The sequence below is a fragment of the Bos indicus genome, chromosome 16 (assembly GCF_029378745.1).
Source record: "Bos indicus isolate NIAB-ARS_2022 breed Sahiwal x Tharparkar chromosome 16, NIAB-ARS_B.indTharparkar_mat_pri_1.0, whole genome shotgun sequence".
NCBI lineage: Eukaryota > Metazoa > Chordata > Mammalia > Artiodactyla > Bovidae > Bos > Bos indicus.
In genome coordinates, this window is record NC_091775.1 from 39,375,992 (window position 1) to 39,497,887 (window position 121,896).

A 121,896-nucleotide genomic window follows, 5' to 3' on the forward strand; every position below is an offset into this window, starting at 1 on the left:
CCACAAAAGAGAGAGGACAGCTGATTACTTAACTTCTCTAAAGAGGGTGTTGGAATATATATATATAATAGAGTTAAGAGAAAAAAGAAGATAGGACCTCTGAGATAACTGAGCTTTTCTCTAGAAATATTCTTCAGATTGAGTTTATTCATTGTCATTAAACAGACTACTTAATCCAGACTGAAGCATACATACTTCAGTCCTCTGCTACAAGGGTTGCTCCCAGTGAGTTATTGTAGGTGTTCCTGACATCCTTGCCTCAGTCAGATGAGCTGATCTATACATTCTCCTAGGTCTAGAGTCCATCATCGCCTCCAGGACGGTTCTTGCTGTTCTCCCTACTAAACTAATTCTTAGTCACTAAGGGTCACCAGGATATTCCAGTTTCCTTTATTTAGAGCATGAAAAGCACTAAAGCCAATTATCCAGTAGAGTCCTGCTTCCCTCATGAAGGTGCATTCCAATGATTTTTCTAGAGAATGTCACTTCCTCCTTGTGCATGTGCTACCTGGGATAGGCAGCAAAAGGAACTCATTTGTCCAATAAATGGAGTCATGTTTTAAAGGCCCACTGGAAATATTCTTGAAAAACACTGTGATGAGTTAAGAGCAAATGAATCAGAAATATAAGGATTGGATTTCCCTGGAAATACATATGAGCTGAAAAAAATGAAGGGAGGGAAAAATTTCCACCCAACGTCCTTAAGAAAGAACTAGACTGTGCTGCCAAGAAATGACAACCTGTTTTTCCAACATTCGAATGTCATTTGAATTCCCTGCCTTTCCTTTTCAGGAAGTGAGGGAGTGAAAGTCACTCAGTCGTGTCTGGCTCCTCGATCCCATGGCCTGTTGCCTACCAGGCTCCACGCTGTGGAGCTGTGGAATTTTCTAGGCAAGAATACTGGAGTGGGTTGCCATTTCCTTCTTCAGGGGATTTTCCTGACTCAGGGGTCGAACCTGGGTCTCCTGCATTGCAGGCAGATTCTTTACCATGTGAGCCACCAGGGAAGTCCAGTCACCTGACAAAAAATGATAGATGCTTTTCTCCACTCTGAAGTATGACTTTATTAATTCAAATAAGTATGGTCCACACTTTCTTCCCACTACACAGACTAAAGGGACACGTAGAGTCTTACAAGAATAGCTGGTAAAGCAGCGGGAGACAGATAGCTCTCCTGAAGTACCGAAGGTCAGATAAGCCTTTGCTCAGGCTTCTCCTATGGCCCTATGGGATTACAATGCCACTCAAAGTTAACATGGAGAACTTCAACCCGTGATAAAGCTTACATTTCTGGAGGTGAAAGTATGGAGAATGAGGTAAGGGGAGCACAAGATATGTCCCCTTTGCCTGCTGGTTCACTTGTACTATTGGGCTTCCCTGGTAGCTCAGCTGATAAAGAATCCATCTGCAATACAGGAGAACCCAGTTCAATTCCTGAGTCAGGAAGTTACCCTGGAGAAGGGATAGGCTACCCACTCCAGTACTCTTGGGCTTCCCTGGTGACTCAGATGGTAAAGAATCCGCCTGCAATACGGGAGACCTGGGTTCGATCCCTGGGTTGGGAAGATCCCCTGGAGGAGAGCATGGCCGCCCACTCCAGTATTCTTGGCTGGAGAATCCCCATGGACAGAGGAGCATGGTGGGCTACAGTCCATGAGGTTGCAGAGAGTCAGACATGACTGAGCAACTAAGCACAGCACAGCACATAATAATAGAATAGTTGCTCCCTGGGCTTGAGTGACTAAGCATATCAGTTAACTTTGTGATATATTACACAAAATTTAGTAGCTTAACATTTCTCAAAATCCTATGGTTTGCCAAGGAGGTCCTCCAGGTCTGGGGCAATCGTTTTGCTTTTGTTAGTAGTTGCATTATTCTTATGTTTCACAGTATAAACCATACTGAGATGGATATCTTTGTAAACAAACTTTCTATTGAATCTCCTTTCAATCTTTTGAAATGTGACTGTTGTGTCACAGGGCATGAACTATTCTAAGGATTTACATTTCTGAATTATGTGTCAGGAAGATTCAAGTGTGCATTCCCAGAAGAGGATGACAGGATCTGAGTCTAGCCCCACTCGGAGTTCTCCTGCAGGGTGGCTGGGAACAGACATGTTGATAAGCAAAAGATAAAATAAAAATGAGGTGAGAATGCTTTATTTTAATTTTCATCATTTTGATTATTTGTCAGTTTGAATACTTAAAATATATTTACTGACCTTTCCTTTTTCCATAAATTGTATCCTCATGACCTTTCACTTTTTTGTGTGTGCTGAATTTTAGTCTTTTTATCACTGTTTTATAAAACCTCTTTGTATAAGACTACTGAGTCACATTTGTCATATCTATGATATATTTTCCCCTATTCTGTTATTGGACCATAAAGAAGATGGAGCGACAAAGAATTGATGCTTTTGAACTGTGGTGCTGAAGAAGATTTTTGAAAGTCCCTTGAACAGCAAGGAGATCAAATCAGTCAATCCTAAAGGAAATCAATCCTGAATGTTCATTGGAAGGACTGATGCTGAAGCTGAAATTCCAATACCTTGGCCACCTGATGCGAAGAGCAGACTCATTGGGAAAGACCCTGATGCTGGGAAAGATTGAGGGCATGAGGAGAAGGGGGGAACAGAGGATGAGATGACTGGATGGCATCACTGACTAAATAGAGTTTGAGCGAACTCCACAAGATGGTGAAGGATGGGGAAGCCTGGCATGCTGCAGTCCAAGGGGTCACAAAGAGTCGGACATGGCTGAGCAGCTGAACAACAACAAATAAACACTGTTATTCACATTATGTTTTTGATGGTATTTCAAACTTGCAGGTGCATAAAGCTACCAATATTTTCCCTTTTGATTTTTCCTTTATTTTTATACTCAGATCTTTTTTCATTCAGAGGTCAGAAATTTGAGCATTTTTCCTATTATTTTTAAACATTGACTTCTCTAGTCCAACTTAAATTCCTTTTGCTATACAGTGTAAATTTAAACCCCAAACATATTTCTCCTGAATAACTCATTTTCCCTGCACCCTCTGTTGACTAATTCATATGTTCTTCAGAGTCTTATGATGTATCCCGTATCACAGACTAAACTCTCATATCCATATGTCTACATCTCTACTAGAACATCTGCATAATTAGTATACAAAAGTTAAACTCCTTATTTTCTATACCATCCTTGCTCTGCACTGCCCCTCTAGACTTCCTTTGTTACAGAATGGGATGTCCATCCTTCTATTTCCTCATAATTTCTCTTTTTCTCCACATCCAACCCATCACCTAATACAGATACCCTACTTTGAAAATAAAGTCAGAATCTCACCATTGTTCTTACCTGCACTGCATTAACCCTGGCTCAGAAACATCATCTCTTGCTTGAATTATTACAAACACCTCTTAACTGCTCTATATACTTCCCAAAAAAGATCAGAATGATATGTCAGATTATGTCCTTCTTCTACCTAAAGTCTCTAATAGATGCTTTTCTCATGCATAATATCTGCGAGGTGACTATACTAGTCTATGAGGTTTTTCTCTCACCTTCTGTCCTAATAGTTGACCCCTTTCTCACTTATGTCCAACTGTATTGGTACCAACTACAAATTGGCACTTGCCGTCTACCTCTACAAGGATCAAATTATGAGCTACTATAGCTACTGACCTTCAACACCCCCTGAAAGGAACTCAGGAGCAAATCAGGAATGAGTTACTCTGTGCTCTGGGGAAAAACGGCAGGACAGGCCTTCAGATAGTTAGGTATTTTCAGGAGAAGATTTTATGAGCTCAATTCTTGCATCTGCTTATATCTAGAAAAGCATTCAAATCCTTCACAGTGACAGAAATAGCAATAACTTTCACAAGACTAGCAGCAACATTCTGCAAAAATTCTGTGTTTGATTGCATGTACTCCCCTTTCATCAAAATTATATGTGTACTGACTCCCCACCTGCCCCACCCCCTCTTTGGAGTAGTTTCTCAGAGCTATCTGAAATGCTGTCTCTAGGGTAATAGTCCTTATTTTACCCTGAATAAAACTTAACCCAAGACTTTCATATTTTTTTTCAGTCAACAGTGGTCTCTTTGAGGAGTCCAAGAATGCTTTGGTTCCATAGCCTACACTCTTGCTGTTTCCCCTACTGGAATGCCCTCATTCCAGGTAGATGCATGGTTTCTCCATCACTCCTTTTAGTCTTTGCCAAAGTATCACTTTCTCACTGAAGCATTTGCTATCCACATTATTTAAAACTGCAAATTACATCCCCTCCTCTTATGCCCAAAATCAAAATCTCTGCTCCCTCTTCTCTACTTTGTTTTTTCCTGTTTTTTTCAGGATTTATAACCAAATCACACCTTATATTTTGATTTTGTTTATTGTCTTCTTCTCATTCTAGCGGGTGACCTTGAGGGTAGTAGGGTTATCATCAGTCTCTAAATTTTTATACTTTTTAATCTCATCAACATATTCTTTAAAGTTTTCACCTTAATGCTTTGAAAATAAAATAACCCTGAGTGTTGCAAAGGCAGAGGAACCAGTGATCAAATTGCCAACATCTGCTGGATCATCGAAAAAGCAAGAGAGATCCAGAAAAACATCTATTTCTGCTTTATTGACTATGCCAAAGCCTTTGACTGTGTGGATCACAATAAATTGTGGAAAATTCTGGAAGAGATGGAAATACCAGACCACCTGACCTGCCTCTTGAGAAACCTATATGCAGGTCAGGAAGCAACAGTTAGAACTGGACATGGAACAACAGACTGGTTCCAAATAGGAAAAGGAGTACGACAAGGCTGTATACTGTCACCCTGCTTATTTAACTTATATGCAGAGTACATCATGAGAAATGCTGGGCTGGAAGAAGCACAAGCTGGAGTCAAGATTGCCAGGAGAAAAATCAATAAGCTCAGATATGCAGATGACACCACCCTTATGGCAGAAAGTGAAGAGGAAGCCTCTTGATGAAGGTGAAAGAGGAGAGTGAAAAAGTGGGCTTGAAGCTCAACATTCAGAAAACGAAGATCATGGCATCTGGTCCCATCACTTTATGGGAAATAGATGGGGAAACAGTGGCTGACTTTATATTTTGGGGCTCCAAAATCACTGCAGATGGTGATTGCAGCCATGAAATTAAAAGATGCTTACTCCTTGGAAGGAAAGTTATGACCAACCTAGATAGCATAATAAAAAACAGAGATATTACTTTGCCAACAAAGGTCCATCTAGTCAAGGCTATGGTTTTTCCAGTGGTCATGTATGGATGTGAGAGTTGGACGGTGAAGAAGGCTGAGCACCGAAGAATTGATGCTTTTGAACTGTGGTGTTGGAGAAGACTCTTGAGAGTCCCTTGGACTGCAAGGAGATCCGACCAGTCCATCCTAAAGGAGATCAGTCCTGGGTGTTCATTGGAAGGACTGATACTGAAGCTGAAACGCCAATACTTTGGCCACCTGATGCAAAGAGTTGACTCATTGGAAAAGACCCTGATGCTGGGAGGGATTGGGGGCAGGAGGAGAAGGGGACGACAGAGGATGAGATGGCTGGATGGCATCACCGACTCGATGCACATGACTTTGGGTGAACTCCGGTAGTTGGTGATGGACAGGGAGGCCTGGCGTGCTGTGATTCATGGGGTCACAAAGAGTCAGACACGACTGAGCGACTGAACTGATGGGACTAGATCATACTTTTATGAGAGTCTTTTTTGTTTATTTGCTCTTGTTGAATGGAGAAATATGGTGTGAAAGGACAGAAAATTATTACATAATGTCCGGTGCCCTACACATTACATAAGTCTTTTAAATTAAAAAACTTGATGGTGGACTACCAAGAATATTATGGATTTTTCATATTTAAAGTCTTCCATGGGGGAATCTTGAGTCACTTTGTAACAATTCTCAAATTTTACTATGAAACAGATTGCATGCTAAAATTGTTTATGGACTTCCCTCCTTTTTTTCCCATTATAAGAATTTCACTCTAAATTCAATGATACATCCTGAAAATTACCATATCTAAATGAAAATGTGATATATAACTAGGTCCTTCTCCCACACTCCACCTCATCAAATTGCCAGTTTTCCAGAAATTAAACTTAAAAAAATTAAGGCCAACTGTTGGAAGAATTTTCTTTAATGTGAAGGTGGAAAGTTTAATTCTTTTTTTATAAAAATGTGGCATAATTATTCAGCTATAGTTTTAAAGAAATATCCTGATTAATTAAGAGCTTAAAACAACCAAATAAAAAATCAAATACAATGGAACTCTTAAACTACAATGTACATGTTAGTGATGGGGCCAGCATCCTGCCTTCCTGTTGATTTTTCCATTAGGGATTGTTTTCCACTAGGCATTATTTTTAGCTTCATATATTTATCATTCCTATAATTAAATGCTAGGTAGTAAAAAAATCAGAATGGCCTTTGCTCATTTTAACCATGTCCTTTCTATTTTGAAATACAATGTAAAGAGAAGAAAGAGAGGTACCTGGGGAAAAAAACAAGGACATTTCTCTCAGTTCAGTTCAGTCGCTCAGTCGTGTCCGACTCTTTGTGACCCCATGAACTGCAGCATGCCAGGCCTCGCTGTCCATCACCAACTCCCGGAGTTTGCTCAAACTCATGTCCATTGAGTCAGTGATGCCATCCAACCATCTTATCCTCTGTCGTCCCCTTCTCCTCCTGCCCTCAATCTTTCCCAGCATCAGGGGCTTTTCAAATGAGTCAGCTATTCACATCAGGTGGCCAAAGTATTGGAGTTTCAGCTTCAACATCAGTCCTTCCAATGAACACCCAGGACTGACCTCTTTTAGGATCTACTGGTTGGATCTCCTTGCAGTCCAAGGGACTCTCAAGAGTCTTCTCCAACACCACAGTTCAAAAACATCAGTGTTTCGGCACTCAGCTTTCTTTATAGTCCAATTCTCACATCCATATATGACTACTGGAAAAAACATAGCCTTGACTAGATGGACCTTTGTTGACAAAGTAATGCCTCTGCTTTTTAATATGCTGCCTAGGTTGGACATAACTTTCCTTCCAAGGAGTAAGCGTCTTTTAATTTCATGGCTGCAATCACCATCTGCAGTGATTTTGGAGCCCCCAAAAATAAAGTCAGCCACTGTTTCCATTGTTCCCCCATTTATTTGCCATGAAGTGATGGGACCAGATGCTATGATCTTAGTTTCTTGAATGTTGAGCTTTAAGCCAACTTTTCCCCTATCCTCTTTCACTTTCATCAAGAGGCTCTTTAGTTCTTCACTTTCTGCCATAAGGGTGGTGTCATCTGCATATCTGAGGTTATTGACATTTCTTTAGGTCAGTTTATAAACATGGGAAGTAGTGCTTTCATTAATAAGAAAGCAATGTTTCCTCCTCCCTCTTTTCCCTGCTCTCAAGTTCCTCCCCCAGTTGCCTTCCTGCTCTTTCACGCTTCCATCACTCAATCCAAAGAGTGAAGGTTCTCTAGCTCCTCAGTTGTACCTTTAAGATTTACCATGAGATGGGGTTCCCTGTTGACTCAGCTGGTAAAGAACCTGCCTGTCAAAGCAGGAGACACAACAGACAAGAGTTCAATCCCTGGGTCAGGAAGATCTCCTGGAGAAAGAAATGGCAACCCACTCCAGTATTCCTGCTTGGAAAATTCCGTGGACAGGGGAGCCTGGTTGTCTATAGTCCATGGGATTGCAAAGAGTCGGATACGACTGAACATCCATGTACACACACCAAACAAAGACAGTATCAAAATACATTTTATCATAAGACCCACAAATACTTTTCTAACAAATATACAATACCATATATGCATAACATAAAATCACAACCACGGAAACTATTACCTTGGAAAAATAAGCCTAAATCTATAATTGTCTCTTTAAAATTTTTTTCAGTAATAATGCTTGTTACTTGTACATTTATTTTGTCAAACAGAAAATCAGTCATTGATACCAGAGTTTTAAGTAAAATTTATGAGAAAATTACTTCAAACTAAGGAAATGCTCTGCATAAGCCTAACTTCTATCTGAAAATTATGAAAGACTGTTATTATTCAATCAGTGATCAAACTTGTAGACAACATGAAAGGCTCACTGTGACACCCCAGGATGCAGAGGGTGCCGTACTAATACATGTTAATAGATGCCATAGGATGAAAGGGTCCCCTAATGAAATGAGATTGGAAAATTCTAGGGTAAAGAAAATTAAACACATTTCTGAGAGCACCTCAGGAGTACTCTGCCATTTAATATGCTAATGTACAACATGAACTTGCAAAAAAGAGGCAGTAACTATAGAATCTTTTGTTCATGGAGTATGTCCTTGAACTGGAAGTCTCTTGTGGAAATAGTCTCAGAATCTGACAGAGAATTGACCATTTTAGGGAAAAAAAAGTTCTATTTCTTACTATATATTTTTATAACACATTATAATACATAATTTATCTAAGAGAAATATAATTATAGGAAATTAAGCATGAAAACACCATGGCAACATTCTTTCTTTCTTTACTTATTTCCCCGGATGTCAGTAGATATTCTTGGAATTTAATAAGGAAAAAACAAGGCGTGCTACCTCAGAGAACAGAGAAGCAGCCGCTATGGAATGTTGGAGAAGAAATCAGCCTCAGGGTGTTGATTCAGAGTCTGGCAGGGGAAGGATGAGAAGAGGATGAGAGTGACCTCTTGTGGGCAGAACCTCCTTTACTTCACCTTTGCTTACTCTTCTTCCAGAACCTCATATAGTGTCATGAATGTAAAGTGATAAAAGTTAAAGGCCATTTTCTTAATCTTGATTTTCTTCATTAACAAACCTCTTCTAAAATTAAGTCTCATTTACTTGTATGTTCCTCTCATTTCAGTTCAGTCACTTAGTCATGTCTGACTCTTTGTGACCCCATGGACTGCAACACGCTAGGCTTCCCTGTCTATCACCAACTCCTGGTCCATGTCCCAGTCAAACTCATGTCCATCAAGCCGGTGATGCCATCTAACCATCTCATCCTCTGTCATCCCCTTCTCCTCCCACCTTCAATCTTTCCCAGCATCAGGGTCTTTTCCAAATCTATCACTTAGGAGTTTGCTTGCCTGCAAGTGATAAAAACTTAAAGCAGTAGACTAGAAGTTTAACTATCTTCATTAAAAGAAGCCTATGTATACAAAGCTGCCAAGTCAGTTCCATGATTGCCAAGGCCCTCAGCACAGGGCTTCCACCTCACTGTCACAGAGCCTGCAAGACTATGTCCTTGCTCCAGCTGATATGAAAGAGGAAAGGAAAAACAAAGCTAGCCTCTTCATTTAAGGATGCTTCAAGAATTTGTACATAGATCATAATACAGGGAGAAGGCAATGGCACCCCACTCCAGTACTCTTGCCTGGAAAATCCCATGGATGGAGGAGCCTGGAAGGCTGCAGTCCATGGGGTCCCTGAGGGTTGGACACGACTGAGAGACTTCACTTTCATTTTTCACTTTCATGCATTGGAGAAGGAAATGGCAACCCACTCCAGTGTTCTTGCCTGGAGAATCCCAGGGACAGGGGAGCCTGGTGGGCTGCCGTCTATGGGGTGGCACAGAGTCGGACATGACTGAAGCGACTTAGCAACATGATACAGGTGAGTGGGAAATGAAGTCCTTATTGCAAGGGACCATGGGCTCAGCTAAAACTTGGGACTTCTATTATTATAGAAGGAGGGAATACCACAGTATGTAATCAAGAAAGGTATATTAAAGATAAATTTGACATAAATAAAGAAATTTAAAATATATGAAAGACTGAGAGAGAGTGGCCAGCTAGAAGAAAATGCTTAGCTTGAACCTTTGAAAGTGCAATCAAATGTTTCTATCTCAAAAGCACCATTCAAAGAAAGACCATTTACTTCCCTTGTCGTCTCTTCTTCTTTCCAAAGTATGTTAGGGAGTCAGAAAGGAGATGAGTAGAAGTACCATAGGAGCTGAGAAGAGTATGTTAGTCACTTTTGGAAGCTGCCAGACCACCACCAGCCCCAGTTTGGGGAAGGTAAGTTGTGATTTTGAGTAAAATAAGTTGTGTTATTACATAAAATTGTACAGTTTTCATTACCAAATTGTGACAGTTCTACCACTGAAAGTGATCAGAGGATGTTTTAGTATCAATAGGAGATCATATATCCTAGGTGTGCCTGAAGGTTTTATCCAGGAGCAGGGAAAGAATTTTCCTACTGAATAAAGGTTTAAGGGATGATGGCATCTGGTCCCATCACTTCATGGCAAATAGATGGGGAAACTGGAAACAGTGTCAGACTTTATTTTTGGGGCTCCAAAATCACTGCAGATGGTGACTGCAGCCATGAAATTAAAAGACACTTACTCCTTGGAAGGAAAGTTATGACCAACCTAGATAGCATATTCAAAAGCAGAGATATTACTTTGCCAACCAAGGTCCATCTAGTCAAGGCTATGGTTTTTCCTGTGGTCATGTATGGATGTGAGAGTTGGACTGTGAAGAAGGCTGAGGGCCAAAGAATTGATGCTTTTGAACTGTGGTGTTGGAGAAGACTCTTGACAGTCCCTTGGACTGCAAGGAGATCCAACCAGTCCATTCTGAAGGAGATCAGCCCTGGGATTTCTTTGCAAGGAATGATGCTGAAGCTGAAACTCCAGTACTTTGGCCACCTCATGCGAAGAGTTGACTCATTGGAAAAGACTCTGATGCTGGGAGGGATTGGGGGCAGGAGGAGAAGGGGACAACAGAGGGTGAGATGGCTGGATGGCATCACTGACTCGATGGACATGAGTCTCAGTGAACTCCGGGAGTTGGTAATGGACAGGGAGGCCTGGCGGGCTGGGATTCATGGGGTCGCAAAGAGTCCGACACGACTGAGCGACTGAACTGAACTGAACTGAACTGAGAGATAAAAGTAAAGACCATTTGTCTTTATATGCTGTGAGTATTGCTTGTACTCACCCACGATTACAATAACTACCTCACAGGGTTTTTTGTGAAGATTAGGTAAAAGGGGGAATGCAAGAAAGCCAGAAGAGAACAAGGCATAAAGAATAACTAAATAAATACTGGTTTCCTTCCCTTGATTCATAGTATTCATCCAGCAAATATGTACTTAATTTATACTATCTGCCAGTTTTGTTTTTCAGGATAAAGACATAAATGGGGGAAATCATAGAGAAAAGTAAAAATTAATTTGAAAAAAAATCATATCTCAATTTCCTTGTCTAAAGAGAATTTAATTTATCTGACTCACTGCCACCTGGAGGCAGCTGTTGAAATTTTAGACACAATTCCCAAGAGGGACTTCAGAACTTGAGGCTTGAAATTTTAACCCCATTTTATTAACAAAGTCATTCTATAACATACTTCTTGAGTTTTTTGTGAGGTCATTTAGTTATTTTTTTGCTAAATGCTTTTGCCAACCCAAATGGGTCCATGCACAGATATGACTGGGCCTGAAACCATTTCCTAGGGGTATTAAGCTAGGTATTAAGCCATTTTCCATTGTGTCAAATGAAGGTGGAAATTTCAATTCTCTCAATTAACATGATGAATTGCGCTTGCCTTTTCTGTTTTCCTAGTCTCTAATGTATACAAGCTTTATCTTTAGTGACACCTAGTGGTTCCACATGGTAATGACAACTCTTTTTGATGCTTTCTCCGGCTGAGTAACAGGTCAAGAGGGACTACGCTTAGGTTTGTTTTTCATTTTACCTTGTCAAATAGTCTGTGAGAAAAATTATGTATCATGGCAATTCAGATAACCCCACTTACTGCTTGTAAAATAGAACTGATATCTGTGCTCCTATAATGGGATGTCAGGAATCTCTGGAAATGAGGTGATAATTCTTTCAAGTGGTTATAACTGTAAAGTAACTCCTTTTCCCTCCACTGGAAAGCTATGGAGGCATTACAAACCAAGAATTTGGACAGAAGAGAAACTCTGTCGATTGTTTCATTTCCGTCACTGGAGCAGAGACATACTATGGAGATTTTAGGAAGGCTGAAGGGAATGATTCACGTTTTTTCTGTATGGTTTGAGCTTGTGATTTTTTTCAAAGAAGAATGAAAACCAGAATTTGACATTCGAGATTTGAAATCCATTTCAAAATCATTTTATAACAGACCCAATTGTGACTCAGCAGTTATTTATCTTACTCTTGTCTTTTCTTTTCTGTTCACCCATAGATTATAAAAAATTGAACAGAGTCAAGTGAATTACCAGAGAACAGAACCCAAACCATTATGACGTTCTTCTCTTTTCCTGAGTTCAAATAGAGAAAACCACCCAAATAATATAGCAAACATTCATGTGTCCATGTTTTCTTCATAAAAGAATAAATACTATAAATAAACATGGGGAAAGTTGCTCTTATTTTTTTATTCCAAATCTCCATCACTTGTGCATAGGTATTTACCCTCCCAGCCTGTGTTTTGTAAAAATAATTTTTTTTCAATATATACACATATCAAAAATATTAGTGTGTTTTATATGTCTTAATTATATAAATATTTTTACTGTAGGTATAATTCTACAATTTGGTTTTTGTAGCTATCCATGTACAGATTTTATACTTTTAGTCCATATTTTAACTGCTGAGTTCCACTGTACAGAGATCACAATTAACTGTCCATTCTCTTAGTATAACATATTTTTACAATTTTTTTCCTATTAAAAGTAAGGCTGTGTAAGTACTTTCATAATGGTGGAGTCTGTGCATGTGTGCTAAGTTGCTTCAGTCATGTCCGACTCTTTGTGACCCTATGGGCCATAGCTCATTAGGCTCCTCTGTCCAAGGGATTCTCCAGGCAAGAATACTGGAGTGGGTTGCCCTTCCCTCTTCCAGCTGATATTCCAGACCCAGGGATCCAATCCTCTTCTCTATGTCTCTTGCATTGGCAACCAAGTTCTTTACCACTAGTGTTACCTGGTAAGCCCAATGATGGAGTAAAACCTCTAAAAATTTATTCTTCTATAAAAGCAATGAGAACACTAGCAAAATCTAATTTTTTATAACTTGGGGGATTAATTAATGCAATCATGTAAGAAATGTTTATTTTTAAAAATAGCTGAAAACCAAGAACCCCAATACCATGGTAGCTGTGAAAATCAGCAGCCTAGCCACTGCTAGAGAGGGCAGAATATGTTTGTAGATTTCCCAAATCCTTTAGGGAACGATTACTGTTTGAGTTTTTTGTTATCTCCCTGAGAACTTACCGTTCATAGGGCCTGTCACTGTTTTACCTGACTCAGAGATTTTTCAGTGCAAACAGCTTTATTCTCAGAGCAATTGCCCAAACCAATCAGTGGTAACTGTTTAACATGTATCTCCCAGAGGTGGCAATACCAGCTGGAGCAAGTAAGAGGCTGACCAAGAAGAGAAAAATTGGAAAATAAGTGCCCATAGGAGGTTTTGAAAGCTCTGACACATTTCTGGGAATCATGTTCAGGGCTCTGCACATGCCAGGGAAAAGCCTGAGAAGGTTCTAATCTCTTACCTCTGGGCAACCTTAAGGCTCTGCAATCAGGGAGCAAAGGCTAAGGCAGTGTTGTAAACTGCTGGAAGTGTGGAAGGCATTCAACAACAACACATGCACACAGACAGAGCTCCTTGGCAAAGGAAGGAAGACTTAGTGGTTCAAAACCCTTAAGAAAATCTCTGTCTAATCATTAGCTGGTAGCTCAGCTGGTAAAGAATCTGCCTGCAATGAAGGAGACCCTGGTTTGATTCCTCGGTCGGGAATATCTCCTGGAGAAAGGGATAGGCTACCCACTCCAGTGTTCTTGCCTGGAGAATCACATGGACAGAGGAGCCTGGTAGGCTGCAGTCCATGGGGTAGTGAAGAGTTGGACACGATTGAGCAACTAACAGAGCACAATCATTAGCTAACTGAGCAAAGAAAGTGGCCATATGTGACCAAGAATATGAACTTTACAGAATTAGTCCAGGAAAGTCACTACATTCACACACACAAAAAAACACCACCAACAATAACAATAATGAGCATAACAACAAACTCTGAGAGGGGAGCAATATGATCACTAGAGCTGCTATTAAGTTATTTTAAATATCCATATTTTAATGAAAATTATGACATGCAATAAAAAAGGAACTATGGTCCATATGCAGGGGGGAAAAAAGACCAATAGAAATGGTTGCTAAGAAAACCAGATGTTGTACCCACTAGACAAAGACTTTTAATAGACTGTAAAAAATATAGTGAAAGAACTAAAGGAAACTGTGTTTTAAAAAATATATAAAAACAATGTTTCTCTTACCAAATAGGGTGTATCAAAAAGGAAATAGAAATTATACAACACAGTCAAATAGAAATCCTGAAGTAAAAAGTATAACTAAAATGAAAATTTTACTTAGAGGGGCTTAACAGCAGATTTGAATAGCAGATGATAAAATCATCAAACTTGCAACTAGGTCCGTTGGGGTTATCCAGTTTTAAAAGCAGAAATTTGAATGAATGAGGAAAAATAAACAAAGTTTCAGAGACTCATGGTATATCATCAAGTATACTAAAATATGCCTAATATGAGTAACAGAAGGAAAGGAGAGCGAGAATATTTGTAGAAATAATGGCCAAAAGCTTCCCAAATTTGACCCAAAAAGCCATTAACCTCCACACACGGACGTTCAGAGAATGTGAAACAACATGTCTAAAGCCAAAATCAAAGAGAAAATCTTAAAAGCAACAAATGAAAAGCAGTTCACTTATTTTATAAGATACTGTCATAAGATTAACAGCTGGGTTGTCATCAGAAACACAGATGGCAGAATGTAGTAGGGTGATATGTGGAAAGGGCTGGGGGGGAAAAATTGTCAACTAAGGTTTTTATATCTGGCAAAATTATGCTTTAAAAATGAAGAAAAACCTTTCCAAAATTGAAAAGATCATAAGGGAATGCTCTGAATAATTTCCATCAGATTATATAACATATGAAATGGAGAGATTTATAGAGACACACACCGTCAAAACTGACTCAAAAAGTAGGAAAAAATGGAACAGAACTATAACAAAAGATTAAATTAATAGTCAAAAACCTTCCTATAAAAGAATGTCAGAACCAAATTGCTTTAATGGTTCAGTTCAGTTCAGTTCAGTTGCTCAGTCGTGTCCGACTCTTTGCGACCCCATGAATCGCAGCACGCCAGGCCTCCCTGTCCATCACAAACTCTCAGAGTTCACTCAAACTCATGTCCATCGAGTCGGTGATGCCATCCAGCCATCTCATCCTCTGTCGTCCCCTTCTGCTCCTGCCCCCAATCCCTCCCAGCATCAGAGTCTTTTCCAATGAGTCAACTCTTTGCATGAGGTGCCCAAAGTACTGGAGTTTCAGCTTTAGCATCATTCCTTCCAAAGAACACCCAGGGCTGATCTCAAGTTCTACCAAATGTTTAAAGATAATTTTACACCAATTTTATAAACTCTTTTAAAAAAAGTAGAAGAGGATTGAACATGACTGACTAATGCAATGAGGCCCTGATATCAAAATCAGATGAAGACATCTAAAGACAACTTCAGACCAGATTTATATCTCTCATAGTTATAGCTGCATAGGTAGTGCTGATGGTTGTACAGATCTGTAATTATAATTAAAACTACTGAGTTGTACACTTTTAAATGGTAAATTTTATGGAATGTAAAATATATCTTAAATTTGTCATAAAAATAATGCTGCAGTGAATATCCCTCCCCGTGCCTCCAAGTTTGCAGATTCCACGAACATTTCTGTCTATGGACCAACAAATGAAAATTCTGGCATGCAGTTTTTCAATTTTTCTAAAATGTGAAAATCACTCTACAAAGTAGCTATGTCATTTGTACTTCCTCCAGTGGTGTGAGAAAGTTCCAGTTTCTTTGATCTTTGCCAATATTTAAATAATCAGTTTTTAAATTTTACTTGCTTTTAGTTTTTATTTTTACTTATTTGTTGTGAAATGGTACTTTACTGGTTTGCATTTCTGTGACTTTGAGGAAGATTAAGCATCTTGTAATCTATATTGACCATTCACTTTTCCTCTTCTGTGAATTTTCTACTCATATCCTTTGTCCACTGGCTAACAAGCTGTTGGTTTGCAGAGCTACCTTAAGTGCTGATAACATAGGAACCAGAGGCTTCCCTCCCTGGGAGTGACAGTGAGCATTACCAGCCATTTGGGCATATCAGTACTTTCTAGGCAAGAACCATGTCCATTCCAAAATGGAATCTTTGAAATATATTGTTGTCATGACGAGCAACAACATCTCAAAGGATTCCTTTGTCTAAGAGGTAAAACACTGGACTTTCTCTTCACTACCTGCCTGCTATCAATTGCAAAGAAGTTACACATAAGTTAAGTGTTTTTTCTTCTATTGATCCTTCAGTCAAAAGCCTGTCTTCTTTCTAACCTTGATTACTTTTCTTAGTTTTTGTTCTCTTGAAAAAATTATGAATATATTATAATTTAACCTCACAATGAGCCCTCTTCTAAAGTTCTTAACAAATTTGCCATTTGGAAGAGTTTATTTTTGTTAATCTCCTGACTCCATATCTATCTTCTTTCCCACCATCTTGACCACATCTCTCTTGCCTCACAGGCATCTCGAGTACTTATACTAACTTATGGCAGTTTACACCATCAAAATTTAGACTCACCTCAAGCACTCAAGCTCTATAATTGAGTTCCTTTCCATAAAACATTTACTTTTCTCAATGAAGCTGGATTTCAAGGAGTCAGGAAACAGAAAAATTCATCAGGTGGTGAAACGCTCAAGACTAAGTAGTTTAAAGATCAATTTTTTAAATGTCAGTCACAGTTTATTTATTAAAATAAACCTTGCACATGTAAAAACCCAGAATAGCAAAACTTGTATCGCAGGAAAAATTCTAGATCTGTTCTAAAATTCCTTCACATTTGTATTCAATCCTGTGAGAATTTTAAAGGGGAAACTTTTGCTAAAGCTAAGACTTTGATACAGTAAACTGGTAATACACATTTAGTAAATATGGAATGTTTGAAAAAAACAATCAGAGTGAGTGTGAGAAATGGCTTTTAACAAGAAAGAACTCAAGGAATGTGATTCCCTTCTTCAAGAGACTAATAGAAAATAAACTTCAGCTCAAAGAGATGCTAGAGAAGCAGTGCTCACTGAATCTATTTAAAAGAAAATGGGGATTGTTTTTACAGAACTGAATGTAAATATTTAAACCTTGTAAGCATAAAAATTATATAACTAATCACCCATGAAAATTAGGAAATAAGAAAATGTAAGTACCTTGATTTCTTTATTATTTATATTTGAGAATTAATAGGTCATCAAGTAATATATACAAAAAGGCATAAATTTTTCACTAAGTGATTTAATCAACTAAAATCATATAGAGAACGAGGGAAGGGAGGAAATATAAATAAAGAAACTTCATCTTTGTTCACAGCTGGAATCGACAGATTCAGTCTATAAAGTTTTGAGAAATAAATACATTACAAAAAAATTATAGTCATCTTAATGATAATCAAAACAGGAATATAACCTTTCATATTTAAAGAAATACCCCAAAACACACCATATCACACACACACACACACACACACACACAAAGAAAGGGAAAAAATACCAAGCATTAAAGGACTTAAAAGTAGCAAAAGCAACCGAAAAACAGCATAAAATTTTAACAAAATTAAGACCAAAATCTACTCTGTTCAGTTCAGTTCAGTTGCTCAGTGGTGTTCAACTCTTTGCAAGCCCATGAACTGCAGTGCACCACGCCTCCTGTTCATCACCAACTCCCGGAGTTTACTAAGACTCATATCCATTGAGCCAGTGATGCCATCCAAACATCTCATCCTCTGTCGTCCCCTTCTACTTCTGCCTTCTGTCTTTCGCAGCATCAGGGTCTTTTCCAGTTAGTCAGTTCTTTCCATCAGGTGGCCAAAGTATTGGGGTTTCAGCTTCAACATCATTCCTTCCAATGAGTATTCAGGACTAATCTCCTTTAGGATGCACTGGTTGGATCTCCTTGCAGTCCAAGGGACTCTCAAGAGTCTTCTCTAATGCCACAGTTCAAAAGCATCAATTCTTCAGCAGTCAGCTTTATTTATAGTCCAACTCTCACATCTATACATGACTACTGTAAAAACCATAGCTTTGACTAGATGGACTTTTGTTGGCAAAGTAATGTCTTTGCTTTTTAATATGCTGTCTAGGTTGGTCATAAATTTCCTTCCAAGGAGTAAGCATCTTTTATTTCATGGCTGTAGTCACCATCTGCAATGATTTTGGAACACCCCCCCCATCACCACCAAAATAAAGCCTGTCACTGTTTCCACTGTTTCCCCATCTATTTGCCATGAAGTGATGGGACCAGATGTCATGATCTTACTTTTCTGAATGTTGAGCTTTAAGCCAACTTTTTCATTCTCCTCTTTCACTTTCATCAAGACGCTCTTTAGTTCTTCTTCACCTTCTACCATGAGGGTGGTGTCATCTGCATATCTGAGGTTATTGATATTTCTCCCTGCAATCTTGATTCCAGCTTGTATTTCATCCATTCTAGCATTTCTCATGATATACTCTGCATAAATAAGCAGGGTGACAATGTACAGCCTTGATATACTCTTTTCTTGATCTGGAGGTAGTCTGTTGTTCCATGTCCAGTTCTAACTGTTGCTTCCTGACCTGCATACATATTTCTCAGGAGGCAGGTGAGGTGGTCTGGTATTCACTTCTCTTTAAGAATTTTCCACAGTTTGTTGTGATCCAACAGTCAAAAGGCTATGGCATAGTCGATAAAGCAGAAGTAGATGTTTTTCTGCAACTCTCTTGCTATTTCAATGATCTAACAGATGTTGACAATTTGATATCTGGTTCCTTTGCCTTTTCTAAAACCAGCTTGGACATCTGGAAGTTCACAGTTAACATACTGTTGAGGCCTGGCTTAGAGAATTTTGAGCATTACTTTACTAGCGTGTGAAATGAGTGGAATGTGCGGTAGTTTGAGCACTCTTTGACATTGCCTTTCTTTGGGACTGGAATGAAAATTGACCTTTTCCAGTCCTGTGGCCACTGCTGAGCTTTCCAGATTTGCTGGCATATTGAGTGCAGCACTTTCACAGCATCATCGTTCAGGATTTGAAATAGCTCAACTGGAATTCCATCACCTCTACTAGCTTTGTTTGTAGCGATGCTTTCTAAGGCCCACTTGACTCCACATTCCAAGATGTCTGGCTCTAGGTGAGTGATCACACCATCATGATTATCTGGGTCATGAAGATCTTTTTTGTACAGTTCTGTGTATTCTTGCCACTTCTTAATATCTTCTGCTTCTGTTAGATCCATACAATTTCTGTCCTTTATTGTGCCCATCTTTGCATGAAATGTTCCCTTGGTATCTCTGATTTTCTTGACGAGATCTCTAGTCTTTCCCATTCTATTGTTTTCCTCTATTTCTTTGCATTGATCACTGAGGCAGGCTTTCTTATCTCTCCTTGTTATTCTTTCGAACTCTGCATTCAAATGGGTATATCTTTCCTTTTCTCCTTTGACTTTCACTTTTCTTGTTTTCACAGCTATTTGTAAGGCCTCCTCAGACAAACATTTTACCTTTTTGCATGTCTTTTTCTTCAGAATGGTCTTGATCATTGCCTCCTGTACAGTGTCACAAACCTCCGTCCATAGTTCTTCAGGTACTCTGTCTATCAGATCTAATCTCTTGAATCTATTTGTCACTTCCACTATATAGTCATAAGGGATTTGATTTAGGTCATACCTGAATGGTCTAGTGGTTTTCCTACTTTCTTCAATTTAAGTCTGAATTTGGCAATAAGGAGTTCATGATCTGAGCCACAGTCAGCTCCTGGTCTTGTTTTTGCTGACTGTATAAAGCTTCTCCATCTTTGGCTGCAAATAATATAGTCAATCTGATTTCAGTGTTGACTATCTGGTGATGTCCATGTGTAGAATCTTCTCTTGTGTTGTTGGAAGAGGGTGTTTGCTATGACCAATGCATTCTCTTGGCAAAACTCTATTAGCCTTTGCCATGCTTCATTCTGTACTCCAAGACCAAATTTGCCTGTTATTCCAGGGATCTCTTGACTTCCTACTTTTGCATCACAGAGAAAGGAATCTGGCTAAAGTTACATGAAACCCAGCAATATTCTACCTACTAGAAACATTTAAAAAGCAAAATAACTCAAAAATGGGGCAAAGTACACAAAGTACACAAACTGCAGACAGTTTCTAGAAGCTGAAAAATGCCCTCAGACAGAGCCAGCAAGAGGGAAGGATCTTCAGTTTTTCAGCCTCAAGGAATTGAACTCTGCCAACAACTTAATGACCTTGGAAGAAGATCCTGAATCTCAAGTGAGATGGAAGTTCATACTGACACCTTGATTCTAGCCATGTGAGACCCTAAGCACTGCCTGACCTTGACCAGCAGAAAATGTGAAATAATAAATGGGTGTTTATTATTATTATTACGTTTGTGGTAACTTGTTACACAGCAATTGAAAATTAAAATGATATAAATTGATGGGAGAAATATCAATAACCTCAGATACGCACCCTTATGACACCACCTTTATGGCAGAAAGTGAAGAAGAACTAAAGAGCTTCTTGATGAAAGTCAAAGAGGAGAGGGAAAAAGTTGGCTTAAAGCTCAACATTCAGAAGACTAAGATCATGGCATCCGGTCCCATGACTTCATGGCAAATAGATGGGGAAACAGTGGAAATAGTGGCTGACTATTTTTCTGGGCTCCAAAATCACTGCAGATGGTGATTGCAGCCATGAAATTAAAAGATGCTTACTCCTTGGAAAGTTATGACCAATCTAGACAACATATTCAAAAGCAGAGACATTACTTTGTCAACAAAAGTCTGTCTAGTCAAGGCTATGGTTTTTCCAGTGGTCACGTATGGATGTGAGAGTTGGACTATAAAGAAAGCTGAGCACTGAAGAACTGATGCTTTTGGACTGTGGTGTTGGAGAAGAGTCTTGAGAGTCTCTTGGACTGCAAGGAGATCCAACCAGTCCATCCTAAAGGAGATCAGTCCTGGGTGTTCATTGGGAGGACTGATGTTGAAGCTGAAACTCCAATACTGTGGCCACCTGATGCAAAGAGCTGACTCATTTGAGAAGACCCTGATGCTGGGAAAGATTAAGGGCAGGAAGAGAAAGGGACGACAGAGGATGAGATGGTTGCATTGCATCACTGACTCAATGGACATGGGTTTGGGTGGACTCTGGGAGTTGGTGATGGACAGGGAAGCTTGGCGTGCTGCAGTTCATGGGGTCACAAAGAGTCGGACACAACTGAGCAACTGAACTGAACTGAAATACCATATAACATAGTAGTATCAAAATTTATAAAGCAAAACAAAGCTCTAGGAACACATACTGGTTTATGTACTAATACAAAATACTCTTTTACAGCATTAGTAGCAGAAGGCTTTAAGTCACCTCTGTCGGCATGTCCTCAAGGATTATTAAAGCAAGTAAGAATTTAGGCTATGTTGAAGACAAAGGTAAGTGTGTATATACGTGTGTGGATGAGAGAGAGAAACTTTAATCTCTAGCCCTGAATGCAAAGAATGTATCTTTTTTTCCCTAGTGCCCACAAAAAGGAATACTCATAAAAGATAACCATATGTTAAGCTAGAAATTTCTGTATAAATTCCAAAATGTAGAAACAGCAGAAATATTCTCTGATCACAATGCAAAAAAAAAAAATAAGTTAGTAATAAATTTAGGAAACAAAAAGTTCCTATCATTTGCCATATAAGATATTCTATTTAAACAACTCTTAGGTTAAAGAGAAATTAATACAGAAGTTACAGAATCTTGATAGCCCTACATATTAGAATCTATAACATACGGCTGAAAGAGCATGCAGAGAAAAATCCAAAGCTTTACATACTTAGAATTATAAACTAGGAAGGATGGAAATAATTGAATCAAGAATCCACAAGAAGTTAGAAAAAGAACCTCACAGTAAATCCAAGGAAGATGGAGGAAAGAAGGCATACATAAAGATGAAGCTGCATCCTTGAATTTGATAAAGGAAAAACAGTACAACTAGTGAATAAACTCAAAATCTGATACTTTCTGATAAGAAGAACACTTCACTTCTGTGATATTTTCCAAAAAAAAAAAAAACAAAGAAAAAAAACCTATATCTCCAATGAAATGTTGATAAAATATCAGATAAATGCAAACTTGAGGGGCATTCCAAAACATCTGACCAGGTACCTTCCAAAATAGTCAAATTCATGAACAAGGAAAGATTACAAAATAATCACAAAATAGAGGAAATGAAGGAGAAATAACTATTAAATGCAATGTGGGATCCTGAATTGAATCCTGGAACAGGAAAAGGACTTTAGTAGACAAAGTCTACAGTTTAGTTAATAAAGTTGTACTTTTATTAACTTTTCAGTTTTTACAGATGTGCCATGGTTATGTAAGATGATAACATTAGGGGAAATAAGGTGAGGGGTACATGAAAACTCTATGCTATTTTTTTTTCTTTCCAATATTTATTATTTATTGTCTTCATACACTCGCTAGGGCTCTTAGGTTAATATTGCATAGAAATAGAAAGGGCAGACATCTTGATTTTATTGACCTTAAAAATATATATATTCAGCTTTTTAAGTATAAAGTTTAAATTTAATTAGTTCTTTTCCTATCTTCTTTTTTTTTTTCATTTTTTTAAATTTTATTTTATTTTTAAACTTTACATAATTGTATTAGTTTTGCCAAATATCAAAATGAATCCACCACAGGTATACATGTGTTCCCCATCCTGAACCCTCCTCCCTCCTCCCTCCCCATACCATCCCTCTGGGTCGTCCCAGTGCACTAGCCCCAAGCATCCAGTATCGTGCATAGAACCTGGACTGGCATCTCGTTTCATACATGATATTTTACATGTTTCAATGCCATTCTCCCAAATCATCCCACCCTCTCCTTCTCCCACAGAGTCCATAAGACTGTTCTATACATCAGTGTCTCTTTTGCTGTCTCGTACACCAGGTTATTGTTACCCTCTTTCTAAACTCCATATATATGCGTTAGTATACTGTATTGGTGTTTTTCCTTCTGGCTTACTTCACTCTGTATAATAGGCTCCAGTTTCATCCACCTCATTAGAACTGATTCAAATGTATTCTTTTTAATGGCTGAGTAATACTCCATTGTGTATATGTACCACAGCTTTCTTATCCATTCATCTGCTGATGGACATCTAGGCTGCTTCCATGTCCTGGCTATTACAAACACTGCTGTGATGAACATTGGGGTACACGTGTCTCTTTCCCTTCTGGTTTCCTCAGTGTGTATGCCCAGCAGTGGGATTGCTGGATCATAGGGCAGTTCTATTTCCAGTTTTTTAAGGAATCTCCACACTGTTCTCCATAGTGGCTGTACTAGTTTGCATTCCCACCAACAGTGGAAGAGGGTTCCCTTTTCTCCACACCCTCTCCAGCATTTATTATTTGTAGACTTTTGGATCGCAGCCATTCTGACTGGTGTGAAATGGTACCTCATAGTGGTTTTGATTTGCATTTCTCTGATAATGAGTGATGTTGAGCATCTTTTGATGTGTTTATTAGCCATCTGTATGTCTTCTTTGGAGAAATGTCTATTTAGTTCTTTGGCCCATTTTTTGATTGGGTCATTTATTTTTCTGGAGTTGAGCTGTAGGAGTTGCTTGTATATTTTTGAGATTAGTTGTTTGTCAGTTGCTTCATTTGCTATTATTTTCTCCCATTCTGAAGGCTGTCTTTTCACCTTGCTAATAGTTTCCTTTGATGTGCAGAAGCTTTTAAGGTTAATTAGGTCCCATTTGTTTATTTTTGTTTTTATTTCCAATATTCTGGGAGGTGGGTCATAGAGGATCCTGCTGTGATGTATGTCAGAGAGTGTTTTGCCTATGTTCTCCTTTAGGAGTTTTATAGTTTCTGGTCTTACATTTAGATCTTTAATCCATTTTGAGTTTATTTTTATGCTATTTTTTCAACTTTTCTGTAAATCTAAAATTATTCTAAAATAAAGACATTATTTTTTAAAAAGAAGCACAGAAGACCCAGAACATTTAAATAGAACAATTAGAAGAAATGAAAGTAATGATCAAAGGGCTACCCCCTTAAACAAGCAAACAAAACATACCATGTTCTAAAAGTTTTATTAGAGTATTTACCAAACACTTCAGTCATCCATAACTTCAATGCTAGTTAAATCATTCTGATATAGACACATTTAAAAGGCACTCGTGTACTTTCCCATGAGATAAAGAATTAAAAGATAATACAGTCTTTTTCTTTCCAATTTTAATATACTTATTTCTTTCTATTTTTCAATAATACTGGATGGAATGTCCAGAAATGGCAAATGATAGTAGTAATAATGGTCATCTTTGTCTTGTTCTTTAATTGAGAATGCTTCTAATTATCTCTCTATTACACCTGGCTCTGGCTTTTGTGTTTATATGTCACTTTAAGAGAATGACACACATCTATTTTATTAAGGAATTGTTATCAAGAATTGATTTAAAATTTTATCAGAATTTTGCCTTAATAAAAATTATCGTGTAATTTTTTAATAATTAAAGTCGAGAATTATATTTTATGTTCTCTTTAATATCACCATTCTTGTATGTTTGAAATAAATACCACTTGATTATACTTTTAATATGGCTCTTTGGCTAATCTTTAGTTAAGCGTTCAGTAAAATTTGTGATGAATTTGTCTGAAGTTTTCCTGTGTGTGTGTGTGTGTGTGTCTTCATGCACTATCTTTATTGGGCTTTGCCATTAAGGTTATACAAAGCTTTAGATTTGGGGATATGTTCCAACAGGTGGTAAGAGTTCATTCTCTCTCTCTTTAAAATTAATTTGTTTATTTTAATTGGAGGCTAATTACTTTACATTATTGTAGTGGTTTTTACCATACATTGACAAATACATTTTAATGAGTCTCTCTCTTCTCTTTGACTAGTAAGTAATCTCCACGTTCTACAGTCCAGTGTCAAGTGGCACCGTGTGGTAAGTGATATTTCATGAGTATATTCATGTAACTGAAATCTCTTGAGGGGGAAACAACCAATACAATTGTGTGGGTAGATGGAAGAGAAAAGGGCAGTTTGATTGAAAACTGTTTTTAGCATTTTCTTGGCAGAGTCCTATTCCTGCTTACCCTTGTGTGCCCCCCAAAATGACCTTCAACACTAGTTCAAAAGGATGAAAGTTTTGACTCATCACACTATTTTTCCCATCCACCTTCACCTCCTGACTGGCCCGCTACAATAGCCCATTATTCTTCTTCATTACTGTGGAAATCCTTCCCAGCAAACTAGGTCGGAAGTGAGTGACCACCAGAAAGAGGACAAGAGGTCATGCTGTGGGCAGACAAAAGAGAAAACTATTTTCCCAGTTCACCACCACAACCTCAGAGAAGCCTCCCTGGTGGCTTAGTGGTAAAGAGTCCGCCTGCCAATGCAGGAGACACGGGTTCAATCCCTGGTCTGGGAAGATCCCACATGCAGCGGAAGACTAAGCCCTTGTGCCGCAACTATTGGGCCGGTGCTCTAGAGCCCAGGAGCGTTAACTACCGAGCCCACGCGCCCCAGAGCCTGTTCTCCCCAACAATGGAGCCACTGCAATGGAAGCCTGCACTCCACAACTAGAGAGTCGCCTCTACTTGCCACAACTAGAGAAAGCTCACACAGCGATGAAGACGCAGGGCAGCCAAAAATAAAATAAATACTATTTTAAATATAAAAATAAAGACAGAGGAGACAAGGAGAGCTGTGAGAGAGAGAAACCCCATTATTCACTCCAATAATGGTAAAAATGGCTAACAGATAGCTTTAATAACATCTTAGTTATGCTCCGAGTGCTTCACATGAAAAGCTCATTTAATCCTCACAGCAGTCCTACACAGTAAGTACTTCTATTATCCCTGCTCAGAAAATGAGGACTGAGGCAAGAGGTGTGACCTGCCAGTGGGCCCATAATTTTCAAGTGGCGGAACAGGATACAAATTCATGGAATCTGGTCCCAGAATCACTGGTATCACCACCAAGTTATAATGTGTTGGCCCTAAAACCAAGAATCTTGCCTGCCCTTGGGATCAAGGAAAAAATAATAAGGTTGAAGTTTTTAAATAAACAGGATTCAGTATTAAAAATAATGGTGAATTCATTTTAGTAACCAAAAGAGATGGAAAATTCATGAAATCAGACTTAGAAGTCAATAAGGGAGACAACGAACTAGAAGAGGATCGGATCAGTGAGTAGAGTGGGATAGAGTACAGTAGAAGAATTACAAGAAAAAATAAAAGCATTTCCTGGTCTTCTCAGCTAAAACAGTGTTATTAGCACTTCCATATCGGTGTATTCTATCTCTGCATAGATAGAAGGAAGACGTGGAAATTTTGTCGCTATTTACCCTATCGTGCTGTGCTCTATGTGTGTGCATTACTTTTTAAAATGTTTAAATCAATATAGTGCTTTAAAACTTTACTCAAAAAGATGCTTCTATAGATAATTAAGTTTCATCACTGGCTCAACCTACACATTTATATCTAAATTTGAAATCTATCTCCTGCTCTTGTAAAGATGCTGTTTCCTATGTATGTCCGTAAATGTGCCTCACAGATCATCAATTTTATCCTACTTTTAATCTTTATTTTACTTTTATGTCATTGGGTTTCTTTTCTTTGTCTCTAAGTCACCCTTAATCCCTTTTATTTCTCTGGTGAAGGGGTATCTTAATAAAATAAATTAGTATAGAGCAATCTTACTGTGAGAATTTGAAACTGTTTTGTTGTTAGCTGTTGTTGTTCAGTCAGCTGTTTTACTGATTCCTGCTATGTCTCCAGAGATAAACTGGTGATCTAGTAAGACAGTTGCTAAACTCGTAAAGTAAGAATATGGTCCTAAGAAGGTTAAAATTGCACTGTAATTTCAGTTCTTAATGTTTTTCAGAAGCAGTGTCCATATTTCACTTAGGTCCAAAAACCAAATTATATTTAAGAGAATGACATAGACTTATGTTGGAAATAGATGTATATAGACAGAGAGTTCCAGAAAAACATCTATTTCTGCTTTATTGACTATGCCAAAGCCTTTGACTGTGTGGATCACAATAAACTGTGGAAAATTCTGAAAGAGATGGGAATACCAGACCACCTGACCTGCCTCTTGAGAAACCTGCATGCAGGTCAGGAAGCAACAGTTAGAACTGGACATAGAACAACAGACTGGTTCCAAATAGGAAAAGGAGTATGTCAAAGCTGTATATTGTCACCCTGCTTATTTAACTTATATGCAGAGTACATCATGAGAAATGTTGGACTGGAAGAAGCACAAGCTGGAATGAAGATTACCAGGAGAAATATCAACAACCTCAGATATGCACCCTTATGACACCACCCTTATGGCAGAAAGTGAAGAGGAACTGAAGAGCCTTTTTTTGAAAGTGAAAAAGGAGAGTGAAAAAGTTGGCTTAAAGCTCAACATTCAGGACACTAAGTTCATTGCATCCAGTCCTATCCCTTCATGGAAAATAGATGGGGAAACAGTGGAAACAGTGGCTGACTTTATTTATCTGGGCTCTAAAATCACTGCAGATGGTGATTGCAGCCATAAAATTAAAAGACACTTACTCCTTGTAAGGAAGTTATGACCAACCTAGTTAGCATATTCAAAAGCAGAGATATTACTTTGGCAACAAAGATCTGTCTAGTCAAGGCTATGGTTTTTCCAGTGGTCATGTATGGATGTGAGAGTTGGACTATAAAGAAAGCTGAGTGCCGAAGAATTGATGCTTCTGAACTGTGGTGCTAGAGACGACTCTTGAGAGTCTCTTGGACTTCAAGGAGATCCAACCAGTCCATCCTAAAGGAGATCAGTCCTGGGTGTTCATTGGTAGGACTGATTTTGAAGCTGAAACTCCAATACTTTGGCCACCTCATGCAAAGAGCTGACTCATTTGAAAAGCCCCTGATGCTGGGAAAGATTGAGGGCAGGAGGAGAAGGGGACAACAGAGGATGAGATGGTTGGGTGGCATCACCAACTCAATGGACATGGTTTTGGGTGGACTCCGGGAGTTGGTGATGGACAGGGAGGCTTGGCGTGCTGCGGTTCATGGGGTCGCAAAGAGTCGGACGTGACTGAGCAACTGAACTGAACTGAGACAGGAGATGGTCAAATGATTCATGGGACAAAAATTAAACTTGTTTCATGTAAAGGTCATGGTTTGAGCCTAAACTAAGTTCTTGCTAGAATTCAGGCCCACTTCAGATGGACCACTCCAGATGAGACAGGACTATCAGGATGGAAGAGACTGCAAGAGAAGAACACCTCTTGTGTGAAAATATTATCAAGGTGCATAAGTGTGATTCAAGGACAATGGGCTGGTAGAAGAGTGGGCAGTCTTACTCTAGCAGTCCTAGCTGCCAAGTCCTAGAAAGATGAGGCTGCTGTAAAAGAGAGAGAAACAATGAGTAGATAAAATGGTGAGAGTGAATGCAGTCACCTGTGGCTCTTGCTAGAAAGTGAGAGAATCTTTTGTGCAAGGCCAGTTTTCTTTCTCTCTCTTTTAAATTGAAGTATAGTTGACTTTCAAATTATATTACTTCAAACCAGTAACTCAACTCCTTTGTGTTTATTTGAAGAAAACAAAAACACTAATTTGAAAATATATATGACCCCTATGTTCACTGCAGCATTATTTACAGCAGCCAAGATATGGAAGCAACATAAATTTCCATCAACAAATAAATGGATAAAAAATATGTAGTACATATATACAATGGAATATTACTCGGCCTTAAAAAGAATGAAATCTTGCCATTTGCATCAACATTAATAGACAGAGGATATTATGCTAAGTAAAATAAGTTACGAGTTCTCTTGATTGTGGGTATCATCCGTCATGGAACTCTACCAGCAAGCACTAGCAGCAGTATCAATGCCTTTGACAGATGGCCGCTTCAGCAGCATCATTTGGCTCCAGCAAAACTGCGTGCTTTCTCAGTCACGTCCAACTCTTTGCAACCCCATGGACTGTACCCTGCCAGGCTCCTCTGTCCATGGAGGCAAAAATAATAGAGTGGGTTGCCATTTCCTGCTCCAGGGGATCTTTCCAACCCAGGGATCAAACTCGCATCTCTTGCATTGGCAAGCGGATCCTTTACAATCAGCAAAAATAGTCAATATTATCTTAGCAAATCACAGCAGTAAAGGAGCTATCACACTTTTAATCTATTACAGATGGCTCAGCTATATATTAATAGCATAGAGCTTTTCTATATCTAATTAAGTGAATCTATCCAGTGGTTCCTCTTATTTACTTATTTACTTCTCAAAACAACTTTGATTTTTTATTTATTTTATTGGAGTATAGTTGATTTACAATGTTGCATTAGTTTCAGATGTACAGGAAAGTAATTACTTACACATACACATTTATCCACTCTTTTTTATATATATTTTTTCTATATAGGCCATTACAGATCAACTTTTTTGTTTTTGGTCACACTGTGCTGCATGTGAGATCTTAGTTTCCATACCTAGTATCGTGTCCTCTGCAGTGGAAGTGTGGAGTCAACCCCTGGACCACCAGGGAAGTCCCCACTTTCAGAAAAATTTTTAATTGTACTTGTTAAATTTCTCCTAGAATTTCTTTTGGCATTTGATTAGAATTATACTAAATTGCATACCACCCTAATGGCAGAAAATGAAGAGGAACTCAAGAGCCTCTTGATGAAAGTGAAAGAGGAGAGTGAAAAAGTTGGCTTAAAACTCAACATTCAAAAAACTAAGATCATGGCATCCAGTTCCATCACTTCATGGCAAATAGATGGGGGGAAAGATGAAAACAGTGACAGGCTTTCTTTTCTTGTGCTCCAAATCACTCAGGACAGTGACTGCAGCCATGAAATTAAAAGACACTTGCTCTTTGGAAGAAAAGCTATGACAAACCTAGACAGCATATTAAAAAGCAGAAACATCACTTTGCCAACAAAGGTCCATATAGTCAAAGCTATGGTTTTTCCCGTAATCATGTATGGATGTGAGAGCTGGACCATAAAGAAGGCTGAGCACTGAAGTATTGATGATTTCAAACTACAGTGCTGGAGAAGACTCTTAAGAGTTCCTTAGACAGCAAGGAGATCAAAGCAGTTAATTCTAAAGGAAATCAACCCTGAATATACATTGCAAGGACTGATGCTGAAACTGAAGTTCCAATACTTTGGACACTTGATGCAAAGAAGTGACTCACTGGCAAAGACCCTGATGCTGGGAAAGATGGAGGGCAGGAGGAGAAGAGGGTGACAGAGGATGAGATGATTGGATGGCTTCACCAGCTCAATGGACATGAGTTTGAGCAAACTCTGGGAAATAGTGAAGGACAGGGAAGACTGGTGTGCTGCAGTCCACAGGGTCACAAACAGTCACACACGACTTAGCAACTGAACAACAACAACAATAAATACTAAATTTATAGACTAGTTTATGGAGACATCATTTAAATTCTTATCATCAGGAACATGCTTTATTATCTCATTTACTTGAATCTTCAGTAAAGTTTTTTTCATGTATACCTTAAATATTTCTTAATAATTTATCTAGGTGTATTTTATATACTTATAGTTATTGAGTATACAATATATGATTTGTAAATATTTTCTCCCAGCACATTGACTTTTTTTTCTTTTCCTTAATTGTGTCTTTATGAAAAGCAAAAATGTTTTTAGTATTGATCAAATCTAATTTTTCTTTTCTTTTGTTGACTGTGTTTTGGGGGCTGTATCTAAGAAAATGCTGCTGAAACGAAAAGTGACAAAGATTTTCTCTTACATTTTCTTCTAAAGATTTTACAGTTGTAGCTCTTACACTTAGATCTAGTCTCTATTTTGAGTTATTTTTGTTTAGGTGTGAGGTAGGAATATAAATTCATCTTTTTACATATACATATCCATTGTTTCCTTCTTTTATTTTTAACATATAATCTCATAGCATTGTTGCAGCAAAATGTGACCTGCACAATTTCTGTTCTGGGAACTTAGAGATTTGTGTGTGTGTGTGAAGTAGATATATGATCAATTTTAAATGGCTTTTTTTAGTTTTGTAAAAGTAGTATGCTTCCATCTTTTAAATAATGCAATATAGATGAAAATTTTAAAATATAATAATAAAAACAGCTATCATCAATGATGATTCTAGCCATTTCCCTAGGTTGCAAATAATTTTCTTTAAACAATAAAATTGAAGGCATAACTTACATTTTTCTGGTATACAGTATAATCAATGAAAAATCTGATCATGATCTGATTTTGCAGCCTTAGTCATCTGTTTTATTTCTCTGGAAGCCTTTAAGATTTTTCTTCATCTTGGCTAAACTGAAATTTCATAACAATAGTTTTAGGTGCATTTTTTATTCAAGTATGTTAGGCACTTACTCATATGTCAATCTCCAGATTCCAGCCCATTTATCTTTGAGAAACTATCTTGTATTATTTTTTTAATAATTTATTTATTTATTTCTTGGCTCTGCTGGGTTTTCATTGCTGCACAGGCTTTTCTCTAGTTGCGGCAAGCAGGGGCTACTCTCTAGACGTTGGTGTGCAGGCTTCTCATTGCGGGCTTCTCTTGTTGCGGAGCACAGATTGCAGGGCACATGAGCATTAGAGGTTGCAGCTCCTGGGCTCTAAAATACAAGCTCAGTAGTTGTGGAGCATGTGCTTATTTGCTCTCTGGCATGTAGGATCTTCCCAGACCAGGGATCGAACTCGTGTCTCCTACGCTGGCAGGCAGATCCTTCACCACTGAGCCATCAGGGAAGCCCCTATCTTGTATTATTGTTTGAACAATTTTCTTCCTCAGGTTTTCTTCATTCTTTCCCCTGAGACTCCTATTAGATATTATACTGTAACATCTTAAGAAATCCCAAGATCTCCTGGCTTTGATCTGAGATGTGTGAAAACATACTGAAGAATCAACTCAGGACACAACCAAAGAGGTTCTCCTTGTGGAAAGACTGAGGTGTGTGTGTTAGTGATTTGGCACATCGAATGTTCACTGACAAGACAATTTCAACAATGCTCTAGAAGGACTATGTGAGGAGAGATTAATGCTTTAGGTATTCATATAGTTAGAATGTAGCTTTTCCATTCTAACTGCTATTGCTAAATGTCTGTCCAAGAGTAACAGTAAAAAGAAATACAGAAGTTTTTTTAAATTCCGTGTATTAACATAATCACTGAGCAAATGCCCTCTATCTTGCCTTCAAGAGTCATCAGACTACTTGCTGGAATGTTATGGTTTTCCATGGGTTACACTGGCTAAGTCAGTGTTACTACTTCCAATTATCATATAACATTCACTGATGAGGATAATAATAAAGGATTTTTCTGCCCATTGAAGATTTATTCATTTAAAGAGGAACTTTTCAACACTAAATAGATAAGCAGTTAGGTAGTATGAGTTACCTAGAACTACTAGTGTTCACAGATGACGTGATTTTTGTCAAAGTGGAAAATAAAAGGCATAACAGATGGCAAATTGAAGTACTAGATTGACTAGGTAAATCTAAATTGAAATTGTTCCAAAATAAGTGCCTGTTCTAGAGAAGTCGCTCAGTTGTGTCCGACTCTTTGGGACCCCATGGACTGTAGCCCAACAGGCTCTTCCATTCATGGGATTTTGCATGCAAGAATACTGGAGTGGGTTGCCATTTCCTTCTCCAGGAGATCTTCCTGATCTGTTCTAGAGGCCTTTCTAAAATGTGGGGATTAGGAAACAATGTCTGTATCACCAACTGGCTAAACCTTATTAATCATTTGAGAAAAAAATGTGTTCTGCTTACACAGATACCATAGAAGAGATGTAAAGAATGTTTATATTATTACAATAATCCCTATTTACCTAACTCAGAGGTCTAATCTAGGTCTAAATTGGGGATTTATTAGGGGAATGGGTTATAAGGAGCCGTGGGAAAATAAGTAACTAGTAATCCTCATCCTCTTGAACCACTGAAGTTGATGTGAATATGACGGCTTCATCAACTGTTCTGCTCATGCTTTTTTGTATTTATGTACTGATAATACTGTATTACTAGTTCTGATGGTTTATACAATTATATTTTTGAAAAACGAAGGAGGAAGAAACGATTAAGTTTTATCAGCAGAATTCTCTCAAATATTGAAGTGGATATATGAATATATAGGGCTCCAAAGTGGACAATCACCAAAAAGGTTTGGAATGAAGTCATATTAAGACTTGGACTTAAGTACTGATACTACTGATACTAGGCAGTGATACTGGATATATTAACTGGTTACGATGTCCATGTACACTTGAGCTTGAAAAAGTTCCTCTTTTTGCTGGCCTCAATCAAAGAAAATGGAAATCTTCCCCTTCGGAAGTGAAGGAAGTGAGGGATATTTGGGTCTCTGAAAATGTTGTCTACTTTTAAAGTCATGCTATAACTTCTGAGATGCCTCAAGAAAGTATACTATAGTGGCCGTCAATAATGAGTTCAACAGAAATGTTCACTGCTCTGTTTGGAGTAGAGAAATAAAAGAAAGCACAAGGGACAGAAATCCAGCTGAGAACAATGAGATAGGAAAAGGTACTATTTAAGGTCTCAGGCAATGGCACCCCACTCCAGTACTCTTGCCTGGAAAATCCCATGGATGGAGGAGCCTGGTAGGCTGCAGTCCATGGAGTCACTGAGGGTCGGACTCGACTGAGCGACTTCACTTTCACTTTTCACTTTCCTGCATTGGAGAAGGAAATGGCAACCCACTCCAGTGTTCTTGCCTGGAGAATCCCAGGGATGGGGGAGCCTGGTGGGCTGCCGTCTGTGGGGTCACACAGAGTTGGACACGACTGAAGTGACTTAGCAGCAGCAGCAGCAGCAGGCATAGAATATCAAGTTTCAATGAGTATTACTATGTCACACCAGAATCAATAAGTGACAAGTATTGTCCCCATTATACATGGTTCTGAAATGGGAACAAATAAAATGGTTTTGTTACAATATCACAGCTTGTTTTTGTTTTGAGTGTCTCACTTGTTGATTTTGGTCTTTCTTGTAGAAAGGAAAAGCAATCTTTGACTAGTAGAATTTTTTTCTTTGTTTATTTGTGTATAGCTTCATTTGTGTCTGAAGATAGCTGAGAACCTCAGATCCAAATATAACACTTGAGCTGAATACTCAGCATGATGACCTGCCAGTCTGGGCATCTACAGAAACCCTCCAGGTCTCCAGTAGTTTTCATGTCTCAAATCTAAAGGATAATTTTCTTGTATGACCTTTATGCAGCATTTGATATTACTACCAGTCACTATGCATCTCTCTTTTTCTACTGCCAACATTCTAATCCTAGTATATTACAATCTCTCTTTTATAACATTCTCTTGGCAACAACTTTATCTCATTCAATCAAGTCTCTACAAAGCAGCCCTGTGGTCTTATCCCTCCTTCTATTAAATGGCTCCCATTGGCCTTGTGGGCTTCCCTTATGGCTCAGCTGTAAAGAATCCATCTGCAATGTGGGATACCTGGGTTCGATCCCTGGGTTGGGAAGATGGCCTGGAGAAGGGAAAGGCTACCCACTCCAGTATTCTGGCCTGGAGAATTCCATGGACTGTATAGTCCATGGGGTTGCAAACAGTCAGACACAACTGAGCGACTTTCACTTTTATTGGCCTTAGAGATGAGTACAAGACCTTTTAGAACTAACACCCCAAAAGATGTCCTTTTCATTATAGGGGACTGGAATGCAAAAGTAGGAAGTCAAGGAACACCTGGGGTAACTGGCAAATTTGGCCTTGGAATACGTAATGAAGCAGGGCAAAGGTTAATAGAGCTTTGCCAAGAGAACACACTGGTCATAGCAAACACCCTCTTCCAAAAACACAAGAGAAGACTCTACACATGGACATCACCAGATGGTCAACACCAAAATCAGATTGATTATATTCTTTGCAGCCAAAGATGGATAAGCTCTATACAGTCAGCAAAAACAAGACCGGGAGCTGACTGTGGCTCAGATCATGAACTCCTTATTACCAAATTCAGACTTAAATTGAAGAAAGTAGGGAAAACCACTAAACCATTCAGATCAGATCAGATCAGATCAGTCGCTCAGTCGTGTTCGACTCTTTGCAACCCCATGAATCGCAGCACACCAGGCCTCCCTGTCCATCACCAACTCCCGGAGTTCACTGAGACTCACGTCCATTGAGTCAGTGATGCCATCCAGCCATCTCATCCTCTGTCGTCCCCTTCTCCTCCTGCCCCCAATCCCTCCCAGCATCAGAGTCTTTTCCAATGAGTCAACTCTTCACATGAGGTGGCCAAAGTACTGGAGTTTCAGCTTTAGCATCAGTCCTTCCAAAGAAATCCCAGGGCTGATCTCCTTCAGAATGGACTGGTTGGATCTCCATGCAGTCCAAGGGACTCTCAAGAGTCTTCTCCAACACTGCAGTTCAAAAGCATCAATTCTTCGGTGCTCAGCCTTCTTCACAGTCCAACTCTTACATCCATACATGACCACAGGAAAAACCATAGCCCTGACTAGACGGACCTTTGTTGGCAAAGTAATGTCTCTGCTTTTCAATATGCTATCTAGGTTGGTCATAACTTTCCTTCCAAGGAGTAAGCATCTTTTAATTTCATGGCTGCAGTCACCATCTGCAGTGATTTTGAAGCCCAGAAAAATAAGTCTGACACTGTTTCCACTGTTTCCCCATCTATTTCCCATGAAGTGGTGGGACCGGATGCCATGATTTTCGTTTTCTGAATGTTCAGCTTTAAGCCAACTTTTTCACTCTGCACTTTCACTTTCACCAAGAGGCTTTTTAGTTCCTCTTCACTTTCTGCCATAAGGGTGGTGTCATCTGCATATCTGAGGTTATTGATATTTCTCCCGGCAATCTTGATTCCAGCTTGTGTTTCTTCCAGTCCATTCAGGTATGACCTAAATCAAATCCCTTATGATTATACTGTGGAAGTGAGAAATAGATTTAAGGGACTAGATCTGATAGATAGAGTGCTTGATGAACTATGGATGGAGGTTCATGACATTGTACAGGAGACAGGGATGAAGACCATCCCCATGGAAAAGAAATGCAAAAAAGCAAAATGGCTGTCTGGGGAGGCCTTACAAATAGCTGTGAAAAGAAGAGAAGTGAAAGTCAAAGGAGAAAAGGAAAGATATAAGTATCTGAATGCAGAGTTCCAAAGAATAGCAAGGAGAGATAAGAAAGCCTTCCTCAGTGATCAGTGCAAAGAAATAGAGGAAAACAACAGAATGGAAAAGACTAGAGATCTCTTCAAGAAAATTAGAGATACAAAGGGGACATTTCATGCAAAGATGGGCTCAATAAAGGACAGAAATTGTATGGACCTAACAGAAGCAGATGGAGAAGGCGATGGCACCCACTCCAGTTCTCTTGCCTGGAAAATCCCATGGGCAAAGGAGCCTGGTAGGCTGCAGTCCATGGGGTCGCTGAGGGTCAGACATGACTGAGTGACTTCATTTTCACTTTTCACTTTCATGCATTGGAAAAGGAAATGGCAACCCACTCTAGTGTTCTTGCCTGGAGAATCCCAGGGACGAGGGAGCCTGGTGGGCTGCCGTCTATGGGGTCACACAGAGTCAGACACGACTGAAGCGACTTAGCAGCATCAGTAGCAATAGAAGCAGAAGATATTAACAAGAAGTGGCAAGAATACAGAGATGAACTGTAAAAAAAGATCTTCACGACCCAGATAATCATGATGGTGTGATCACTCCCCTAGACCCAGACATCCTGGAATGTGAAGTCAAGTGGGCCTTAGGAAGCATCACTGCGAACAAAGCTAGTGGAGGTGATGGAATTCCAGTGGAGCTATTTCAAATCCTGAAAGATGATGCTGTGAAAGTGCTGCACTCAATATGCCAGCAAATTTGGAAAACTCAGCAGTGGCCACAGGACTGGAAAAGGTCAGTTTTCATTCCAATCCATAAGAAAGGTAATGCCAAAGAACGCTCAAACTACCACACAATTGCACTCATCTCACACGCTAGTAAAGTAATGCTCAAAATTCTCCAAGCCAGGCCTCAATAGTATGTGAACTGTGAAGTTCCAGATGTTCAAGCTGGTTTTAGAAAAGGCAGAGGAACCAAATATCAAATTGCCAACATCCAATGGATCATGGAAAAAAGAAGAGAGTTCCAGAAAAACATCTATTTCTACTTTATTGACTATGCCAAAGCCTTTGACTGTGTGGATCACAGCAAACTGTGGAAAATTCTGAAAGAGATGGGAATACCAGACCACCTGACTTGCCTCTTGAGAAACCTATATGCAGGTCAGGAAGCAACAGTTAGAACTGGACATGGAACAACAGACTGGTTCCAAATAGGAAAAGGAGTACATCAAGGCTGTATATTGTCACCCTGCTTATTTAACTTATATGCAGTGTACATCATGAGAAACGCTGGGCTAGAAGAAGCACAAGCTGGAATCAAGATTGCCGGGAGAAATATCAATAACCTCAGATATGCAGATGACACCACCCTTATGGCAGAAAGTGAAGAGGAACTAAAAAGCCTCTTGATGAAAGTGAAAGTGCAGGGTGAAAAAGTTGGCTTAAAGCTGAACATTCAGAAAACGAAGATCATGGCATCTGGTCCCATCACTTCATGGGAAATAGATGGGGAAACAATGGAAACAGTGTCAGACTTATTTTTGGGGGCTTCAAAATCACTGCAGATAGTCACTGCAGCCATGAAATTAAAAGATGCTTACTCCTTGGAAGGAAAGTTATGACCAACCTAGATAGCATATTGAAAAGCAGAGACATTACTTTGCCAACCAAGGTCCATCTAGTCAAGGCTATGGTTTTTCCTGTGGTCATGTATGGATGTGAGAGTTGGACTATAAAGAAAGCTGAGTACCAAAGAATTGATGCTTTTGAACTGTGGTGTTGGAGAAGACTCTTGAGAGTCCCTTGGACTGCAAGGAGACCCAACCAGTCCATTCTAAAGGAGATCAGTCCTGGGTGTTCTTTGGAAGGACTGATGCTAAAGCTGAAACTCCAGTACTTTGGCCACCTCTTATGAAGAGTTGACTCCTTGGAAAAGGCCCTGATGCTGGCAGGGATTGAGGGCAGGAGGGGAAGAGGACGACAGAGGATGAGATGGCTGGAAGGCATCACCAGCTCGAGGGACATGAGTTCTCCGAGTGTTGGTGATGGACAGGGAGGCCTGGCATGCTGCAGTTCATGGGGTCGCAAAGAGTCGGACACGACTGAGAGACTGAACTGAACTGAACTGAGAGATGAGTACTAAATCCTTTTACTCACAAAAGGGCTCGCAATAGGACCAGCTGCGATCCACCCTTTCTGGCCCCATGACTTACCATTCTCCTTACTTTCTTTGCTCCATCCATATGGTTTCATTTTATGACCTCAATACAATGGTTCTCAATTCCAGCTTCATATTATTGGGTTGGCCAAAAAGTTCATTTGGGTTTTTGTGCCATCTTATGGAAAAACTCAAACGAACTTTTTGGCCAACCCAATGGAATTGTGTGTGGAGCTTTTTAAATACTGTTGTTAGAGCCACACCTTCGGAGATTTTGATTCACTTTTGTGAGGTGAAGTCTAGGCATTTGTATTTTCAGAAGGGATCCAAGTGATTTTAAGGTTCAGCCAGGGCTGAGAACCACATCTGTAATGCAACAAATACTTTCTCAAGTCATCTTTAGGCCCTAGTGTTTCTCTGTTTGAAAAACTCTTCCTCTGCTCTCCTGACCCCTATAAGTCTCTAAACTTAAGTCTAAAACTTCTTTAGAAAACAAATTTTCCTTGATATCCTCTGCTAGATTAGCTTCCCATAGAAGTCCCTGTAATTCCTCTTTTGATCATGTACCAATTTCCTTTGTTTCAAGTTTACTTACCCACGAGAATATAGGCAAATACTATCTGTCTTGCCCCCTGCTCTAGTCCCACCGCTTAACACAGTGCCTAGTACATGGTAGATACTAAATAACTCTCTGATGGTCAACTGAAAATATCTGCATCCTGGGCATGCAGTCTTACAGTAATATTAAAGAACTATTCAGTTCTCTATTTTTCCATAGCAAGATGCTTGGTTGAAAGGGAAGATTTGTAAGAATGGCAAAGGCTTTTTAATGAGGGGAGTGTGTATTTGGGGTCCTATCACAAGTCAAGCTATTAATATGTTGACACTAAAACCCTAAAATGTCTGGAGAATCGGTGAAGTATGACTTCTAGTAGGGTGCAGAGATGAGAGTCCCACACCTCTCTGGAAAATAGCTTTCTAAGGAAAGACAGTGGAGGCACAAAACTAGTTTAAATAGAATGAGTTTTTAAAAGGAGGGGGGCAGTTCTATGTAATATAACAGCATAGTAAATTTCTCTCAGGAATTTGTCCCACCAATCTCCCCCAGAGTTAAAGTCTGAAGTGAATGTAAGAACAAGTGAAAACTGAAAAAACTACAATACTGAGAGTGCACAGTGTAGTTACACTGGTTCTGGTGCTTTTTGCAGTAGTGAAAAATAATTTAACTGGATTGGGGAGTTGTTGTTTTAGTCACTAAGTCGTATCTGACTCTTTGTGACCCCATGGACTGTAGCCCACCAGGTTCCTCTGTCCAAGGGATTTCCCAGGCAAGAACAATGGAGTGGGTTGCATTTCCTTCTCTCTGCTTTGCAGGTGGATTCTTTACCTCTGAGCCACCTGGGTAGGGGGTGAATTTATTCTGGGTGTAGCCTTGGGCTCTCTTAGTATCTGGTCTTGGCAGGGTTGGTAGGGACACAAGAGCATCAGCAACAGTATCACTACCTTCCGTGTGGCACCAGCACAAAACGAAGAGGTAAGGACATTGAATACTCATACCTCAATTCACATGCCCCATTTCCCTGAACTTTTCACATTTTGCTGTTGTCAGAGAAAGGAGATGTTCTAGTGAGGTAGAGATGAAGGAAAAGGTACAGACTCACATACTATTCTAGAAGACCAGTCCATGGCTCCCTTTGAACATTCCCAGGAGAGTTTGTGAATTACCAGAGGGGAGTTCAAATTCCCTCAGGATAATGATTATTATGATAATACCCTGGTTAAGGTGGCATAAGACACACATGATATGTATGTGATTTGAAACATCTGAGATTCAAGAAACTAGCCAAGTTGGCACAACTCCAATTTTTCTGGCCAAGAATGACAAGTGATACTGAACAAAGATGTCAATGATATAAGATATATATAAAAAGCAGATGGGTAGCTTAGAGAAGAAAACCAAAATAATAAATATGGAAGCTTAAGGCCCATAAGACTAGCCCTAAAATCCAGTGTTATGAAATATATTACGAAGTATACATTTCCAGGATTGTGACCATTTTGTCAATTTTTATGGGTTTCCAATGAAGAGTCATAGTGATTAAGGAGTAATTGAAAATGATATAAAAGAGAACTTATCCATATAATAGAAGTTAAAGCTATAATGATAAATGTATCTCCCCAGAGGAAGCACTGAAGAATTTCTGCGAACACTGGTGAACATGTTATATATTCTGAAAAACAAAAAGCCTAATTGGGAAAAGTAGAAATTCCTAGCTAAATTCTATAACTTCCTATACTGACACCACTGGAGAATCAGTTTGTATATGTTCAGTTCAGTTCAGTTCAGTCGCTCAGTCGTGTCCGACTCTTTGTGACCCCATGAATCCCAGCACGCCAGGCCTCCCTGTTCATCACCAACTCCCAGAGTTCACTCAAACTCACATCCATTGAGTCAGTGATGCCATCCAGCTATCTCATCCTCTGTCGTCCCCTTCTCCTCCTGCCCCCAATCCCTCCCAGCATCAGAGTCTTTTCCAATGAGTCAACTCTTCACATGAGGTGGCCAAAGTACTGGAGTTTCAGCTTTAGCATCATTCCTTCCAAAGAAATCCCAGGGCTGATCTCCTTCAGAATGGACTGGTTGGATAGGTATATGTTAGACAATCCTTATTGCTTATCAGTGTGTACACTGGCTTTTGGAATTAGGTAAGCATTATCAGTATATATAGCCCAGATGAAAGCACACTGATAACAAGGAAGGAGTATTGTGAATCAGTGAATCCACAAATGATATACTAAAATAATATGGGCAGAACAATAAGATGGTGCTAGAGTTGTGGTAACAAATCTGGCTCCATGAAAAAGAGAGATGCTAGTTAACAGGAGAAGCAGAGGTCCACATTATTATAGATCAACTTAACAATGATTATTACTGCACAAGCAAGCAGGAGGATTAAAAAGGGCTTCTCAATTCTGGCTGTACATCAAAACTTCCTTGAAGCTTTTTTTTTTTTTTTTTTTAATGTTGATGCCAGGTCTTGAATACAGACTAATTATAACCAAATTTCTGAAGGTGTGGTCCAGTATTCAAATCAGTATTTTTTAACCCCTTAATGTACTGTGAGAGTTGGCCTGTGAAGAAAGCTGAGCACTGAAGAATTGATGCTTTTGAACTGTGGTGTTGGAGAAGACTCTTGAGAGTCCCTTGGACTTCAAGGAGATCCAACCAGTCCATCCTAAAGGAGATCAGTGCTGGGCGTTCATTGGAAGGACTGATGCTGAAGCTGAAACTCCAATACTTTGGCCACCTGATGCGAAGAGTTGATTCGTTGGAAAAGACCCTGATGCCGGGAGGGATTGGGGGCAGGAGGAGAAAGGGACGACAGAGGATGAGATGGTTGGATGGCATCACCGACTCGATGGACGTGAGTTTGGGTGGACTCTGGGAGTTGATGATGGACAGGGAGGCCTGGCGTGCTGCAATTCATGGGGTCGCAAAGAGTCGGACACAACTGAGTGACTGAACTGAATGTACTGCCAGTGTTGAGATCCAGTGACTGAGATTTAAAGTGTCATATATTAATTTCCAAGGACTCATGCTCAGTTAGAATGTATTTTATAAGAAAATCTGCCACTGAGACAATACCGCCAGAGGATCATTACTCATATCAGACAAAATGTTCAGTTAGTCATTGTCGAGAAATACAACTTGTGGATCTCTGGGCAAATCAAATGAAAGTGGTGACGAGGACAAAAATGTCTTTCCAAAATAAACGAATTACCATTATACTTCCATGTTACAATGAGAGCTGTCTGCCATACAGAAGGTTCCATGCTCTCTAAGTAAGAATGTGCAAAATGTTAATATGTAGCATAGCAAAGACCTATTCTCTCAAGATTAAGTAAAATCATATTTGATGTTGTTAGGAATCAATACTAAATATGAATATAAATATTTTAGAGAAAAGAAAATAAGTCCTCTGCACCACTCAGTCTGAGCACAGCACAAAGAAGAGGTGTTAGACAACAATCAATATGATTCCCAGAAAGGTCATGGCAGGATGCTTATCTCTAGTGGGAAGATGCTATTTTCTAGTTAAGATCCCCAATCAGGAAGTTTCTATGACTATTTCAGTTAGTTTGGGCTGGTTTAATACGAGACCAGAAAATGGATGGGCTTCCCAGGGGGCTCAGTGGTAAAGAATCTGCCTGCCAAGCAGTAGATGTGGGTTTGATCCCTGGGTCGGGAAGATCCCCTGGAGGGGGAAATGGCAACCACTCCAGTATTCTACACCCACTTCAGTGTTCTAGGAAAATCCCATGGACAGAGGAGCCTGGAGGGCTACAGTCCATGGGATTGCAAAAGAATTGGACATGACTAAGCACTAAACAACAACAGGAGAATGAACGGTTTAAACAACAGAAATGTATTTCTCACAATTCTGGATGCTGTGAAGTCCAAGACCAAAAAATGGCAGATTCAGTATCTGCTGGGATTCCTCTTCCTGGTTTTCAGACAGCCATCCTTTCCTTGTATCCTCACTTGATAGAGAGATAAATTGAAAGCAAGCTCTCTCTTAGAAAGGCTCTAGTTGCTAAAGGATTGCTTATCCCTCGTGACCTCATCTAAACCTAATCACCTCCAAAAGATCCTGCCTCCTAATATCATTACATTGGGGTTAGCATTTCAATATAGAAATTTATGAAAATTCAAACATGCACCCCACAACATGGACTTAATAGATAGGAATATAGTTCTATCCTTCAAGATTGTTCTTACACTCCACAGAGGCAGAACATAGATCCCACAGGGCACTCATTGCTGGAGTCAATGGAGCAGCACTGAGCAAATGGAGAAGGGCTCTTTTAGGGTGAGAAGCAATCAGGGGCAGTCATTTGCTTATGTGCTAGAGAGAAAAAACCCTCTTTGAAAAATCATTATCATAAAGCAGTACCTAAAAGAAAGGGTCTTCCCAGGTGGCACAGTGGTAAAGAGACATGTGTTTGATCCCTGGGTTTGGCAAGATCCCCTGAAGTATGAATTGGCAACCCACTCCAATGTTCTTGCCTGGAAAATTCCATGGAGAGAGCAGCCTGGTGGGCTACAGTCCATGGGGTCTCAAAGAGTTAGACATGACTGAGCGGCTATGCACACATACATGCACCTGAAAGAACTCTGAGCTATTTCAGAAATACTGAGGATTTTTATAGACAGCACTAATGGGCCTGATACAAGAAAGTGACATTGCAACAGAGGCTTACATAAACAAGGGTGAGATGCAGAGAAGAAAAGAAATCCTGTTCTATTAGTCCTTCTCTAGTTCTCCAACTTCTTGTATAAAAAACTGGAAATTCTTATTGGGATCCCACTGAATATCATATATAAGTTTAAATTGTTATATTAGACAGCTATATATTTACCTGCACCTGGTTCTCATTCTGTAGTAGTGTGAGTTTGGACATTCTTCAGTAAGGCCTAACATAAATCATCTTGCTGGTATCTTCATAGACAGACTCCACAAGGAGTATATTGCACTTAACAGTGGTGTATACAAGAGCACCTGGTAAAGAGCATTCCTAACAAAATTTTGTCTGGAAATGCCAATTACATAGACAACCATGGTTGGCTACAAAAGGCCAGCATTTAGTATCATGCATAGCTTTTAAATTACAATTTGTCTGGTCTCAACACTTCTATAAAAGTTTGGGCTTATGTTTCAAGTCCAGTTTGGCCTCTTTGGTCTCTGTAGAAGGCAGAATTACACACGGTGTTATGAGCCCCACAGATATATCATCATTGACTCTTTTCTTTTTCCTGGTACTTGCAGGAGCAATCAGCTACCAGCCTTTGGGACGCATACTCAGGTCTGATAAGTAATCAAGCCATGATCCTGGCCTTGAACTCCAGGTATAATAAGCTTTCATGCTCTCTTATTGGACTAGCTGAATACCTTTAAAATGTAATAGATACATATCAACAATGTGAAAAGTTACTCCAGGCTCCTCACCCTAATTCAGCACCTATTCCTTCTGATGTTTATAAACCTTTCTGTATTGCATAAATAGGCAGATAAACTACTATACTACTTTTTATTTTTACTTTGTCTTAACTTTTCTGTAAGATCATATTTTCATTTCAATGGCAACAGAATACTTCCAAATTTTGACATTTTCTTATTGGAAGAAAAGTTATGACCAACCTAGATAGCATATTCAAAAGCAAAGACATTACTTTGCCAACAAAGGTTCGTCTAGTCCAGGCTATGGTTTTTCTAGTGGTCATGTATGGATGTGATAGTTGGACTGTGAAGAAAGCTGAGCGCCGAAGAATTGATGCTTTTGAACTGTGGTGTTGGAGAAGACTCTTGAGAGTCCCTTGGACTGCAAGGAGATCCAACCAGTCCATTCTGAAAGAGATCAGCCCTGGGTGTTCATTGGAAGGACTGATGCTAAAGCTGAAACTCCAGTACTTTGGCCACCTCACGCGAAGAGTTGACTCATTGGAAAAGACTCTGATGCTGGGAGGGATTGGGGGCAGGAGGAGAAGGGGACAACAGAGGATGACATGGCTGGATGGCATCACCGACTTGATGGACATGGGTTTGAGTGAACTCCGGGATATGGTGATGGACAGGGAGGCCTGGTGTGCTGCGATTCATGGGGTCTCAAAGAGTCGGACACGACTGAGCGACTGAACTGAACTGAAACTAAATTTTATCAATACTATGATGATCATCCTTGTACATAAAAGATTGTATCTGCTCTGAAAAACTTCTTTGAAATACCCTTCTGAGAGTGAGGTTTCTGGTTTAAGTGATGTGTGTGTGTGTGTGTGTATGTGTTAATCGCTAAGTCATGTCTGACTCTGTTACTACCCCATGGACTGTAGCCCACCAGGCTCTTCTGTCCATAGTATTTCCCAGGGAAGAACACTGGGATGGGTTACTGCCGGGAGCCACCACGGAGATCCCATCCATGACAAAGGTCATGCGGAAGAGACCTGACAGGCAAAGGCAGATCAGGCCTCGAGGGACCCCCTGAATCTGCTCGAGCATCTACCCCAAAACCAAAATCTGTCTGTCTTACTATTTTTTGCCTTTCACCAACTCTTCTGACATTAACAGGGGGCTATCCCCGACCACCTTTCTCTGGAAAAAGTCAACTTAGGGCTTTAGTTAATAAGTCTCTTGGACATAAAAGGAATATTTCTATTTTAACCCCTCTGTTGATATTCTAGCTTGCCTGACAGGTTTATCCATACTCTTGCAATTAACACACATGATTGTTCACAACTCCCCAGTCTTGAAAGGAACAGGAAGCCAAAACATTCTAAAAGTCCTAATGAGCATAGAGTCCTTTAAGGGATGAAAAATTATTAGACTAGATAGTACTGGTAAAGGGCTTCCTTTTTGGGCCAATGCTTGCTGCCAAATGCCCATATCCCTTATCCATTGTGCACCTGGGAGTGCATTGGTTAACATAGTTGGAATCTAAGAAAAACAAGCAGCAGCCTTGGAATTAACTACATCAGACCTTTGAGCTAATTGGTTCTTTCTTTGTTGTAACTTGCTGCACCTTTGCTCTGTGAGAATGTAACTCTGTTTATTATTTTCTGAGGCTGGGAAAAATAGAGAAAAAACACTTTAAGGGAAAATAAGTTTTCTGACTGATCAGCCTTTACCAAAAAAGGGTCATAAAATGTCCACAGGCCTCCAAGGCCAGAACATATTGTACACAACATTGTTTATGGGAAAGGTATGCAGAAAAAGTCCTGGTTTTGATAAACAGATGTAATGTTTGGGCTGACTCTGTATGACTTTGCATCTTTCATTTCCCTCTATGTACAAGTCAAGGTATAAAAGTTCCTTTTGAAAATAAAGTTATGGGCCTTGCTCACCAGAGCTCGGTCTCCCCATGTCGGTTTTTTTTTTTCCTTTTCCCTCCTTTTCTCTCTCTGTTCTTTCAGGATGACTCCTTGGAACACAGGAGCTTTACTGGCTTTCTGTGTTAATCAAGGAAGATCAAGCCCTGCTCTCTGCTTTGCTATCCTTATCGCCTAAGCCGTCATCCTGAGGGTACCCCTGGATCCTGCTGGGGCTGGACCCCGGCAGGTAACCATTTCCTTCTCCAAGGGATCTTCCCAACATAGAGACGGAACCCAAGTCTCATACATTGCAGGTGTATTTCTTTACCACAGAGCCACCAGGGAAGCCCTGATTTAAATGATAGGCAACCATAAAAATGCCCTGCTCTGGAAGATCTTCACTGGCCAACAGCTACAGCTGCTGCCTGTGTAGATTTGCCAACATGGTCTGCGAGGCCTCACTTCCTGTGGGCTGCTCGCATCAGTGACCCAGCATGGTAGGACAAATAACTCCAGTGGGTGCCAGTGGGTGACTTCAGCTCGAGAGATCCTCATCAGCCAGGCTGAAACCTCCTTGGAACTTGCTGTAATCCAAGACTCTTCCTACCCTAATCTTTTTTCCTTCCTTCTCTGCTTCTTTTGGAAATCTCTTTTACTTCTCTTAGACTTCTTAAAATCCTCTTTTAGCATCTGTTTCCCCTAAACCCGAAGTAATGCAAATTATATGAATTGTCTTAGAGCTTTTGACAGCGTCAATTTGTTCTCCAGAAGAACTGCACCTATAAGTGTTTCATCAAAGCCTAGTCACCTGGAAGATATGCATGCATATATACAAAGATACATATAGACAAGATTTGGAATATTATATTATTTTACAAGGTTCATGGAAAGGCAGACTGTAAATTAGAATCCCCTTCTCCATATTTTAATTTTTTGGTCTACTTAAATGTGTTAAAAATCTCCCACATACATAATGGTTTTCCTTTATTTTAAAAAATTTATTATAAATTTTGCTTTTCATATTTTGATCAAGTATTATTTGATATATAAAGATTTACACATGTTATATCTTCATATATACCTGTACAATTTAACAATATAAATGAATTTTGTTACTATTAAACCCATGGACTTCCCTGGTTGTTCAGTGGTAAAGAATCTGCCTGCCAAGCAGGAGATGTGGGTTCAATCCCTGGATTGAGAAGATCCCTTCGAGAAAGAAACGGCAACCCACCCCAGTATTCTTGCCTGAGAAATCCCATGGACAGAGGAACCTGGTGGGCTATAGTCCATGGGGTCACAAAATAGTCAGACACAACTTAGCAACTAAACAATAACAAAATTAAACCCATATAATATCTCCCTTCTTTTTTTGACTAATTTAGTCTTCCTAGTTATTTAGTTTCTACTCCCTTTTTACTTCTCTTTTAAATCTTTAAAATTGCCATTATACTTATTTCCCCTTATAATTTTTTTTAAATAATGCATTTATTTTGTTTATGCCCTTCACTTCTTTGGTTGTATTTTTAGCCCTTTCAGAATCTTAAGTTATATGCATAGTTTATTATTTTTGTCTCATTTTAAATAAGAAAAAAAATGTTGATAATATTTAAATACTTCTAATTTTATAATTTTTAAAATAGATTTCTCATGGTGATGAGAGAATGAAATATATATGCTTTTATAGTTTGAAACTTTCTATGGCTAACTATATGCAAAATATTTTTCAGCATTCCCTGATTATTTAAAGAGATAACCCTTGTTATCTAATTAGTATAATTTATTTATATCTCTTTATTAATTATATTAAAGCATAGCCTTATCATTTGCAGATTTTAAATTTTTACCTGCCACATACTAATAACTGAATGCTTAATCTTCTCCCATGTACTTCTATTTCTCCTTATATTCTTAATAATTTAATAGTTTTTATATTATATTTTAATAAATATGTTCAACAATTTTCAATTTTGTTTCTATGTGCTTGAGATTTTATGTTAATAACTATGACTTTTATCAATTAATATTAATTGTACATATCTCTTAATACTTTTTTATTTGAATTAATCATACAGCATATTGACATAGCCCTCCTGATTTATTTCTGATGTTTTATATAATATTCCCATGCTTTTATCAAGAGACATCTACTTTCCTTTATTCAATTGTGATTCTTGAAATTAATCTTGCAAAAATTTCACTTACTAATATTATATAATACTATTGCTCTATAATGAGAAGAAATAAAACATTTTCAAGAAAAAATTTTAGTATATTTGGTTTACCGCTAATTCTCACTTCACTCCAATATCTGAAACAAGTATTTAGCTCAAAAATTTTTTTAAAGCACACAGTAATTTGTGAGAGATATTTATTGTTTCTTCTCACATTTATTTCTATACCATATTGTTATATATCTTAGAATATAAGAAAAGTTTTACACTGAAATTCTCAAAAGTGTACTTGCTGATAATTGTCTATGTTGACCCATATATTTTTGTTGGGCTTTCTTCTTTATTATCACCAATATCTGACCCTCAACCTTCTTCACATTTAAATGGGAAGATTCTTACTCCATCAGCAGTTGTGAATGCATCAGAGCATCACGTGTGTGCTTAGCGTGCATAGTCACTCAGCTGTGTCTCATTCTTTACAACCGCATGGTCTCTAGCCCACCAGGCTCCTCTGTCCATGGGGATTCTCCAGCCAAGAATACTAGAGTGGGTTGCTATGCCCTCCTCCAGGGGATCTTCCCAACCCACGGTCTGAACCCTGGTCTCTCACATTATAGGCGGATTCTTTACCATCTGAACCACCAGGGAAGACCAAGAATATTGGAGTGGGTAGCCTATCCCTTCTCCAGGGAATCTTCCCAACCCAGGAATCAAAGCGGGGTCTCCTGCATTGCAGGCGGATTCTTTACCAGCTGAGCTACCAGGGGAGCATCATGCTACTTTCCTAATCCTTGTTCATTATGTGGACCATTTTAGCATTTTTAGAACTGGTAATATGATTTCAAAGTACATTACAAGATGATTTTCTATTTTATCAAAATATTAATTTTTCATTTTCCTAAACCAAATCATACATCCCTAGAATCCTACCACTGAAAAAAAAACCACTGGAACTTATTGATAGGTAACACACTTTTATTTGTTCAGAGTCTGAAAATCTACTGGAGTCCATGAATAGGTCAAATCAATCTTCCTAAGATTTAAAAAATTATCTACTATGTTCCAGGAAATTCCATTTCAAACAATGGATAGCAGATATTTAGATCTTCTTGTCCAGTAGAGGGAAATGATTCTGAGTTCAGCACAAGATTTCCTACCTTTACCAACTATATTACCATCTTGTAAAAAAAAAAAAATTATTATTTGTACTTTAAAAAATCAGGAGGCACAGTTATCCAGATCACACTTATCAAAGGAAAAATAGCTGTGTCACAACTTATCTTTTTAACGGTTGATGGGAAGGTTTATTTTGCCATCTACTGAAAGATATATCTCAATATCAGAAGTGTTACATGTGAAAAACACAGTCTCATGGATTAGATAAAATGTGGCAGTGATATATTTCAACTACCTAAATTTCAGCATGGCTTGAAGAGCTTAGCTGGGAAATAACCACCCTGTAAAGTATTATGTCTATGGAGAAATATATTTTGAATTCTAAATAACTGATTACAAATTATTTTTTACCAAAAAAATGATTCCTTTATATTTAAATCACCATAATAATTTTAGAGTAATACTTAAAATTCACACGTTATATAAAGCCAAAAGTTGGGCCTCATGTTCTAGTATACTAACTCTTAAACTAAGAAAAGGCCACTAAATTTACCTTACATCTGTTCTTTCCTTAGTTTAATAATTATATCTTTTTTTTTTTTTTTTTTTGGTCAGTTTCGTGGATCCTGCATTGCAGTTTGAAACTCAAGTGAAGATAATAAAGTCATCCTTTAAAATGGCATTTGCTGTCACAAATCTTGATGAAGTGAGGGAAATTGGAATGCATGAAGAAGACGAAAATGACCTAGAAGTAAGACTTTGCTTCCTTTAATCATGATGAGACGTCTTTATGCACAGCAATCCCACAGAATGTCTGCCCACAAGTTGTAATCTATGTTTTCTTCTTCACTCTTTTTGGATATAATAGATAAATAGCATATTCCAGCACTAATCTCTTTTCCTGGATTCCTGGTGAACTCTACAATCCCTGGGGTGTAAGGAATTGTATAGAACTTATAGGAACAAATGGGTGAAGAGATTTTGGTTAATTTGTTTAGCAAGTTCAGCAAGTTTACTGGCAAGTGCTTCAAAGTAAATAGGAGCCAAGAAAAGTGCAGGTAGGCAGACTTCTGTAGTAAGATCAGTAACATCCATGGTTTTTTATTTCTCAGTCTTGCTACACAGTTCTCTTGTCCTACAAGGTATTAAAGCAATTCATGGCATGTTGTATTGAATGAGGTCTCACCTCCATAGATACATCTTGCTTTATTTTTTTTACCTTCAATATATGGGGAGAACTGAGGATCCAGGATTACATAACTACTGGCTGGCTGGTTGTCTAACTTACTTGTTTTTCAGAATTTATACCGAACTATTTTAAACATATTTGAGGACACTCTTCTGATCTTAGTGTCTAAAGATGTCTACAAACTGCAGTTCTTAAAGGTAAAGGGAAAATATATGGCTTTGTTTTCTTGTTATAAAGCTAAAGAGCATACTATATTGTTATTGTTGTTTAGTCCCTAAGTCATGTCCAACTCTTTTTCAAACCGATGGGTTGTAATCTTCTAGCCTCCTCTGTCCTTGGGATTTTTCCAGGCAAGAATACTGGAATCAGTTGCCATTTCCTCCTCCAGGGGATCTTCTCAACCCAAGGATTGAACTTGTGTCTCCTGCATTGACAGGCAGGTTCTTTACCACTAAGCCACCAAGGAAGCCCATACTATATTTTACTTTTTACCATTTGCCATACTTGCATCTCCTTCAAGTATCTGGCAGCTGAAAGATTTTCTTTACCTTCCAGAATGTGTCATTATCTCCCAAGTGAAATCCCTTCCTTTTATTTGAACCACAGAGACAGAATTTTAAGAATTCAATTTTGGGAGTATGGCAACAACAGACACTTAAGAAGCCAGGTTTTATGTGGCAACATAAGTGTGAACACAATATAGGGTAGCAGAACATACAATGATTGGTCAAAACCATCTTCAGGTCCATGTAACAGTTAGCCATATTTTGATAATGTTAATATGCACGTTCTTCCCTCACAACTCTGGGACTAGAGAATTCCATGGTCATCCTATCTTCATGGATATCATGGTATCAAGGAAGGTCTAATAAACATCCATAATCCCAATGTTCATATCCAAGACTTCAGTATATTTTTAATGTGCCAGCCAGAGACAGAGACTTATCTGGACATATTATGATTTTCAGTTTTGCATTTTTAATATGATAGCATCCGGAGGCAGCTGTCTGGAAATACTGAGAAACTAGATTGATGGGTTTTGCAAATCATAAAATACATTCAAGGAAAGAAGTAGAGTTGATATATATGAAGATAAATAGAAATGTGAAAGATAATAAAATATACAGTGCCTGATTTTAGCCATTTATTTTCCATGCACTTTAAGGTGGTTATTGAAAGTGAAAGGTAAAGCCAAGGGTTTCCTTGGAAGCTCAGATGCTGAAGAGTCTGCCTGCAATGCAGGAGATGTGGGTTCAATCCCTGGGTCAGGAAGATCCCCTGGAGAAGGGAATGGCTATCCATTCTAGTATTCTTGCCTGGAGAATTCTATGGACAGAGGAGCCTAGTGGGCTACAGTTAATGGGGTTGCAAAGAGTTGGACACAACTGAGTGACTAACACTTTCACTAACACTCCCATGTATACTCTTTCAACCACCCTATGCTGCTTATTGATCATTTACTCTATATCAGGCACTAAACTGAATACTTAATAAATGGGTTATTTAACTTAATCCTTAAAATAACCCTATGAGAAAGTTAAAATTATTTCTCCCATTTTGCAGATAAGGAAGTGGAAGCTGAGAGAGAAGCAATATGTGGGCCTCTAATGAGTGGAGGCACTACTATAACTTGGGAGTCCATTACTTAACCACCTTATTCTTAAACGTACCACATCTAGAAACTCTCCTGATCCTCAGAAAGAGCTGAACCTCACTCCTGGAAAAGGAAGAGGCTGAGATTTAAAGACTCTTCATTCTTAGGAAATAAACTTCAGAACAGTTTTATACAATGGGAGCAAGTGAAAGGGACGAGATTTATCCAACCATTGGCATAAATACTAAGGACTCCAACAATCAGTCTTAAGAAGTCTACTTACTAATGGTGGTTAACATGTGAGGCACATGCAGTCTTATTCCTTTCCCAAGGTTATACCTATGTCCTTGCACCTGAGGATTTAGAACAAAGAGGCAGAAGCCACAGCAAGACAGACCAAATTTAGCAATGAATCAAAATTAACAAGAACTTTCTCACTGAGCTGCCTCCAGGAATATATTCTATACCGTGAGACAGAAAATATCTGTATCGTGAATTTGCAGAGGAAATTCTGGAATAAAATGACATTTCAGGATCAGATAACATTTTGATTCTTTTTTAAAACTGAAAATCAGATCCAATGATTTAACAGAGAGAATTAGCATGCACTTTAAAATAAAAAGAAGAGAAGCAGTTGATGATAATCCTGTTTTCCATGATAATCATGGTAATCCTAATAATCCATGCTGAAGTTTTCATGATGTCTGGCAAAGTGATTGTTAATAGTAGATATTAGTAAATACGTGTTGGATAGAATTAAATAAAACAAAACCCATAGTGTAGCAACTATGGCAGATGAAGTACTATACTATTATAGACAGTGGTATACAAGCTCATTGTCATACTTTTTAAATACATAGAGAATAGGTGTGAAATTATTGGGAGATCATGGGGAATCTTGGCTTCGTGAAGGTGATGATCTGAGCAGAAGAAAGGAAATTGTGGAAATAGAAACACCACGGTTCTAGGATGGTTCTTGTGTTTTCAACAGGAAATGGCTGTATGGATGAATGAAGATAATTCGTACATACAGGAGGAAGCCATGGTGGTGATCAGCAGAGTGCTAAGCTTTGCAGCCAGGAAAGTCAGGGGATCTGTAAGTCACAGGGACTGCTCCTTTGCCACCTGCTCCTAAAGACTGCGCTTCTGCAGTATTGCTTTCCTTTGTTCTGCAGTGTTTGCTGAACGCCACCAGGTGGAAGCACACCAGCATTTTCCAGATGGTGGGAACTATAAGAGCCTCATCCAGCTTATCTCTGGAGAAGGCAATGGCACCTCACTCCAGTACTCTTGCCTGGAAAATCCCATGGATGGCGGAGCCTGGTAGGGGTCGCTAAGAGTCGGACACGACTGAGCGACTTCCCTTTCACTTTTCACTTTCATGCATTGGAGAAGGAAATGGCAACCCACTCCAGTGTTCTTGCCTGGAGAATCCCAGGGACAGGGGAGCCTGGTGGGCTGCTGTCTATGGGGTCGCACAGAGTCGGACACGACTGAAGCGACTTAGCAGCAGCAGCAGCTTATCTCAGTCTTGGAAACAAACCTTTACTAAGTTAACATTGTCTTTAAATAATGTCTTCTAAAGATAATCGTTATTATTTTAGTCGCTCAGTCGTATCCGGCTCTTTGCAATCCCATGGATGATAGCCTCTGTCCACAGAATACTAGAGTGGGTTGCCATTCCCTTCTCCAGGGGGGTCTTCCCGATCCAGGAATCGAACGCAGGTCTCCCACGTTGCAGGCAGATTCTTTACCATCAGAGCCATCTTTGAAGCACAGGAAGATCACAATTTTTAAAGATAATTAAGTCCGTGAAATTAATGAAGGTGAGGGGACCAATACATACAATGGGCAAAAATATTAACAAATTAAAAGCTAAACTTCCCATAAGCAAGGTCTGTGTAGGTCTGTATATATCTATATCTGACACAGTGTAAATAATGAAGATTTGTTCTGCCATTCTCTAACTAAATATAACTACCCATTCTGTTCTCAGATTCTGGCCATTCACTGGATAAAACTATTTTCTTCATAAATTACCATGGCCTGTGTCTTCCAGACTCTCAGAGGCCACTGTCAATTTGAACAATTCTTTCATTTGTATTCTATCAGAAATACATTTTAAAATGGCATTCCTTTTACATGACCTGTGTGCCCATCAGGGTGAAGGAATGGCTCCACCCAAAGAATATTTGTCCTTTCGATTAAACTATTTTCAAACAGGTGAAGACATGTGAGCTAAACACGTCACCTTATCTTATCAACAGAGATTTTTCCTAGATTTGGCATATCAGCATTCAAAAGACAGGTGAAAGATTTCCAGTCGAAGCTAACAAATTGTCCACATGTCTATCTCCACTCCCTCCACAAAATGATAGTAATAAAATGCATTGAATGTATAAAGCTACAGCAACAAAGAGAATTAGTAAAGGGATCCTAATGGGCTAGCGAGGTCAGCAAACTTCTGGATGACAGAATAGATAGAAGATGCTGCTGCTGCTGCTGCTATTAAGTCGCTTCAGTTGTGTCCGACTCTGTGCGACCCCATAGACGGCAGCTCACCAGGCTCCCCCGTCCCTGGGATTCTCCAGGCAAGAACACTGGAGTGGGTTGCCATTTCCTTCTCCAATGCATGAAAGTGAAAAGTGAAAGGGAAGTCGCTCAGTCATGTCTGACTCTTTGGGACCCCATGGACTGCAGCCTACCAGGCTCCTCCATCCATGGGATTTTCCAGGCAAGAGTACTGGAGTGGGGTGCCATTGCCTTCTCTGAGATAGAAGATGGTAACTGATAAAGTCTGGCAGGAGAAGCTGAAAGACCAGGGGCACGTGAACATCAGGATGGAGGATGGCTGAAAAGGGAGGTAGTTTTCCCTATGGACCCTGGAGAGTCTGAAGCTATGGAAACCCAAGTAATGATGAAGGGTGGGAGGCAGAGGAAACTTGAAGATGTGCTAACTCACTGAAAAGACTCACCTCATACAGAAGGATCTACATTGCATCCCCTCCTCCTTTACACATACACTATTCCACAGGGAAATGAGTCCATTGGTAGACAAAATGTGAGGACTTATTTCTCAAAACAATTGCAAATTCCCTGAGAAAATCATCTTGGTTCTGTTGTGTAGACATACTTCAGCATGACCCCAGTGTCCCCATTCAGCTACTCTAAAGCCAAGTCGACCAGTTGACAAGTCTTGCTCCCATACAAAATCCCACTAGTAGCATCCCATTCTTAAATATGACTAAACAACTGAGATTTGGCAGGCATTTGAGAAAACCCTCAAAATACAATAGCCCCAGGTAAATAAAGAGTACAAAAATGATTATCAAAAATAGATAATTTGGGGTGCAGATGAGTATCTAGTCTCAAAAGGAGTAAAGAGGAAATATTTATATTCCAAAAGGAAACAACAAAAAGTGAATATGGCCCCTGTACTGATTCATCAAGCAGGAATAGATAGGCAATGCCCCAAACTGATGTGAGAACTGAAGTGGAAGTCCATTGTTTAGAGATGGATAAGAAGCAGCTAAATGACTTAGTAAATGTTTGCCTTTGGAAGTTAACACTTGAAACTCTCATAATTCTTATAAGGAATGGAGAGGCCAGAGATGTGCAAAAGAAGGAATCCATTAAGAAAGGGCCAGAAAACTAAGCAGGAGCACTTAGGGACAGAAACAGAGAAGCTACATGTCTCCATATCTTAACTCTTTCTTACTTTCAACACTTTATATAGATTTTCTAAAAAAAAAAAAAAAAAAAAAAACAGAATTATACTGTATTAAAAATTCCCAAAGTCTTGTGTTTGAGGAGGTGTGACTGAGGTTGGCAGACTTCTGAAAGGACCTGTGCAGGGCATAATCAGTGTGCCCCGAGGTTCAAACAACCGTACTCTTCTCTTTGCCCATACTAGGTCATGTCTCCCCTCCACCTCAAACATGCTATGCAATCTAGACATGGCCACACCTACTCTGCTAGAGACACACATCTAGAAAGACCCTATCTGGCATCATTAGCAGCTTCCTTTACAAAGACACCTGCTCAGAGTTATACATACACGAGTTCATGAGAAGGGATAATCAGAGAGAATGCTCAAGGCAAAAAAACTATATACAAAAAACTCTAGGGCCAATCCCCTGTAAATGCTCCCCAGCTCCAGTGAGATAAACTGTAAGACATACTCACCTGGTTCTAGATACTTTTGCTATAAGCATCTTTACCATAGATATCTTTGTAGTGTAACTAATTGGCCATGAGGCAATTTTTTTTTTTCATGAAAAATAAAAGGAGGACATTGAAAAGGTCATTATGAAACTTGAAAATTTAATAACAAAATTTAAAAGACTTTCTTGATAAATGCAACTTAAATACATTTAAAATGTGTGTAAATTCGTGTCAATCCTGCCCCTGCAAAAAAAAAAAATGGATTTTATTTTGTGGGTGGTACTTAAGCACTTGTCTTTGAAGGTTTTCATTCATAGTATAAGTTTGTTGCTTGTTGATTCATCTCCTTATTCAGCATAGCAATTTTTCTCTTTTTTTGCCAAAATTTCTTCCTTCATTAAGAGAGGCATTGGTTTCTGAGTATTAGAATGCATATTTGTAACAGCTTTATATTATGTCATAAAAACCTCTTTCCTGTTTTTTGTTCTTGGCATGTTACCACATGTCTATTTGTAGACATTCCAACATTCTATGGAAAATGTAGGTTCACCTCTGAGCCTTTGAGACTCTTAACCTCTTTTTCCTTCAATGTAGCATGTTTCAAAATAAGAAACCAACTCTCGGGGCAAATCATTGTCATCTGTCGGCTCAATAAAGTCATCAATAAATGGGCTAACTGAAATAAAGTCTGACTCATTTCAACGAGTTGAAACCAAAGTGTCAGACCGAACTGTCAACTAATTATTTTATCTTTCACAGCAAAATTGCCTTATCACCAATTAGTCATGTGTTAAAATGTTTGCAGCAGAAATGTATGTGGCAAAAATTTTTATGGTAGAGAAGCTTGTGGCAAAAATACTAGACACATACTCATACTCCTCCGTTACCCACAATAGAGAAAAAGAGCACCTTGCCCTTTTTTTTTAATACAATTGCAGTTCTGAAAATCTTGCCATTCAATGGAAAATGAAACTTGGAATGCAAACCAAAAGAGCAGAGTACCCAGTAGAAATAAAAGGTTTCTTCCTGGGGCCTGAACAGCGACCTCTACTGTCTGCTTGTAGATTCTCCTAAATCTTGTGCTGAGGCTTGTCCAACTCTGTGCCACCCCATGGACTGTAGCCCACCAGGCTTCTCTGTCCATGGAATTTCCCAGGCAAGAATACTGGAGTGGATTGCCATTTCCTACTGCAGGGGATCTTCCCAACCCAAGTATCGAACCTGCGTCTCCTGCATTGACAGATGGATTCTCTACCACTGAGCCACCTAAGGATGGGGGGAGCCCCAGGTATCCTTACAAAGAAGTATAGGCAGAAAGAATCCAAGGAAGACATCCACAGAAGCAAGAGATTATCTTCTCTTCTACTTAGACCATCACTTCCAGCATTCTAACTTGGTTATACGCTTGGCACATGACCTAGGTCACCTCATGTTTTTTCAGGAATGACTCCATATAAGTGTGTGTGTGTGCGCTATGTGTGTGTGAATGTGTGTAAGACTGAGATAGATGTGAGTGAGTCAAGCAACAAGAGAAGGTATATGAGATAAGGGTATATGAGAGTAATACAAAGAAGGAGAAACAGGTCTTGGGATCTCCCTGGAAGGTTGGTTTGACTCTTTTACCACCAACCATTGTTCATTCATCAAAACATCTATCTAGGAAAAGTAATGATTCGTCTTAGAGACAAGAAGATTCTGCAGGCCCACTAGTTGAGCAAACCTACATGTGGGCAGAGTCCTAATTGTTTTTTAAAAATTGGTAATAACACTCACACTTTCAGAAAAGCAAAATGTCTCTTCCATCTCTTCTTCTACATGTCTGCTTCCCTCTCTATTTACATGTGATCTGACTAAACAAATCAGTCAAGATGTAAACCTAAATATTCGAGAAGCCTATTTGAGAAGCCACAAGGAAGTTGTGTGTGTATGGGGTGGGGGAAGGTGGGAGGAGAAATACATAAATGTTCTGATAGTAGCTTTCATACCCGAAGCAAATGTACTGAGTTTTTTAAAAAATTAATTTCCCTGGAAAGAATTAGAGCAATTGTAGGAAGAAAAGTCACACTTCTCCAGTGACTCACTCACAGAGTCATCTGAAGTGTTTCATACATGGAGAAGGAGCATGAAAGTTTTTGGACATTCGCTCCCCTACCCAGTATCCTAAGAATTTGCTACCTACAAATGGGTACCTACTTTATGGAATAGAAACTAACATTAGGTGGAATCTCTAGTATTTCTAAGCACTTTGCTAGGAACTTTCCTTTTTGTCATAAATGTTACCGGCTTAGTTTCCACAATAATGTTACAAGGTAGCATTTGTTATATGCATTTCATAGATGAGAAAATTGAGACTCAGTAACAGAGAAAGGATTTTAATACATAGTTTGTGTACTCTGACACTCAACTGTAACCATAGTCAGATACAGTAAGCCCCCCACATATAAATCTTCAAGTTGTGATCATTCAAAGGTGTGAATGCAAATATGCCAGCCATTTCACTGTACTACTGTACTTTTCAAAATACTGTACTGTAAGATTTTAGATGTGATATTTTTGTGGTTTTTTTAATGTATTTGTGTGAAAAGTATTATAAACCTATTACAGTACAGTACTCTATAGCTGATTGTACCTAAGGTAAATTTTTTGGACTTATGAACAAATTGGACTTATGAACAGACTCTCAGAACAGAGTATGTTCATATGTGGGGGACTTACTGTGTGTTTGAGTCTGTGTGAGTGTGTGTGTGCATGTGTGTGTGCATATAAGACACAAACATTTAACATTGACTATGCTTAGCAAGCAGAGAAGGCAATGGCACCCCACTCCAGTACTCTTGCCTGGAAAATCCCATGGATGGAGGAGTCTGGTAGGCTGCAGTCCATGGAGTCACTAAAAGTTGGACATGACTGAGCGACTTCACTTTCACTTTTCACTTTCATGCATTGGAGAAGGAAATGGCAACCCACTCCAGTGTTCTTGCCTGGAGAATCCCAGGGATGGGGGCGCCTGGTGGGCTGCCGTCTATGGGGTCGCACAGAGTCAGACACAACTGAAGCAACTTAGCAGCAGCAGCAGCAGCAGCAGCATGCTTAGCAAGGGCTTCCCTGTGGCTCAGAGGAGCCTGGTGGGCTATAGTGCATGGAGTTGAAAAGAGTCGGACACAACTGAGCGACTTCACTTTCACTTTCACGCTTAGTAAATGCGTCTTTCTGCTTTGTTTGTTCACTAGGCAAGTGTTAATGCTCCATGTTTGGGTGTCCTGGCAGCAGAGTTATCTCTTTTGTGTTCTCATTCTGATCCCTCAATCACACAACAGGCATTTGTGGGAATGTATCACCTCCTCTGCATTGCAAAGATTCAGAGCGGTAAGATTCATCTTTTTTAAGGGTTACGAAGAATCTGTTCCTAATTATTCTACTGTGGGTTCCAAAGAGGTTCTACATCTGTAGATTTCTAAATCCTGCCCCAAGATCTATAGCTCCATTTATCAAAATGTATTTTTAAATCTTTTTTAGAATTATTTGTAAAATGTTATAGTTGGTTCTTCAATATTTATCCTTAGGTCAGGAATATCGCCTGGAGAAGGGAATGGCAACCCACTCGAGTATTCTTGCCTGGAAAATCCCATGGACAGAGGAGCCTGGTGGGCTATAGTCCATGGGGTCATAAAGAGTTGGACATGACTAAGTGACTTACACTTTCACTTTCATACTTAGATTAGTGTCAGGGTGTTACTGGCAGGGACAGAAATGCTGGGTGGAGGCAGGGAAGAAAGAGAAGAAAAATTACCAATCAGTTCAGTTCAGTCGCTCAGTCATGTCCAACTCTTTGCAAACCCATGAACCGCAGCATGCAGGCCTCCCTGTCCATCACCAACTCCTGGAGTCCATCCAAATTCATGTCCACTGAGATGCCATCCAACCATCTCATCCTCTGTCATCCCCTTTTCCTCCTGCCTTCAATCTTTCCCAGCATCAGGGTCTCTTCCAATGAGTCAGTTCTTCACCTCAGGTGGCCAAAGTATTGGAACTTTAGCTTCAGCATCAGGCCTTCCAATGAATATTCAGGATTGATCTGAATATTTAGGATGGACTGGTTGGATCTCCTTGCGGTCCAAGGTCAGACTCTCAAGAGTCTTCTCCACACTATGGTTCAAAAGCATCAATTCTTCAGAACTCAGCTTTCTTTACAGTCCAACTCTCACATCCATACATGACCACTGGGAAAACCATATGAGACTCTTAAAAAGCATTCTTTATGTCTCTAATGGAGCATCAAATAGAATTCTTGCTTCAGTGGTGGGGAAAAAGATGTAAATAAATGCTGTTTTGGTCTACCTAACAAAGCATGAGGGCAAGACCTTATGGTATCAAACTATTTCTAAGTACCTAAATAGAGAACAGATTTGCCTTCCCATAATAAACTGTTTAAAGACAACAGATAACAAAGGACAATGATTCCTGAGAGAAGAGAACAAATGAATAAATAAAGCAGAGTCTACAATTGATTGAGTTTACAACCTAGAGTAAGTTTCTAGGCTGCAGCCCAGAAATGAGCAATCCAAGGGTCCCAAGTTGAAGAGACAGATTTGGGAATCCAGAAAGATCAAGATATCTAGAGTTCACATGGCAGAGTACCAGAAAGGAGTGCTCCAGAGATCTGCAGAGAGTCCATTTAACTATTTAGCTATGTAAGGAAACTTCCTGAGGTTTGCGGGGTTAGGGGGTAATACCCAAAACAGTTAAAGAGGTAAAAGCACTGAATTCCAAAAGACTGGGAATGGTGCCCATGCCTATAAGCTAGAATTTGAAACTTCATAATTCACAAGTAATAAAGCAGATTACTCAAAGAGATTTTGTCTCATCAGGAGGAAAAAATTATCCCTGAATTACTTTAGTGCCATTCAGTCCATCTGTGTTAGTTGTTCAGTTGTGTCTGACTCTTTGCAATCCCACAGACTGTAAGCCAGGCTCCTCTGTCCATGAAATTCTCCAGGCAAGTATACTGGAGTGGGTAGCCATTCCCTTCTCCAGGGGGTCTTCCCAACCCAAGAATCGAACCTGAGTCTTCTGCCTTACAGGCCAGAGATTCTTTACCATCTGAGCCATACAGTGTCAGAGGGAATGTGAAATGATACAACTTTGGAAAATAATTTAGCAGTATCCTAAAAAGTCAAACACACATCTACCATATGATCCAGTCATTCTTCAGTCATTCCTCCAGTCATTCCTAAAAGAAATGAAAGCAAATATCCACTCAAAGACTTGTACATGAATGTTGACAGGATCTTTATTTTTAATAGCCAAAAACTGGAAACAACCAAATGTCCACCAAGAGGCAAATGAATACATAGATGATGGTATATACGTACAATGGGGTAGTATTTATCACAGAGAAATCAATCAGCTACTGACAAATACAATAATGTGAATGAATTGCAAATAATTTTGCTGAATGAAAGATGCCAAGCAACAGAAGAGCAGCACATACTAAATTGCTCCACTTACATGAAATTATAAAATACAAATGAAAGAATGCAGATCTGTGTGTATCTTTGAATCAGGAAGTGCTATAGTGTGTATCCAGTAGCAGGTTTGAGCAATTATGAAAGGACAGGAAGAAACTTCTGGAGGGAATAAATCTTTTTTATTGCAGTAATACTCTTATGGGCATATACATATATATAACCAGTCCATCCTAAAGGAGACCAGTCCTGGGTGTTCATTGGAAGGACTGATGCTGAAGCTGAAACTCCAGTACTTTGGCCACCTCATGCGAAGAGTTGACTCATTGGAAAAGACCCTGATTCTGGGAGGGATTGGGGGCAGGAGGAGAAGGGGACAACAGAGGATGAGATGGCTGGATGGCATCACCGACTCGATGCCCATGAGTTTGGGTGAACTCTGGGAGTTGGTGATGGACAGGGAGGCCTGGCATGCTGCGATTCATGGGATCGCAAAGAGTCAGACACGACTAAGCAACTTAACTGAACTGAATTGAATATATATATATATATATATATATATATATATATATATGTCATTTGTGAAAGTCGCTCAGTCATGTCCTTTTTGAAATACACTCAGACTCTTTGCGACCCCATGAACTGTAGTCCATGGAATTCTCTAGGCCAGAATATTGGAGTGGGTAGCCTTTCCTTTTAAGAACTTACCAAATTATACACTTTAAATATGTTTCATATTGATTATATCTCTACAAAGCTGTTAGCAAATAAAAATTCAGTTAAAATCTACCTCTTCTAGAACTAAAGACATCTGCACGTGAAGCTTATTTGAAAGCTTTTCTCTTTGTTGCTATACCACTCCCTCAGTTCTTTGCAAAATGCCTCCAAGTCTGCTCTTTTACCAATAGACTTTCCAACTTAGCAGTAGCTCTTCCATTGCACTGAACTATGCATTTGATGGCCGAAATGTACTTGATACTTGGTCATCCTATTAAAATTATATATGTCCTCCACAGAGACTTCTCTTAACACTTTATAAATTCTGGTCATAATATTAATATTTTATGTGACTAAACTTTCAGCAGAGAGTTAAACATTCAGAAAATTTTACATTCCCAGAATTGGGCAGGAAGAGGAAACTAGAAATAGCAATGTTATGGAAGGAACCAGTGGTCAAATGAAAATCTTAAACTTTCTTCCTTAATACAGAGGGTACTGCAAAAAGTAAAAATAAAAAGTATGATAAGCCTGGAAATCATTGTATCCAGCCTTCTTCCTCTGGTACAGAATTTCTACCCAAGAATTTGCAAAAAGACAAAAGTAAAATTGCTCAGGTAACTTAGCTCCCACTTTATCCTATAGCTTTTGTTTCATGTGTAAATTACTTTTAATGGCAACTTATTTCAACAAAATTTATATTAATAGATTTTTTCTCTTTTATTTAAATTAAATTCAGTAAAGCAAAGAGTAAATGATAGAGTATTTGGCTTCTTGATCTTCATCTGTTAATAAGAATTATGCCTATTACTCCAGAACATAGCAATTTACATTATTTACTAGGTAATTCTTACAGAAAGCAAAATGAGGTAAGTGTTTCCTAGTTGTTATGCTTCTTTTTGTTTGGCTAATAAGTTACTAAAGATGGGAAACTTCTGGTTTTCTAGAAAAATTAGTGAAGTCAGCAATTAAGAGGTTTTTCAATGCTATTATAATTTACTCAGCAAACATCAAAATAATTTGGTATATCTTTTAAAAACCTATTAAATTTTAAAAACTTCTTAAGTTTAAGTGATAAACCTTAGTACTAAGTAAGTAATTTCTACATTGACCCAACCTTAGGGAAAATCATGAGACTCAACATCTCTATACACTCTTTCACCTTCTTCAAAGTATATATGCTTATTCATATGCTTGCGAGGTCATCCGGCACAGGTGCCTGAATCATGCTGTCCAACTGACGCTCTTCTAGCTACACAGGAATCAATAGTTCAGCAAAACCGGCTGGAGAGGCCCTTCAGGCTAGCTTATCTCTTGAATTGAAGGGTCTTAGATTTTCTCCTGAAACCACATACATAAAGCATTGTCTTGCCCTCCCACACTGAGGCAGATAGAATTGTGGGAGGCTGTGGAGATATGGAAGCAATACATCTCAAATAATACAATAAAAAAGACCACATAGATATCCTTAAATATGCATCTGCATTATGATGCATCTTTCCAAAATCAAGCATTATTCTTAATCCACCTCCCCTCAGAAGTCACAAGCCTGGTTAACTATAAAGTTTTCTATTTACATGAAGAAACTAAGCATCCATCTAGGTTTACTAGAAAGTCCATCTACATTCTTCCATTCTTAACTCCAGAGCCCTGGAATTGAAATCCTGAGACCCACAATTAGCTAGTGAGCCTAGCACTAGCAGCCTCCTCAGGGTCTGTCTCTTTCAAGTGCTTTATGACGCTTACTATCTCCACTTCCAGCTTGGTGTCCTCTCACCTGACTTCAATGTCCATAAGATTTAGAAATCCTGGATTTGGGGAGGGTGCCCTGGTCCTTGTGTTCATGACCTCTATTACTCAGTTCCCAACTGTGAGATCAAAACAGGCCTAGGACAGCACTGTGTGCAAGAGCAGTAGCTACAAAATCCGGAGGAAGGGACTTTCAAAGGTAGATTGGGACAGGTAGGTGAGAGAATCTAAGGTTGTAGTAAGGAAACCAACAGGACCATTTACAACAACAAAGTCCAGAGGATGCAAATCGGAGGATACGCATCAAGGTTTTTAGCCAAGAGAGCTAGATCACGTTTTATAAGGGAGTCTATCATTTGATGTACTCTACTGTCATATCTATACCTTTGTTACTGAGTCCAAGTTCATACTACTCAGCACACAATAGGCCAATAAATCAACAGACAAGGTGTTGGGATAAGAAATAGCAACATATTTGGAAAACCAGAAAACCCAAGAAGATGGTTGACTAGTATCCCAAGGAACCATCTTACTGGACTTAGAATTTAAGCTTCTTTTATACTAAAAATGGAGGAGGTGTGGCTGGTTGTTGGAAACTTATGTTTCTGCAGCTGTCCAGGATGGTCTGGTCACAATGCTCCCATAAACCTTCAGAAAGACAACTGTTATTTTCTTGTCTTCAACATTTAACCTCTATATGAATGGAAATATGTTATACTTTAAAGGTCAAGACTAGGAGGCAGAACATTGTTGAGAAAGGGCTAGTATTTTATTTCAGGCTATAGGCAACACTCTTTTACTATTTGAGATAAAAGTGCAAAGCCAGCATTTCTAATCACAGGTTATGGAGCACAAAGGCTAGAGTTAAAAGAATAGATCCAATATGGAGTCAGGTTTGTTTTTCTCCATTCTACCTTCACATGACAGAAACTTCTAACACTATCTCTAAGTTTCACTAGGAATTGCTCCTTCCACAACTCTTAATAGACACTAAGCTATTTTGTTGAATAAACAAATGTCCCAAAAGAATATCCCCTCTTCAATGATTTTTTTTTAACTCAACATCTTGTACAATCAAATCTGACTTTCTGAAAGTATAGCCAACTATGATATTCTGTTCACCTCACTAAGCCTTAGTGACCATCCTTTATCTTTCTTTCATAGCTTTCCAAAAATACTATACCTCACCTGTCTGCTCAGTAGGAGGGAGCCTGGTGGTCATCAGTTTTCAATTAGACCTCAATCCTTCCCTACTGACCAGAAAGATGTATGCTCCATTCCTTTAACAGGGATGCTGAAAAGCTGTTATTGGCAATATTGAATACTTTCTGTATTTCAGAGAATGGCATGCACACACACACACAAAAGAAGTTTTGTATATATACATATACATTTAGAAAGGGAGAAAATGTGGTTCATTTGTCTTTCTTAACTGAGAGATCCATAGTACTGTGATTTTGTTCGCATTTTATGGTCCATGGATGTTCCTCTAACTTTAAAAAGAGATTGTTTGAATTGCAGTTGTTGTGCCTCAATCATAGACATATTGGCCTTTTTTCCCTTCCCACTTCTTGATGCTTCTCTGAAAAAGAGAAAAATACACACCCTTCAGTGGCCCTTCCTTTCTTATCCTATCCTTTCCTTCATCTTCCACAAATCATGCTTGTTTTGGATCTGAACGAGCTTATTTCCAAAGCTTAAGAACTTCACAATAGTTTTTAGTATTTGAATAGCTGAAATGGGGTTAAATCAATATTTTATAGTTGCTCTAAATTTTAATGATATGGTTTCCCACTTCTCCCTGGCTTGCCCCAGAGCTGACTTATTCAGGTAAAAATGTTTTAATTGCTTTTAAAATAAGATGAAAAATAGATATGATTAAGTTTGAATGACAGTCATCTTAATACTAACACAGTGTAAAGTGTAATTTTTAATATGTTTAATGGAGGAAGAGGCTGACAACAGCAAAGGTACCTAAAACCCACAAAAATCATGTAGCTGTCTTTGTTGATATAAGTAAGGTGTGAGATCATGATTTTTCTTTTTGGTTTCAGAGTGTAGGAAAAACCTTATTGCCACCCTTGCTGACTGACTTTGTGTGGAGTCTCCTGATGAAACTCTCTGTACCTGATCAATCAATTGCATCTGAGGCAGCAACCATACTGAAACTGACTCTGGAATGCAATGCCCATAAGGTCACCATGGTAAGATATTTCACAATGAGTGGAGGAGTACAGAGTACATTCTCGAATGGGCTTTTTCTGACTTTGTTATATGCCTACTTCTTTTCATATATATTTCTTGTCATTGTTCATTATGTCACTTCAGTCAAATGAAGCTTTTTGTATGAAATAGTTCAAGCATGAAGAAAAGTTTCAAAACTAGTGTAATGAACATCCAACCACCAATCATACGAAATTGTAACATTTTGCTATACTTGCTTCAAATTTTAAAGAAATACATTAACAACAATAAAATAGTACAACTATAATTGAAATACCCTGTGTAACCATTAAGGACAGTTTTAAGAGCCCTCAGTTTGCTGTAGGGCTGGCCACATATTTGTGGGTCCCAGTGCAAACTAAAATGTAGGACTTCTTATTCAAAACATAGAAAAAAGTAGTATTAAATGTACAAACGTATGAAGCTCCGCCTCCTCAATTTATCATGGGGTTATTTTCTAATTAAAAAAAAAAACTAAAAATTTAAAGTTTTAGCATGAATTCTGCAGCCCACCTTTATATTGTGCAATGCCAGTTATAAATGCAAATGTAAGACCACACAACTTAACAAAATACTACAATTCCTATTTCATAGCTTATGCATGCATATGCATTTTATTCTTGCCAAAAGAGTTATAAACACTACACAAAACTAACTTAATTGTCTTTATTCAACTTCTTGTCATTCACACATTCTTTAACACTCTCTATCACCATCTTACTCATGAATAAGGAAAGATCGGAAGGAAAACAATTTATGGATTGCCACATCTTTCTCTTTCCTCTGTTGTCATTTTCAGCCTAATTGACTGAAGCATCAATAAATGCTTATCTTATACCAGTTTTGATTTCCCCCTACACACTAATGTAGCCACTGGAGTTCTATGGCCTTAGGGCATTGTGAATGCTACCTCTGAAAGAGGCTACTGACTCACATTCTTGGGCCCATCTGGTGGCGGCTCAGTTGGTAAAGAATCCACCTGCAATGCAGGAGACCTGGGTTCAATCCCTGGGTTGGGAAGATTCCCTGGAGAAGAGAACAGCTACCCACTCCAGTATTCTGGGTTGGAGAATTCCATGAACTGTATAGTCCATGGGTTTGCAGAGTCAGACATGACTGAGAGGCTTTCACTGACTCACATATTGTACTTATCTCCTCCATGTACACGCAGGCTCCACTGTCCTTTGGGAGTTTATTTAAAAACACAAGCTAAAGGGAAAACTTATTAAAAATTCAATATAGTGACAGCAGAGGTTTAAACAAACTGATGGACCTTCAGCATATGGGACCTTATGCAGTTGCATAGGTCATATGCCCATTAAACCAGCTCTGATGGAGACATAAGGGCTGACCTCCCAATTCCCTCTCTTGACATAGCAGTGTTACGTGATTATAGATAAACTGAGTGCTTGCACACAAATTCAGAGAGCAGGAAAAAGGAAGTAATGCTTCTTACAAACTCCCATGCTAATATAGTCAGGAGCATTCCAAAAGGCAAGCAGAGCAAAGGCAAGCAGAGCATTCCAAAAGGCAAAGCAAAGCAAGCTTGAGGGCAACAGTCATTTCCTTAACAAAATAAAGTTCTCCTCTCATGCAGTGAGGAAAGGAATCTAGGTAAAGCCATATCAGGTCATAGAGAGGAAGAGAAGCCAAATAGAAAACTAGATGTGTAAAATTAACCTGTTCTACAAAAATCATTAACTAGGGAGAAAAAATGAACAAACCGGGGTTTAGCAATTTATTTCCCCAGCTCCCACAAAGAACTGAATTACTGAATACAGTGGATTCTTGAACAGGGTTAGGTTCTAAAGTCAGTTATAAGGAAAAATTGCATTAAAATTTTCCTGAAAACTCCTAAATTTCAAATATAGTTTGTGGGCTTACAGTTTCTAAATAATCTAATCCAGCACATCCTTCCTCGAGGATTGAAAAAAATCATCTTTTCTACAATTGAACATACAGTAACATAGCTGGCTCGTTTTAGGGGCATGCTGAATTTATAGTAGTAGGGGGAGGATGAGAAGAAAAAGCTCCAAACCTAGTAGTTAAGAGATCTGTGGAGAATAACAATGGTTTATGTCTTCCATCTCATGTTCATCTTGGTAGGATGAATATTTTACAGTAAACACTTGTTTAGAGTAAAGGGTTGAATGTATGCTAAGTTGCTTCAGTCAATTCCAACTCTGCAATCCAATGGATTGTAGCCTGCTGGGCTCCTCTGTCCATAGGATTCTCCAAGCAATTATACTGGAATGGGTTGCCATGCCCTCCTCCAGGGGAATCTTCCCAATCCCAGGATTGAACCTGTGTCTCCTGAGACTCCTGCATTGCAGGTGGATTCTTCACTGCTGAGTCGCCAGGGAAGCCCCAGAGTAAAGGGTTGTACACAGATAATTCATTTGTACATAAGGAAACTGCAATGGAATATAAATTTATATCAACCAACTTTTCAGCTTATAACCTCTGAGAAGCATTTTTGAAATAAGAAGTGAGGTGAGGTGGGTAGATTAAGCTTGATGTTGAATATACAACCTTTGGTTTGAGAAGAATTCCAGGTCTAGCTAAAACTCATTTAAAAGTGAAGAGGGGTTGGAGACAAGACAGTGGAGTAGAGGGACCTGAGTTTGCCTCTTCTCACAAATGCACCAAAATCACAACTAACCTCTGAACAACCATTGGCAAAAAGGACTGGACCATACCAAAAAAGATATTCTACATCAAAGACACAAAGAAGAAACCACAATGAAACAGTAGGAGGGGCACAGTAGTGATATAATCAAACCCCATAGCACTCAGGTGGGTAACCCACAAACCGGAAAATAATAATGTCACAGAAGTTCTCCCAGAAGTGAGAGCTCTGAGTCTCATGCCAGGCTCCCCAGCTTAGGGGACCAGAATTAGGAGAAGGAGTCTTCAGAGTATTTGGCTTTGAATATCAGTAAGGCTTGACTGCAGGAGGTCTGCAAGACTAAGAGAAACAGAGACATCACTCTTGGAAGGCACACACAAGTTCTTGTGTGTAAGAGGATCCAGGATAAAAGTAGTTATTTCATAGAAGCCTGGGCCAGAACTACCTGCTGGTCTTGGAGGGTTTCCTGAGAAGGCAAGGAGAAGCTCTCGCTCTCTCTGGGGTCATAAAAGCTGGTGGTGGACATATTGGGGAGTGTTCATCTACATGAGTAAAATATCTTGTTTGGGTCTTTGGCACCAAGACCTGGCCCCATGCAACAGCCTGTAGGCTTCAGTGCTGGGGCCCTTCAGGTCAAACAACAGAGTGGGAACACAGCCACACCCATCAGCAGACAGGCTGCCTAAAGACTTCCTGAGCCCACAGCCACCAACAGATACACCCCTTGACACGTTCCTGTCCGCAAGAGAACCATGACCCATTTCTACCCACGAGAGGGCAGGCACCTACTCCTCCCTCCAGGAAGCCAGCACAAGCCTCTAATCCAGCCTCCCCCACCAGGGGGCAGACATTAGACTAAGAAAATCATAATTCCACAGCCTGCAGATCTGAGTGTGCAAACACAGGTCAGAAACTACCCTGGGGCCAGTTAGTTCCTGGCCATTGGGTAATAAGAGGAAAATGTACTGCTGTGATACATAGGACATCCCCTACAGAGGGCCACTTCTCCAAGGTCAAGAAACATAACTAACCTACTACATGCATAAAAATACAAAGAGAAATTTAGAAAAAAGACCGAGAAATAGATGGCAAAGAAATGTTCCAGACAAAGGAACAAGCTAAAACTTCAGAAGGACAACTAAGTGAAATGAAGTGGAAAAAGGCAATCTATCCAAGAAAGGAGTTCAGAGTAATGAACATAAAGATGATTCAAGAACTTGGGAAAAGAATGGATTCACAGAACAAGAAGTCACAAGAAGTTTTTATCAAGAATACAATCAGTTTAGTTCAGTTCAGTCACTCAGTTGTGTCCGACTCTTTGCAACCCCATGGATTGCAGCACGCCAGGCTTCCCTGTCCATCACCAACTCCTGGAGCATGTTCAAACTCATGTCCATCAAGTTAGTGATGCTATCCAACCAACTCATCTTCTGTCATCCCCTTCTCCTCCTGCCTTCAATCTTGCCCAGCATCAGGATCTTTTCTAATGAGTCAGTTCTTCACATCAGGTGGCCAAACTATTGGAGCTCCAGTTTCAGCATCAGTCCTTCCAATGAATATTCAGGACTGATTTCCTTTAGGATTGACTGGTTTGGTCTCCTGGCAGTCCAGGGGACTCTCAATAGTCTTCTCCAACAACACAGTTCAAAAGCATCAATTCTTCAGTGCTCAATTTCTTGAGTACTTTCAATCTCTTTGAAGCCCAATTTCTTTGGGCTTCCCTGGTGGCTCAAATAGTAAATAATCCACCTGCAATGTGGGAGACCTGAGTTCAATCCCTGGGTTAGGAAGATCCCCTGGAAAAAGGAAAGGTTACCCACTCCAGTATTCTTGCCTGGATAATTCCATGGGCAAAGGAGCCTAGTGGGCCACAGTCCATGGGGTTGCAAAGAGTCAGACACAACTGAGTGACTTTCACTTCACTTCATGTGCACACGTGTGTGTGTGTGTGTGTGTGTGTGTGTATACAACTTGTGTTTCAAGAATACAATGCTGCTGCTGCTAAGTCGCTTCAGTCATGTCCGACTCCGTGCGACCCCATAGACAGCAGCCCAACCAGGCTTCCCCATCCCTGGGATTCTCAAGGCAAGAACACTGGAGTGGGTTGCCATTTCCTTCTCCAATGCATGAAAGTGAAGAGTGAAAGTGAAGTCGCTCAGTCGTGTACGACTCTTAGCAACCCCATGGACTGTAGCCCACCAGGCTCCTCCATCCATGGGATTTTCCAGGCAAGAGTACTGGAGTGGGGTGCCATTGCTTTCTCCGCAAGAATACAATAACTGAAACGAAAAATACACTCAAAGGAATTAAGGGTGGAATATGTGAGGCAGAATAATGAATCAGTGAGTTGGAAAACAAAATATTGGAAATGACTGCTGCAGAACAGAATAAAGAAAATAGAACGAAAAGGAGTGAGGACAGTTTAAGAGACAACGGGGTCAAATACACCAACATTCACATTATAGATGTCCCAGAAGTAGAACAGGGAGAGAAAGAAGCTGAAAAAATATTTGAAAAGATAACAGCTGAAAATGTCCCTAACACAGGAAAGGAAACAATCACCTAAATTCAAGAAGCACAGAGAATCCCATACAGGACTAATCCAAGCAAGAACACACAGAGATACACTGTAATCAAATTGACAAAACTTAAACACAGAGAAAACATTAAAAGCAACAAATAACATAACAAAGAAATTCCCAAATAGTTATCAGTTGATTTGTTAGCAGAAACTGTAGACCAAGAGGGAGTGGAATAATATATTTAAAGTGATAAAAGAGAAATAATCTCATTCATATTTGATAGATAAATCAAAAGCTTTACATACAAGCAAAAGCTACAAGAATTCAGCACCACCAAACTAGCTTTACAATAAATGCTAAAGAAACTTCTCAAAGTGGAAAATAAGAGACTACAAGTAGGAACAAAAAAAATTATGAAAGTAGTAGCTCACCAGTAAATGTAGGAGATTATCCACAGACAAATATGATATCAAAATCAGTAATCATGAGAGAAGAAGAGTACAAATGCAGGATATTAAAAATGCATTTGAAATTAAGAGATCAGGAACTTAAAATAATCATGCACATATATATAGACTGCTATCCCAAATGTCATGGTAACCACAAATCAAAAATTTGTAATGGTTATACACACAAAAAAGGTATCAAAACACAACACTAAAGATAGTCATCAAATCACAAAAGAAGAAAGGGAGGAAAATATCTACAAAAAACAAATTCAAAACTATCAACAAAATGGCAATAAGAATCCACATATTGATAATTACCTTAAATATAAATGGAATAAAGGCTCCAACCAAAGACATAGATTGGCTGAATGGATACAAAAGTAGGACTCATATATATGCAGCCTACAAAAGACCTACTTAAGATCTAGAGACATATACAGACAAAAGTGAGGTGATAGAAAAAGATATTCCATGCAAATAGAAATCAAAAGAGAGCTGAAGTAGCAATACTTATCAGACAAAATAGACTTTAATATAAAGCCTGTTATCTGAGACAAAAAAAGGACACTACATAATGATTGAGGGATCAATCCAAGGAATAGAAATAACAATTGTAAGTTTCTATGTCCCCCCATCATAAGAGCACCTCAATATATCAGACAAACATTATCAAACACAAAAGGAGAAAATAACAGCAACACAATCATAGTGGGAAAATTTATCATCCCACTTACAGCAATGGACAGATCATCTAGACAAAACATCAATAAGGAGATACAGGTGACACATTAGACTAGATAGACTAATTGATATTTAGATGGAGCATTCCATCTGAAAGCAGCAGAATATACATTCTTTTAAAGAGCACATGGAACAGTCTCCAGGATAGTTCTGGGCAACAAAGCAAGCCTCATTAAATTTATAAAATTGAAATCATATCAAACATCTTTTCCAACTACAACAATATGCGATTAGAAATCAACTGTAAGGGAAAAACTAAAAAGCACAAATACTACTACTACTACTACTGCTGTCACTTCAGTCGTGTCCGACTCTGTGCGACCCCATAGACAGCAGCCCACCAGGCTCCCCCATCCCTGGGATTCTCCGGGCAAGAACACTGGAATGGGTTGCCATTTCCTTCTCCAATGCATGGAAGTGAAAAGTGAAAGTGAAGTCGCTCAGTCACGTCCGACTCTTAGCGACCCCATGGACTGTGTAGCCCACCAGGCTCCTCAGTCCATGGGATTTTCCAGGCAAGAGTACTGGAGTGGGGTGCCATTGTCTTTTCTGAAAAGCACAAATACATGGAACCTAAACAATATGCTACTAAACAACCAATGGATCACTAAGGAAATCAAAGAGGAAATAAATACCTGGAAACAAATGAAAATTAAAACAATGATCTAAAATCTATGGGATGCAGCAAAAGCAGTTCTAAGAGCTAAGCTTAAAGCGATATGAGGTTATCAAAAAACAAGAAAAATCTCAGATAAACAGTCTAACTTACACCTAAAGCAACTAGAGAAAGAATAAAAAAAAAAATTCAAAGTTAGTAGGAAAAAAGAAATCATAAAGATCAGAGCAGACATAAATGAAATATAGACTAAAGAAAGAAAAGATCAATAAAAATAAAAGATGGTTCTTTGAAAGTATTTTAAAAACTGATAAACCTTTAGCCAGACTCATAAAGAAAAAAAAAAAAAAAGGGGGAGAGGACCCAAATCAATAAAACTAGAAATGAAAATGGAAAAGTTACAATGGATACAACAGAAATGCAAAGGATCATACTACTACTAGAAGCAACTATACACCCCAAAATGGACAATATAGAAGAAATGGACAAACTCTCAGAAAGGTACAATCCCCCAAGACTGAACCAGGAAGAAATAGAAAATATGAACAGACTAATAGCAAGTTCTGAAATTTAAACTGTGATTTAAAAACTTTCAACAAGCAAAAGTTCCAGAATGGGTAGCTTCACAGGCAAATTCTACCAAATATTTAGAGAAAACATCTGTACTATACTAAACATCTATACTACTAACATCTACTAAACATCTATGCTACTAAAACTGTTCCCAAAAAATTGCAGAGGAAGGAATACTTTAGAATTAATTCTATGATGCCATCATCACCCTGATACCAAAACCAGACAAAAATGATTTGGGAGAATGACATTAAAACATGTATAATATCATATATGAAATGAGTCACCAGTCCAGGTTCGATGCACGATACTGGATGCTTGGGGCTGGTGCACTGGGACGGCCCAGAGGGATGGTACAGGGAGGGAGGAGAGAGGAGGGTTCAGGACGGGAACACGTGTATACCTGTGGCAGATTCATGTTGATATATGGCAAAACCAATACAATATTGTAAAGATAAAACATAAAATAAAATAATTTAAAAAATAATTTAAAAAACACAAAAAAGAAAATTACACACCAATATCACTGATGATCATAGACGTAAAGATCCTCAATAAAATGTTAGCAAACCAAATCCAAAAATACACTATAAGGATCATATACCATGGTCAAGTGGGATTTATTCCACAGATGCAAGGATTTTACAAAATCTGCAAATCAATCATGATGTGATATAAAACATTAAAAAATTAAAGAACAAATCTATGTGATCATTACAACAGATGCAGAAAAATCTTTTGATAAAATTCAACATCCATTTATGATAAAAACTCTTCAGAGAGTGGGCACAGAGGGAACATACCTCAACACAATAAAGACCATATATGACAAACCCACATCTAACATAATACTCAATGTGAAAAGCTGAAAGTATTTCCTCTAAGATCAGTAACAAGACAGTTAAACACCACTTTCATTAAACATAGTTTCAGAAGTCTTATTCATAGTAATCAGAGAAGAAAAAGAAATAAAGGGAATCCAATTGGAAAGGAAGAAGTAAAACTGTTACTGTTTGCAGATGATGTGATACTATAGATTGAAAATTCTTAAGATGCTACCAGAAAACTACTAAAACTCATCAATGAATTCAGTAAAGTTGCAGGACGAAAAATAAATATGCAGAAATATGTTTCATTTCTATACACTAACCATAAAAGATTAGAAAGTGAAATTAAGGAAACAATCTCATTTACCATCACATCAAAAAGAATAAAATAAACCTATGCAACATGGTCCACCAGAGAAGGGAATGGCAAACCACTTTAGTATTCTTGCCTTGGGAACCCCATGAACAGCATGAAAAGGCAAAAGTCAGGACACTGAAAGATGAACTCCGCAAGTCGGTAGGTGCCCAATATGCTACTGGAGATCAGTGGAGCAGTAACTCCAGAAAGAATGAAGAGATGGAGTCAAAGCAAAGACAACACCCAGTTGTGGATGTGACTGGTGTTGGAAGCAAAGTCCGATGCTATAAAGAGCAATATTGTATAGGAACCTGGAATGTTAGGTCCATGAATCAAGGCAAATTGGAAGTAGTCAAACAGGAGATGGCAAGAGTGAACATCAATGTTTCAGGAATCAGTGAACTAAAATAAACTGGAATACGTGAATTTAACTCAGATGGCCATTATATCTATTACTGTGGGCAAGAATCCCTTAGAAGAAATAGAGTAGCAATGATAGTAAACAAAAGAGTCCAAAATGCAATACTTGAATACAATCTCAAAAACAACAATGATCTCTGTTCTTTTCCAAGGCAAACCTTTCAATATCATGGTAATCCAAGTCTATGCCCCAACCAGTAACGCTGAAGAAGCTAAAGTTGAATGGCTACAAGACTTTTCAGAACTAACATCCAAAAAAGATGTCCTTTTCATTGTAGGGGACTGGAATGCAAAAGTAGGAAGTTAAGAGATAACCTGGAATAACAGGCAAATTTGGCCTTGGAGTACAAAACAAAGCAGGTCAAAGGCTAACAGAGTTTTGTCAAGGGAATGCACTGGTCATAGCAAATGCCCTCTTCCAACAACACAAGAGAACACTCTACACATGGACATCACCAGATGGTCAACACCAAAATCAGACTGATTATATTCTTTGCAGCCAAAGATGGAGAAGCTCTATACAGTCCGCAAAAACAAGACCAGGAGTTGACTGTGGCTGAGATCATGAACTCCTCATTGCCAAATTCAGACTGAAATTGAATAAAGTAGGAAAACCACTAGACCATTCAGGTATGATCTAAATGAAATCCCTAGCGATTATACAATGGAAGAGAGAAATAGATTCAAGGAATTAGATCCAATAGAGTGCCTGAAGAACCATGGACAGAGGTTCGTGATATTGTACAGGAGGCAGTGATCAAGACTATTACCAAGAAAAAGAAATGTAAAAAGGCAAAATTGTTGTTTGAAGAAGTCTTACAAATAGCTGTGAAAAGAAGAGAAGCAAAAGGCAAAGGAGAAAAGGAAAGATATACCCATTTGAATGCAGAGTTCCAAAGAATAGCAAGGAGACATAAGAAAGCCTTCCTCAGTGATCAGTACAAAGAAATAGAGGAAAGCAACAGAATGGGAAAGACTAGAGATCTCTTCAAGAAAATTAGAAATACCAAGAAAACATTTAATGCAAAGATGGGGACAATAAAGGACAGAAATGGTATGGACGTAACAGAAGCAGAAGATATTAAGAAGAGTGGCAAGAATACACAGAACAACTGTACAAAAAAGATCTTCATGACCCTGATAATCATGATGATGTAATCACTCACCTAGAGCCCGATATCCTGGAATGAGAAGTCAAGCGGGCCTTAGGAAGCATCACTACAAACAAAGCTAGTGGAGGTGATGGAATTCCAGTTGAGCTATTTCAAATCCTGAAAGATGATGCTGTGAAAGTGCTGCACTCAATATGCCAGCAACTTTGGAAAACTCAGCAGTGGCCACAGTACTGGAAAAGGTCAGTTTTCATTCCAATCCGTAAGAAAGGCAATGCCAAAAAATGTTCAAACTGCCATACAATTGCACTCATCTCACACGCTAGCAAAGTAATGCTCAAAATTCTCTAAGTCAGGCTTCAACAATACGTGAACAGTGAACTTCCAGATGTTCAATCTGGATTTAGAAAATGCAGAGGAACCAGAGATCAAATAGCCAACATCCACTGGATCATGGAAAAAGCAAGAAAGTTCCAGAAAAACATCTATTTCTGCTTTATTGACTATGCCAAAGCCTTTGACTGTGTGGATCACAATAAACTGTGGAAAATTCTGAAAGAAATGGCAATACCAGACCACCTGACCTGCCTCTTGAGAAACCTATATGCAGGTCAGGAAGCAATAGTTAGAACTGGACATGGAACAACAGACTGGTTCCAGATAGGAAAAGGAGTACATCAAGGCTGTATATTGTCACCCTGCTTATTTAACTTCTATGCAGAATACATCATGAGAAACGCTGGGCTGGAAGAAGCACAAGCTGTAATGAAGATTGCTGGGAGAAATATCAATAACCTCAGATATGCAGATGACACCACCACCCTTCTAGCAGAAAGTGTAGAAGAATTAAAGAGCTTCTTGATGAAAGTGCAAAAGGAAAGTGAAAAAGTGGCTTAAAGCTCAACATTCAGAAAACTAAGATCATGGCATCTGGTCCCATCACTTCATGGCAAATATATGGGGAAACAGTGGAAACAGCATCAGACTTTATATTTTGGGGCTCCAAAGTCACTGCAGATGGTGATCGCAGCCATGAAATTAATAGACGCTTACTGCTTGGAAGGAAAGTTATGACCAACCTAGACAGCATATTCAAAAGCAGAGACATTACTTTGCCAACAAAGGTCCATCTAGTCAAGGCTATGGTTTTTCCAGTGGTCATGTATGGATGTGAGAGTTGGACTGTGAAGAAGGCTGAGGGCCGAAGAATTGATGCTTTTGAACTGTGGTGCTGGAGAAGACTCTTGAGAGTCCCTTGGACTCCAAGGAGATCCAACCAGTCCATTCTAAAAGAGATCAGTCCTGGGTGTTCTTTGGAAGGAATGATGCTAAAGCTGAAACTCCAGTACTTTGGCCACCTCATGTGAAGAGCTGACTCATTGGAAAAGACTCTGATGCTGGGAGGGATTGGGGGCAGAAGGAGAAGGGGACAACAGAGGATGAGATGACTGGATGGCATCACCGACTTGATGGATGTGAGTTTGAGTGGACTCTGGGATTTGGTGATTGGACAGAGAGGCCTGGCGTGCTGCGATTCGTGGGGTCACAAAGAGTCGGACACGACTGAGCAAGTGAACTGACTGACTGACAGAGCAACTATTGATGAGAAAGACTAGGAGACTAGCAGAAAAACAAATCTACAACTAAAGAACTAAAGAAGGAAGCACAATAAGATGGGTAGGAAGTCAGAGACACTATACAGTCAATATCCATACCCCCAGGTTGGAGACCAATGAAGCAGAGGATAATACAATTTCAGAGGTTCTTCCCAAGGAGTAAGACATCTAAAGCCCACATTGGGCTAGCCAGCTTGGGGTCTGTTTGCACCAGACAGATGAACTCCCAGAATATCTGATTTTGAAGGCCTCTGAGCCTTGCTTTCAGGAGAGTCAGAGGGCTGTAAGAAACAAAGACTTTACTCTTAAAGCATACACGGTAAAACTCATATGCTCAAAGACCCAGGGCAGAAGCAGTAATTCAGAAAGAACGTGGGTCAAACACACTGATCTTGGAGAGGCTCCTAGAGTGAGTAATTAGGATGAAAGTTACAGTGTGGCAACCATAGCCAAGAATAATGTAATATCTTCACACAATGACAGATGAGAAATTTACATGGTGAACATTTTGTAACATATAGAAATATGGAATCACTATGTTGTACACCAGGAACTAAGGAAGTGTTGTAGGTCAATTATATTTCAAAAACAAATTAAATTCATAGAAAAGGAGATAGGATTTGTGGCTTGCCAAAGGCTGGTGGGAGGTGTAATTTCCAGTTAGAAGATAAATAAGTACTAGGGATATACGGCAGAACATGATAAATGTAATTAACACTGCTGTGTATTATATATGCAAGTTGTTGAGAGTAAATTCTAAGAGTTCTTCACCAGAAAATATTTTTTCTTTTCCTTTTATTTTGCATGATGGATGTATGCTAAACTTATTGTGGTAATCATTTCATGATGTATGGACATCAAATCATTATGCTATATGCTTTAAACTTATACAACGCTTTATGTCAATTATGATCTCAATAAAACTTGAAGGCGGTGACTCTCATGGAGGCAGCGACTCTCATGGAGGCAGCAAGCACGAGATGTGTCTGTTGCCCTCATTAGGTTTAATTACCCAGTTGGATCATGATCATGTCTGAGTCTCTCAAAGTGTTCTAGTAATTGTCAGTGGTTTACATGAAGTGACCATGGGTGTATCAAACTGTACAAAACTGTATGAAAACTATCAAAGTTGTACATATTTCTAAAATGAAAAGGCTCTCATATTCTCCTCACTCTGCACTTTGCTGTTGGTGTGACAAGGCTTTTTAAGATGTTCCTGGCATTTTTTTTTTTTTAATTTGTAAGGTTATGGGTTAACTTTATGGTCATTGGCAAGAAATCCCAAGTTCTCAACTGTACATATGTATAGTTTGTAAAAGAACAAAGCAACTGAGATACACTCTTAATGTTCCTTGTTTGGTGTGGAGGCTGTGGGGCAATGCCTTCCAGAGGGGCCGTAGCTCAGGGTGTGCACTGTGGAACTGGACCTGTGGACACTACAGTGGGCATCCAAGCTTGTCTTGTTTTTGTATATAGTGACACAGCATCCCGCTGCCATTATTAGCTGTGGAAAAGGAGAGGGTCAGCTGGAATGAGAATTGTTTTGGATAGTTTTTCACTGAAGTGCTTCCCTTGTGGCTCAGCTGGTAAAGAATCCATCTGCATTGCAGGAGGCCTGGGTTTGATCCCTGGGTTGGGAAGATCCCCTGGAGAAGGGAAAGGCTATCCACTCCAGTATTCTGGCCTAGAGAATTCCATGGACTGTATAGTCCATGGGTTCGCAAAGAGTTGGACTCGACAGAGCGACTTTCACTTTCACTGAAGTGCAGTAGTTTTAAACTTTTTTTAAACAAACCATAGAACTCTGCATTGTCAACAAAGCCAAGAGCCACTGCACCAATGAAAGTTCAAGAACCTTCTGTACTAAACATGATCTGCAATGTCCTATTAATTTTGTTTGTATGTTTGGAGTACTTAAATGTTTTTGAAATCAAATAAATAGTATTACATTTTTTAAAAACGTCAAGGAAAAAAATTAATGCAAGTTAATTTCTCATGCAAATAATCATTTCACTATGTAAAAAAGCACATAAATATATTTTCCATTGGTGCTTATTTGTGTGTTAGTTGCTGCCTCGGTTATTCTGAGAAAGACTAAATTCTTAATGTCTAAGAAATGTTTGGTTTATAAGTGCCTAGGGAACAAGAGACTCTAATTGGCCTGTGAAATTGCTTTTACAGGTGTCTAAAATTGTGGATACTATTTATAAGCAATTGTGTGGAGATGATTCTCCCATTCTGAGGGAAGCTATGTTGCGGGTCATCACCTTGTTGACACGTACTTCACCGAAGAAGGTCATCTTTCAACTTATGGACTATCCAGTACCAGCAGATGAGTAAGGCCCCTCATGCAGGGTTTGTTCAGTCTTGAGAGTCAGATAGAGCGGGGCAGGTCAGATCTCGTTTCTTTTTTTCCTGAAAGATAATGTCTATTTTTACACCACATGAGATGATTGTAAGGCTTAACTAAGATCATATACAGTATGTGTAGCTTCATAAAATACATGACACACAGTAGACAATCAAGAAATGATAATTGTTATTATTTATTCGAGGCTTTAATTGTGTTCTGTTGTGCATCCCACATTGAAAAACCTCTCCTCAAAGTAATAATGGTTTTTCCCCCATATGTGATAGAATTCATAGTGGTTTTTTTTTTTTTCATTTATGAAGTACAGACCTAAGATATTTCCACCCACCAATAAGATAATAAAACAAAAAAATTCCCAGGTATACTTGGGAGTTCCCTGTCCCTTAACTGTTTATTTGAAATTCATGATCCAGGATCATAAGAAATATTTAAGAAGAAAGGATGCTAATGTGAGCCTACATGACTTTATGAATCTAACAGCCAAATTTGAAGAGCTTATTAAATCACATTACTCCATTTCTATAGTTCATACATTGGAAGGGAAGGTATTACTTCTCTATTACTAAAAGAGAGTAATAGGCAGGAAGTTACATTATGGAAAGAATGCAGGCCTTGGAAACAAATTGACCCTTATATCCTGTGTGACATCATGTAAGTTTCATAAACATCATGATCCTCAATTTCCTAATCTATGACATGAGGAAACTTTTTATCTATGAAGCTGTTACACGGATTAAATTAATGTCTATAAGAGGTCAATGATTTCAAAAAACACTAAACCAATTTTGTTGATTTTTTTCAACAAGCCAACCAAGTTTATTGGTTTTTTGTTGGTTGTTCTTGTTGTTGTTGACTTTTTTCAACTGAGAGATTGCATTTTTAAAGGAAGCTTAAATTCACAAAGTATTTTACTAAGTATTTGTGAAAGTATTTGTGAAAGATGATGCTGTGAAATTGCTGCACTCAATATGCCAGCAACTTTGGAAAACTCAGCAGTGGCCACAGGACTGGAAAAGGTCAGTTTTCATTCCAATCCATAAGAAAGGCAATGCCAAAAAATGCTCAAACTACCACACAATTGCACTCATCTCATACGCTAGTAAAGTAATGCTCAACATTTTCCAAGCCAGGCTTCAGCAATATGTGAACCGTGAACTTCCTGATGTTCAAGCTGGTTTTAGAAAAGGAAGAGGAACCAGAGATCAAATTGCCAACATCTGCTGGATCATGGAAAAAGCAAGAGAGTTCCAGAAAAGCATCTATTTCTGCTTTATTGACTATGCCAAAGCCTTTGACTGTGTGGATCACAATAAACTGTGGAAAATTCTGAAAGAGATGGGAATACCAGACCACCTGATCTGCCTCTTAAGAAATTTGTATGCAGGTCAGGAAGCAACAGTTAGAACTGGACATGGAACAACACACTGGTTCCAAATAGGAAAAGGAGTTTGTTAAGGCTGTATATTGCCACCCTGTTTATTTAACTTATATGCAGAGTACATCATGAGAAACGCTGGGCTGGAAGAAACACAAGCTGGAATCAAGATTGCCGGGAGAAATATCAATAACCTCAGATATGCAGATGACACCACCCTTATGGCAGAAAGTGAAGAGGAACTCAAAAGCCTCTTGATGAGAGTGAAAGTGGAGAGTGAAAAAGTGGCTTAAAGCTCAACATTCAGAAAACTAAGATCATGGCATCCGGTCCCATCACTTCATGGGAAATAGATGGGGAAACGGTGGGAACAGTGTCAGACTTTATTTTTCTGGGCTCCAAAATCACTACAGACTGTGACTGCAGCCATGAAATTAATAGACGCTTACTCCTTGGAAGGAAAGTTATGACCAACCTAGATAGCATATTCAAAAGCAGAGACATTACTGCCAACAAAGGTTCATCTAGTCAAGGCTATGGTTTTTCCTGTGGTCATGTATGGATGTGAGAGTTGGACTTTGAAGAAGGCTGAGCACCAAAGAATTGATTATTTTGAACTGTAATGTTGGAGAAGACACTTGAGAGTCCCTTGGACTGCAAGAAGATCCAACCAGTCCATTCTGAAGGAGATCAGCCCTGGGATGTCTTTGGAAGGAATGATGCTAAAGCTGAAACTCCAGTACTTTGGCCACCTCATGCAAAGGGTTGACTCATTGGAAAAGACTCTGATGCTGGGAGAGATTGGGGGCAAGAGGAGAAGGGGAGAACAGAGGATGAGATGGCTGGATGGCATCACTGACCCAATGGATGTGAGTCTGAGTGAACTCCGGGAGTTGTTGTTGGACAGGGAGGCCTGGCGTGCTGCGATTCATGGGGTCGCAAAGAGTCGGACATGACTGAGCGACTGACCTGATCTGATCTGATCTGATTTTACTACTTAGGAAATTCTTGAAAAGTAAAAATATTCATAAGACTCAGTGTTTTCTTGTTTAGGTAGGAACTGAGTATCCACTGTGTATAAAGTATTCCCAGCCTTCAAGCATTTTGTTGAGGAGAGTGAATATACCCACATGAGTATAAGACAAAAGCTGCCAATGAGTCCATCATAAACAGTATGACTGAGAAGGTACAGAAAGGAAACATAATTAGAATTAGATGAACTTTATTAAACTGGTCACCAGCAGGTCTTGTGCAATAGTAGGTGAGGATGGACGTAAAAAAGAGTGGAATTTGTAGGTAAGCTTAAACGGAGAAACAGAAAGAAGATCTGGTTAGCCAGAGGATACGATCAAGAGGTAAAGGAAGAGGCCTTGAAAGATTTGATGTCCATGTGGTTCTAAGCATGGTTCTATGAATAAGCCTTGCAGACAAAAGCATTTGGTACTAGCGTTCTAGAGAGCTGAGTGTGTCCATGTTCTGAAGTGCCAGGGCCCCATAGTAAGAACCCAAATGCAGAGAGAATGAGCAACAGAGTTCAGAACTCAGCACGGCTTGACAAGCTATCAAGAATATACCAAGACAGAGGACTGTTTTTAAAATGAGCAACAATAAGAATAATCTTGAAGAGTAGCAGGTATGTAGGGAAAGGAACTTGGGAATTGGAAGCTGAGAAGCTGGGGTTCTAGTCACATCTGGTGAACTGATTAGATATGTGACATTTGGGGAAATGGCTTAGTTTTTAAATTTAACTTTCTAATTTTTAAGTTATGTAGATTTTTATTTAATTACCTTTTTATCTAGCTTTTCACATTGATTTATTTACATATATGTTAATTTGTATATCGATACCAGTTTTAAAATATTCAATTATCCCTGGACAAACAAGGTCACAAGGTGGAAGGAAGAGTATGGGGTACAGAAGCTGATCAGTTCCTGATGTTGAGATGGACAGATATTTAAATAATAGTAGGAAATGAACTTGCAGACTGAGAGACTGTATTTTCCATAAGACCTTATTAAAATTCTTCCTCTGTTTTCAAGGACAAAAATCTTAATGGGATCATTTGGGAATGGGAATATCAGTTTGTTTTGGACTTGTCTGAAGTTTCTTTGCTCTATAAACATGTAAAACCAAGATTGTTTTCCTGATTTGAGTCACACTGTTGAGCAGGAAATGAAAAGTGCATGATTCTCATGATCAGGGTTGGGGGGTTGTGTTTGCAGCATTTTGATACTGATGTGGTACGCAGCCGGTTCTGAGTCAAGTGTGGTCCCTCGTGTACTGAAGACAATCTTGTTGATACTGAAAGGAAAGCCTAGAGAAATGGAGAAAATAATAACAGAAAGAAAACATTTCTCTCTCGACGCTACGAATATGATGCCTGTGGCGGTAAATAACACAATGATTAATTTCTGTTTGTTGTCATTGTTTTCTTAATCATGAAAATTCCTATCTGCCCACAGACTCAATCATACTTCCTTGACACAGTTTGGCTCTCATTCATTCATTCATTCACTCAATGCACACCCATGATCACAAAGCTTACAGTCTCGTAAGAGACACAGACAATGAACCAAAAAAATGTGTCATATGTCAGATGATACAAAGCTTAGAAGAGATATAAAGCAGGGTAGGAAAAAGAAGTGGCTGGGAGGGTTTCGGTAAATTGCTCAGGGTAGGTCTCTCTACTATAGTAATCTAATCAAAGACCTGAATGAGGTGAGGGAGTGATCCTTGCAGGTACCTGGGCATGAGAGTCCTAGTCAGAGAGAAGGGCAAAAGCCATGTAGTGATGGGAGTTTACCTGGTATGTTAGTGAAGCAAGGTCAAAACATCTGGAAAGAACTAACAAGGGTGAAAGTGTAGGAGATGGTATCGGAGAGGTAGGCACCAGTCAGGTCACATAGACTTGATAAGCACGTGAAGGCCTAATCTCATTCATGCCATCATTATATATCTCCCAAGCACCCACATTGGCACTCCTGAGAGTAAATTCAAGTCTTATAGAGATATAATAGGAAAAAATGGATAATGTTCCGTAAACATGAGGTGGTGAGATATGTTTCTCTGATATTGTAGGTATTGTAGTGGTCAGGGCACCAAACAATTTGTTAGTGACCTGGTACGCCCTGTCCCCCCTTAAATATTTCACTGTCCTGGATTGTTGAAGCAGTGGGAGGACCTGCGTTATTAACCACGTTGGCATGGAGTTGGGGGAGCTGTGTCCTCCTTGGGAACCAGCTTGATTCCTGCCAGTTTGGCAGTCAGGCACTGTTGACAGTGCTTTGGGAGCCCATGGCCAGAAAATGCTTGGCACGGTTCCTGCCTCAGAATGGACTTAGTGACCATTATTGAATGAATGAGTATACATGCTCGCTTCAGGTTTCCTTCAAGGAAGTTGGGGGAAGGGTTGCAGAGTCCCTCCCTTTCCACGTCCCTCATCACTGCTGACTGGGTTTAAAGGGAGATGGTTACATTCTTGACACCAAACCTTTCCATTACAGGCATCCCAGGCCCTGTGCACATTACTGCCTCTTGGTCCTTACAAGAAAGCGGTGGCCCAGTTTTTCCCCCAGCTTTTGATGGCCCTCATGCTTCAACTCTTTTACAGCAGCAACCTGCGACTGATGACAGAAGACAGGCCTTTGTGAGATACTAGGGCTTGTTTCAGACTGAATAAGAAATGTGCTACTCCTTTGGGTTCCTTTGGAACTACATAATCCCATGTGCAGTATATTCATTTATTATAGTTTTCTCCCCTTAGAAGGGTAGGATGCCTTTGCAAAAGTAATTACCCTAAGTACCTCAAAGTAAGCTAGGACCTTCCCTGAATGTGTATGTAGTGTATAAAAAAAAATCACTCCCACAGAACACAGTTTATTCCTGCCACAAAGGGAGGCCACCACACAGAGAGAAAGAGTAGGGAGGAGCAGCAGGTCCAAAGCTGGATATGTACTAGCTCTGCCATTTACCCTGATAATAATCTCTCAGGGTAAATTAGGTGTCAGGTGAAATAATATGCCCAAATGTGTTTTGTGAAATGTAAAGTTGCTTTGTGGTTGGTGATGTGATGAGTGGGCTTATGATAGCATGCTGCCATTCTGTCCATGTATGCATGCATGCTAAGTCACTTCAGTCATGTCTGACTCTTTGCAACCCCATGGACTATATAGTCCACCAGGAAATTCTCTCCATGGGATTCTCCAGGCGAGAATACTGGAGTGGGTTGCCATGCTCTCCTCCAGGGGATCTTCCCAACCCAGGGATTGAACCCGCATCTCTTACGTGTCCTGCATTGGCAGCTGGGTTCTTTACCACTAGTGCCACTTGGGAAGCCTGTCATTCTGTCCACATAAGGTAAATTCAGCTTTTCTCTTTTGCCCAAGAGATTACAGTTAGCTTTACTACTGTGCAGGGTAATCTGGACCCAACTGTCTGCTATTTGCCCTCATCTAAGCCAGGCAGGACTCTCAAACACAATCTGTCCCATTAAGATATTAAGTATGCTAATATAATCCACTCTCTTTCAAGCAGACATACACCAAATCATCTCAAGTAGGTAAGAATGTATTCTATTTATTTAAAGCATCCAAAGAAGACAATCAACAGGCACCTTTAGCATGTTTTCATATAATTTAGCATCTTTTGCTAATAAGCTTTTAATAAACTAATATGCTGCTCTATTATTAATCCTAGATTTTATATGCTACAATTTCAGTTTAACTCCACATCCCACACCCTGTTAATCAGGAGAGATGAAGACCATTTAGTGCTGTTTTCCTCTGAAGCATCCCCTTTCCCAAAATCAGCATCCTGCCCATCGTAGAAAAGCCAGGTCATTTGTATTTAGTTATGTAATGGCTACTGGCAGGTGATGACTCTCTTTTTTGGGCCCTTAGCTATGCCCGGGATGCCCTGAGAGTTCTGCTGAATTGTTCTGGACTTCAAGAGGTGGATACTGCTCTAAAGAGAAAGAACTGCTGGAACCAGTTTTCCCAAGTGCTGTTTCACCATCACGGAGTCTACCTTGTGGCCAAGTAAGAGCAGGGGCTTTGAGAAATGTTCTGTCTCTTTCCTACCCGTTTCATCTTTCTTCAACTGTGGGAACACAGTCAGTATCCACTCCAAACTTCCAAATCTCTCTTAATAATCTGAATTGCCATTCAACTTCTACTTTTTCACTTATTTTTGAGGGGGGGTTTACTTTTCCTTGCCTTTCTCTCTTACCTAATGATATAGATACCAAATTATCCTTCCTCTACCCAACAAGTTTCTCTTTCAGATAAGGAGAGCTGGAGGGGAATCTGCTTCTTCCTTCCTCTGTTGTTAGCTGATTTCTGCTTTATAGACATCAGATGGTTATAAATGTGCTCCCACTTAGAAGAGGTCTGATATAAACCTGTGCCCAATGAGACAGATAAATTTGGGAAAGTATAATAGAAAAGGGATTTTACTTGTACCACAGTTCTTTTTCTAGTTAATCCACCAGTGAATAGCAAGCTTCTGATTACAGGAATCAGATTTTCTGATCAAGAATCACGATACATGGCCTTGACAACTTAGTAGACCATTTGAAGTTGTGACTGACTCAGAAAGTACAGTGCATATGGTTCCTGGACTCTTGGAGCTTTTAAACCAACATTTTATTTGCACATAGATTTCAAGAACATATCTTATTTTATATAAAAACAAAAGGTGGTACCTTTCCATCCTACAGATAGAATCATTCTATCATCAGTACCTTAGTACATTTGAATCTTCTTACTCAAAGCATGGTCCACATACAAATAGCATCACCTGGGAGTGAAATATGCAGAATCTCAAGGCCCTCTCCAAACCTACTAATCAGAAGCTGCATTTTAGCAAGATCCCTGATTGATCTGTATGCCCATTCAAATTTGAGCATCAGAAAAAGACCCTGATGCTGGGAAAGACTGAGATCAGGAGAAGAAGGGGGTGACAGAGGATGAGATGGTTGGATGGTATCACCAACTCAATGGACATGAGTTTGAGCAAACTCCAGGAGACAGTGGGGGCCAAAGGAGCCCATGTGCTACAGTCCACGGGGTCGCCAAAAGTCAGATGCAAAATAGCAACTGAACAACAACACTTTAGTGCTTCTCTTCCTGGAATCTTCAAATCGAAGCTCTGTTACATGATCCTTCCCAGTCCTGCTAATCTGATCCAGGCCAGCATGTTGGAATAACTGTGAGCCTGGTCACTGGCCCAAGTGTCTTATAGAGAACGGCTCAGTGAATCAGGGCTCACCACCTCTTCTCCTTAATAACCTAGGATATCTCCCAAGATAGTTTCTTAATTATATCATTCAAAGGAATGATTTGGTCTAAAACTACCAGTGTAATCTGTGTGGTCACCTTTGATTGTCAAGATATTTATTTTGTATTATTTATTTTTTCTACTTTTGGTCAGGCATGGATGGGAGCTTGCAGTAACATAGGGCAGTCTATACTGTGACACAGGATAGGAGAAACAGGAAAGAGGACTGATGTTAAGGACAGAGATATTATCAGTGATCCAGGTATATATAACTCCCCAGAGTCTGCACAGAATTCATAATGGGGCTGCAGTTTACCTTGGATTAAGGGATATTTGAGAATATTCTTTTTATCTGCATGATACAAAATATAAGGCTAATGGTTCTCCCTTTTCTACCATTAGCATTTGCTGATGCAGAAAGTGTTTTTATCTTCTTTGCTAATTCAGTGCCTTATTCTTCTTTACAGAACTCTCAGTGAATACAACTTTCCACAGTTTCCAGAGACCTTGCATTATCTCTACAAACTCGCTGTAGAAGGTCCTAGAAGGTCAGAAGACAGTGTCATAACAATAATATTCTTCACTGAAGTGAGTTTCACTAGGAGACTGTGAATAACTGGGTTCTCATTTCCTTTCCTCATCCAAACTTAAATCAACATTCCAGTGTTTTATCTCCCTCTCCATATACTGATTCTTACCAAAAGTTAAGACAATAACAGATATCTGAAGCTGAGGGGGTAAGGTGAAGATAGATTTGGACTATGAGAGGGTTGTCCCTTTAGACTGTTCCAGAAATTGAACTTTGAAGGGGTTTGAATTGTGCAAACTAATTATTTTTGTAGAACTAATTCATATATCTCTGCATGCTTGTTAAAGTATGTGGATAATTGAGTTTACTAAAGGTGCTAGGTAACATTTGGATCTAAATGAGATTTCAGACTGCATGGAGGAAAAAAAAAGAATGGACTAAATAACTGGGTAACATGAAGCTATAGAACTCTATCACTTTGTACATGAACATTACATCAAATATTGGAATGCCATAAAGAATTAAGCAAATTGAAGATTTTTGCTCACAAAAGGCATGTAGAAAATTCTATAAAATGAAATTAACTAAATGAAATCTAATCTTCCCTAAAAGTAATATATAATATACAAGTTTCGATTTAAGGTATGATGCTAAATATTTCCCAAAGTATGACATGATTTCAAACTTCATAGGAAAATAGTTAATAAATTACAAAGGCATACCCCTACACTATAGTATGTACTTCTAAAGCTTTCAGAAGGATACATGAATTAGTTTAACTTAACATTGCAATAGCAAATCACCTATGTTTTTCAAACTTGCTTAATACATTTGAATCTCTCATATTTTATTATGTGACTCATTATTTTTATTGTACTATCCTTTAATTATGTACAAATACTTAACTGGTCTAAACATAACATACCAAATCCCTCCCCTACAATAACACAGTTAAAAGAGATTTACACTTACTATTTGTTTTTAATTTCTATCTCAAATAAAGCAAATGAATTCAGGTTTTTAACATTAACAGATGGATGAAGAGAAAGACAAGTGGTGGGGGAGAAAAAAAGGATGGAGGGAGGGAGAAAAAAAATTTCTTAGCTCAGAAAGGCCTAGAAGTTGTGAGTACCTCTACTCCTCAGATCTTGGTTTCTACATACTGTTTCCCACAAAAGGAACAAGGGTTCCCTGTAGGAATGGTTGATTCCACGGAATGTACACAATGAATCTGAAACACCCTGTTCTGCCAGACTTACTTAAAAAAATGACAGAATGGGTCAAAAGGACACAGAAGCCAGCTTGAAGGACCATCCCCAGGAAAACCTATGACAATCTGATCAACAAAAGGATCGACAGTAATGGCTTAAAATCCTTTGAATAAAATAAGAATCCTTGAGCCTGAAAAAAAAAAACAAATAAAAAATAAACATACAGACTACATAAAATTTATATAAGCGTCATTAATATACCTGATAATGTTGAATGAAACCTAGTTGCCTCTCTCATCATGGATGTAATACTTACTGGATGTAATATTACATCATGGATGTAATACAATTGGAGAGTCACATGACTGTCCTTCCAGGAAATCAGCAATGACCACACTCTTCCACTGCTTTCTCTGTTTAGAATTTCTGGACAATTGTCAACTTTCCAGTTCAACTATGCAGCCTCTTGGCCTTTAGTTATTCTGAGCACACAATCTATGTATTTTACCTTATTTTGGTCTTTTAAGCCAGTGACACCTAAGATAGTATTACCAATGCCCATGCCATATATTTATATTTGTTATTTCTAGTTTTCTACTGGAGTAGGCAATGGCACCCCACTCCAGTACTCTTGCCTGGAAAATCCCACGGACGGAGGAGCCTGGTAGGCTGTAGTCCATGGGGTCACTAAGAGTCAGACACAACTGAGTGACTTCCCTTTCACTTTTCACTTTCACGCACTGGAGAAGGAAATGGCAACCCACTCCAGTGTTCTTGCCTGGAGAATCCCAGGGACAGGGGAGCCTGATGGGCTGCCGTCTATGGGGTCGCACAGAGTCGGACACGACTGAAGCGACTTAGCAGCAGCAGCAGCAGCAGCAGTTTTCTACTACTGTAAATAGCAATCAAGTTTACATCTTTGTGCCTAAATTTTCTTTCTTTTGGTATTTTATTTTCTTATAATAGATTCCAAGAATTTGCAATAATAACTAAAGTGTATAAGCATTCTTGGGCTTCCCTGGTGTCTCAGTGGTAAACAATCTGCCTGCCAATGCAGGAGACGCAGGTTTGATCTCTGGGTCAGGAAGAGCATCTGGAAAAGGAAATGGCAACTCGGCCTGGTATTCTTGCCTGGGAAATCCCATGAACAGAGGAGCCTGGCAGGCTACAGTCCATGGGGTCACAGAAGAGTCGGACACAACTTAGCGACATAAACATTCTCAGTCTGGGGACGGTTAACTGGAAGGCAGGGCCATCGGTGCTCCCCACACAGTTCATGGGTGAGCTCATTCCATAGCACTTCACCACCGTGGACAAGCTCTCCAATGTGAGAGGTAGAATAGATGTCCTGCGGGTGATTTGATTTGTTCTTACTGTTAAAACTTTCAGAGAGGTTGAACATTTTTAAAATATTATTATCTATAAATTAAAGTTTCATATTATGGATACCCTGATCTTTATCCATTTAGCTACTATGACCTTAGTTTTTTCTTAATGAATTGTATGATTCTCTCTCTCACACACACGCACACACACACACACACCACAGATTTGTGGAGGATATCAAGCAACATATGAACACGGTACTTTAAACATCATTAGTGAGATAAATCACAAAGATTAAAAAAAGTCGGTAAAGAAATATTTTCCCCGCCTCAGAGGGTTTATTGATGTTATATGCATTGAGACCATAATTTTAAGATTATGATATGCATTGAAAGTGAAAGTGTTAGTCGCTTAGTCATGTCCAACTCTCTGCAACCCCATGGACTGTAGCAGACCAGGCTCCTCTGTCCATGGGATTCTCTAGGCAAGAATACAGGAGTGGGTTCCTATGCTCTTCTCCAAGGGATATTCTGGACCCAGTGATTGAACCTGGGTCTCCCGGACTTCCCAGGTAATGCTAGAGGTAAAGAACCTGCCTGTCAATACAGGAGACATAAGAGACATGGGTTTGATCTTTGAGTTGGGAAGATCCCCTGGAGTAGGGCACAGCAACCTACTCCAGTATTCTTGCCTGGAGAATCCCATGGGCCGAGGAGCCTGGCGGACTACAGTCCATAGGGCCACAAAGAGTCAGACACAACTGAAGTGACTTAGCACACACACACGCTCCTGCACTGCAGGCAGATTCTTTACCATCTGAGCCACCAGGGAAGCCCATGGTATGCATTACATGGTAGAAAATGAATAAGTAAACATATAACTGCTATTAGGCACCAAGGTTCTCCAGGTAAGAGAAAGAGGAGGCAGCATAAAAGTATAAAAAGTTAAAAAAAAAAAGTTAACATAAACTCTATTATCCTATGTGAAAAATTTCTTTCATCATATCTATATGTATGAAATTTTCTTTCATCATATGTATATAACAAAGCACGTATTTCTTATTACATCTGCTACTTCTCCTTCCCTCTATGGGCCCAGAAATATATGTGAAGTAAAAGTTTGTGTATGTATTTAGAGTTTTAGTGTGATTTGTATTCGTTTTACTAAACATGTCTTGATTTTTATTACTGAAGCAAAAAAATCTTGCTTGGCCATTATTCCATCTACAAACTTAACTGTTTTCTTTTAGCTTCTCAATAATTTCTTCAAGGACCCATTCCCAGAAAAATTTTTGGTTCTCTTCAGAAACTGGGTCAATGATCCCGATCCTGCAGTTTGCAAATTGAGCCTTCAGAAAATTGCCAGTATGGCACCAGTTATCAATGAGGTATGCATGTGTATGTGATTTGTGTCTGCCAGCACTCAAAGTTACGATCTGAGATTTGATGATCTGAGATAACTCAATATCATTACTGACAAAACACTGATTATTTTTAGTTTATACATCACTAAAACAAAGTCAAGTATTTTATCAATAAGGAAACTGAGTTGAATTGAAAGGATGTGTTGTTAATAGGCTTTATCATCTTATTTCTATTTTCCCAGAAGATTATTCACTACACTCAGGACTTATCAAAATTGCCTTACATAAACACTCTTGTTTCAGTCTAAACCACATGTCTGTAAGTTATTTTTCACTCCAACATATACACATGAATACACACTAATTCCTGTCTCAGAGCATTCATTCAAGTTTTTTCTTCCTTTATACTACTTTCCTCCTCCACCCATTCACATTTTTCTTATTTTTCAATGATTATCTCAAGGCAAATTTAACTGAATATTCTGCTTTCTAGCACCCTGATCCCTTTCAGAGCCACTCCAACTATAAGCACTTGCTTATATAATATTTATATTTATGGCTCTCTACCTATGACTCTGAAACTAACAGCATCAGCGTCTCTTGGAAACTTGTTAAAAATGCACCTTGTTAGGCCCTATCACAGGCCTATGTTATCACAAATCCTAGAGGTTGTGCCCACCAACCTATGACTTCAAAATTCCTCCAGGTGATCCTCAGTTAAGTTCGGTTCAGTCACTCAGTCGTGTCTGATTCTTTGCAAATCCATAGACTGCAGATTACCAGGCTTCTCTGTCCATCACCAACTCCCGGAGTTGCTCAAAATCACATCTATCGAGTTGGTGATGCCATCCAGCCAACTCATCCTCTGTCGTCCCTTTCTCCTTCTGCCTTCTATCTTTCCCAGCATCAAGGTCTTTTCAAAAGAGTCAGTTCTTCACATCAGGTGGCCAAAGTATTGGAGTTTCAGCTTCAGCATCAGTCCTTCCAATGAATATTCAGGACTGATTTCCTTTAGGATCAACTGGTTTCATCTCCTTGCAGTCCAAGGGACACTTAAGAGTCTTTTCCAACATCACAGGTCAAAAGCATCAATTCTTCGGCACTCAGCTTTCTTTATGGTCCAACTCTCACATGCATACATGACTACTGGGAAAACCATAGCTTTGACTAGATGGACCTTTGTTGGCAAAGTAATGTCTCTGCTTTTTAATATGCTGTCTAGGTTGGTCATAGCTTTTCTTCCAAGGAGTAAGCATCTTTTAATTTCAAGGCTGCAGTCACCATGTGCAGTGATTTTGGAGCCCAGGAAAATAAAGTCTGTCACTGTTTCCCTTGTTTCCCCATCTATTTGCCATGAAGTGATGGGACCGGATGCCATAATCTTAGTTTTCTGAATGTTGAGTTTTAAACCAACTTTTTCCCTCTCCTCTCTCACTTTCATCAAGAGACTCTTTAGTTCCTCTTTGCTTTATGCCATAAGGGTGGTGTCATCTGTGTATCTGAGGTTATTCATATTTCTCCCTGCAGTCTTGATTCCAGCTTTTGTTTCATCCAACCCAGCATTTTGCATGATGTACTCTGCATAGAAATTAAATAAGCAGGGTGACAATATACAGCCTTGATGTATTCCTTTCCCAATTTTGAACCAGTCCGTTGTTCCATGTCTGGTTCTAACTGTTGCTTATTGACCTGCATACAGATTTCTCAGGAGGCAGGTGAGGTGGTCTGATATTCCCATCTCCTGAAGAATTTTCCACAGTTTGTTGTGATCCACACAGGCAAAGATTTTAGCCAGGTGATTCTGGTACAGGCTAAACTGGAGAACTACTGTCCCATATCATTTCCCACTGTCATGTGAATACTTGCCTTCCCAGAAGAGTACATCAAAGCATATTCCTAAGTTTTGTAATTCACTTGCAAATTCCAAAGTACCTTGCACAATGCTGAGACTGCAGATATTCCATAAATTGTTACTGATTTAATAAGAAATTTAATAAATCCTAGTATATGTATTTGGAGAAGGAAATGGCAACCCACTCCAGTGTTCTTGCCTGGAGAATCCCAGGGACGGCAGAGCCTGGTTGGGCTGCCGTCTCTGGGGTCGCACAGAGTCAGACACGACTGAAGCGACTTAACAGCAGTAGCAGCAGCAGTATATGTATTAAGCATAGTCTCTGAAAGCTTAAAGACAGTCAGTGGGCACTCATTTTAAATTTAGAATGAAGTGAGCCATAGTTAATTTGCTTTAGATAAATCATAGGAGTCAATAGTATGAATTATAAATAGAAAGTTATTTATTGCCTTGTCTAGTGCTCTGACCAAGAGAGACACAGTAGAAAGTGATCTGGATTGAGGTTTAATATACCATCTACTAGTAAGGACTCAGTTTTCCTGCATGACACAAGCGTCTTCTGGCTATTACTTTGGCAAATGGTATTTATTTCTTTTACTTCTTTTCTTTCCAGCCTTTCTTTCTCTTTTTTGACGCCTCCTTTTCATGTTTTAATGGCTTGATACTCTGCATGTCTCTGATCTGCAATTGAGGCCCACAACTTAGCTCAGGAGCTCAGTGGCTCTCATGTTTAGATGTTAGTACTGCCAATGGCATGTTGGTAAATATTTATTAAACAATCAACTCTGTGAAAATAAGACCACTTATTCCCTGATGTAAATACTCCCACCATCGCTGATTTCAATCTATCAAAGGGACATCAGTAAACATGGATCTGGGCAGAGATGCACAGTAGCACATTATTAGTTAATATTTCCACCATCCAGATACAATACATGTAAACAACCTGAAAGGCAGAAAAAATTAGAAAATTTAGCAAAAGAAATAGGAAGAAATGAGTCTTGAATATTTACTACCATTGTTTTTTATTTCTAAATTTACAAAATTTAAATTTTTAATAGTGACTTTTTTTGACAATTGATTCCTATAAGCCAGCCCCAGCACATCACTGCATGGTGCCCACAATCAGAGGTGTGCGTATCAAATGCTACCTCAAGTCTCCTTCTAGTCCCTAATTCCCACCGCTTTCTTTCTGTTATACATAGATAGAAAATGTCTGCAGCTTGTTAACATCCATCTTGGACGCCTTCCTTTCCAAAGACATGACTGTTATAATCCGGGCCTTGATAACCCTCAGAAAACTTTTAGACAGACTGGACAAGGTGACCTACTCCTCCCTGTCTACCAGAATTGCCTCCAGCTACTGTCCTTTGATGGATCATGTGAGTTTCTCACAGATATGTGAGATCATTGGGTTTCATCATTCAGCTGAAGCGCCAGCTAAGGCAATGATATTACATTCCAGAATAAGTGAACAGAAGGCAGTCAATTTGTGCCGATCTGCCATTTGTTTTCCAGAGATAATAATATTGACCAAGTAAGCTCTAAGTTTGTATATGTGTTTTTACACATTTTTAAAATTTTATGTATTCATTTATTTTTGGCTGTGCTGGGTCTTCCGTGCTGCTCGGGCTTTTCTCTAGTTGCAGCAAGCAGGGGCTATACTCTAGTCGCAGTGCACAGTCTTCTCACTGTAGTTTCCTCTCTCGTTTCAGAGTATGGGCTTCAGGGTACGTGGGCTTCAGTCGTTGCTGCACATGCGCTCAGTTGCTGTGGCTCCTGGGCTCTAGAGCACAGGCTAATTGAGACTCACAGGCTTAGTTGCTCCATGGCATGAGAGATCTTCCCGGATCAGGGATCAAACCCATGTCTCCTGCATTGGTAGGCAGATTCTTTACCACAGAGCCACCAGGAAAGCCCTGTATGTTTGTTTTTAAGCTACAGAAGTCTGACCATAGGAAATGAGAGTCAAAATGTAGCCTTTATTTTTAGATGAAAGAGGAATTGTAGTTTAGTGGCTATATTTGTTAACACAGAATCTGGACTTTCTATGTTCAAATCCCTGTGCTGCCACTGACTAGCTGTGAAATCTTGAGCAAGTGGCTCAGTCTGTTAGTACATCATCTGTAAAACAGAGTGAGTAGCAGGTATATTATGGGTATTAGAGTTGACATGTGTAATACCCCAAATGAATTTATTATCATAGAAAACATTAATTAGAAAGTCTTTGATCAGAAAGTTGTGCATTTTGAAAATTCTCATTTTTATGGTAATGTGTAGTATTTATGGTAAATGTATAGTTTATTAAAAATATAGTATTTTAATAAACAAGAACATGTTGGTATGCTATGAGAAATCTATTTGTTTTTAAAGACTCCTTTGATGAGTTGTTTGTGAACCAGAGAATTGTGTCATAGTAAATTATCTTGCCAAAATTTGTAACTTCTTACTAGTTCTGCAGATTTCATTGAAAGGGGGCTCAATATTATTAAATTATAGAAAGAGGAAACTTAGTGGCAGAAAAGATTTTTATAAGGACATAATAATAGTAATAATAACACTGGCTAAAATTTATTGAGCATTTACTGTACACCAGGCATTATTCTAAGGGATTTACATGGACAATTTCATATAATTCTCTAGACAACTCTCTTGGGCTTCCCTTGTGGCTCAGCACGTAAAGAATCCACCTGCAATGTGGGACACCTGAGTTCAATCACTGGGTTGGGAAGGTCCCCTGGAGAAGGGAAAGGCTACTTACTACAGTATTTTGGCCTGGAGAATTCCATGGACTGAATAGTCCACAGGGTCCCAAAGAGTCGGACATGACTGAGCGACTTTCACTTTCACTAGAAGACAACTCTATTACTATTTTCCAGTTTACATATAAGCAAACTGAGGCAAACTGAAGTGAATATTAGACCAAGTTCATACAGCTGATAATTAGTATGTCCATGTAAATAATTATCTTCAAAGTGGAATAATATTTTTGTAAAACCTGGAAGTGATATTATATTTTTTAAAAATTAACCTCTTCCTCTGACTTGTAATTTTTCTCTTCTAGAATCCTTATAATCCAATCACCATCCTATTTGGACTAAGTAAACCCTTGGAAACCTAGTATTATGCCAGTATGCAAAGAACTCGCGTTGGTATTCAGTAGCAATTCTGTAAAGGCCTCCAGCATTTGAATATATCATGGTTACATTACCCTAAGTATTTTGATAGAAATTATCTCCATGTTATATGGATTTTTACATGTTATATCTTTCAGTTCAGTTCAGTTGCTCAGTCATGTCTGACTCTTTGTGACCCCATGGACTGCAGCATGCCAGGCTTCCCTGTCCATCACCAACTCTCGAAGCTTGCTCAAACGCATGTCCATCAAGTTGGTGATGCCATGCAACCATCTCATCCTCTGTCGTCCCCTTTCCCTCCAGCCTTCAATCTTTCCCAGAATCAGGGTCTTTTTCAATGAGTCAGTTCTTCGCATCAGGTGACCAAAGTATTGGAGTTTCAGCTTCATCATCAGTTCTTCCAATGAATATTCAGGACTGATTTTCTTTAGGATTGACTGGTTTGATCTCCTTGCAGTCCAAAGGACTCACAAGAGTCTTCTCCAACACCACAGTTCAAAAGCATCAATTCTTCAGCTCTAAGCTTTCTTTATGGTTCAACTCTCACATCCATACATGGCTACTGGAAAAATTATAGCTTTGACTAGATGCACTGTTATTGGCAAAGTAATATCTCTGCTTTCTAATATACTGTCTAGGTTGGTCATAGCTTTTCTTCCAAGGAGCAAGAACTATGGATGGAGGTTCATGACATTGTACAGGAGACAGTGATCAAGACCATCCCCAATTATATCTTTAGTATATTATTAAATACTATCTTCCTAAATTTAAGAAGCTCACTTTTCACAGGGGATTTTATTTCATGTAATATGAATTTTGGTAAGTAAGTCTTATTTTAAAATCAGAAGAAGAGATGATTTCTTAGACCCAAGGTGAATTTACCCAAGGTGAATCTTTTCTAAAAACAAATGATAAATATATACACACACATATATACACATCATATATAGTTATATACATTATATAAATATATATACTATATAGTGTGTGTGTGTATATATATATATATATATATATATACATACTATATGTTAGTGTGTGTATATATTTAGTGTGTGTGTATATATATCCTCAAATGAGGTCTTTTCTGTGTGCATGTTTTAGGGTAATGAAGGTATTCGGAGTATGGCCATTCGCCACTTTGGTCAGTTACTCATGGACATGAGTCAGTATACATGGATGCTAAATGATGTGGTTTATGCAGGCTTGGTGCCTCTGATCCTGTTTTTGGAAGACACAGAGGAAAGAGTAGTTAAAGTAAGTCCTAAAATTTTGTTTGTCTTAGTTTTGCAGAGAATCACAGTGTTTTATATAACACCAGATGGAATGGATCTTTACTGACCTTTTTCTGCTTCACAGGCATGTAAATATACATTAAAAATCTGTGCCTCAGAATTAAAATGGTCAACATTATATTTCCTAAAGGATGAATATTACAATTTTGAGCTGGTGGTGCTCAACATCTGTAACAATCTTGTAAGTGTCCACTCAAGATTTACTACCCTAAGAGTTACCAAGACAATGTTAAAGGATATACAAAGTGATGAAAAGCATAATGGGCACAAGGTGAATCCAGAAGGACTCTGAAGAGAAGATAATAAGTGGACAATTACAGCTAGGGCTTGAGACCAGACAAAAATTAAATTTTCCCACTTTCTTCTCCTTTACATGGATCATCTATTTTTTCTTCCTCCAACCCACCTACTTTGAGCAGTCTAAAGATGGGCACAGCATTTCAGATCACCAAAAGAAAAACTGGAATTAGTTTTCCATGGCTGAATGAGCTGGTTTTCTGAAAATCAGCATAAACTGCAACAATAGACAGGTAGGGATGGAAGGATGTTAACCAAAGGTTGGAAACCCAAAAACTGGATATCATATAACAAGCTGAATAATACCTGCAAGCAAGAGAGTAACGTTTCTACATAGAAACCCCCAAGTTTTAACCTGGCCCTGATTTGGTATAAGCAACCAAGTTCATTTCCCTGGAAGCCTCTCTGAATTTAGCATATGTATATTTTCAAGAAGTGAGAGAATTTTTTTCCTTTTTATTTTCAGCTTATTTCTCATCAAAAATACATTACAGATTTGATATCTGAGACCTTAGGATTCTTGGAGAGTTCCAGAACATATCTGAGAAGAGGATCAGTTATTTTACTAGGTAAGTAAAATTCAATTCTCATTTCCTAATTTGTCTTAACAGGTAAAGAATGGATAGCAGCTAAAAGTTTTCCTTGAAAAAATTATAGATTTTCTTTGTTTAGGATGGACTTTAATTTTCAGATGATATCTATAATGAGCAGAAGTTAAAATATATGATGAGAATAGAGTTCTATTTTATAATACACAGCTGAGTATAAGTATGTAATTAAACTATCATACAAAATATTCAACCGGATGAATTTCAAAATTTAAGAAGGTGGCAAACCACTAAAGTTCTCCCTTGCTGCTTAAAAATCACCTCTCCCCATTGAAGAATAATATATTTTTTTAAATGCCAGTCTTTAACAAAACATGAACATCTCTAACACAAATTACAACACATGAGTGATAGTCGCTCCATCCTGTCCAACTCCTTGCAACCCATCAACCGTCACCTGCCAGGCTCCTTTGTCCATGGAATTCTCCAGGCAAGAATACTGGAGTAGGTTGCCATTCCCTTCTCCAGGGGATCTTCCCAAATTATGGACTGAACCCGGGTCTCCCACATTGCAGGCAGATTCTTTACCATCTGAGCTACCAGGGAAGCCCACAACAGATGAGGAAGAGCTACCAAATCCAATAAAGTTCAACAAAAGAAAATGTAGAGTTGAGGGAGTACAGTAAGATTCTAAAAGAAGACAACCAAAATTTTCAACCTTGAACAAATCTGACCAACCAGTTTTTTTTCCCACTAGCTTCTTACCACGAAGATCAAAACTGCTGCTGCTGCTGCTGCTAAGTCGCTTCAGTCATGTCCGACTCTGTGCGACCCCATAGACGGCAGCCCACCAGGCTCCCGCGTCCCTGGGATTCTCCAGGCAAGAACACTGGAGTGGGTTGCCATTTCCTTCTCCAATGCATGAAAGTGAAAAGTGAAAGTGAAGTCGCTCAGTCGTGTTCCACTCTTAGTGACCCCATAGACTGCAGCCTACCAGACTCCTCCATACATGGCAAGAGTACTGGAGTGGGGTGCCATTGCCTTGTCTGAAGATCAAAACTAATAATCCTTTATTTGGAATGAGAGGAAGGAGTTCCCATTTGCCATCAGGAAGTACGTAGGGCATCAAAGAATGAGAAAATACTTAGTCATATCATACTTGTGGGCTTCCCAGGTAGCTCAGCTGTAAAGAATGCACTTGCAATGCAGGAAACAAATCAAATCTTAAAAAATGTTTCTACACCCGAACTCAGAAAGAACTCTCAAAACTCTAAAAGAAAGTGATGTTTCTGCTTCCAGTTCCCAAACTGGTAAACCATTACTCATCATTCTCAACAGATCACTCCTTTGGGGAATGGGAGAGAGGTACCACCAACCAAAACAAGTATAAAAAGAAACTGTGGATTACGGCTCCTTTTGAATCAGCGTCTATCTTAGGGAGGCAGAACGCGCTTCTCTAATGTTCTATGTCCAATATAACTATCAATACTTTGGCAGAAATAAATTGAGATCTATCTTTCTTTGAAGTTGAAAACAAAATGTTTCTACAGAGTACTTGAAAATGATAATAATTATATTCATGAATCCAAAACATTTAAAAATAAAGGTCTATAGATATAAGTGCTCAGGAATATATAATGGTAAAATGGGAGCACATGTAAAATAATCTTTCAAAGTATGGTAGGAAGTGTAAGAAAAATATATAACCATTATTTTAAAAAAAAAAAAAAAAACTACATTGCAGGCAATGGAAGAAAATACATAGTGTTGATAACCCAGTAAGGGACAAGAAGTAAAGGGTTGAGAAATGGTAGCAAAATAAGATGTAAACCAATAAGAAATAGTTTGAAAAGTTAGGGAGTAATGATAGAGAAGACAGATTACAGAAAGATAATATCCCTGAAGAAATAATGGACAATTAAAACAGAAAAAAAGTATTCAAAGGTAAAATTTAAAAACTAAAGGAATTTTTAATTAAATATGCTGAAGATGGTAAAAATTTTCAAGACATATTTTATACAGAATAAAACATTCCTAACAAAGTTATTGGACTTTAGAGTTAAAGAATTCTCTGAACATTTGGGTAAAAAGTCACCTATACATTACAAAATAAATAAATCTTCCATTAGACTTCTCCACTTCAGTATTCAACTCTAAAATATAGTGGAACAGTACCTACAAATCCTTAGTAGAAAAATATGTGACCAAAGATTTTTAGATCATCAAAATTATGCCATGCTGTTCTTAGTCATTCAGTCATGTCCGACTCTTTGCGACCCATGGACAACAGCCTCCAAGCTCTCTGCCATGAGGATTCTCCAGGCAAGAATACAGCAGTGGGTTGTCCTGCCCTCCTCCAGGGGATCTTCCCAACCCAGGGATTAAACCCAGGTGTCTCACCTTGTAAGCAGATTCTTTACTATCTGAGCCAACAGGGAAGTCCAAGAATACTGGAGTGGGTAGCCTATTCCTTCTCCAGGGGATCTTCCTGATCCAGGAAGTGAACCAGGGTCTCCTACATGGCAGGCAGATTCTTTACCAGTTGAGCTACCAGGGAAGCTCCATCAAAATTATATCCAGCTATAAAGATAATAAAATATTTCTAAAACACAAAAACTCAGCAAAAGTTCATTACCATGAACCCTTAAAGAAAGCAGTGATGGGGGGAGGAGCCAAGATGGCGGAGGAGTAGGACGGGGAGAACACTTTGTCCCCCACAAATTCATCAAAAGAGCATCTAAACATCGAGTAAACTCCACAAAACAACTACTGAATGCCGGAAGAGGACATCAGGCACCCAGAAAAGCAACCCAACTCTTCGAAAGGAGAGAGAAGAAATACAGCTCCACCCACCAGAACACCGACACAAGCTTCCCTAACCAGGAAACCTTGACAAGCCACCTGTACAAACCCACACACAGCGAGGAAAAGCCACAATAAAGAGAACTCCACAAACTGCCAGAATACTGAAAGGACACCCCAAACTCAGCAATTTAAACAAGATGAAGAGACAGAGGAATACCCAGCAGGTAAAGGAACAGGATAAATGCCCACCAAACCAAACAAAAGAGGAAGAGATAGGGAATCTACCTGATAAAGAATTCCAAATAATGATAGTGAAATTGATCCAAAATCTTGAAATTAAAATAGAATCACAGATAAATAGCCTGGAGACAAGGATTGAGAAGATGCAAGAAAGGTTTAACAAGGACCTAGAAGAAATAAAAAAGAGTCAATATATAATGCATAATGCAATAAATGAAATTAAAAACACTCTGGAGGCAACAAATAGTAGAATAACAGAGGCAGAAGATAGGATTAGTGAATTAGAAGATAGAATGGTAGAAATAAATGAATCAGAGAGGATAAAAGAAAAACGAATTAGAAGAAATGAGGACAATCTCAGAGACCTCCAGGACAATATTAAACGCTACAACATTCGAATCATAGGGGTTCCAGAAGAAGAAGACAAAAAGAAAGACCATGAGAAAATACTTGAGGAGATAATAGTTGAAAACTTCCCTAAAATGGGGAAGGAAATAATCACCCAAGTTCAGGAAACCCAGAGAGTCCCAAATAGGATAAACCCAAGGTGAAACACCCCAAGACACATATTAATCAAATTAACAAAGATCAAACACAAAGAACAAATATTAAAAGCAGCAAGGGAAAAACAACAAATAACACACAAGGGAATTCCCATAAGGATAACAGCTGATCTTTCAATAGAAACTCTTCAAGCCAGGAGGGAATGGCAAGACATACTTAAAATGATGAAAGAAAATAACCTACAGCCCAGATTATTGTACCCAGCAAGGATCTCATTCAAGTATGAAGGAGAAATCAAAAGCTTCTCAGACAAGCAAAAGCTGAGAGAATTCTGCACCACCAAACCAGCTCTCCAACAAATACTAAAGGATATTCTCTAGACAGGAAACACAAAAACGGTGTATAAATTCGAACCCAAAACAATAAAGTAAATGGCAACAGGATCATACTTATCAGTAATTACCTTAAACATAAATGGGTTGAATGCCCCAACCAAAAGACAAAGACTGGCTGAATGGATACAAAAACAAGACCCCTACATATGTTGTCTACAAGAGACCCACCTCAAAACAGGGGACACATACAGACTGAAAGTGAAGGGCTGGAAAAAGATTTTCCATGCAAATAGGGACCAAAAGAAAGCAGGAGTAGCAATACTCATATCAGATAAAATAGACTTTAAAACAAAGGCTGTGAAAAGAGACAAAGATGGTCACTACACAATGATCAAAGGATCAATCCAAGAAGAAGATATAACAATTATAAATATATATGCACCCAACACGGGAGCACCGCAGTATGTAAGACAAATGCTAACAAGTATGAAAGGAGAAATTAACAATAACACAATAATAGTGGGAGACTTTAATACCCCACTCACATCTATGGATAGATCAACTAAACAGAAAATTAACAAGGAAACACAAACTTTAAATGATACAATAGACCAGTTAGACCTAATTGATATCTATAGGACATTTCATCCCAAAACAATGAATTTCACCTTTTTCTCAAGCGCACATGGAACCTTCTCCAGGATAGATCACATCCTGGGCCATAAATCTAGCCTTGGTAAATTCCAAAAAATTGAAATCATTCCAAGCATCTTTTCTGACCACAATGCAGTAAGATTAGATCTCAATTACAGGAGAAAAACTATTAAAAATTCCAACATATGGAGGCTGAACAACATGCTGCTGAATAACCAACAAATCACAGAAGAAATCAAAAAAGAAATCAAAATTTGCATAGAAATGAATGAAAATGAAAACACAACAACCCAAAACCTGTGGGACATGGTAAAAGCAGTCCTAAGGGGAAAGTTCATAGCAATACAGGCACACCTCAAGAAACAAGAAAAAAGTCAAATAAATAACCTAACTCTACACCTAAAGCAACTAGAAAAGGAAGAAATGAAGAACCCCAGGGTTAGTAGAAGGAAAGAAATCTTAAAAATTAGAGCAGAAATAAATGCAAAAGAAACAAAAGAGACCATAGCAAAAATCAACAAAACCAAAAGCTGGTTCTTTGAAAGGATAAGTAAAATTGGCAAGCCATTAGCCAGACTCATCAAGAAACAAAGGGAGAAAAATCAAATCAATAAAATTAGAAATGAAAATGGAGAGATCACAACAGACAACACAGAAATACAAAGGATCGTAAGGGACTACTATTAACAATTATATGCCAATAAAATGGACAACATGGAAGAAATGGACAAATTCTTAGAAAAGTACAACTTTCCAAAACTCGACCAGGAAGAAATAGAAAATCTTAACAGACCCATCACAAGCACGGAAATTGAAACTGTAATCAAAAATCTTCCAGCAAACAAAAGCCCAGGTCCAGACGGCTTCACAGCTGAATTCTACCAAAAATTTAGAGAAGAGCTAACACCTATCATGCTCAAACTCTTCCAGAAAATTGCAGAGGAAGGTAAACTTCCAAACTCATTCTATGAGGCCACCATCACCCTAATACCAAAACCTGACAAAGATCCCACAAAAAAAGAAAACTACAGGCCAATATCACTGATGAACATAGATGCAAAAATCCTTAACAAAATTCTAGCAATCAGAATCCAACAACACATTAAAAAGATCATACACCATGACCAAGTGGGCTTTATCCCAGGGATGCAAGGATTCTTCAATATCCGCAAATCAATCAATGTAATACACCACATTAACAAATTGAAAAATAAAAACCATATGATTATCTCAATAGATGCAGAGAAAGCCTTTGAGAAAATTCAACACCCATTTATGATAAAAACTTTCCAGAAAGCAGGAATAGAAGGAACATACCTCAACATAATAAAAGCTATATATGACAAACCCACAGCAAACATTATCCTCAATGGTGAAAAATTGAAAGCATTTCCTCCAAAGTCAGGAACAAGACAAGGGTGCCCACTTTCACCATTACTATTCAACATAGTTTTGGAAGTTTTGGCCACAGCAATCAGAGCAGAAAAAGAAATAAAAGGAATCCAAATTGGAAAAGAAGAAGTAAAACTCTCACTATTTGCAGATGACATGATCCTCTACATAGAAAACCCTAAAGACTCCACCAGAAAATTACTAGAAATAATCAATGACTATAGTAAAGTTGCAGGATATAAAATCAACACACAGAAATCCCTTGCATTCCTATACACTAATAATGAGAAAACAGAAAGAGAAATTAAGGAAACAGTTCCATTCACCATTGCAATGGAAAGAATAAAATACTTAGCAATATATCTACCTAAAGAAACTAAAGACCTATATATAGAAAACTATAAAATACTGGTGAAAGAAATCGAAGAGGACACTAATAGATGGAGAAATATACCATGTTCATGGATTGGAAGAATCAATATAGTGAAAATGAGTATACTACCCAAAGCAATTTATAGATTCAATGCAATCCCTATCAATCTACCAACAGTATTCTTCACAGAGCTAGAACAAATAATTTCACAATTTGTATGGAAATACAAAAAACCTCGAATAGCCAAAGTGATCCTGAGGAAGAAGAATGGAACTGGAGGAATCAACCTACCTGACTTCAGGCTCTACTACAAAGCCACAGTTATCAAGACAGTATGGTACTGGCACAAAGACAGAAATATAGATCAATGGAACAAAGTAGAAAGCCCAGAGATAAATCCACGCACATATGGACACCTTATCTTTGACAAAGGAGGCAAGAATATACAATGGATTAAAGACAATCTCTTTAACAAGTGGTGCTGGGAAATCTGGTCAACCACTTGTAAAAGAATGAAACTAGACCACTTTCTAACACCATACACAAAAATAAACTCAAAATGGATTAAAGATCTCAACGTAAGACCAGAAACTATAAAACTCCTAAAGGAGAACATAGGCAAAACACTCTCTGACATACATCACAGCAGGATCCTCTATGACCCACCTCCCAGAATATTGGAAATAAAAGCAAAAATAAACAAATGGGACCTAATTAAACTTAAAAGCTTCTGCACATCAAAGGAAACTATTAGCAAGGTGAAAAGACAGCCTTCAGAATGGGAGAAAATAATAGCAAATGAAGCAACCGACAAACAACTAATCTCAAAAATATACAAGCAACTCCTACAGCTCAACTCCAGAAAAATAAATGACCCAATCAAAAAATGGGCCAAAGAACTAAATAGGCATTTCTCCAAAGAAGACATACAGATGGCTAACAAACACATGAAAAGATGCTCAACATCACTCATTATCAGAGAAATGCAAATCAAAACCACTATGAGGTACCATTTCACACCAGTCAGAATGGCTGCGATCCAAAAGTCTACAAATAATAAATGCTGGAGAGGGTGTGGAGAAAAGGGAACCCTCGTACACTGTTGGTGGGAATGCAAACTAGTACAGCCACTATGGAGAACAGTGTGGAGATTCCTTAAAAAACTGGAAATAGAACTGCCCTATGATCCAGCAATCCCACTGCTGGGCATACACACTGAGGAAACCAGAAGGGAAAGAGACACGTACCCCAATGTTTATAATAGCCAGGACATGGAAGCAACCTAGATGTCCATCAGCAGATGAATGGATAAGAAAGCTTTGGTACATATACACAATGGAGTATTACTCAGCCATTAAAAAGAATACATTTGAACCAGTTCTAATGAGGTGGATTAAACTGGAGCCTATTATACAGAGTGAAGTAAGCAAGAAGGAAAAACACCAATACAGTATACTAACACATATATATGGAATTTAGAAAGATGGTAACAATAACCCTGTGTACGAGACAGCAAAAGAGACAGTGATGTATAGAACAGTCTTATGGACTCTGTGGGAGAGGGAGAGGGTGGGAAGATTTGGGAGAATGGCATTGAAACATGTAAAATATCATGTATGAAACGAGATGCCAGTCCAGGTTCTATGCACGATACTGGATGCTTGGGGCTAGTGCACTGGGACGACCCAGAGGGATGGTATGGGGAGGGAGGAGGGAGGAGGGTTCAGGATGGGGAACACATGTATACCTGTGGTGGATTCATTTAGATATTTGGCAAAACTAATACAATTATGTAAAGTTTAAAAATAAAATTAAATTTAAAAAAAAAAAGAAAGCAGTGATGGATGGAATTAGCCAACTAAAGAAGGAATGGATAAATTATTGCATAAGAACATCCAGATGTTCAAGCTGGATTTATAAAAGGCAGAGGAATCAAAGATCAAATTGTCAACATCGGTTGGATCATCGAAAAAGCGAGAGAGTTCCAGAAAAACAGCTTCTGCTTTAGTGACTATGCCAAAGCCTTTGACTGTGTGGATCACAGCAAACTGTGGAAATTTCTTAAAGAGATGGGAATATAAGACCACCTGACCTGCCTTCTGAGAAATCTGTATGCAGGTCAAGAAGCAACAGTTAGAACTGGACATGGAACAACAGACTGGTTCAAATCAGCAAAGAAGTACATCAAGGCTGTGTATTGTCACCCTGCTTATTTAACTTATAGGCAGAGTACATCCCGAGAAGGCAATGGTACCCCACTCCACTACTCTTGCCTAGAGAATCCTATGGACAGAGAAGCCTGATGGGCTGCAGTCCATGGTGTCCCTAGGAGTTGGACACGACTGAGCAGACTTCACTTTCACTTTTCACTTTCATGCATTGGAGAAGGAAATGGCAACCCACTCCAGTGTTCTTTCCTGGAGAATCCCAGGGACGGGGGAGCCTGGTGGGCTGCTGTCTATGGGGTCACACAGAGTTGGATATGACTGAAGTGACTTAGCAGCAGCAGCAGCAGAGTACATCATGAGAAATGTGGGGCTGTATGAATAAAAAGCTGGAATCAAGATTGCCAGGAGAAATATCAATAACGTCAGATATACAATTGATACCACACTTACAACAGGAGGCAAAGAAGAACTGAAAAGCCTCTTGATGAAAGTGAAAGAGGAGAGGGAAAAAGTTGGCTTAAATGTCAACATTCAGAAAACTAAGATCATGGCATCCGGTCCCATCACTTCATGGCAAGTAGATGAGGAAACAATGGAAACAGTGACAGACTTTATTTTTGGGGGCTCCAAAATCAATGCAGATGGTGACTGCAGCCATGAAATTAAAAGACCCTTGCTCCTTGGAAGAAAAGTTATGACCAACCTAGACGGCATATTAAAAGGCAGAGACATTACTTTGCCAACAAAGGTCCATCTAGTCAAAGCTATGGTTTTTCCAGTAGTCATGTATGGATGTGAGAGTTGGACTATAAAGAAAGCTGAGCACTGAAGAATTGATGCTTTTGAACTGTGGTGTTGGAGAATACTCTTGAGAGTCCCTTGGCCTACAAAGAGATCCAACCAGTCCATCCTAAAGGAAATCAGTCCTGAATATTCATTGGAAGAACTAATGCTGAAGCTGAAACTCCAACACTTTGGCCACCTGATGTGAAGAGCTGACTCATTTGAAAAGACCCTGATTATGGGAAAAATTGAAGGTGGGAGGAGAAGGGGACGACAGAGGATGAGATGGTCGGATGGCATCACCAACTCAATGGACATAAGTTTGAGTAAACTCTGGGACTTGCTGATAGACAGGGGGGCCTGGCATGCTGCAGTCCATGGGGTTGCAAAGAGTTGGACACGACTGAGTGACTGAACTGAACTGAAGAACATACAGTATCTGCTAAACAGTAGGACTTCCAGCTCCCAATCCATTTTTCACTATTTTTTACATTTCTCCATGCCTCTGAAAACTGTGTTTTATATCCCCCAGGCTCCCTTGTCTGCTTGCTTCAGGTTCATATAGCATTTAATGTCCATTAATGCATTTAATGTTACAGGAGTATGCTTAATATTCAGTAATAATTGTAACAGTACTAGTCACAACTTATCCCATCTAGAATTCCCTCTGAGCCCCCATTGAGAAATATTAATCAGTAAATTAAATACAATTATAATTTAAAAAATAGATAATTCCATAGATCTTGACAAGTTGATTCTGGATGTATGTGGACGTTCAAGACCAACATGTGAGATATAAGTAACAAATTGTAGACAATCTGTTACTCACTCAAGGAAAGATGAGACCTGTGAAACAGTATAGAAAGCCTAGAAACAGATCTACACATACAAAAACACCTAATATAAATATTAGAACTGACAATGTATATCAGATCAGAAATGATGGGCTGTCAAATAAAAAGTGCTAGGACAATGGAAATGCGCACACACACACACACACACACAAATTCCTACCTTACAACCATACAAAAATCAGTTCAAAGTGTATCAGATCATGTTAATGGAAGGAAGGAAGATCTAAAAAGAAACTTTAAAATGTATGCAGTATTTCCATGAAGGACTTGCAAGCATTACTGAAATACACAAAGAAAAAATAAATAGAAAAGTATAAGTGACATTTTATGGAAAGAATCAAATTTTAAATGTGTCAGTTCAGTTCAGTCACTCAGTCATGTCCAACTCTGCAACCCCATGGACTGCAGCACACCAGGCCTCCTTGTCCATCACAAACTCCTGGAGTTTACTCAAACTCATGTCCATTGAGTTGATGATGCCATCCAAGCATCTAAACTTCTGTGGAACCCTTCTCCTCCCACCTTCAATCTTTCCCTGCATCAGGGTCTTTTCCAATGAGTCAGCTCTTCACTTCAGGTGGCCAAAGTATTGGAGTTTCAGCTTCAACATCAGCCCTTTCAATGAATATTCAGGACCCATTTACTTTAGGATGGATTGGTTGAATCTCCTGGCAATCCAAGGGATTCTCAAGAGTCTTCTCCAACACCACAGTTCAAAAACATCAATTCTTCAGTGCTCAGCTTTCTTTATAGTCCAACTCTCACATCCATACATGACTACTGGAAAAACCATAGCTTTGACTAGATGGACCTTTGTTGGCAAAGTAATGTCTCTGCTTTTGAATATGCTGTCTACTTTGGTCATAACTTTTCTTCCAAGGAGTAAACGTCTTTTAATTTCATGGCTGTAGTCACCATCTGCAGTGATTTTGGAACCCCAAAAAATAAAGTCTGCCACTGTTTCCCCATCTATTTCCCATGAAGTGATGGGACTGGATGCATGATCTTAGTTTTCTGAATGTTGAGCATATCTGAGGTTATTGATATTTCTCCCTGCAATCTTGATTCCAGCTTGTGCTTCCTCCAGCCCAGGTTTCCCATAATGTAGTCGGCATTTAGGGTTTCCCTTGTGGCTCAACTGATAAAGAATTTGCCTGCAATGTGGGAGACCTGGGTTCTATCCTTGGGATGGGAAGATCCCCTGGAGAAGGGAATGGCTACCCACTCCAGTATTCTGGCCTGGAGAATTCCATGGACTCTATAGTCCATGGGGTCGCAAAGAGTCGGACACGACTGAGCGACCTTCACTTCACTTCACTCTGCATATAAGTCAAATAAGCAGGGTGACAATATACAGCCTGGACGTACTCCTTTTCCTATTTGGAACCAGTCTGTTGTTCCATGTCCAGCTCTAACTGTTGCTTCTTGACCTGCATACAGGTTTCTCAAGAGGCAGGTCAGGTGTCTGGTATTCCCATCTCTTTCAGAATTTTCCACAGTTTATTTTGGTCCACACAGTCAAAGGCTTTGTCATAGTAAATAAAGCAGAAATAGATGTTCTTCTGGAACTCTCTTGCTTTTTTGATGATCCAGCAGATGTTGGCAATTTGATCTCTGGTTCCTCTGCCTTTTCTCAAGCGAGCTTGAGCATCTGGAAGTTCACGGTTTATGTATTGTTGAAGCCTGGCTTGGAGAATTTTGAGCATTACTTTGCTAGTGTGTGAGATGAATGCAATTGTGCGGTAGTTTGAGCATTCTTTGGCATTGCCTTTCTTTGGGATTGGAATGAAAACTGATTTTTTCCAGTCCTGTGGCCACTGCTGAGTTTTCCCAATTTGCTGGCATATAGAGTGCAGCACTTTCACAGCATCATCTTTTAGGATTTCAAATAGCTCGACTGGAATTTCATCACCTCCACTAGTTTTGTTCATAGTGATGTTTCTGAAGGCCCACTTGACTTCACATTCCAGAATGTCTGGCTCTAGATGAGTGATCACACCATCATGATTATCTGGGTCATGAAAATCTTTTTTGTACAGTTCTTCTGTGTATTCTTGCCACCTCTTCTTAATATCTTCTACAAGAGTACTGGAGTGGGTTGCCATTGCCTTCTCCCTTCTTAATATCTTCTGCTTCTGTTAGATCCATACCATTTCTGTCCTTTAATTGTTTCCTAAATCAGTTTGTACAAGGAATGAGATGCCGATTAAAATACCACTGGGACTTTTTTCAAAACTGACATGCTAATTTTAAAATTGATGTAGAAAAGTTACCATGCAGGAATATCCAGGAAGTTCTAACCAAAAAAGAAAGCGGACTAGCCTTATCAGATATTACTATAGCTACAATGGGGCTTCCTGGTGGCTCAGTTAAGAATCCACCTGCAATGCAGGAGACCTGGGTTCGATCCTGGAGTCCGAAAGATCCCCTGGAAGAAGGTAGAATACTACTACTGCAGTATTCTTGACTGGAGAATTCCATGGATAGAGGAGCCTGGTGGGCTATGGTGTCACAAAGAGTCAGGCATGACTGAGCAACTAACACAACAGTAATTATAATCATGTGGAATAAATAGGAAAATGGAATAAAATACAATCCAAAAATAACTGCTAAAACATACAATTTTTTAAAGTGAATCATTGTTTTTAAGTACTAGTGATGAAAATATGAAATATTCCTTAAATGGTTTGGGAACATCCGGTGAGCCATCTGGAATTTTTTTGATCACTTTATCCCTCTTTTAATTTTTACATTAGATAAATTCCAGATGGTCAAAGGCTCAGATACTAAAACTGAAACCATAATAATAAATAAAAGTAAACAAAATGTAGAAGAATTTGCTTTATAATCATGGGGTAGGTAAGATTATTCTAAGTAAAAGTAAAAGTCGTAAAGAAAAAATTGACACACTATTCAGAAGTAAACATTTCTGCAAGTAAAAACCACTGTAAACAAAATCAAAAGGCAAATTGTAATAAAACATGTTTATAACACATATCATATATAAAAGATGAATAAGTTCTTACTGGTAGCTCAGCTGGTAAGGAATCTGCGTGCAATGCAGGAGACCTTGGTTTGACCCTGGGTCAGGAAAATCCCCTGGAGAAGGGTAAGCTACCCATTCCAGTATTCTTGAGCTTCCCTGGTGACTCAGATGGTAAAGAATCTGCCTGAATTCGGAAGACCTGTGTTCGATCCCTGGTTTGAGAAGATCCCCTGAAGGAGGGCATAACACCCCACTCCTGTATTCTTGCCTGGAGAATCCCCATGGACAGAGGAGCCTGGCAGGCTACTGTCCATGGGGTCGCAAAGAGTTGGACACAGCTGAGCAACTAAACACGGCATAGCAAAGAATCTTTACAAATCCCTAAGAAAAGAAACAACCCACTAGAAAAATGGACAAAATACAGGAAAAAATTTATTTGGTTCATATACATAAAATTTTCACAGCTTCATTCAAAAAGTGATGCAAACTGAACTGATAAAGTGTTTCCATCCATCGAACTGACAAAGAACAAAACAACAAATTTCTGTCCAGGTTACAGGAAGTAGACAATCACATTACTGGTTAGTGTAAATAGCTACAATGTCTAAGAACAGTTTGGCAATATCCATCCAAATGTGAGATGCATATTCTTTTGACACAATAATCTCCCCCCAAAAGAATTTATCCTATGATATATTCACATATGAGAAGTGATTTGTGTATATAGATATTCATTGCATCATTGGATTTATAATGCTATCATTCTTAGCATGTGGTTTTTATCCTTCTTTGTCTTTTCTGATTAACTTCAGCATTTTAGCAGTATTGTGTGTGTGTTAGTCGCTCAGTCATGTCTGACTCTTTGTGACCCCATGGACTGTAGCCCACCAGGCTCCTCTGTCCAAGGGATTTTCCAGGCAAGAATACTGGAGTGAGTTGCTATTTCCTTCTCCAGAGGATATTCCCAACCCAGGAATCGAATCCGGGTCTCCTGCATTGCAGACAGACAATATTAGCAGTATTACACCAAGAAATAAGCAAAAACATAAAGGGTAAAAGGTGTCGCTGGGTTAACCTAATTATGGCTTAAACAAGATAGTAGCTGCTTTCTTTCCCATTTACCAATCCTAGTGTAAGTAGACTAGTGCCAGTTCTTTTGTTGCTCTTGTATTCTCATCATACAGTTTCCTACATCAGATCTAAGATGTTTGCTCTAGCTCCTGCCATCACTTCTATGTAACAGTCAACTGGGAAGGGAAATATATCAAGAGGACACAGCCATCTCTGTAAAGAGTGAATATAACCTACTAAATGATCATTTGCCCAGAACATAGACATGTCACCATACCTAGCTGCAGAGAACTCTTGAAAGTCTAGTCATCTGCTGAACAACCATGTGTCCAGCTAAAACTCACTTTAGTTTTAGTAAGAGAACTAAAGATAAAGAAGTAATTTGACAATAGGGAAAATTAGTATTCTCTGGCATAGGAAATTTTCATTCATTTATTTGTAACCTCAATCTAATTCTAAAAGGAATTACACTGGATTACAAAATTAAGCAAAAGTATGCCAGTTAAGGATACCTCCACAACACAGGGCTTTGTCTTTAAGCATCAGTGTTAAATTCTCAAGCCCATGTTCCACATGTCAATGAGAATATCCCGAGTTTTATTATCTGTAAATCATATTATCAAAATAATGTATTGCTGTGATTTTTGTGATCCCTATTTTAACTGAGGTAGGGGCAATGTGAAATATTGGTGAGAATATATAAGCTTCCATTGAAATCTCAGAATGAATACCCACTAGCCATGTGAACTTCACCAAATTTCTTTATCCCTATGAATTTTTTTCAGGCTTCCCTGGGGGCTCAATGGTAAAGAATCTGCCTGCCAATGCAGGAGATGCAGGTTTGATCCCTGGGTTGGGAAGATGCCCTGGAGAAGGAATTGGCAACCCACTCCAGTCTTCTTGCCTGGAGAATTCCATGGACAGAGGAGCCTCGTGGGGCTACAGTCCATTGAGGTCACAAAAGAGTCAGACATGACTTAGTGGCTAAACAATAATAACATGAATTTTTATGATGTGTAAAAGGAAGATAATAAGAATATCAATAAAAATATTTTTTAAGTCTATCTGAAAACATTTAAGAGCTTTTATAAGGCAGTGAAGAGTAGAAAAACTAAAAGAAGTAGGCCTGATATTTGGGGGTTATTTTCCTTTATGGATTTTCCAATTCTATATTCAAAAAGGGTAGTGGGAGGCTGATAAACTATGAAGAAATTTTAGCTGTTTCACTGAACTGGTGGAACAAAACTTAGAGTGGATTGACAATGAGGAGGGATCCTGGTAAAAACACCCAAGTTTTCCACTCGATCCCTGATGTCTCTACCCTAGGAGTAAGAGTAAACTAAAAATATACCAACCCTTATAATTATCGAATCTTTGAATATCTAACTCCATGGTCTAATTAAGGAGATATACTTCTAGCCCTACTGCCTGCCAAAAAAGCAAAAACAAATCCTCTCTGGGAGAAGATAAAATGCTCAGAGACTAACAGTATCAACACAAATCTGTATACACTATAACTGATATTTAATTTAAAAAATCATTTAGATTTTTTTTAATTACAAGGAAGAACAGTAGAAACAGAATCTAGTACATGCGGTTATTCAACTTTATCAGATATGAACTTTAAAATAAATATGATTAGTATGTTCAAAAGATTACACAATGAGATAGAATGCAGATCTCAATGAATGAAGTTAGCAGCAGATTAGAAAGAACTGAAATGAGATTAAGAGAATTAGAAATGTCAGAATAAACCAACACAACATTGTACTTATCCTTCAATTTAAAATAAATAAATTTAGGAAGAGAAAAAATAGAAATGTCAGAATAAAATATTTAGCCTCAAGATCAAAACTTGAAAAGATAAAAATGGAAAATATGAAAAAAGCATAAGAACATGAGATATGGTTAAAAGGCCTAATATACACTTTCATAAGGATAGTGGAAAAAAAATAAGACTAAATATTTAGAGAGATAATGACCAAGAATTTTTCAAAACTAAAATAAGGTAAAAACAAGAAATAAAATGGGTAAGTTTGGAAAAAAAGAAAATAATACTTCCAAAATTTGCAGATAAATAATTGAGTATTTAGAACATTGGAAAGAATTCATAAAAACTATAGGAATTAAATTTAGCAAGTTTTCTATATATAATACCAATATACAGAAATCAACTGAGTTTCTACACACTTAACAATAAATACTAGAAAATTAATCTTTTAATGCCTAATACATTACACCAAAATTTATCAAATATCCCAAAATAAAACTAAGGAAAGAGGTACAATTCTGAATCATAAACATACATACACACACACAGAAAACAAAACAAAACTAGAAAATTCTGACAAGTTTTTTATTGTAACATGGTCAGCTCTCCTCAACTTGATCGGTATATTTGACACAACTCCAAAAAAAATTTCACCAGGAGTTTTGGGTGTGTATGTATATGAAATATGAGAAGTTGATTCTAATTTTTACATGAAAATTTAAGGGTTTGAGAATAGCCAAGAAAATTTGAAAAAAACCCACAAAGTTGAAGAATTTATACTATCAGATATCAAGACCCATCATATATTAAGGTAATATAGAAATGGCACAATGATAGAATGGAGTTAAGACACTGACCCTCACATAATTTTTGATATAAATGATCCTACAAAGCAATAAGGAGAGGACTTTTTTTTCTCTCTTAATAGTGCTAGATTAATTACATAGGTAATTAATCAACCCCTATTTTATGCCATATAATTGCAGTTGAATTTGAAATACATAAATGCGAAAGGGTAAAACAATAAAGTTTCCAAAAGTAAATATGGGAGAATATCTTTATGACCTTGAGACAGCAAAAATTTCCTATCAGGAGCCCAAAATTCACTAATTGTAAATTGGACTGCAATAAAATTAGAGGACTTCTCTGGTGGACCAGCAGTTAAGAATCCCACCTGCCAGTGCAAGGGTCACAGGTTTGATCCCTGGTCTGGAAAGATACCACATGCCTCAGGACAACTAAGCCAGTGTGCCACAGCTGTGGACCCTGTGCTCTAGAGCTTGTGATCCAAACAAGAGAAGCCACCACGAGTTGCCCCCACTAGCCATAACTAGAGAAAAACCCCTGCACAGCAGCAAAGATCCAGCACAGCCAAAAAATAAATAATTCTGCTTATCAAAAAGAAAAGTACAAATGGAAAAGTTTTGCCCTGGGGTAGGAGAAAATGTTTGTAATAGGTGTAATATTTTTAAAAGACTAGTAATCAGAATTTAAAATGCCCCAAAATAAATAATTTTAAAACAACTCAATAGAAAAACAGGCAAGAGACATACAGTTACAGATGCTTTGCAAAAGAAATATACAACTGTATATCTAATACACCAAATTATATATCTAATTATATATTCAACATATATAAAATTATATATCTAATTTGTATATCCAATATAATAATACCACCAAATCCATGAGATTGACTGAAAGATTGACTAACAATTATCAAGTGTTAGAAAGGATGGAGAGCAGTAGAAATGTTTGTACAATGCTGGTGGGAGTGAAAATTGGAACAATCACCTTGGCAACTCTTCTGCAGTAATGATTAAAGGTGACCATAAGCATATTTATTAGCTAGTAAGTCCACTCCTAGCTATACACCAAACAGTAATGCATATAAATCTACACCAAAGTTCATGTACAATAATGCCCACAATAACATCACTATTCATAATAGCCTCAAATTAAAAACAACACACTGTCCATCATAAGCACAATGGCTAAAAAGTGATGCATTAATAAGATGGCATATCATACAAAAAGCATTCAGAAAACTCTTTCTGTGATGAACCAGATAGGAAATATTTTAGGCTTTGAATACCAGGCTCTGTGGCAACCACTCAACTCTGCTGTTTGTAGGGTGAGAAAAGCTGGAGATGATCCATAAGCAAATAAGCTAATAAGCATGGCTCTGTTTCGAGAGAACACTGCTAACCTCTGTCATGTAGCAATGGAAATGAATGAACTATTGCTATGTTTAAAAACAGGATGAATCTCACAATGTAGTGTTGAGCAAAAGAATGTATTCTGAAAGGTGAAGGAGGAAATTGGGAAGGGCATAAAGGAGGCTCCTAGGATAATGGTAATATTCTATCTTAAGGCCTAGGTGGTAGCTAGAAGTATTCACTCTGGTCATATATTAAGGTGTACAAATGTGATTTGTGCACATTTATATACACACATATATCTCAATAAAGATTTATTAATTATTTGAAATCACTAATTATTCAAGAATAATCTAGAGATGTTTTGCTTTGAAGAAAGCACTGAAGGTAGATACTATCAGATAATGTATTTTCATAATGTATTTTGGGGTAACTTTAATTTTAATTTGTGCATAGGGTACTTGGCAAAATTGGGTGGCCATTTACTGCTCAGAGATGAAATTGATGTCATGCTTGAGGGTAAGTGTTGAAATTATAATGAAATCTTTATATATAGGTCTAAATAACTTCCCTATTTGTGATTCCATTTATATCTGAGCTCTATAGTGATGCCAGGGATGGGAAAGTGCTATAGAGGTAGTTAGGTGGTTAAGGGGAAATCAGTAGAAGGACTGGGATAAGGGGCATATTTTTTTACTTTTTATTCTTTCCCTCTATCTTTCTCTGCTTCAATCTCTCCATCTACCCCTCTCATTATCTAAGACCTAGCTATCATCCTAGAATCCTTAGTAACTACAGAGAGTTAAGAATTCAATCACTCATTAATCCATTCAACAAATATTTATCTGGAATCTACAATATGACAGCACTATTCTAAGAGCAGGACGTATAGCAGCAGACAAAGCAAAGTCCCTTCCCTTAGAGAATTTACATTTTAGGAGATAGCAATATGTACTTGCATCAGAAGAGCTTCTCTGATAGCTCAGTTGGTAAAGAATCCACCTGCAATACAAGAGACCCTGGTTTGATCCCTGGTTTGGGAAGACCCCCTGGAGAAGGGAAAGGCTACCCACTCCAGTATTCTGGCCTGGAGAATTCCATGAACTGTATAGTCCATGGGGTCAGAGAGTCAGACATGACTGAGTGACTTGGGCTTCCCTGATAGCTCATTTGGTAAAGAATCCACCTGCAATGCAGGAGACCCCAGTTCTATTCCTGGATCGGAAAGATCCACTGGAGAAGGGATAGGCTACCCACTCCAGTATTCTTGGGCTTCCCTGGAAGTTCAGATGGTAAAGAATCCACCTGCAATGTGGGAGACCTGGATTCAATCTGGGTTTTGAAGATCCCCTGGAGAAGGGAAAGGCTACCCACTCCAGTATTCTGGCCTGGAGAATTCCATGGACAAAGGAGCCTGGCAGGTGACAGTTCAAGGGTTGCAAAGAGTTGGACAGGACGGAGCGACTATCACTCATATGTTGTAATTTGTGTTACATTTGTGTTATGGATTATAGGGTTGCAAAGACTGGGATACGACTGAGTGATTTTCACTTTCACTTTTCAATACTTATTCTATCAAAATGTTTGGATCTCTCTCGGCCTCTGCCTATTTCCCCTTCAGGATCAGAATTTCAAACAGGTTGCAGCAGAAAATAAGGTGGCTGCCTTCCTTCCTTCTTTTGGTAGCAGACTTTATATTGAAGAGACATTTTAGATTAGTAGAAACTAGATATTTCCTGTATACCTCCTGCCCCCACACATGCACAGCCTCCTCCTGTTACCAACATCTCCCAGCAGAGTGGTATATTTGTTACAATTGATGAACCTACACTGACACATCATTTTCTTCCTTTTTCATTTTTCATTCACTCATATTTATTGACTGCCTGCTGCCTGGAGAATCCCAGGGACGGGGAAGCCTGGTGGGCTGCCGTCTATGGGGTCGCACAGAGTCGGACACGACTGAAGCGACTTAGCAGCAGCAGCAGCTAAATGCAAAGCACTCTCTCCATGTTGCTCAGATATTTTTGTTTGCTCTCTTCCTCCTCCTCCTGCTCCTTCTCCTTTTTCTCTCATTTCTACATCTATCTGTTTTTTCCTTCTCTATTTCTTTTTATTAAGAAAGAAAATAATAACTTCCCACAAGCTCAGCATCTGGATATAATGATATTTGCATTTTTGTATATATTTAATTGCAGGTATTTTTTAAAAATATAAACTATTGTGTATTTATTTTTTAAACTATCATAACTGTTTTATAATTTTTTCACTTACTCATGTCATAAACATCTTTTCATGCTAAGAAACATGAGTCTACATCATCATGTTAACATGTATGTCCTACTTGGCTTTATGATATTCCATTAATAACTTTAAGCCCTTTCCTGCTGATGAACATTTAGACTGATTCTACTTTTTTCATTATTCTGAGCAATATTGAGCCTATTCATGAATATATGTTTATGCTGTCTAGCAGAATGCTCAACACATAATATGCCCTCAGCACATAATGAGGTCCAGTGAGGACAGAAGACAAAAACTTCCTGGATGCTATTTGTCTAAGTAACAAACATTAGGGCAGCGGGGCTCCTGTGAAAGGTGGTGAGACTGTTTTGAGTCTGAGATCTTCTCAGACTATGAAAGCAATGCTTTGAATTAATGGCCTGTCTACTGTTACAGCTATTGACCGAGTGATTAGGGATGAAGATCCTGTGATCAGAGAGCTGGCAGAAAAAACAAACAAAATTTTTATGGAAATAGCATATAAATTGACCACTTCAAATATTAAACAAAGCTTCCAAAGACTGTTTAACTTCATCTACTTAAAAAAACTGAAGCTTCTTTATAATTATAACCCGCCCAAGGACCTGACAGGCAGTCCTATGGGGATTAAAGAAATCAGGAGTGATAAAGAAGCCACCACAAAAGATAATTATGAAGATGTATTGGTAAAGAATGAAGGTGCATCGGTAAAGAATGCAAGGTTCCCCAGTGCCTTGGAGCACTCCTCGTAAGAGAAGTGATTTCCTTTCTCCCTTGATAACTGGAGTCCTTTTTAGATGCTTTTGTGAAGGATGCAAGAAACTTTTATAGTCTCTTCTTGATCCTCTAACTCAAATGTAGAAATGTCCAGCCTCTCTGTGTCTGACAGTGATTAAAAAGCCTTACTTTATCAAAACCACTAATAAAACTGAAAAAACATATAAGCAAAGTGTTTGATGAGAAACTCTTGGAGCTTGATGTGGTCAATACTTACCTACTGAACATCTTCTAAGTGCCAGACACTGTGCGGGGGTATTTGGATGATGTCAACAAGGTTCCATCCTCAGGAAGACACATGGTATTGTTATTTCCATCCTGCAGTGAATGCTGCCTGTTGTTGTTCAGTTCCTAAGTCAAGTTCGACTCTGTGACCCCATAGACTATAGCATGCCAGACTCCTCTGTATTTCACTATCTCCCAGAGTTTGTTCAAATTCATGTCCATTGAGTCAGTGATACTATCTAACCATCTCATCTTCCGCTGCCCCCTTTTCCTTTTGCCTTCAATCCTTCCCAGCATCAGGTCTTTTCCAATGCGTCAGCTCTTCCCATCAGGTGGCCAAAGTATTGGAGCTTAAGCATCAGTCCTTCCAATGAATATTCAATGTTGATTTCCTTCAGAATTGATTGGTTTGATCTCCTTGTGCAGTATTTACAAAGGAAGAAATAGCATTGCAGGGGAAGAAGATTGAGAGCAGACAAACTATTCCAGATAGAGATA

The 121,896-nt window shown here is 38.8% G+C and overlaps 1 protein-coding gene across 2 annotated transcripts; it reads left to right on the forward strand.

Annotated features, from left to right (window-relative positions):
* Positions 1-16,257: 16,257 nt before the first annotated feature.
* On the forward strand, positions 16,258-121,337 carry MROH9 (maestro heat like repeat family member 9). Of its 2 annotated transcripts, XM_070768138.1 has the most exons (21): positions 16,258-21,497; positions 24,969-25,015; positions 44,169-44,248; positions 50,110-50,245; positions 50,794-50,880; positions 53,269-53,373; positions 59,672-59,807; positions 63,116-63,240; positions 66,427-66,576; positions 80,640-80,794; positions 84,428-84,593; positions 85,709-85,851; positions 87,104-87,241; positions 88,949-89,069; positions 92,797-92,934; positions 95,968-96,144; positions 99,004-99,156; positions 99,259-99,375; positions 99,958-100,060; positions 118,591-118,653; positions 120,814-121,337. In XM_070768138.1, exons 1-21 carry the CDS (start codon positions 21,443-21,445, stop codon positions 121,146-121,148), a joined length of 2,730 nt encoding a protein of 909 aa, XP_070624239.1. In that variant the 5' UTR covers positions 16,258-21,442; the 3' UTR covers positions 121,149-121,337. The 2 variants fall into 2 exon arrangements, with proteins under 2 accessions (XP_070624239.1, XP_070624238.1); XM_070768137.1 differs by lacking the exon at positions 120,814-121,337 and having other exon boundaries at positions 118,591-119,186.
* Positions 121,338-121,896: the final 559 nt, after the last annotated feature.

Coding starts and splice junctions, on each gene's coding strand:
- MROH9 (XM_070768138.1), top strand. CDS start 21,443: ATGTCCTCAAGGATTATTAAAGCAAGTAAGAATTTAGGCTATGTTGAA. Junction 25,016..44,168: donor GTGTCAAGTGGCACCGTGTG/GTAAGTGATATT, acceptor TGGTACTTGCAG/GAGCAATCAGCTACCAGCCT. Junction 44,249..50,109: donor ATCCTGGCCTTGAACTCCAG/GTATAATAAGCT, acceptor TTTTTTGGTCAG/TTTCGTGGATCCTGCATTGC.